At 39.6% G+C, this 111,677-nt stretch overlaps 4 protein-coding genes and 1 non-coding gene across 6 annotated transcripts in view; all 5 read right to left on the bottom strand.

Annotated features, from left to right (window-relative positions):
- Positions 1–7,355: 7,355 nt before the first annotated feature.
- On the bottom strand, positions 7,356–14,688 carry trim59.S (tripartite motif containing 59 S homeolog). Its single transcript, XM_018265722.2, has 2 exons — positions 14,389–14,688; positions 7,356–9,055 (listed from the first exon to the last, which is right to left on the bottom strand). The coding sequence occupies exon 2, from the start codon at positions 9,050–9,052 to the stop codon at positions 7,874–7,876; it is 1,179 nt and encodes a 392-aa protein (XP_018121211.1). The 5' UTR covers positions 9,053–9,055; positions 14,389–14,688; the 3' UTR covers positions 7,356–7,873.
- Positions 14,689–24,918: 10,230 nt separating this feature from the next.
- On the bottom strand, positions 24,919–51,849 carry kpna4.S (karyopherin alpha 4 (importin alpha 3) S homeolog). Of its 2 annotated transcripts, XM_018264345.2 has the most exons (18): positions 51,516–51,849; positions 44,410–44,454; positions 43,097–43,186; positions 41,906–41,935; positions 40,600–40,652; positions 38,958–39,053; positions 38,777–38,862; positions 38,279–38,365; positions 38,033–38,202; positions 37,123–37,167; positions 36,635–36,766; positions 35,417–35,545; positions 31,123–31,227; positions 30,960–31,031; positions 30,172–30,334; positions 27,683–27,774; positions 26,707–26,825; positions 24,919–25,950 (listed from the first exon to the last, which is right to left on the bottom strand). In XM_018264345.2, the coding sequence occupies exons 1-17, from the start codon at positions 51,582–51,584 to the stop codon at positions 26,727–26,729; spliced, it is 1,563 nt and encodes a 520-aa protein (XP_018119834.1). In that variant the 5' UTR covers positions 51,585–51,849; the 3' UTR covers positions 24,919–25,950; positions 26,707–26,726.
- On the bottom strand, positions 37,627–37,933 carry LOC121394390. Its single transcript, XR_005961710.1, has one exon.
- Positions 51,850–58,612: 6,763 nt separating the features above from the next.
- Positions 58,613–59,640, bottom strand: arl14.S (ADP ribosylation factor like GTPase 14 S homeolog). The gene has a single exon (XM_018264797.2). It carries the CDS (start codon positions 59,638–59,640, stop codon positions 59,035–59,037), a length of 606 nt encoding a protein of 201 aa, XP_018120286.1. The 3' UTR covers positions 58,613–59,034.
- A 48,187-nt stretch (positions 59,641–107,827) lies between these two features.
- ppm1l.S (protein phosphatase, Mg2+/Mn2+ dependent 1L S homeolog) overlaps positions 107,828–111,677 on the bottom strand; it is a gene marked incomplete at its 5' end in the record, with an annotated part of 166,166 nt that continues 162,316 nt past the window's right edge. Inside the window, 2 exon segments of the mRNA NM_001122881.1 lie at positions 107,828–108,616; positions 110,250–110,411. Of these exon segments, the coding sequence (NP_001116353.1) occupies positions 108,270–108,616; positions 110,250–110,411 (509 nt within the window). The 3' untranslated portion in view covers positions 107,828–108,269.

Here is a 111,677-nt window from a genome sequence, read left to right as displayed (position 1 = left end):
GGAAAGCAACTCTCCCATCATCTTAACTCCCTATGTACTGTATATGGCCATTGTTAAAAGCTATACAGGCTATGTACAATACACAGTTAAATATGTAGCTGTGGAAGATCCCAAACATTATAATTGGGGTCTATAAACAACTGGCAGCAGCTTTCAACTTTTCTAAAGCTTTTCTCCATAGAATCCCAATATATAGTGTGTCCCTTTATATGCAACAGAAGACACATCCTTAAAGGAGAAGGAAAGGCTAAAATCAAGTAAGCTTGATCAGAAAGGTCTATATAAATACACCAGTAAACCCTCAAAGTAATGCTGCTCTGAGTCCTCTGTCAAAAGAAACACAGCATTTCTTTCCTTCTATTGTGTACACATGGGCTTCTGTATCAGACTTCCTGTTTTAAGCAAAAACTGGGGCTTGAGCATGCCCAGTTTGCTCCTTTTCCTCCCTCCCTGCTGTAATCTGAGCCCAGAGCTATGAGTGAGCAGGGAGAGACTCAGACAGGAAGTGATATCACAACAAGCTAATATGGCAGCTGCTATTATAAACCGAGAGAGCTTCTAGAGCTTTTTACTCCGGTATGGTACAGCATTCTGCAGAATAATAGCATGCACTATTGTGGCTACTTTATTGGCAATAAATTGCTTCGGTAGCTTTCCTTCTCCTTGTTAAATGTTTTTAGGCAATATCTGCGACTGCACCAACCAACCATCGTTGCAATACCACATTTCTAGACAAATAGCTTGTGAGCAGTGAATGCTCAGAACCTGGGGTGCTGCTCCCATGAGGTTGAGTTATGAAACTCCCTTCAAGCTGCATCAGAGGCGGGGGAAAAAAACAGCTTCTGGTAACTTTAAGAGCCAAAATTCAGATTTTTACATGGGAATTTTTTCTCTGCTAGTGCAGGGAGTGCAATTGCACTGACCACACTAGCAATGGGGCGCTCAAAATGGTATGGGGGGGGCGGCATCAGAACGGCCACCTCAGGGCAGCAAGGACCCCTTTAACGGCCCTGCTCCGAACACAAGTCTGTGTAGTGTTTCCTCTGTGCACATATTCAGCCTTCTCTTATGTTTTCCTCTAAGCCCAGCAAAGAAGAGCCGGAAGAAAATGTTTAATCTGTCAGGTGGCAAGAAAACACTGAGTTCTTTGGCGTTGGTATTTGCTCTTCACCATTACAAACCAACACCCCTTTACTTCATGGATGACATCGATGCAGCTTTGGACTTCAAAAACGTATCCATTGTTGCATTCTGTATATATGTAAGTACCTTGGATCTCTCAACTTAATTGACATTGCACTGGAAAGAATCGAATAAATATATTCAAAAAAATCCAAAGGCTCTGTAGTTCACTCCCTCTGCCGGTTCTAATAATCTTTTCTCCTCCAGATAAGCAGTATTTATGTTTATGTAGGTGAACCAGCGCTAGAAGCTCAGGGTAGACCGAAAAAAGTAAAGTGATCATATATAGTATTTCTTTGTTAGCCGTTGCACCCTTCTGTGGGGTTGGAATTATTTATTAGGCAAAGTGTCTCTTTCCCTTCACCGGTGGGGTTAACTTGCCCTTCAACCAATCTTTTAAAAAACAATGGCACCTTCTGTGTGTTTAAATTGAATACTCACAAACCTTTAGGAGTATTTCTAGCATTGATAGTAATTATCCCAAAATCGAGCATATATATACCCCCCAAGAGGGATATGTATAAGAAGTGATCAGCGCCTGTGGCAACAGAAATAAAAAACAGACATAGCGCAATATGTTCACAAATGTGAAATATCACCCCGTGCGTGCACTGGATGTTAAGTGGATGTGTTCTCCCCTTCTTCTTTAAATGACTATTAACGAGGGTATAGAGTGGCAATACAGTTGGACAGAAGAAAAGAAAAGTGCTTTTCCTGTGAAATAAAATATATTCCAAAGATGCAGATGCCTCCACCTTCTGTATAAAATGCCTACTTACAAACCACTGCCGTGGTATGGTGTATTTAACATGAATCTCTTTCGGGTTCCTCCTTCAGCGCTCACCACTCCTTCCGAGTTCCCAAGCAGGAATACAAATCGATGGTAGTGTAACACCGTTTATTTAAAACATAATTAAAAACAATTAAAATTCACACTCACATTTCCCTTGCGGGTTTTTGCGCATTGAGTCCAAACAGTCTTTCTGGGGTCCCCAGGGGCAATCCTGTTAGCTCACTCCAAGCTCTTGTCAGCTCACTTTAGGTGCCTTGATCTAGGTTGTTGTGTCCCCCAAACTATGCCTAACGCGTTTCGCTGGGTGTTACCAGCTTCCTCAGAGGCGTCTCTATATTGCCACTCTATACCCTCGTTAATAGTCATTTAAAGAAGAAGGGGAGAACACATCCACTTAACATCCAGTGCACGCACGGGGTGATATTTCACATTTGTGAACATATTGCGCTATGTCTGTTTTTTATTTCTGTTGCCACAGGCGCTGATCACTTCTTATACATATCCCTCTTGGGGGGTATATATATGCTCGATTTTGGATTCATATACAGTTGAGAGACTGTGGAGGGGTCGGCAAGAAATATTCTAAGAGACTGACATTTTATATTGGGCTGCATTTTGTAAGCTATATATTGTTTTTATAGTAATTATCCCACCTTGGTTGGCATTGTAGGCATCAGTTCTAAAGCGATAGTAACATAGTAAGTAAGGTTGAAAAAAGACACACGTCCATCAAGTTCAACCTTTTTTTTTTTTTAATCTGCCTGCTAATTGATCCATAGGAAGGTAAAAAAAACCATCTGAAGCCTCTCCAATTTGCCTGAGAGTGGAAAAAAAATCCTTCCTGACTCCAAAATGGCAATCGGACTAGTCCCTGGATCAACTTGGACTATGAGCTATTTCCCAAAACCCTGTATTCCCTCACTTGCTAAAAAGCCATCCAACCCCATTTTAAAGCTATCTAATGTATCAGCCTGTACAACTGATTCAGGGAGAGAATTCCACATCTTCACAGATCTCACTGTAAAAACCCCTTCCAAATATTGAGGCGGAACCTCTTTTCTTTTAATAGGAATAGGTGACCTCATGTCAGCTGGAAAGACCTACTGGTAAATAAAGCATTAGAGAGATTATTATATGATTATATATTTATGATTATATATTTATACATAGTTATCATATCTCCCCTTAAAGGGATGCTGAAAGCAAAAAAACGTCTTTTAAAAAAAATTACCTATAGGTCATGCTGACTGTTTTCTCCTTAAAGCTTTTTTTCACTTCATAAATGTAGTTCTGCATCAGACTGTGGCAGCCAGACTGTAGATTAAGAGGCTTAATGTAGTAATAACAAAGTTCAATACTTATATTAAAAGGAAGCTTTTAGTGTCAGCTTCTCTTTAAGCGCCTCTTCTCCAGCGTGAACATCCCCAATTTGGCCAGTCTTTCCTCATAGCTAAGATTTCCCAGACCTTTTACCAGCTTAGTTGTCCTTCTCTGTACCCTCTCTAATACAATAATTTCCTGTTTGAGTGATGGAGACCAAAACTGTACAGCATATTCTGTACAGTTTTTAGGTGAAAAGGTTGAATTCAAGGGACGGGTGACTTTCTTTAAAACCTAAATCACTTGTTACTATGTCTGTTATGTATTGCACAAATAGGAGAATGGGTGGCATTGTGCCCAGTGATTGACGACCACAGGTTACTGAGTTCCTCTGGATTGGGTGGTCGTGCTGTGCCAGTGGGCAGAGAAAGGCAAATGCCTGGAATTATTCCATGGGGTACATTGCTGTGTATATTTTTTTAAAAAACAAATATGACATCATGGCAAAAAGGCTACTTTTGTGACATCATCAGAGGGGCGGACAGGCTAGCGACTTTAAAACTGGAAGCCGGCAGTGTAAGGTTGCGGCAGGCAGAAGAGCTCAACCCAAACCGGCCCGCAATCCTCAAATGGGGGAGCGAGGTCGGCCCAACCCGCTCTCAACTCTGTAGTAGATTTCCCAGCACAGGACTTGGCAGGCAGTCAAAAAAAAAAAATTACACTGAACTGGCCTTCCTTCTCTTGTTTCATTTGCATATCTTTGATGGGATTGGCTGGCAAGATTTAGCCAATAGGATTAGTGAAATGCAAATGAAGCAGGAGAGGGGAGGCATATGCAGGAACTAGATCAGTGTCAGCTTCATGTATGGGCAGACTGGACGTCAAGTGTCACTGATCCCTAGCTGATAGGCAGCATTGATCCACTGTCTGTATGGTCTGTAGCTTCAAAATTATCCATTTTAAAAAATAAAGATAAATTACAAAAGTGTTTCTTCTGACTGGAGCTATTCAAATTTAGACCGTGTTCTTAAATTGTTACCACCCCCTTTAACTTGCTAAAGGTACAGAAATACACAAAGGTTTGCTGTGACATAGCATAGTGGCTTTTATGATCATGAGTTTGTCACTAAAATCACCTGTTTTGGAAGATATATGCTCCGATAATAAAGAGATTCTGTCATGATTTGTATGGTGTAGTTTTTATTACTACTAATTACTATTACAAATAATTCATTCTACCATTTAAAATGTTATTCTTCAACTAATAAATGCATTTTTTTTTAGTAATTCTTTTTTTTGTTTTTTTTTTTAGTTGATGTGTAGGCAGTCATCTCAGGTCATTGTGCCTGATCCTGGATGTTCAGAAACAACCAGCACTGCACAATGGAACTGCTTTTAGATGAGCTATTGTTTCATCTCTTAATACCTATAGGAGTTGTAGGTTCCTTGTTTTATTTCTTCAGCATGGGTGCTATTCTCATATCTACCCCTAGGAGGCATGAATTCTCCATCAGCAGTGCTATTAGCCGAATGTACAGCAGAAGCAGCAAAGAAACATGAGGTGCCATCAGTTCAGGCAACTGGATCCGTAAAGGGATTCTGTCACAGGACAACATGTTTTTATCAGAATAAATCCGTTAATAGTGCTGGTTCAGTAGAATTCTGCACTGAAAATCCAAACTGATTTTTTTTTATATATATTTAATTGTGAAATCTGACATGGGGCTAGATATTTTGTTAGTTTTCCAGGTGCCCTGAATTATGTGACTTGTGCTCTGATAAACTTCAGTCATTATTAACTGCTGCATTGCAAGCTGGAGTGATTTCACCCAACCCCCCGAGCAGCCAATCATAGAACAATAGGAAGGTAACCAAATAACAGCTTCCTTACACAAGATAACAGCTAGATGGTAGATATAAGAATAGCACTCAGTAGTAAAAATCCAAGTCCCATTGCGACTCCTCCAATTACATTGAGTAGGAGAAACAATAGCTTATCAGAAAGCAGTTCCATTGTGAAGAGCTGGCTCTTTCTGAAAAGCACAGAATCAGGTAGAATAACCTGAGATGGCTGCCTAAACACCAACATTACAACAAAAAATATGCACTTATTGGCTCAGGAATGACATTTTATATGGTACAGGTATAGGATCCCTTATCCAGAATCCCGATATCCAGAAAGCTCCGAATTACGGAATGGCTGTCTCCCATAGACTCCATTTGATCCAAATAATCCAAATTTTTAAAAATGATTTCCTTTTTCTCTGTAATAATAAAACAGTAGCTTGTACTTGATCCAAACTAAGATATAATTAATCCTTATTGGAAGCAAAGTCAGCCGATTGGGTTAATTTAATGTTTAAATGAATTTCTAGTAGACTTAAGGCATGAAGACCCAAATTTACGGAAAGATCAGTTATCCGGAAAACCCCAGGTCCTGAGCATTCTGGATAACAGGTCCATTAGAAATAAATTTATCCTTTTAGAATACATTGTACTGCTGACTAAGGGGGGGGAGGGAAGGGGTAGCATAACTTGGTTGCACATCGGCCCCCAAAGTATTTGGCTAGAGCAGTGATCCCCAACCAGTAGCTCGTAAGCAACATGTTGCTCTCCAGCCCCTTGGATGTTGCTCCCAGTGGTCTTAAATCGTTATTTTTGAATTCCAGGCTTGGAGGCAAGTTTTGGTTGCATAAGAACCAGGAGTACTGCCAAACAGAGTCTCCTGCAGGCTGTGAGTCCACATAGGGGCTACCAAATGGCCAATCACAGCACTTATTTGGCACCCCAAGAACATTTTTCATGATAGTGTTGCTCCCCGACTTCTTTTACTTCTGAATGTTGCTCACAAGTTGAAAAGGTTGGCGATCCCTGGGCTAGAGTAACGTTATTAACTGATCGATTTTGTAAAAAAATAATTAAATAAAATGTTTTCCCATGACAGAATCCCTTTAAATTATAAATGAAATATACGGGTCAAAGGGAATGTGCATTGATGAATTCCCTCTATTTTGTATGCTTGAAAGAACAGTAACAAAGGATTTGTATTAAAGACACATTTAACCAATCTATATTTGCTCTAAAGGTATCTAAAGAATACCTACTTATTAGCAGTCCATTTTTCCTAAAAGCAAAACAAGGAAAATAAATGTATGCATTTTTGAAAGGAATAAACAAGAATGGGAGCTGTCCATTCCTCTCTACTATGAAAGCCTTTAGTTATCATTGACATCACCGCCAACAGCATTATCTACAAATAACCGTTACACATAACCTTTATGGAAGTGATGCCAATCAAAAATTCGTGATGGTCTCTGTGTGCTGCCTTAGAGATCACCTGACCAGAAATACTGCAGCTCTAACTGTAGCAGGAAGAAGTGTGGAAGCAAAAGACACTCTGTCTGTTAATTGGCTCATGTGACCTAACATGTATGGTTTGTTAGGGTGCACCGTGAATCCTAGGATCCCAAGGGGCATTCCTTATTTTTTAAGATGGCAATTTTCTATTTATCATTACCCAATGGCACATACTACTAAAAAAGTATATTATTATGAAAATAGTTTATTTTCATGAAGCAGGGTTTTACATATGAGCTGTTTTAAGCAATATGTTTTTATAGAGACCTACATTGTTTGAGGGGTATAGTTTTCCTTTAAGGTAGCCATACACCTGTAGATCTGCTTGTTTAGCGAGGTCACCAAATGAGCAGATATGTGGCCACCTACGGGCTTGGCATGTCGGGCTGATCCCATGGTTTGTCCCTTGGCCCAACGATTGGATCATAACCCTTACACCTAAAATGTATAAGTAAACCCTTTATAAAATGACAACTATAGACTAATATGTTCCTGTTTGTGCTGCCTGTGCTTACTATACGATATTACTATAGTGATTGTATAGCTTGATGTTATACCCATGATAGTAACATGGACCATAAGTAAACTTAGTGGTTTGTTCCTGGAGTATTCCATTCCTCTTTTAACTGTGCATCCCGCTGGGCTGTGAGGCCTCCTACCCCCTGCTGACTTCTTGTAAAGCGATTATAACAGTACAGGAAGGCTATGAGCAATGTTAGGAATACTATGACCATGGAACTTAGATATAGAAGTTTAAGCACGACACACTCTAAGCAATGTAAAACAAAGCAAGAGCAAAAATAATAACTCAATCACCCCTTAATATGTCTATTAGACATCTAGAAAAGGTACATTTTAAAGGTTATCGATTAACAAAAGGAAAACATGCTATATGGTATAAAAAAGGAATGGGTGCTGCAGAAATGTTAGAAAAGTCTAAACTAATCAGCCATTCCTATAAAGTGGAATAGAAAAAGGTTTCCTAATCTTTATAAAGGGGGCATATACTGTAGCTCCCAATTTTGTCTGTCTGGTAATATAAGAAAAAAAAATAGCTTTTTAGCAGAGTTACCAAAGTAAGAGTGTCAATGCCATTAATATATATGGAAGTTGTAGTGTATAAATGTCATATATATAAAACATAAAAGAACATGTATAGTTTTATATAATGAAGCCTGAACTCATAGGTTGTGAGTGTATTTAGAAAGAATTCTTATTATTTCACAACAAACGTGATAACCAAACTTCTGACTGATGCCAGATATTCAGCCCTGCTTTCTGTACAGACCACACGGCACTGCCCAAACTCTTCCTGACGGGCTCCATGATTTCAGAGAGGTATAATATGTACCTAGAAGAAAAATGATTTACTGTGTCGGTGTCATACAGCCAGAGAACCAACATCAGCACAACAAATAAGATCATCAGTGAAATACAAAGAACCGTCCATTTATCTTGAGGGGTAAAGGATTTTTCATGCGTTTCGAAGCAGAGATTAATTGTTGGTGTGGTCATCAGATTGATTTCACCAAGACATTTGTTATTTAGAAACTGACTGGCTCGAGGGTGGACAGCAACAGGGTGGACAGTTACAAGTTCCCGCTTCTTCAGGGCTTTCATCCTTTTGCGTATCTTATGAAGGTTTTCAAGAAACAGCAGAGGGGATGTCTCTTCTTGAACGGAGCTGCTCAGAGAGATGAGATCGAGCTCTTCATCTTGAATCTCCTTCATCTCCTCTATCTGTGGCGCATACACCTCAACAATTTGTTGATTGAAATCATTTAGAGCAGCCAGCATATCTTGTTTCTTCTGCTCCAACGTCTCGTTTAACTGGTCAAAAAAACCTATCACCTCTTTTTTATCATCCAGAACTGTCTGTTTACAATAATTCATTTGTTCTTCTAGCTTCTTAATGACAAAGGAAACACCGGTGAAGTGCTTGTCACTCAGGATGTGGAGATATTTTGAGGCAGCCAGACGCTCTTTTAAGTAGGCACTTTCTGGATCATCAATTGCATGGCCTTGGTGTTGCCCTACTGTAAGGCATTGGCCACAGATCAATTTTCTATCTTTAAGACAAAAAAGATTTAAGGGCTGTTTATTGTGCTCCGGGCAGGTGGCAGTTTTGAGGTGGTTTTCCGATTTGTACTTTTCAACAATGGATTTCAGTGCAAAGTTTATGGGTAGTGCAAGAGTTCCTGATCCTGTAAGTTCTGAAGTGTTTCGGCATGATGGGCATTTAAGCCGGGCATCAGATGTCCTCCATAGTCTGCTGCCTGAGGAATGTAGAACTCTCTCAAGACAATTCCTGCAGAATGTGTGTGAACATGGCAGGATTCGCGGGTCATCAAAGATATTATAACAGACCGAACAGGTAAGTTCATCCTCAAAGTTATTCATTGCCTGTGAAGAAATAATTTCCATGATGGTCAATACTTTATTAGTTGACTTCATTTATAACATTTTAATAGGTGAGTGGTGCGTTGCAATGGTTACATTCAAGCACCTTCATTTTATTAGAAATAAGAGGCACTCTTTCCACTTATCCTCCCATAAATGTGTAGCTATGTTTGAAAGTAAACAAAATTCCATTCAAACTAAAGCCCTTTTTATATTCATCACCTTTATAGATGTAACAACTGAGCATTGGATCACAGATAGATCCTGATTAACCCTACACTTTGAAGGCACTTTAATTATACAAGCAGATCACCTAAATAATTTAGGTGTTAGTAATTTGTGTCCATAATATACCCAGAGCTTTCTCCACTGGGAGAGAAATGTCTGTCAATGTCAACTTCTGCCTGTCCATAGTAGGCAGCCCAAGTAGCAAAACGTGATTCAGCACGAGTCAATACTTGCTGTGCCATTGGCCAAATGAACACTAGACCTTTAATTCTTTCAGTGCCATAAATTATTTAAAAGTATTGGACCTGTAATCCAGAATGCTCGGGACCTATGATTTTCCAGATAAGGGTTTTTTCTGTCAATTGGATATCCGTACATTAAGTCTGCTAAAAAAAATCAACAGGATTGTTTTGCCTCCAATAGGGATTAATTATATTTTAGGTGGGATTAAGGGCAAGGTACTGTTTAAGCATTACAGAGAAAAAGGAAATCATTTTTTAAAATTTTAATTATTTGGTTAAAATGGAGCCTATACAGGGTTGGACTGGGCATGTGGGACAACAGAAAAAAAATGGTAAGCCCCACCAGCCCATCTCCCCACGGCTGCCCCAAACTGTGCCCCTCCCCTGCCCTGATAACATCTGCAAGAAGTGCTAAGAAGGTAAGTTTCCAGGAATTGGATCCCAAAGCTGTACAAACATACTTTAACTATCTTATACTGATTAAAAAAACATTTGCTTTGAGGGGGTAAGTCAAGCTGCGACCCAAAGAGGCATATAAAGGCATGAGAGGTTAAGCTGGTGGCGAGTGAATGCTAAAAATCATCTTAAAGGGATCCTGTAATCGGAAACATGAATGTGTCTCAGTGGGACACATTCTCTCTCCTAAAGTGCAACCACAAGTCACATGACTTAGGGCAGCTGGGAAATTGACAATATGTCTAGCCCCATGTCAGATTTCAAAATTGAATATAAAAAAAATCTGTTTGCTCTTTTTAGAAATGGATTTCCATGGATTTTACCAGTTTTTCCTGCTGGTGTACTAGTTTTATGGCATGCTACACCCAGTGACATGAAGCAGAATCCTTAAAGGGTTTGTTCACCTTTAAATTAACTTTTAGTATGATGTACAAAGTGATATTCTGAGACAATTTGCAATCGGTTTTCATTTTTTATTATTTGTGGTTTTTAAGTTATCTAGCTTTTTAGCTATTATTAATCATCCTTTCCCAAAATATGTAACGATGCAGAAAAAAAACAAAACATTTTGAATGCATTTTGCTGCATAAAACTGTCATTATATCAGAGCTCCAGAGAGAACCTTCCAGGACAGATTCTAGCCTAAAATGAGGGATGGGAGTGACTCTTCATTGACTCTTCATTCTCTCACAGGAAATGGTCACAGAACTGACTGACAGAATGAACTCTGCAGGGAAAACAACTCCCACCATCCTGCCTGCGTCTGTTCCCAGCCTGCATGTAACTGTTTTAGGCTGACACTACTGATGATGATACTGACATAACTGATGTTACTGCAAACTACATGTAAAATTTGACCTCCCGAAAAAAAAACATTTTTTTATAGACCTCTTTTTTAAAATCATTTTTACTTACTTATATTGGTGGCCAATGAGGATTAGTATAAAGAAGAGAGCAAGGTATGGAAACTGTCAAGTAGCCGATCAGAATGGGCACTTTGAGTAGTTAGCTGGTTGGGACAACCAGGGTTGGACTGAGCCAGCAGGACACAGGGGCTGTTCCTGCTGAATTGTGACACAGTGACTATTCCATGTATAATCAGGGCTGCCATTAGGAAACTCTGGGTCCTATACAAGTAATTTGACAAGGCATCCTGGTACAACCTATGCAAATGTCAAAATACTGATAACCAAAGGATTATTAAGACCACCACCATGTCAAGGTCAACAGTGTCTGCATAGTTTTTGTCCTAATACTCCATTTCCCCCCCCCACACTCCAAAAAAAATATAAGCAGGTTAAATGGCTCCAGATAAAAATTGACCATAGAGTATGTGAATGTGATAGGGACCTTAGATTGTAAGGAACTGATGTGAATTATGTAATTTCCATAAGTTGCTGTGGAAAATGTGTAGGAACAATATAAATACCAGGAAACAAATAAACAATCCAGGGACTAGTAAGATTGCCCCCAATTGAATCAGGATGGATATCTATGTTTTTCACCTTCCTCTGGTTCAGCTGGTAGTTAGGCAGGTTTTACTTGGGCAGAATATTGAGTTTGGCCTCCAGAATCCTCAATGGCGGCCCTGAGGGGGCAACATACATACTTACAGAACCATAGATGTATTGCATAAGGAAAAGGAATCCATATTACAGGGCAAACCCACTGCAGGCAGTGACAGACTGGTCCACTGGGATACCAGGAAAACTACAGGTGGGCCCAGGTGTCAGTGGGCCCTCATGCTGCTAAACATTTGGCCTATTTTATGGCCATTCCCTATTTCTACCAAGAACCAAGAAGGTAAATAGATGGAATAATAGATGATAGTATTATAGTATGTAAAGAAAAGAGACTAGGAGAATAGAGGTTGAGTGAGGAGAGAAAGAATAATAGTTCTGAGAGTGGGCCCCTGATCTAAGCTTTTTGGGTGGGCCCCTGGTGTCCCAGTCTGATACTGACTGTAGGAGTAAGTATTTTCTCTTGGTTATACACTGCTGCAGAGATAGTGCAGGGAGTCGTGCTTACTGCTGGGAAGCCACAGCACAGGATTCTTTCCTTTCATGCTTAGTTAGGGTCATGCTTAGTTCTGGACCTTATGCAGAAGTACAGGAAGGTATAAACATACTGCTGGAAAAAATCTGTTGAGGGGTAGCATATATACAGCTTTGGGTTAAAGGGATCCTGTCATCATGTTTTTTTCAAAACGCATCAGTTAATAGTGCTACTCCAGCAGAATTCTGCGCTGAAATCCATTTCTCAAAAGAGCAAACAAATTTTTTTATATTCAATTTTGAAATCTGACATGGGGCTAGACATTTTGTCAATTTCCCAGCTGCCCCTAGTCATGTGACTTGTGCCTGCACTTTAGGAGAGAAATGCTTTCTGGCAGGCTGCTGTTTTCCCTTCTCAATGTAACTAAATGTGTCTCAGTGGGACATGGGTTTTTACTATTGAGTGCTGTTCTTAGATCTACCAGGCAGCTGTTATCTTGTGTTAAGGTGGCCATACACGGGCAGATAAAGCTGCCGATATTGGTCGTTTGTACCGATTTGACAGCTTATCTGCCCGTGTATGGGGGCTTCCGACGGGACTTCCCGATCGATATCTGGCCGCGATATCGATCGGGAAGGTTGGATCTTTGAGTCTATGGCCACCTTTAGGGAGCTGTTATCTAGTTACCTTCCCATTTTTCTTTTGTTTGGCTGCTGGGGGGGGGGTAAAGGGAGGGGGTGATATCACTCCAACTTGCAGTACAGCAGTAAAGAGTGATTGAAGTTTATCAGAGCACAAGTCACATGACTTGGGGCAGCTGGGAAATTGACAATATGTCTAGCCCCATGTCAGATTTCAAAATTGAATATAAAAAAATCTGTTTGCTCTTTTGAGAAATGGATTTCAGTGCAGAATTCTGCTGGAGCAGCACTATTAACTGAATCCTTTTGAAAACATTTTTTTCCCATGACAGTATCCCTTTAAATACGCTGCAGGAGATATATAGATATTACTGTTGAAAGTATGTATGGTACTTAAATACAGCTGCCCCTGAAGCCAGGCCTGACTTTGTGGAGAGGCCACAAAGGCCCGGGCCTAGGGCGGCAGGATTTTGGGGGGGCGGCATGCTGTCCAAACACACCCACATTGGTTCAGAAACACTGGGGATGTGCAGGAGATACAATAGCATAACTCCCAACATTTTGGAAATAAAAAGAGGGACAAAAAAGTTAGTTCGCATAGCACAGCAATTTTGACCACGCCCATTTTGTGACCATGTTCATTTCACAAAATTTGGCAGGTTATGAAAGTTTGAACATAATTCTGTGGTTTTTTTTCAGTTATTACAGTTTTGCCAATGAAGGTGAATTGCCTTTTAATCTGTGAGTCTAACATTTCCCAAGGGACCTGTTACTTATTTGCTTATCTCGAAATTGTTACAAAAGTATCTTATCAGCTGCTGTGGCTGTTCTGGGCTCTCTGCCAAAAGCCAATTAAGTTAGAAACATTCTTTCTTTTTCTGGTTGTTCAGTGCAGAGAAAAACGGGACTTTTCAGTACAAACGAGGGACTGCAGGTTGAGCTGTCAAAAAAATGGGAGGTATGCAATAGTTTTGCCAATTCCCATTGCGCCTGATTAAAATTTGAGCGAATAAAAGAGCCCCTCCCTTTTATTTGCTGTGTAAATCTGGCCCTGCCTGAAGTAGGTAAATCCATAGTTTGAGCTATACAATACTGCTGGGAAGTGTGCATGTGTGGTGCGTAGAAATTGTATGTGTGTATATGTGGGAGCACTTAATGCAGCAGGTAAATGCAGTACACTGGGTGCATGAAGTGTAGGTTGCATGTAGACATACAGTGTGGCAGCAGCATTGCATGAGCTACAGCTGGAGGAATAAAGTGTAGGAGATCAGCAGCTGTTATGGTGCATTTTTGTGGCTTAAGGGGGGCCCAGCCGTGCTGCTCTTACTTGATTAACCGGGTCCCCCTGCTGTCAGTGAGCTGCAAACTGCGAAAAGGGAGGGTGGGAGCTCTGGTTCCTGCATGATTTGTCTTCTATTCAACTTTCTGTAACCTCATTGGTCACTGAAGTTTAAGTCCCAGTAAATCTGCATGGGGATTGGACAGGCTGAAGGAGAAGTTCCAATCCCTGTACAGCTTTACTGAATAGAAAACAAATTATACAGGCACTGGAGCTCTTGCCTCCCTTTTGAATTATGCAGCTCACTGATAGGGGGGCAGCTAATAAAGAAAGAACAGAATGGCCAGACCCCCCTAAGACACAAAAACCTGCGGGGCCGGGGACAACTGAACCCCTTGTGCCCCTCCCCCCAAGGCAACACATATATAACATATATAATAACCACCAGAAGTCATAGCAGGATTACAGAGGCAATTTCATGTATAAAGTCCTTACCCGTTTTCTCCCTGTGCTGACAGTGTGGGGGGGCCTGGAGAGTAGCAGGACCCTGAGCCACCAACTTGCCTTCAGCCAAGTGTTTTCAGAGCTCAACGTTAAGAAAATTCTTTCCCGTCCCTCATGAACAGGAACCAGGGTGTGGGCGGGAAATTCAAATGGAATTCAAACTGTCAGTGAGCCTGTAATTTGATCAGTGCAGCTCTTGGCTCTTCTGCTGTACTTGTTCCTGCCTCTACTTTCTCTCCAGGAAGCAGCCTGGAAACAGAATGATCACAAGCAGGAGGCGGGTCTCTGTCTCAGATAGGAGTCAGCAACTGTCACTGTGTAAAGGGAAAGCTAGTCCTGACTTCTTTCATGGTCCGGGGCCCAATTGGGTGCAGTTGGTCCAATCAGCCTAGGGCTGGTACTGTTACAATCAACCAGGAGAGTGGTTTGTAGCTAAATGACTTATTTCCCATTTCTGCAAGGGAAGCAATAAGAATGAAAATGCTATATGATATACAGTTGTTTTCCTTTAATTAAATTGCTAATATAATACAGTTTTCAGCTAACCTGTATGAAAAGCTTGTTTAATCCCTTATGTTCTTACTTTACTGGTGTCAACAAATGTCTTGTATTTCACAACAGGCTTTTCCAGGTGAGACTTTGCTGGACATGGAGAAAGTGCCAACTGAGAGCACTCATCCGCTCATATGCCTCGGGTTCCCTGTGCTGGCTCATAATCATGCCCCCGGATCTAGACGAACTTGTACAACCACACTGCAATATACACAGAGAATCAGGTTGCTGGATGCTGAGAAGCATAAGCTGAGGAAGTGGCGAGACGCCACGAAACGTGTCAAGCGTGGGGTATGTGTCACCACTGCGGGTGATTTAAATGCTTTTAATTATACCCAATAAATGAAGATTTTATGAATCCAGCAACCTGGTGCTCCATGTATAGTGCAGTGTGGTTGAGACTGCGCTGGAATCTGAAAGAAAGTAAATAGCTGCATGATTAAAGGGGTGGTTCACTTTTAAAGGGATACTGTCATGGGAAAAAATATTTTTTTCAAAACGCATCATTTAATAGTGCTTCTCCAGCAGAATTCTGCACTGAAATCCATTTCTCAAAAGAGCAAACAGATTTTTTTAGATTTAATTTTGAAATCTGACATGGGGCTAGACATTTTCTCAATTTCCCAGCTGCCCCTGGTCATGTGACTTGTGCCTGCACTTTAGGAGAGAAATGCTTTCTGGTAGGCTGCTGTTTTTCCTTCTCAATGTAACTGAATGTGTCTCAGTGAGACATTGGTTTTTACTATTGAGTGTTGCTCTTAAGGTGGCCATAGACACACAGATCCGATCGTACGAATCGAGGATTCGTACGATTTTCGGATCGTGTGTGGCGTGCCCCGACTTCTTTCGTCCGGCGGAGATCGGTCGTTTGGTCGATCGGTCAGGTTTGATTTTGACCCGACCGATCCCGCCGGAACCCAGGGCACATCGTAATCGGATCGTTCGGCCATGCGGCCGAACAATCAGATTACACCCGGTATAGCCATGTTTGTTTAATGGCATATCGGGGAAAGATCCGCTCGTTTGGCGATGTTGCCAAACGAGCAGATCTTTGCATCTATGGCCACCTTTAGATCTACCAGGCAGCTGTTATCTTGTGTTAGGGAGCTGCTATCTGGTTACCTTCCCATTGTTCTTTTGTTTGGCTGCTGGGGGGAAAGGGAGGGGGTGATATCACTCCAACTTGCAGTACAGCAGTAAAGAATGATTTAAGTTTATCAGAGCACAAGTCACATGACTTGGGGCAGCTGGGAAATTGACAAAATGTCTAGACCCATGTCAGATTTCAAAATTGAATTGAAAAAAATGTGTTTGCTCTTTTGAGAAATGGATTTCAGTGCAGAATTCTGCTGGAGCAGCACTATTAACTGATTCATTTTGAAAAAAGAATTTTTCCCATGACAGTATCCCTTTAAGTTAACTTTTATTATATTATAGAACAGGCGAATCTAAGCAACTTTTCAATTGGTAAAATGGGTAATTTGGACCCTAGTTATCAGATTGGTTAAGATGCAAATTGAAGGGCTGCTGAATAAAAAGCTAAATAACTCAAAAACCTTCAATAATAAAAAATGAAAATAAATTCAAAATTGTCTCAGAATATCACTCTACATCACTCTATACTAAAAGTTATCTCAAAGGTGAACAACCCCTTTAAAAAGAGGCATACAAACAGAAAGGTGGCTATGACTAGGGTTGCCACCTTTTCTTCCCTATTAATAACATCAGGGTCAAGCATAATTTTACTGGTCAGGCCAGTAAAATAGTGGCCAGGTGGCAACCCTATTTATGACTGATAAAGATGAAGGGCAATTGTGCACTATATAAACAAACCCCTTCCTTTAGCAGCTACATACTGTGTGTCAGGCTTACATGTAAGGAGTGATCTGTCTTTGTTGGGGAAAATTGCTTAGAATTATATTTTCTTTTATTAGACACAGTGACACACTGACTGGCCCAGTTGTAGTATTGCTGCACATACCTGTTCTCAGTCAGGGCATGGGGACTGGCGAACTGGCACTTACACAACAGCAGCTCAATGAAGTGACAGCGGGTGGCACCACAGGTCTTACTGAACATTCTTGCTGAAACATTATTGCAGACATGAGAAGTTCCATTAGGAAAAGGCTACTCTGTACCTGTCACACACTCACTGCTTCAGGCCGAACAATAATGCCTGTTCCCGGCTATCACGGCTCTCGTAGACTACTGAATGGGAAATACATGGAAGGATGATTTCACTTTGGACTCATATATTCTAAGGCAATGTTTTATGTTTTTTTTGCATTAGTTAGCTGTCTGGTTGCTAAGGGCTAACTTATCATAGCAACCAGACAGTGGTTTGAATGCCAAACTAGAAGATGAACAGGGGAGGGGCAAGGTGCCAACCCACATGTAACTCATCTAATTATGGGGTGTAGGTATTAGTACTTCTCTGCCTCTGGTGTACTGAACTAGAATGCTGCTGGTGGATACTTGTTCTGTGTAGCATCTCCCCAATAGCATGAGTCAGCTTTAACCTTTAATAGCACCAACAAATTGCTCTGCTGCATCAGCTGGTCACATAAAGACAAAGTATGTTCAGTCTGGTGATTATTGGTATGGCCAGGGTGGGACTGGGCCGACAGGACACTGGGAAAAAAACCTGGTGGGCCCTGCCAAGCCAGACCAGATCCCTGGCTGCACCTCACTGTTGCTCCCCACTAGCCCACTGGGTGTGGCCAGCCCCAGTGTCCCCTGCACACATCCTGATGAAGGGAAGGTGTAACCCCCCAAAACGTTGATACTTTTGGTTAAGCAATAAATGGGTTAAGCCCCCCAACTGCATAAACCTTAAGGGGCAGATTCGAATATAAATTCAAAGTAAATTCGTTTCGAATTTAAAAAAAAATTCAAAAATTAGAATATTTAAATTTATCATGTACTGTCTCTTTAAAACTTCAACTTCAACAAGCCGAATTGCTGTTTTAGCCTATGGGGGACCTCCTAGAACCTATCTGGAGTCAATTGGTGAACCTTGAAAAATCAAAACTTCGAATCGAATATGATCTTACTTTGATTCAAACTATCGAATAAAGCCTATTCACCTGCAGAAAAAAAACTTTATTTTTTTAAATTCATTTCGGTTGGTCTTTTTTAGAAATTTCGAAGTTATGGGAGTTCAAAAAAATTCCCATTACTTTCAAAATTGACCCTTGATAAATATATATTTTATATATTTTGCTGCAGCGGGGGACCTCACACACCCCAGTCTGACCCTGGGTGACCCTGGTAAAGAGTTACCATGCAGCTACGTATCTATGTAAATGGTGTTTGCTTTGAGCCCTGAAAAATAAGTAATAACAGATTCCAGCATCCCCCCCACACTTACAAACAGCACATGGGGTGGCAAGGAGGAACGTGTTTCGTGTCTACCAGGGACAATTAGGGGCAGATTTACTAAAGTTCGCGTGAATTTTCATAGTACAAAAAGTTTGAATTTCAAAGTAATATTTTGCATACTTCGACCATCAAATAGTCTACTACGACTTCGAATTTACTTCGACTTTGAAGTAAAAATCGTTCGAAAGTACTGTCTCTTTGACTTCAATACTTTGCCAAATTAAACCTGCTGAATTGCTATGTTAGCCTATGGGGACCGTCTATAAATTTTTTTTAAAGTCTTTACACATCGAATAAAAATCGTACACTAAAATCGTTTGAATCGGTTGAATCGAACGATTTAATCGTTCGATCAAACCAAGTAATTTTTTGGATACGTTGACCATCAAATAGGATACTACGGCTTCGACTTCGAAGTAAAATCGTTCGAATATTCGACCATTCGATAATCGATGTACTGTCTCTGTAAAAAAAACTTTGACTTCAATACTTGGATCATTCCATTGATCGCTGAAATTCTTTGAATCGTTCGATTTTACTTCGACTGCAGGATACCCAAATTCGATGAAAAAAACGTTGACTTTGATATTCGAAGTATTTCAATTTGATGGTCGAATTTCAAAGTATTTTTAACTTCGAAATTCGACTCTTGATAAATCTGCCCCTAAGTGTTCCTGGTAGACACGAAACGCGCCAGGCCATGGTTCTTAATTATGGAGAATAAAATGTAAGCATTTTTAACCTTTTACAATATGACTCCGGTTTTACGACTTCATGGGTCCAGGCTTGTGCCAGCCTCTTTTTTCCAGTGCAGGCCTGACCTTTGTATGATAAGGTCAAGTCCGTATGATAGGACATAATGTTTTGTGAAGGATCTCCCCTACCAGGCAATAATCATTAGTGGGATATCTTTCCGATAAGCTACTGACCTTGCATTATGATGGATTAAACAATATCACACACAGACCAGTTAAAAGTAATAGCATGGAGGTAGTTTTATATTAACTATATACTGTATATCCTCTGTAACTGCAGGTTTAGCAATGATCCTCTCTATCATTACACCAAAAATGACAGTTTTTAAGGACATGAGGAAAGCTTTCTGGATACTACAAAAGACTAATGATCCGGTGTTGGGAGATGAGGACAGCTCTTCTGAATCTTCTTTTTACCCTTCTCTAACAATATATTCACCCTGGAAGCCACAACTCCCCTAGTGAAGTAAATCAGATAAGGAGCCAGAATGCTGCTCAAATGTGGAAACCTAAAGAAGTCAGTTCCTCCACAATCCAAAAAATTGAAGAATCAGCAAATGGATAATTTTAATTTTATTTTTTTCCCCTTGTGAGTTTCTAACCTAATTTTTGTTGAATGGCTCACACCCTACCTTTTTCTCCTGTTACTTATTCCTCCTGGACATACTTATTGCCACAACATTATTTCTGAGACTATTACACTGTACAAGTAACTTTATCCTACTCATCAAGCCATTATCTCATTAATATAACATTCAAGCGCAACAAGTCTGGATTACTAGATGATCAAGAAAACAATCATTATAGGAACTAATGCCTCACTACCAAGATGGCTGATCCAATTTGTCAAAGTCCTTTTCCTTAAAGGAAAACCATTATGTAACAACTCACCGTGGTGGTCTCCCTCGGCAGGGACGCCCGCCGCACCAATCTTCCTTGCTGCAGGCGCTGGTTCATTAGGGTGCGTGCCTCTTTATGATTTAAAGGTGCAGGCGCGCTGGTGTGATGATGGCAGAGCGCAATGGCGCGAAATTTAAAATGTTTAAAAGGCTCATTTAGGCTACAGAACTTTGCCCATTATAGGATTTGTTCCTGGTGCTTCTGAGCGTTTGTGCTATACCCTCTGATTGATCTGCTGGTTTGACCCTTGCCTGCCTGACTCAGTTTGAACTCTGCCTGGCCCGACCCTATCTGACTGCTCTTCTGCCTAAGCCTTGTACCGCGACCTTCTGCCCAAAGACTTTGCATTTACTGTTGTGCCCCTGTGCTTGTTCAGAACCCCTCGCTTTGCACCGCACTTATTAAGACCTGGCGGCATCCGATTAGCCGAGGGTTCATCCTGAGGTGAAAGGCGGCTCCGAGGGTTCATCCTGAGGTGAAAGGCGGCTGCTAAAGGTTGGAGCAAGAGCTGAGACCAGGGTGCTAAGTAAATTCATTCATCTATGTGTATTCTATGTGGCAAATGCTAGATACTATGGGGATGGTTTGTTTGGAGGGGGCACAGATCACAAAGCTGCTGTGCCTCCATTAAAGGGTCTTAATTGGACTTAAAAAATGTTATAGATGGTGTCATCTTTCCACACTTGGTAGAACTTGGTATATACCGCAAGGCAAAGTCCAAAACAGACCGCAAGTCAAATTACAGACTTTCTTGGAAACACCTGGAGGCCTATTTATAATAGGTCGGATTTTAGTGGTTTTAGAGGTTTTCAGAAAAAAAACAACTAAACTCACATACTCTAAAGCCAAGAAAGTCATTGAATTTATTAAAAGTTCCAAATATAAAGAGTGCGAACAGCAAAAAGCACTGAACAATGCTCTAAAAAAATCCAAAAACCCCTAAACGTTTTTTTTTTTTTCAATCAATTCGTATCAAAAAAAATCCAAAAACCTCTTAAAGTCCAGATTTATTTAAAGGGGTCCAATAAGATCAGCACAGCTCCCGTTGACTTCTACAGCACCTTGGCAACTTTTACTTGGTGAAGTTTGGTAAAAAAAAAGTTTGTTTTTTTTTACATAAGAAAACCACAAACTTTTTTAGATTTGAAAAAAAAAAATCACAATTTAGTTGTTAGTAAATGGGCCCCATAGTGATCATAATCCTGAAGCTGCTTCTCATTACGTTTATGAGAAACGTTCTCCTGCGCTTACTCAGTATAGTGCCCATGACCAGTAGGTAGAAGAGGCACGTGCCTAGGGTGCAAAGCTTGGGGGGTGCCAGGCACGTACCTTCCCCTCTCCAGCGGCAACGACGCACGTGTTCCTTACTCGCTGTATTTGCTTACCTGCACACTTGCACCTATGAGAGGAAATGCACCACTGAAGTACAAAAAAAGTGCTTGTAGTATTTACTCCTGCCCCCGATCAGAAACAGGCCCCATCCTATACTCTGAAACACAAAAAAAACCTCCTCTGTCCTTCCCTTTTCCCAGTTTTAAACCTGACCTACTCTTTTCTTCCCTCCCCCCCCCCCCAAAAAGTAAATGCAGTGCGATTCAGTAAGGGCTCTTACACATGAGCGTTCCGACCTGCGCTCCCCTGCGTTCCGTTTTTTGGCGTTCAGCCAAAGGGGAGCGCAGGAATAGACGCAAGTCATTATTTGAAATGGGGCTGTACTCACTAAGGCGCGTGTAGGCGCCGAACGCAGGAAAAATGCAGCATATTGCGTCTGAACCTGCGTTCGGCGCCTACACGCGCCTGAGTGAGTACAGCCCCATTTCAAATAATGACTTGCGTCTATTCCTGTGCTCCCCTGCGGCTGAACGCCAAAAAACGGAACGCAGGGGAGAGCAGGTCGGAACGCTCATGTGTAAGAGCCCTTAGGGATAATAGATTTGAAAGGTGTGTGAATGGTGTAAATAAGTAACCAAAGATAGTCTGAATGAGGAGTGATTTGGTATGAATCAGCTTGAATGAGAAAAAAATGATGAGTACATGGTGTTAAAGCAGAGTACCCACCCCCCCCACGTTAGGGAGAGTAGACATAAGAGGTGTGTGAATGAAGAGTATATGGTGTCAATAAAGAGACAATACTGTATTCTTGTGAAGTGGTTACATGAATGCATCTTATATAGCTCAGGTCAGGAGCAGTGAGAACACTATGGCTGCCTTTATAGCAAGGGTGTATCTACCAGGTTACTCTGATCATTTCATTAGCACCACGTTCATCCTGGGACTTGTCCCATTGCCATTTTGGAGTCATCTGAAGCAAATTGGAGAGGCTAAAGGTGGGTTTTTGCCTTCGTCTGGATCAACTGGAAGTTAGGCAGGATTTCCTTGGGTAAAATATTGTACATGACCCTGTAGCTTTAGCCTATTGTCTCCCCTTACAAACAAGGGCCCCCGAGTGTGAGAGTGGCTAAGGGAAGAATGAGTGTGTGACTGTGTTAGGAAAATAGTGTGAATGGAATGAACAGGGACCAGTTGCAGTGATTCCATGAGGCAAGGTGACAATTTGGTCTCAGGCAGCAGCACATGGGCGTTACCAGGGGGAACAGCAAAAAGTCGCTCCTGGTACTTTAAGAGCCACAATTGCACCAACCTTAAGTTTCAGCTTGTCAATAGCAGCAATGATCCAGGACTTTAAACTTGTCACAGGGGGTCACCATCTTGGAAAGTGTCTGTGACACTCACATGCTCAGTGGGCTGTTGAGAAGCTGAGCTTAGGGGTAGTCGCAAATTATCAAGCAGAAAATGAGGTTTGTCTGTAATATAAACTGATGCTTCAGGGCTGGTTATTAAATTCTGATGCTAGTTGTACTGGTTTCTATGCTGCCATGTAGTAATTATCTGTATTAAAGGAAAACTATACCCCAAAATGAATACTTAAGCAACAGATAGTTTATATCAAATTGAATGACATATTAAAGAATCTTACCAAACTGGAATATATATTTACATAAATATTGCCCTTTTACATCTCTTGCCTTGAACCACCATTTCGTGACTGTATCTGTGCTGCCTCAGAGATCACCTGACCAGAAATACTACAACACTAACTGTAACAGGAAGAAGTGAGGAAGCAAAAGGCAGAACTCTGTCTGTGAATTGGCTCATGTGACCTAACATGTGGTTTGTATATGTGCACAGTGAATCTTACGATCTCAGGGGGCAGCCCTTATTTTTTAAAATGGCAATTTTTCTATTTATGATTACCCAATGGCACATACTACTAAAAAAGTATATTATTATGATAATGGTTCATTTACATGAAGCAGGGTTTTACACTGAGCTGTTTTACTCAGTATCTTTTAATAGAGAACTACATTGTTTGTGGGGTATAGTTTTCCTTTAATTATTAATCAGCCTTATATTGTGACATTTCTATTCTATGTGTACTGTATATTGTGAGTTGGCTCCTAAGCTCAGTAAGTGACAGCAGCACAGAGCATGTGCAGTGAATCAGCAGAAAAGAAGATGGGGAGCTACTGGGGCATCTTTGGAGACACAGATCTTTACTGCTAAAGGGCTGTGGTTGCCTTGTGCTGGTACAGAAGCCCAAAACATAATGTACAACAGTTCTACCCTACTTTAGCTTTAGTTCTCCTTTAATGTAAAGCTTTGCGAAGTGTTACACACGTAACAAATATTTATTAAAATCAAAACTCAGAAGCCGCAGTCCTGGTTTAGAAGGTTGATACAAGCAACCCAGTGTTTACTCATGTTACACATTGTTTAGAGCACAGCTGCATGCTCTCTATGCTAATGCTCCTATAATACATCTATCCCTTATGCTTTGTGCAACTCTCAGCACCAGCAGCTTATTGGTGCCAGGAGGATACCAGAAGTTGTAATTTAACAATTATCAGCGATACTTACGTCAGGTTACATAGAATGGCAAATGGCTGGTCAGAATAAATGCCTTGGGTTTAAAAGCTTTAATATTTTATCAGGAAAGTACAACTTGTGTTTCTCCATCTGTTGTGTGTTCCCCCCCCAAACTGGAAGAGGACCTGCCTTTTTTCTATAAAGTTAGCCCAGGTGATGTGTGTAGAAAGCTCACACGGTTTGCCCTAGTGCAGTGATCCCCAACCAGTAGCTCATGAGTAACATGTTTCTCACCAACCCCTTGGATGTTGCTCCCAGTGGCCTCAAAGCAGGTGCTTATTTTTCAATTCCAGGCTTGGAGGCAAGTTTTGGTTGTATAAAAACCATGTGTACTGTCAAACAGAGCCTCCTGTAGGCTGCCAGTCCATATAGAGCCTACCAAATAGCCAATAACAGCCCTTATTTGACATTCCCATTGACTTTTTAATGCTTGTGATGCTCTCCAACTTTTTTTTTTACGAGTAAAAAAAGGTTGGGGACCCCTGCCCTACTGTATCTTGATCTCTCTTACTGGGATCTTCAGCCCTCGGCTCAGACACAGGTCCAACTTTCAGGATGATTTTTCTTATGACAATTTTTAGAATTATAAGCAGGCAAATGAATGAACGTGCCATGCCACTGTGAAAAACCCTTTTTGATTTAGTTAATATAAGACAACTGTATTGTTCCAATCAGCCAAATCTTTTCAGATATCTAAACATTCTTTAAGTCACATTTTACAGTCAGTAAACACCATGAAACAATACAAGGCAACAGCCATGGTGCCTCCAACTTCAACTAGTGGGAATTACAAAACATTCCCAAACCTGCCTTTTTATACAACCCCCATTGACGTGAATATGGAGGGTTGGCATTAAGGTTGTGGGTTTTGACCAACAAATAAACCATGGTTACACACCAAGTACATCATGTGTCTAAAGCGATGCTGTAATTCCAATCCCAGGAATAGTGCATCTTCTTATTGTATGGGTTAAAGTGATGGGAGAGAAAAGAAAAAGACCCAATAGAAAGTTTCTTAAGGTTTATTATTTATTCCCCATGACAGCCTAGCTTGCCTTCTACATAAATAAATGTACAAGCTAGTAGCCATTTCTAATTGTAACCTTAAGCCATACTTCAGATGACAAGGACTGCTGCAAAAATACTCTAAATCCAACAAATTATGATCACAAAATAATCTTTATCCAGTCTACAGTGTTTGAGAATTACCATTTAAACACAAAGTAGATATATCTAGGCTAATGGTGGCTAACCTTGCATGTCGGAATAACAGCAAATTGTTGTTCATGCAACACTTGTGCTCAAGGGGAAGGCACAGCATTTCCTACAATGAGCCACCTTATAAAGAGTTCTCTTAATACAACATAATCGATGCAGCTTTGAATTTAGTGTGCAGTACCCCAGGCAGAGGCAGTTCTCCAAATAAAAGAGACTTGCATGCAGAGAATGCAAGTTTTAAAATACTCATTTATCTCCCTAAAGTGGCTCAAAATAGATTGTTCATGGCTTGCCTTACATCTAAAGATAAAAAGATTCTAAAACAATGGAACTGCTTAGGCATAGTAAAGGTGTTGAAAGCACGAATAGATCTGTACATATCTAGTCGCGCCTCCTGACAATCTGAATGTAGCAGTACATATGCACCCATTTTGAAATTAGACCTTTCCATATCATTTTCATAGAAAACAAAAAAGTTGAAGAAAAAAAACAAAAACAAAGTATTGAAACACCGCACAGTTTCTACCACAACTGAAACATCTGTACAGGACTCAACAGAAACGTAGCTAAAAATTAAACATGCAAAGTAACGATGTTATCTCTGAAAATGAATGGCTGCAGAACCCCACATTGTATCCTCTCTCTACTCGTCTCCTCTCATATGGCATCTTGTACTGGAAAAAACAGTCTTTTAGATTTAGGGGCAGTCCTGGGTTCCAGGCAGAATTTTGTACACGAATCAGCTCTGATGATATGGAACATTTTTGCGGAACACATTCATCTGGTGCAAATGCACAGCGTTGCCTTCTTAAATTTCCTTCTTTTATGCGCAGGAGAAAAAAAAAAAATATATACAAGCCGTACAAACTGAAGTTAAAAAGGAAAAAAAAAAAAAGGTAAAGAAAAATAAAGTAAAAGAAAGCAAATTGGCTGAGAAATAACCCAAAATCTGCTGCTAAACATGTCTTTGTTTTAATGTCCAGTGTAAGGTAACACTTCTGATTCTTTTTGTGATTATCTAGGTTGAGTCAACCCGTTGAAGGCGATTCAAGCTTGCATGCGTTCACATACAGCACCACACCCATACTCTCGTACACACGCCACTCCAGGACTGGGAGTCTGCATCATGAGTGAATAGCCTCACGTTCAGAAAAAAATGAGCCTGGATTCACAACTGGGTGTCCAGACATTCATTCAATGCTGTCCATTCATACGGAGCTTCTAAGCAAGGCCTGGGCTTAATCTCCTTGGACTTATGCGGGCATCCTACCCATGTGTTTCTTTTTATGCTTACAAGGCTTGATGATGATAGTACTGCATTTCTCTTTCAGGTCAATGTTCCCACTGAAGATCTATGACCTGTAGCCCTTTTCCTCTGCACAACCTATATAAGCATTCGGTGTGAAGTGTTTATTACATTTGCCACTCACTCTCACTCACATCCACTCGCCATCTTGACTTCATTTGCTCTACACTGTCATCCAAATGAAGTCCTCACATCTTTCTCCAATTTAATGCAGCAGATCCCATGAGCCAAGCTTGATGGATCAAACCAGTTTTCAGTGCTGCAATGTACCTCGCTTCCAACCATTCCTCCTAAAACTGGAACCCTTCAGCTGGTACGTTGGCAGATGAATTGAAGCCGAATGTTCCTCCCTGTATTGTTTCTGGGACAAGGCTAGAATCTTCATCAATCTAAAAGTGTATGAGAGTTAAGATTAAAATAGGTTCTTTTATTTCATCGACCGCACCCCAGTACACTATAGAATAAAGTGTCTGCTCTAAGGTTCATGTAATATCGCCAATACTTAAATGCGCTCAAGTCCTGACAATTGCTTATAATATTATTAATGTCATGCAGGCTTAATTCATGCAGCACTCACCCCTTTACTGAGTGGGTCCGGGTGCAAATGCCCTGAACCTGTCGCTTAAATCAACGTATTCAATGTGCATTAATGAAATACAGGTCACTCACCGCTCCTGGTCTCTGGTCCGGGTGCAACGCCCCGAACCCGCAGCTTTGGTTGGCTTTCACAATCGATGCAATACCCTTGCGCCGTGCACTTGACAGATCAGTAGACAGCAGTGAAGTAAAACATTTTTATTTACTGGACCAACCTCCTAACGCGTTTCGTGTCACGAGGAGGTTGGTCAGGTAAATAAAAAAAAACTGTTTTTACTTCACCGCTGTCTACTGATCTGTCAAGTGCACGGCGCAAGGGTATTGTATCGATCATGTAATATTGCACATGCTGGTTTTCAGCAGACTGGGGTACATAAAATAGAAGCCAAGCCAGTAATCTACAGCTCAGTTTAATAAATAGCACTCAGACATTGAGAAAGGCAGAGCTATTTCATGCATAAGCATAATATCCCTCATTTCCAAACATCTCTGGGCCCTGAACTATAAAAACATATTAGCAATTCCTGGGTTAATACACCAAAAGCTGAATGGAAAAAGAAAACACAACGAACATATATTTTTTAAATGTTAAAAAATACTTGCTGACCAATTTCTCTTACAGTTTATGTAGAAACCATTTTTAACTTACATCTGATGAGAAAAATTGATCAATTATTTCAAATGCCAGTTTGTAGATATCTTCATTCTCGTGGCTTTGCAGTTGTTCTATCTTTTCCAGGCCTGTAAAACAAAAATAAATGAACACAGTGAGTTGTAGTTGAGCAAATGTAACTTAAGTATCCCTTTTGTGAATCTACTGTATATAGTATGGTAGCTCCTTTACTACAAAGGTAACCAAAACAACCTCTGTAATTATCTACAATCTGAAATCCCAGAGGCCTATCTATAAGTTATATGAAACTGTATAAATATGCCATACATCACAGGATAAAATTCCAGCATCACAGTGCAAAATTCGGCATATTAGCAAATGTGTGTGAAAGAATTCTGGAATGTATCAGTGGAGAGGTGTTCAATTCTGGCCTGGAGTGTTTACATTAACACCTAGCTATATACATACAGGGTCTTATACGCCACATGATAAATAGGGCCGGTGGAAAAAAAATTGTTCCAGTGTAGTTATACACCAATATAAAGTCTGCATTTCTGTACCAACATATTCCACAGAGCTGTAAAGTAGAAGGGGAGTATGCATCAAACGAAGATATCATAATACTGATCAATAAAGGAGGTAATCAAATAATGAACGATGAAAGCAAATAATAAAAACAGTAAAACGTGCATTTAATGCTTAAAGGGAAATGGTCATGGGAAAAAAAAAATCAAAATGAATCAGTTAATAGTGCTGCTCCAGCAGAATTCTGCACTGAAATCCATTTCTCAAAAGAGCAAACAGATTTTTATATATTCAATTTTGAAATCTGACATGGGACTAGACATATTGTCAATTTCCCAGCTGCCCCAAGTCATGTGACTTGTGCTCTGATAAATTTCAATCACTCTTTACTGCAAGTTGGAGTGATATCACCCCCTCCCTTTTCCCCCCCAGCAGCCAAACAAAAGAACAATGGGAAGGTAACCAGATAGCAGCTCCCTAACACAAGATAACAGCTGCCTGGCAGATCTAAGAACAACACTCAATAGTAAAAACCCATGTCCCACTGAGACACATTCAGTTACATTGAGAAGGAAAAAACAGCAGCCTGCCAGAAAGCATTTCTCTCCTAAAGTGCAGGCACAAGTCACATGACCAGGGGCAGCTGGGAAATTGACAAAATGTCTAGCCCCATGTCAGATTTCAAAATTGAATATAAAAAAAATCTGTCTGTTCTTTTGAGAAATGGATTTCAGTGCAGAAGTCTGCTGGAGTAGCACTATTAACTGATGCGTTTTGAAAAAAACATGTTTTACGATGACAGGATCCGTTTAAACAAATAACTTGTGTGTATACAAATCCAGTATCCAAGCTAACAGTGTTCCAGCATAACTCTGCATAACTGATTTTTTTTACATTTAATTTTGAAATCAGACATGGGGCAAGACATATTGTCAGTTTCCCAGCTGCCCCCAGTCATGTAACTTCTGCTTTCACAAACTTCAGTCATGCTTTACTTCTGCACTGCAAGTTGGAGTGATATCATCCACCCTCCCTTCCCCCCAGCAGCCTAACAACAGAACAATGGGAAAGTAACCAGAGAACTGCTCCCTGACACAAGATAACAGGTCCTTGGTACATATAAGAACAGCACTCAATAGTAAAATCAAAAGCTCCCCATAGAAGCAACGATTCTTCTTGCCGAACGACCAATTTTTGAGAAGTCCGACCAATCCTTCGAAATTATCTTGTGGTTAGTGGGATTCGAACGATCGTACAACTTACGATTTTTCAGACGACATCTGAAATTGATCGGCCAGGTATAAAAACCTTGTTGGTCCCAGTGCAATCTATCTATGTTTGCAGGGCCAAGCAGGCAGCTCCCCTTTGTTTTCCTGGCAAATTGGTCTTTTTAGTTGGTCAATTCGAATGATCGTACGATCGTTCCGAGAAAATCTTGGTCTCACGATGAGGATCGGATCTTTTAAAAATCTCAACATCTATGGCCAGCTTAAGTCCCACTGCGATTCCTCCAGTTACATTCAGTAGGAGGAATAGCCTGCCTGAAAGCAGTTCCATCATGAAGTGCTGGCACTTTCTAAAAGCACAGGATCAGGCAAAATGACCTTAGATGGCTGCCTATATATAGTATATATACTAGTTTGTTCAAGAATAAATTTTTATATGGTAGAGTGAATTATTTGCCATGTAAATAATGTAATTTAGAAATAGAAACTACAGTATCCCTTTAAGCCCCCCCCCCCATATATGATCTGGCCTGGAGTTAATCTGAGCAATGTTCTGTTAGTATCAGACAGATTTGAGAGACGGCCAAGAGGAGCTGCAGCTTCACTCATTTTGACATCTGCTGTCCAATCATAATGCTACGTAAGGCAATAGGAGATTTTAGGCAGTAACAAAAAACAGTAAGACTAGATTTGCATAGCATTATAGTTGCAATCTAATCAACAAAGCTGCAAATGCAATATGTTTTAGATACAGATCAGCCATATTGAACATACCTCCACACTCTTCAATAAGATTGGCTATAGTTTCAGAATCCTCATCAGCCATTTTTAAAATGTTGCTTAATCCATCCAACACAACTTGAATGACTTGCGGATCTTTGACGGTGAGTAGGTTGCAGAACGGAGGGATGACGTTTTGTTGGATAAGATATGCAACCTGAAAGGGAGAGGGAAATCGTAAACCAGTGCAGCAAAGCTTGGAGTTTTCATTTAATTAGGTTAAATTCACAATGGTAACACCGTTTATTTTACCAGTTCATTGTAGATATAGCGGCTGAAACACTGCAGTGCACTGTAGATCCTGGAAACATGTGCAACTGGAATTGCAAGTCAACGTCATAATGGTACAAGCTACACCATATTCACTGTCTATTCAGTCACTCGCCTTTTAAAAGGTTGGAGGAAAAGAAACCCAGAGGAGAAGTTTGCTTACTGCATAAGGCTACTGGCACACAGGGAGGTTTGTCAGCTGCATTTAGATCTGCACTAATGTAGTGACAAATTTCCCCGCTGGCAATAAAGTATATTGGCAATGGCAAAACAAGGAAAGCCACTTAATGTCTGTAGAAAGAGACCAGATAGGACAGAAATCACAAGTATTCTCCTCTGTTAAGCCCTGTGGAATACTTCGTAAAGCAAAAATATAAAGCAGGAGACTCCCCTTAGTTTACAAATGAGCCACCACAGGTTATTTTCATGTTGCTATATAACCTTCTTGAATTTCCCACAACAAGAATACCCACAGTAACAAATGTATACACGGTTTCAAAAAGGTTACTCACTTGATCTTTTCTTCCACTGATTGTTAAATTGCTTATAGCCCAAGCAGCCTCCTTCTGGGTTCCAAAATCACCCTAAAATACAAAAAAAAAAAAAAAAAAAATACATTTAGAACATTTGTACATGTATACCTCAAATTAAATCCAAGCCCTTTAAATATATTACCTTATCCAACAAGTGTATGATCATAGGCACAAGGTTAGCATCGATTACTGCCTGAACTTGCTGCTGGTTGCCTGCTGTGATATTGGATAAGAACCATACCGCCTCCTGCAATATATTGATTAATATTATTAAAATACTAGTAAGACAAACAAATACCGGACCGTGAACCGTTACAATTTTGCAACATTTAGTCGATACATTTCGCAGCAGCATCTCTGGAGTATAAGCAACTATTGTATCAATTCCAACAGCTGCCTGTAATGATACCCAGGGATTCTACTCAGCAGGGACAAAGATAAGAAATGTATCAATTTAGAAGTTTTGGGGAGTCGGCGACCCCCCTCCCAGAGCTGCTTTAGAAGGTGAAAAATTACACACACACAGATAAAAAAAATTGGAAAAAGTCATTTCTGGTGATCTATCTGAAAACAACTAGATGTTTGAAGGTGAATAACCCCTTTAAAGGGAAAGATTTTTCCTCCTATTTAAGACAAAGCCGTTACTAATGTGTTCACTACTGTACGACTGGAATCCAGAAGGGCCCCATTTAGATTGATCAATTATCAGTGCTTTTTTTTTTTAAGTATCAATCATATAAATAAAGAATATCAGTAACATTTCCTTCATTTAAAGGGATACAAGTTTTTGTATGATGTGGATAGGACAATATTAAAACAAATAAATTTTTTTTTTACCAGGCTGGTAAATGAAATGTCGAATGAAAGAGTCACAGTTCTTCGTATTAATCGGGTTATTGATATTGCCCCAACATTTACGCAGTGCTTTAGGGATTATTTGCATTAGTCCCTGTAACTGTGAAGCGTACAATCTAAGGTCAGAAGCCAACTCACCTGCATGTATACCTTATTAAGAATAATAAAGTGAAAGCTTCACAGTCTGTTTGGTGAAGTCCCCAACGTCCAACAACCCAAATAAATAACATTTTCAGTTGCAGACCAGATAGAGGCAACATAAGGTAAATTTAAAAAAGCAAATTAATAAAATGTAATTCAATCTAAAAAAGTTGCATATAATTTGTCGATATAAAAATTCCCCCTTTAAAACAGGTCATCACTCCAGCATAGTAAATGCTCTACCAGCTCCAGCTGAGCCTCATTCTCAAACCAGACAGAGTGCAGGTGGCACAACATCAATAGCTAAACTCATTTATCAACTGGGAGTTGCTGCGACTGCCTCATCTCTGTTAGATTTTGTGAGCTCAACTACAGAGAAGAGTCGTGACAGAAGATTTAAAGGATAAGTAAACCTTTAAAATAAGTTAATGTAAAATTGAAGAGGGCGCTATTCTAAGCACATTCATTATTTATTCTTTTTTTCAATCTAAGATATTAAAGGAGAAGGAGAAATTAAGTAAGCTTTATCAGAAAGGTCTATATAAATACACCAGTAAACCCTCAAAGTAATGCTGCTCTGAGTCCAGTCAAAAGAAACACCAAATTTCTTTCCTTCTATTGTGTACACATGGGTTTCTGTATCAGACTTCCTGTTTTCAGCTTAAACCTCCAGGGCAGGGCTTAAGCATGCTCAGTTTGCTCCTCTCCCCCTCCCTTCTGTAATCTGAGACCAGAGCTATCAGTGTGCAGGGAGAGACTAAGGCAGGAAGTGATGTCACACCAAGCAAATATGGCAGCTGCTATCCTTGTAGAGCTGTTTACTCAGGTTTGGTAAAGCATTCTGCAAAATAAATATAGTCTTATAGCTTGCACTATTGTGGCTAATCTATTGGCAGTAAACTCCTTTGGTAGCTTTCCTAATCCTTTAAGGGATACATGTGCTGTTAATATGAATTTTGTTATAACAGCACCACCTGCTGGTCAGTTTCCCACCAGTCTGACCACCAAGTAGTCAAGGAAGTTGTCAGGCAAAAGAAAGAGGCTGCTCTGATGTTCTTCTGCTTAGGAAATATTTCAGAAAGGTTTCTGATTTTTTCCCTAAGCAGAAGAACATCAGAGCAGCCTCTTTCTTTTGCCTGACAACTTCCTTGACTACTTGGTGGTCAGACTGGTGGGAAACTGACCAGCAGGTGGCACTGTTGTACCAAAATGCATTCATATTAACAGTACACATGTCCTTTAATATCTTGGAATTAAAGTAAATAATGAATGTACATTACAAAAGTGTTTCGAATAGCACTCATCAATTTTACATTCACTTGTTTTAACTGTTTACTTTAAATTACTAAAAAGTGGCAGTTCAGTACAATTAGCTTCTTTATGAAAGCACCGATTCTTTGTATACTAAGTTGCCAAGAACTCAAAATCCCCCCTTAACTTAAAATAAGCAATGTAAAATTTACTTTTACATTTACTTTTCTTTTAAGTAATTTATTATTACATCCGATCAGCAGTTTCCTTTTATGTAAACAAAGCTCCACGTAGCCAGTGATATTCTATGGAGCCCAGGATACCACCCCAAACAGCCCTGCCAGAAAACGATCAAAACAACCAAATGCTGGATTGGCAGGTTAAAGCCTTTATGATGTCAGGCCATACCTTCTGCTAGTATCTTGTACTATACTACTATACTACTGGCAGCTACAATAGCCCTGTAACATAGTCAAGCTGTAATTAAGTTATAAAATATACTTTTTGGTAATGCTAAGCTGGAATTCTCCCAAAACTTAGACAAGTTGAAAAATGTAATGTCACGTTAATCACGTTAATCAGTACTTGACTTTACATACTGCAAGAAATACAAATATGCAGGAAAAAAAAAGTTACTTAACCTATGCCTAAATATTTTATCACAGATATAAGGAAACCAGTTAATATTTAAAGGGGAAGTAAAGTCTAAAATAGAATAAGGCTAGAAATGCTGTATTTTGTATACTAAACATAAACTTACTGCACCACAAGCCTAATCAAACAAATGATTTATGCTTTCAAAGTTTGCCACAGGGGCTCACCATCTTTTAACTTTATTAAAAATCTTTGCAAGACCATGCACATGCTCAGTGTGGTCTGGGCTGCTTAGGGATCGTCATAAATTATCAAAACAGCACAAGACAAATAATATCTGCCAGAAGCCGATACAGCAATAATCAGAATATGCAGACTGCACTGGGTCCTATGTTGTCATGTGATCTAATGTGGATTTTACAGTTTTTGTATTGTTTAATAAAAACTTTCTCCAACTCTCCAGAACCAGTGGCTGCAGCAAAATAATCCTCCAAATAGAATCCCAGTTTATCTGTTTAAATCTGGCTGTGATCTTTGTCCCTGCAGCTGGAGTTGGAAACAGTAAAAGGGATGTAAAGGCTCAAATAAAATCCAATACAAATCGCGACACAGTCACCAACTGCTCTACAGAGAAACAAACCAAGTTGCTTAAGTTCTGCATGGCTGGGAATGCAGGGCTCCCCCTGCTGTTCATAAGTATGATTGTTTCCCTGCAGAGCAGTTAGGGACCGTCTGACAATTCCTATCCACAGCAGTAAATGAAGGGAGAATTTCACTGCATACAGTCAAGTTTCTTATAAAAACGGCACACATTTTTTAATTAAAGTATATTGGATATAGGTTTCTTTTTCATTAAAGAAAGTAAAATTGGGATTTCATTTTTTTGCCTTTACATGCCGTTTAAGCACAAGGTATATTTATGAACCCCCAATTTTCAGTTTAAAATTTAAAAAAAAAAAAAAATTTAATTAAAAGGGAGTGAACGCAGGAGCCAACCAAGCAGGCTACGGCCAAATTTTCACATATGGGATATGTTTCGAAAGTAGTGGAAAGCTGAACATCGTCTGTAAAAAGCAAAGTGTGCTGGTATTTGTTAAACATTTATCAGTATCATCTAAGAAAAAGCTGCTTCTCTATGGTAGATACTAAGGCAAAGCTAGTTTTAAATTTTGCCACAGTGGTTTACTACAAATAGCTAACGAGTTGGGTCTAGCTTAGTACAGTATTATATCCACTGCAATACTACAAACAGGATGAATGACAAAATGCAGCATCCAAGAAGTATTGCTGTTCTACAACATTCTACATTAAACTGATGTACTTAGTTGATACAATTTTCGATACACGCATGTGAAGTGGACAATCTGTTCTTTGTTTTATGGATATCTGTCAGTTCACCAATTTTATCTGCCTTTGTACTATGTTGGCAAGAAAATTGTGTGCTGGCAGAAAAGGAAATAAACATAAGCTGCAGCTCATCTTCACTTTCTAATGTTCTGATTAGTTCTACTGTCAGCCCAAACCAACAGAACTCAAAAAAACAATCAACTCCTTTGGCTATACAGGAAAAGTTAGTGTTGCATGCAGTAACGAACCTTATTAATTTTTTCCTTGGCATGTGTCAGCAGTGATGGAAAATGTAATAGCGCCTCACAGTTTAGAACAACCTGGGTCTGTTCGTCAGTTCCAGTAACAATGTTACCAACAGCTCTCAAAGCAGCAGTCTAAAAACCAAATCAGAAATGCATAGAAATGTCACAAATGGAAGCCAAACCAATATTGCAGCCGGTCATGTACAAGGAACACAATTTTATAATTGCAAGCTGTACCGCAATACACTACAGTCTATGAAAGTGAAAAGAACAACAAAAAAAAAAAAAGTATATAAAAGAAACTATTTTATGTCATTAATATTTAAACCCCAGAGGTAAGAATACTAACCATAAATCAAGAGATTTTCTACAGAAGAGCAGTTATGAGCTCATGAAGTCAGCCGCAAATAAACGGCACTCTACTGATGCTTCAATCTAGCAGTGCTCTCAGCAGATAAGGGCAGAAGATGCAGTCTTAAATACCTAGGGGTTATTTATTAAAGTCTGAATGCCAAAAACGAGTTTTTTTTTACTATAAAATGAGAATTAAGGGGGGGGGGGACGAGTTGTTGTTTTTTTACTATAAAATGAGAATTAAGGGGGGGGGGGTTTGGGAAACTCAAATTCTTCAAGATGTATTATACACCGAGGATGGAAAAAGTCTGAATCCGAAAATACGGCAACTCAGACCTAACAAAGTCAATAGGAGAGGTCCCTATCCTATTTGGAAGTACCTGTAAGTCTATGCTGGAATTAGCTTGAAAATCCTACTATTTTGGACTTTTCAGGCAAAAAAAAAAAAAGTGGGCTTTTCTAGAAGAAGCCTGAAAAAATTGAGCGATTCGGGGGAAAAAAAATAAATAAATAAGAATCGCTCTATTTTTTGTGAGTTGTCCCTGACAATATAATTTTTTTTAATAATTAAAAAGCTCCAATTGTGGATTCTAGTTTGGTTGGACTTTTTTCATTAAATTAAAAAACAAGCCCCCCCCATGTCATTTAATAGTGCGAGCTGAAACACATTCTGCGATCAATATTTCACCTATAAAGCCTTTTGATGTACAAACAGAGCCTTGCTAAAGGGATTTCTAGACATTTTAAAAAAACAAGAAGGAAAAAAGGTGGAAACTTTGAATCCACAAATGCATAAATCAGATTTTTGCTATAAAACTACACTATTACAATGCTACAATGTGTTTTTCATTAATAAAGGCACCATACCTGTACTTTAACTTCTGGGTTGCTTAGAAGAGGAACCAAGTTTGTCACTATTCCAGATTCTATCACCATCTGAATTTGTTCATTACCAGCATCTGTCAGATAGGAGAGGGCCCAAACAGTGTCGACCAATATCTAGGCATAGAAAGAAAAAGCCAACAGGAATTAACTAACTTGGCACACCTGCACAACTATCATCTGAACTTTCAATAGCAAACTCTGGAAAAGCATTTATTAGGGATGCACTGAATCCACTATTTTGGATTCGGCTGAACACCCGAATCCTTTGCGAAAGATTCAGCAGAATACCAAACCAAATCCGAAATCTCAAATTAGGGGTGGGAAGAGGAAAACATTTTTTTTAGTTCCTTGTTTTGTGACAAAAAGTCACAGGATTTGGCCAAATCCTGCTCAAAAAGGCCAAATCGAATCCTGGATTCGGTGCATCCATATTTATCATATTTCAGAAAGACACAAAGACAACCACTTACATTTACATCTGTATGGTGTATAAGCACACAGAGTGCGGGAAGAATCTGCCAAAATAAAAGATTGAGAAAAAAAAAAAAAAAAATGAATCCACGCTCAAGTCAGATAAATGCGAGAATGCAATATATTGTTACAGAGAACTCTAATCTCTAGTTCACATAAGGAGGCTTGGCCTATTCATTATAGCAGTCAAACTGCTACCGGGATACAACGTTTGATAGTCTTGAAAAAGTGGAATCATACAGCTATGCTCAAAATGGGCCAAGTAAATACAAGTTGTATTTAAAATCTTTCTGCCTTTACCTACCAAAAAAAAAAAAAAAAAAAAAAAAAAAGTGTACTGAACAGGTAATTATGGCTTTGTTTTTACCCTTACTACCCTGCCTTCTCTCTGAAACGAGTAATGTTAAGCTGCCCATACATGCACAGATTTGTATGGGTAGTTTTGTCTATTCGGACAATACTTTACAGCCATCTGGGCATATACATCAATTGTGAAAGCTTCTTTGGATCAGATCACGAGTGCGTGTTAATCACGCACACGTTAAGAGATATAAGGGTGTGCAGGTTATTTAAGGGAGCCAATGTAGGCTCTAATCACTGGAAATGTTGCAGAGAAGCCCTGCACAATGCAACATCCCTCAGATGCACTCCGAAATCTGCAAAGTAATTTCAGAGCCCCCTTGCAAATAACCAAGAGTACCACACACGCATGCACACACAATTATTAATTAAGTTATACAACATCGAATAAACTTGCAATCTCCAATAAACATTCACTCAACACCTCAAATCTCAATGTCATCATTTCCAAAGGAGATTCAAGTGATTTAAATCTGTACTATTCCTGGTAGTTTACATGGGAACGCATACAAGAATTTGGACACACTGTTTTAAAGGTTTTTGTTTTACCTCTTGAATGGTCTCCATAGGTGGTGGTGGATCTTTATGACGACACAAATTGACCATTACCCAGGTAACGTTTCTTAGGAATGTAATGGGAATGGATGGATTGATAAAAGACAGCAAAGGTTTAACAACACCAAGGCTGATCACATAATCTCTGCACTGAGGTCCATCACCTGTTTAGAATGTAGACTTATTAGTAATAAAAACACAAGACAAATTGGAAAAAAAAAAAAAAATAAAGCATCCCACCTATAATATTCCCCAGTGCCCAGACTGCCTGCTCACAGACATTTTGATGGGGAGAATGCAATAATCTTAAGAACAGTGGCACAGCATCTGTAAAAACAAAATAAAAAGAAATAATTAAACTTTGATTGTGCAACCTATTTGCAATAATTTCTAGCTTCTTAGGGCAGGGGCACACAAAGCTACTGGGGGATATTATTATTATTGCCCAGCGACAATCGATTCTTCTTCAGACGACTAATCTCCCCGAACTGCCTCCCGGCCGGCTAGATTCAAAATCGCGGACAGGAGGGCACTTGAAGCACTTCGTTTTCCGAAATCGCCTCACGAGGAAACCGAATCGTTCCAAGTGCCATCCCGGCACAATTTGTTGTCCACCCTATAAACATTGCCCATTCAAACATTTTTGCAATGTAACTGCTTAAATACTGCATAAAGCATAGTACAATTATCAGCACTAGGATGCAGAAACATTATTACAGACAATCCAAAAATACATACTTGACTGAACCACAGCTTGTGTTTGTTCAGATGTTCCGGATGCAATGTTTGTCAAAGCCCACGCAGCTTCAAACTGAAGAGATGGACTGGAAAAATAGAACAATATTGAATAGTGCTCTAATGTGTTAACAAAAAGAATTTAATTTTTAAAAAAAAAAAAAAAAAGTTACTAAGTACTTACTTATCATCTCTATCCAGGCAATGAACCAAAATGGGTAAAATTCCAGATTTTATCAAGTCATCAATTGGTGGATTACGGTCACTAGAAAGGAGCTTTCTAAATAAAAAAAAATAAAAAAATGCATTGGTTATCAACAGTACAATACATGTGCAGATCTAAAACATTTTTTTTAAAAAAGCATTATTATAAAAAATATATACATAGATACATACAGTGCCCCAATACTGCATATTTGTCACACTGTATGGTACAGATCTTTAAACAATGTAATATTCAACCAAGGGAACAAAAGTTATATGTTTTTAAGTATTTTAAGTTGCCCTGCAGCACCCATGTGAAAAAGCTAAATTCCCTACTAAATGTCATAAAACACGGAAACACCTTAGCAGCAATAATTGCAACCAAGTGCTTCCTATAATTGTTTCAGTTTTTCAGATTGCTATTGGTCCAATTCTGGAGACAGCAATAGTTTATGCCTAGTTTCTTTCTTACCAAAACAAACATGGACACTTATCAAAGGCTAGAAAGGCCTGCAGTTTCTGTGATGTACTTCTGTTGTTGCATAGTGAGTGCTATTTTCTCCAAATGTAAAAGATTTGGAACAGTGGGGGAAACTTTCCAACTCTTTTACATTTGGAAAAAATAGCCCTCACTATGTATTGCTTTTAGAAATGGCTTTGCCACCCTTTTCAGGATGACATTTCAACAACATTATTAATTAATCTCTCCTGGAACTCTGCCTTTGATCATAATTAGGGATGCACCTAACCCACTATTTTGGATTCGACCGAACAGCGAACCACATTTGCATATACAAATTATGGACGGGGAGGGAATCGTGTGACTTTTTGTCACAAAACAAGGAAGTAAAAAGGTTTTCCCCTTCCCACCCCTACTTTCTTGTTTTGTGACAAAAAGTCATGTTATTTCCCTTCCAGCCCCTAATTTGTATATGCAAATTCGGATTTGGTTTGGTATTCGGCCGAAGGATTCAGGGTGGGGTGGTGGGAGGGATTCAGTCCGGCCGGCAGAAGGATTCGGCCGAATCCCGAACCGAATCCTGGATTCGGTGCATCCCTAATCACAATATATAGTCTTCTTGTAAAATATTTGCAATGGCTACTTCACTCATGGCTAAGATTTAGGGTTGGTTGCAAGCAAGCCTGAATTCATCAGTCAAATACAATCAATTAAATTTTGGCAATTCAATTAAATCTAGTACTGTTACTTAAATAAATGTAGCAATAAATGCAGTAATTATTTTTAGGGATGCACCGAATCCACTATTTTGGATATGGCCGAACCCCCGATTCCTTCGCTAAAGATTCGGCCGAATACCGAACAAAATCTGAATTAGCATATGCAAATTAGGGGTGGGAAGGGAACAACATTTTTTACTTCCTGGTTTTGTTACAAAAAGTCACACAATTTCCCTCCCCGATCCTAATTTGCATATGCAAATTAGGATTCGGTTCGGCCGGGCAGAAGTATTCAGCCGAATCCCGAACCGAATCCTGGATTCAGTGCATCCCTAATTATTTTAAAACACCACGTGTTCAACTCATCACAGCTTACAGAACATTAGGTTTGATTCTGACAGAAATCACATTTTGTACTCTTACTTTGCAGCACACAAGTTTACCTTGCAGCTTGCACAGCACTGAGCTGTATGCCTTGATGATCACTTGATGCATTCTAAAACAAAGAATTTAGTAATTGGTTATAAAATATATATCAAACCAATATTAAATGCATTTTCCTAATGACACATAATGCCCTAGTCGAATGGGATTTTCTAACCTGCCTGACCGATATCTGGCTGATCTTCAACCAGATATTAGCGAGGCAGGCTGTCGGAACCCCAGTACACGGATCCTTAAGTTAACGATTCTGCAACTTACAGTATAGCGATAACAGATCTACAGAATTGCAGTGTGTACACAAGAAAAATGCGCTCATTTTCATGCAAAAACATGTGGGTGACAATATACCCCCCATGAAACTTTGTGGGTGTCAGCGAGACACAAAGGGCAAATTTGCCCCGGGCAGTAACCCATGGCAACCAATCAGATTGCTACATTCATGCTTCTACTTGCAGCTGGCTTTAAAAAGCTAATGACTGATTGGTTGCTATAGGTAACTGCCCATGGGCAAATTTGCCCAGTGTTGATAAATGAGCCCCAAAGTTTCTCCATATAGCATCACTGTGTTGCTATTATATGCAGTGTGACAAACATAGGGGTTAATATGCCCTAACTTCATTCATAACAATGGTAAATAACCTGCCTTAGAGTTATCAGGACTGTTCAGGGAATGCTCCCTTCTGCATTCCAATGCAATTCTACTTTTGAGAACATTAGCAAACAAGGCCATTTTAGAACTGCATTTCATTAAGAGGTCATTAAATGACTCAAACAGGATACAAATTACACTATAACAGAAGAAAGTGTCTAACAAAGTAAAACGGTTTTACGTTTTTAAAAGTTAAAGCTACTTTACTAAACATCAATTACAGACAATTAAGTTTAATTTGAAGTAGCAGAAGATTGTGTCCCAAAAAAGTTGTATTCAGTTATACCTACATTATTACTTAGAAGAATATTAAAAAACCATAATAACGTATTCAGTCTAGATCTGATATGGCGCAAGAATGCTGAACATAAAGGGTCAGTAACACCAGCAAATGAAAATGTAGTACAAATCATCAACGTAATGCTCAGTTTGCACTTTTGAAATCCAGAAAAGGTGTGTATTCTGCTCTGTTACAGTTGAAACATGGTTGAATAAAGCAGAACAGGGCTCCTAAACTGCATGTCAAGTAATTTTTATTTTTGGTGTTGTGTCCTTAAAAGCATGCATGAACATAGCATATCAAGCATACAAACCAGGATCATAAGATCATACTTCAGTTATGTGGAGAGGGAAAATAAAAAAAGGGAAGACAATACCTGTACAATGGCTTCCAGTGAAGTATTTTGCTAAGTGTGGAAACAAAAAGGATATAAAAAACCATAATCAGAACATTTCATAGACACACTAACATATCTGTCCATAATAATGAAATATATAATGCAAAATTTATTTTCTGAAATTCACCTTGTCTGACAAATCAGGAGGGTGTAAAAAGATATTCCTTCATACTATTAAATACCTCTGCTAACCACTGACAGGGATAGGGTTAGAACTGGCAAGTGGAACTAATGAAGCCATAGCCCAACATGAAGGGAGAATGTGCCAAAATAATTAGAATCCAGACCCAACAACAACTGATCTGGAAGCTGGTTTCAATGGCATTCAGCTAAAAAGTCAAAGACCTAACTGTGAAATACACTGGTGATGTCTAAAAGCAGACCAGAGAGGGAACAGTAAAAGGCACCTAAAGGCAACCTGTCTTGGAAAGCAAGGCTAAGCACTGTAAGAAAACAGACCTGAAGAATCATGCAATTAAAACATTGACAATCTGCCATACTTGAAATTAAAAGACATTCATCAAGAAACATTTATATAGAATTAAATGCATATACAACCAGCTTTATTTTCCACATGCTTGTATTATTCATGTTCCATTTCTCTATATAGTTGCAGCTACTTTATATATTAGTGACTTTCAAGGATACCAGCAAGAGACATTTATAGTTTACATAAACATATGCACTCCTGCAGCTTTTGGTAAACGGTAGTTTTCTCAATTTTGCAAATAGGGTGCAAGGAGCTGGGCCTTGGGCTCAACACTATGGGAAAACGGATATCAAGCATTTTGGTAGTTTATATAGAGTTCATGCATTTTACTTAAGCCCCACTAAATGTGCATTCTACTAAGCAGCAAACACCAATACATGCTGGTTCCACTGCACAATAATTTCAGCTTTGTTTTCCGGATGGTGAATCTAAAAAGCATTTGTTACAGAATAACCTGAGTGAATGGATGGCTCTCTCCAGTATGGCATCCAATATGTATTGCAGTCAACTAGTTGTTGCATTAAATTCTGCCAAAGATCTTTGAAGTCTACTCCTGCTTCTAAACCATCTCAATCACTCATTGGTGTCTTATACATTACCAAAGTCTCAAACGTATGCTCAGCAGTTTAAACCCTACACCATTTTCCCCTCAGATAGATAACTAAACACATTGACTATACCACTCTGAAATCTGCATCAGCGTCAGAATCTTCACAAATATCTTCATGGGGAACATTTCTTCTTTTCAGCAAATGCTCATCTCTCTTATTCTGTAAAGTCACAAAACAAGTACATGGAAAATTATAAAAAAGGGAAATCAAACGCTACACATCAATAGAACGGTTATTAAAGTTGGTAAGCAGAAGTAGGAAAAGTTCCTCCCTATTGACCACAAACAATTTCTAAAGTTCTTTGTTGATTTACCTATATCATCCATTCACCTATATACTGCCTGACAATGTTTTGTATAGGAGAATGGGTGCCAAAACTAGAAGCACAGGAACTAGAATCTGCAGGAAATGATATGGCTATAAACAAAGCATTCAGAAAGCAGATCATGTGGATCAGCATTAATTTGCTTGAGAAATAATTTTTGGTGCAACTTTTTATTAAAGGGCAAAATGTGCTCGGTATGTGTGCCACTTAATGAAAGATACACGTTTGGAAGTACATGGTACATATTATTGTGGCATTGGTTTATGGTATGCAATGATACACTTCCTACATGCTGATAGGGAATAGTCATATTTAGATTAAATACAGTAAGGGCTCAAACAATTAATAACTATTCCTTAGACTGGAGACAAACCGAAAAGCCAAAAACACAAGGGAATGCACCAGGTTGAAATTTATTTTCTGGTACCTTCTAGTTCTGCTGCTTTCCATTCTAGAGAAATTCCAGTTATACCCTATATGCGGTCAGAGATTACACAAATTAAAACGTAATCACTCATTTGGCTGACGATTGTATTTCTGCATATATTTACAACAGCCAAAGCTCCTCTGTTCATACTTTGGACCACAATACCCAAAACATTGAACCCTGATCAATTTGGCAATAAATATAGTGGGGGAAAATGGCTCAGTACAGACCCAGAATAATGCTGAACCATGGAGGGAAGCTATTATTCAGGCTTCTGCTGAAAATCAGACGCAAGCTTTAAATGTGGTCAGAAACTGAACAGAATTAGCACCACATCTGGACAGAGAGAAATAAGAATATATCTTTGCTTTTTAAATAAACAAGCAGAAGTTTGGATGAATGATCAAAAATAGCCGTGACATTCCCCATTAAGTTCACATTAGTGTCTTGTTTTCCTTGAAGATTTTGTTCTGGCACAAAACAACAGAAATAGGCTGTAAACCTGAAGAAAGGATGTATTCCCCCCCCCCCCTTTAGATGTACACTTCAAATGGGACCCATTACAAATTACTAATCAAGAGCAAAATATGAGCGATTGTACTCTTCACTGAATGGCAATAACTAGGTTACCTTTCTCAGTTCCACAACAACTTCATTCCTCTGTCTTCTCATGCTCTGAAAAAATAAAAATAAATAATAGATAGAGATAAAGGGATTAAAGGGGTAGCATATTTTCAGTTTTCATTAAGCGTATCCGTTTTCCAGGTAGAAAAATCTAAAGTTGCTAGACTGTAAACTTATTTGGTGCACAAATTGAGGAGAATGCACATATTAGAGGTGCATCTTTTTAATTATACTTCATTCCATTCTATTTAAGTCGGTAGAACCTTTGAAAAATCACGAGGATCATAACATTCCCAAATGGGTACTTTTCATCCAGTCAGGACTCAATCCACAAGCCTCTGTGGTCAATCAGGATGTTCCTGTTTTCCTGATGAAATTCTGGCCTAGCTGGGAGCATACATAGGTCAATAAGCCCACAGAGAGCTCTAAATTACAAAAAGGCTCCATTATAATCAAATAATCCAATTTTTAGAATAGGATTTCCTTTTTCTCAGTAATATTAAAACAGTACCCTGTACTTGAACCAAACTAAGATATAATAAATCCTTATTGGGAGCAAAACCAGCTTCTTGGGTTAACATTTACATGATTTTCTAGTAGACCTTAGGCATGAAGAGCAGAAAAAGAAAAGTATCCCGTAACAAAATCCTTCTATTAATTTATTTTATTCAAAATTAATATCAAAAGAATTATAAACATAGAGACCACACAATCTCCTGCATTATGCTTTTCATACCTACTGGTACTTAGTCATAACCAGTTATCTCCCTATACTGGTAAACAGAATTTAGAGGCATACAGTCATGGAAGACATTTTTTTTTAAAAAGATGCATCAGTTAATAGTGCTGCTCCAGCAGAATTCTGCACTGAAATCCATTTCTCAAAAGTGCAAACAGATTTTTTTTTATATTTAATTTTGAAATCTGACAGGAGGCTGGTTCAGGAATGAAATTTTATATTGTAGAGTAAATTTGCAGGGTAAACAGTCGTTTAGAAATAAAAGCTGCATCATAAAAATCATGACAAAATCCATTTTAACCCTAACAAAGCCCTCCCATTCGGACATAAAACCAATCAAAAAGCTTCACCATATTTCTTAGTTAAAAAGAAATACATTTCTGGGGATTTATTAATTAATACGTATGCAATCTATATAAATACTAACAAAGCTCCAAACTTGTCAAAATAAAGTATGAAGACCCATAATATAAATGTAATTATAATAAATAAATAAAATAGTAAATACCATACAAAATTAATACATACTTTGGTAAAAAAAATCATTAATATTCATCTAGATAGCCCCTTAAGAGTGTGTGCGCGTATGTGATTGTGGATGTACACAGGGAATTTTCAATAATTTAAAATATCTTACTTTTAGTTAATACATCTTAAAAAGCAGGTCAACGTTTCACTGTGTCCAAGACCTTTGTCAAGAGCTTTTTTTATTATATTTTAACTTATTCGTAATTCCCTGTGTGCAATTTTTTTTTTTTCACCAGGTGCTCCCTCCTGGTGCGAGTGTACTATTGCTAGCAGGGGCAATTTTTTTTTTTTTTTAATACATTACTCTTACCCCATCCAGAGTGCAGGCTCTATTAGGGTTGGGGATAATATTTTTGCACAACAGGTGCCCTTTACTGTAAAAAATATCCTTTGTTATGTGTTTTACTTAAATACGTAGAATGCATTTTCAACACAAGTCCTATTAATTATGGCAATTTTCAGAAAAGATGTTTTAGGTGTACGGTATATGGTCTCTCACTGTACAAAACAGTTTTATTGTTCATTGTACACATTATTTTATAGCAAAACCATTCAGGTAACCACTGAAACTGCCTTTACCCCAAAAATACACGTCTCTCCTAATGAATTATATAATGCATAGCTTTTTTATATATGCAGGTATGGGATCTGTAACCCGGAAACCCATAATCCAGAAAGATCAGAATTAAGGAAAGACCATCTCCTATAGATTCCATTTAATCCAGATCTCTCTATAATACAATTCCTTGTACTGGATCCAAACTAAGATTTAATCCTCGCTGGAAGCAAAACCAGCCAATTGTTTTTAATATTTTTTTTTTTAGTAGACCTAAGGTATGAAGATCCAAATTACAGAAAGATCTGTTATCCGGAAAACCCCAGGTCCCAAACCTCAGATTTTAAATGGATCAGTAGTATTCCCAACATTTAAGCAAAATGTAAATGTAATTAAATGAGCTTGAATTAAAATTAATTCAGTTGCAGACTTGGCAAGCTAAAATCCCTGTTCCAAAGTACACAGTGTCCTACAAAAGAAAAGCAACGGCAGTCATAAGAGGAGTGAGTAGGTAGTATAAATATAGAATGACTTTGCAATTAGATAATGTAGCATAACACGGCTAGGCTGTAATTTCGGAATGACAAAAGAACTACTATAAAATCTCAGATTTTCACATTTAAGGTGGCCATACACGGGCCGATAAAAGCTATCGGCAGCTTATTGGTCCGTGTTATGGGGCCCTCTGACGGGCTTCCGTGATCGATATCTGGCGGAAAGTTGGCTAGACGTAGATCGGGCAGGGTTACAAAAATCCTGTGGGATGTGGTCCCGCGATCTGACCGCCCATAGTCCTGATTTATGATTAATCATTGGGCCCTAGGGCCCACGATCGGATCAGTCCGATATAACCCACCTCAAGGTGGACACATCGGGGAGAAAACCGCTCATTTGGCGAAATCGCCAAACAAGGGGATCTCTTTGAGCATGGCCACCTTTAAGCAGGTTGAAAAAAAACCCAACCGAGTGTTAAAAAAACCCCAATATATATATATTTTCACATACTTTATATTCAAATAGGTCATATTGTTAGCAAAAGGAGAACGGGAAAAAATTAAAAGTTAGGGAATCACAAACATAATTTGAGAAACAAATACCACGTTTAATCTTTGGAAAATGTGGGCAATTATTGCTTTATGATATCCTACAAGAGTGAATAAATCCTCAGCCAGCTGGAGTAACGCTATAGAATTATATCTTTCACTACTGGGTGTCTGAGTCACTTAACAGATAGAATGCTGTGAATGAGAACTTCTCAGTTCACAACCATGAGAACTCCTCCTGGGCTTTGAATCTATGGAGCGGAGCAGTATCATAACTTTCTACTTGAGGTTAGTGAAATCTGCAAACAGATCTCTGTATGACAACTTCTCTAGGGTGTCAATGACAGAGTGACTTGGCTGAAGCATTCCATGTGAATTGCACCTCTATCTTAAATAGAACATGCTATCAGCTTCAAACATAGAATGACAGCTAAAGTGACATCCTTGTGCATTTTCATCATGGATCAACTCAAATGTAAATTAAGCACCCTACTGAAAGCATCTTAGTGTGAAGGCCCACTGCTTATTTGTATGTAAAGATATTGTTGCCAAATGCTGCAATATGGAACTTTTGCAAAAAAGGAATGTGATGGAGTGTGAAGATAATGCTTCCCAGCTAATATGATTGTTCCTATCTTGTTTGGCCATCAAACAAATAACAACTTCTACTTTGCCAGCTGTAAGTAGTTTGCCTCAAAGAGGTCTGCACTTTTCTTAAACCCTATTGCAGGTACTAGGAGTAGTTACAAAGCACCATCAGTTAGAGCAGTGATTATTTTTGAATTCCTGGCTTGGGGCAAGTTTTGGTTGAATAAAAGCCAGGTGTACTGCCAAACAGAGCCAGTCTACATAGGGGCTGCCAAATACCCAATCACAGCCCTTATTTGGAATTTTATCATGCTTGTGTCGCTCCCAAACTCTTTTAAAATAGATTGTGGCTCACAGGTGAAAAAGGTTGGGGACCCATGAGCTAGAGCAGGGATCCCCAACCTTTTGAACCAGTGAGCAACATTCAGAAGTAAAAGGAGTTGGGGAGCAACACTAGCATGAAAAATGTCCTTGGGGTGCCAAATAAGCCCCTATGTGGATTGTCAACCTACATTGAGGCTCTGTTTGGGAGTGCACCTGGTTTTTATACAACCAAAACTTGCCTCCAAGGCAGGAATTCAAAAATAAGCACCTGATTTGAGAATACTGGGAGCAACATCCAAGTGGTTGGAGAGCAACATGTTACTCACTAGCTACTGGTTGTGGGATCACTGAGCTAGAGTAAAGTCAGACTCTTTGCTAAAGGATAACATCAGCAAAGACACTTGCCTGGTAAAGCAACAAATATGCACTAAATTATGCCAAATCAGTTAAATATTTCCTTTTATAGCAGCAGCTTTGGCACCTGTTTCAAGCAAGTGATATATCAACAAAATATTGTTCTACAGCCACCATTTTTCTATTTTAAACTGCCTTAAAGAGTGAAATAAGACTTGTACACATCCACATCTCTCACAAGAGTCACTACAAGCCTGGTGGTATGGGTAACAATGTAACTGAACTGTAATGGAATGCTTTTTAGGTGGAATTAGAGTCCATCAACATGTTTTATCCATCTCCCTTGTAAACAGAACCACAATCTGCAGCCCATATGGACAAAATGTCTAGCTCAACTATCCAATGCACAATAAAGATACCCAATGAATGTTTGGCACACCTAAAAGTGGCACGCCCCTTAAATGCTGTAACACCAAAAATGTATGTAGAAAGTAATGCAAATATAATGCAGTGTTGTCCTGCACTGATAAAACTGATCTGTTTGCTTCAGAAACACTACTATAGTTCATATAAACAAGCTGTTGTGTAGCAATGGTGTATATTGAAAAAAGCCTACATGGCATAGGTTAAATAGTGGATAACAGATAACACCATTATGTTCTACAGAGCTTATCTGCTTTGTCACCTGAGCCTTTTCTCCTTTAAATGGCTGCCTCCATTGTGGCTGCCCCCATTGCTACACAGCATCTTATTTATATAAACAATAGTAGTGTTTCTGAAGCAAACACAGCAGTTTTACCAGTGCAGGGCAACACTGCATTATATTTTTATTACTTAAAACACACATTTTTTTGAGTTTACAGTTCCTTTAAGTGCCTTGAAACAAAAACAGATTGCTCCCTACGTTATTCCTTGTGCATGTGTCATTATGCAAACGGCCAGGGGCAAAACAAAGTCTCTGAGAAGACAGCTTCATCTGAGCTTACTAGCAGGTAGTCATTAGTACACAGGGGCGACAGATTATGGAATATGAAAAAAGCGGCAATGGGCACCTACATACGTTTCTAAAAGGCTTTAGTCACACTCTAATTTGCTACTGATTTAGATCTTATGCTTGTTTCAAGATTGCATTTTAAAGGGATTGTTTGCCTTTACATTATCATTTAGTATGATGTAAAGAGTGACATTCAGAGTCAATTTGCAATTGGTTTTTCATTTTGTATTTGTGCTTTGAGATATTTAGCAATTTCAGCAATCTGGTTGCTGGGTTCCAAATTACCCTAGCAACCATGCATTGATTTGCATAAGACTGGAATATGAATAGGAGAGGGCCTGAACAGAAATAGGAGTAATGGAAGTAGCAATAACAATACATGTGTAGCTTTATATAGCATTTGATTTTTAAATGGGGTCAGTGACACCCATTTAAAAGCTGGAAAGAGTCAGAAGACGACAAACAAAAAATGGCTATAAAAAAAAATGAAGACCAATTGAAAAGTTGCTTAGAACCGGCCATTCTATAACATACCAAAAGTTAATGTAAAGGCGGACCCACCTTTTAATCTGGTAAATGGGTGGTACTTTCTCTGGCAACAAATTATCATTTTGTAAGGCTACAATTTTACTACCTCTGGTAGATACAGCATCAGTGAGCCAACAGAAATATCAAGCCTGCCAGATAGAGACTGGAAAGACCTGTCGGAGGGCCCCATACATGGAAAGATAAATGGCCCAATTGGCTAACTGCCAAAAGGCAGCTGAAAAGTAAGAACAGACACCTTTAATTTGTTTTACTTATCTCTTCTATTCATCATCCAGTCTCTATTTCAAACCACGCTGCATTGTTGCTAGGATAAATTAGTCCTTAGCAACCAGAAAGCTGCTGAAACTCCATACTATACATGGTCTAAAGATAGCACTATCTGCATCATACTAAAGGTTAAAGGAGACATGGTATAAATGAAAAAAAAAAACTAATTTTGTAGGCAATTATAAGTAATATATGGTGTTGCTTTTAAATGGTCCAAAAAAATTATATTATCTTTAAACATGGTCAATTTATTGGAGCTCCCTATGATGTTCTCTGGTCCCTGTTTCAAATGAGGGGTGGGGTGTCCTAACGGTCCGTGCCAGAAGCACAGTAGGAGGGGGACAGCCAATCACAGCCCTGCAGCCACAATTCAGTTCCCTATCAGGTCCTGCTAGCTGCTGATTAGCTCCTGTCCTACAGTGCAGTAAACAGAGCAGCAGGCGAGAAGCCTGGGAATTCAGGGACCAGGAAGTGCAAGAGAAGGGAGGGATTATTAGGCTTTTTGCAGAAATATACAATAAAAACTACTTTTTTAAGCACAATTCTTCTATATCTAAATGAGTATAACGCACTAGTATTTATTTTATTTTTTTTACACAAAGTGTCTCCTTTAATTTACAGGTGACCTACCCCTTTAATGTTTGTGCCTGGGATCAGCAGCGTTTAAAATAGATCACAAATCTAGGCTTTTAAAAAGCAAATCAACATTTGGTTTCCAGACAGCCAAACCCTAGCAACGTCCCTGTAATGGCAGCTAAAATCAAGGCTCCAAAGATCAAGATTCCCCTGGTCAAGCCAGGCCTAAGCAGAGGGCTGAGAGGGAAGTTGAAGGCTACTCTCCGGCTTCGCGGTTAGTAATATTACTTTGGTGAAAGGAGCAAGCCCGGCATAGACTATCACACACATATATAGCCTCGTCGGAGGAGTAAGTGTAGGCCCAGAGCTTAACTGGGAATCCTACTTCAGGCAACCACCAACTGGGAGGACCCACACCCTAAAGAGCCACTCCCGGGCTTCCCCCGTCAGGCCTAGCACCCAGGCTTCTCACTAACAGGCCCGCGCCGAACCGACGTCACAGCCGGGCCCTGACAGAACGCAGCGCGCGTGTAGGTGACCCGCATCTGGCGGCCACGTTTAGCCACAGAACGTAGGAAAGCAGGAAGTAACTACCTCCAGGTCGCGGCCTTTGTTCTTGAAATTCTTCAGCCGCTGGTTGTCCAGTTTGTCGTTGTCAGCCATGATGGGAGCGCCGGGCCTCTCACCGCTGCTCAGCCGGGATATGTTGTGCTGGAATACTAGCGCGCCCGCTCTAACTATTAGCGCGTCCCCGAACCCTCACAAGCTGAACTAGCAAAGAGCCGAAAGACAAAGTCCTTAAATAAACCACCGAACTCAGAACCCTTCTTGCTCGGCTGGAATGCCGGTAACAAGAAAGCCTCGAAGTGGAAGAGATTACCCCGCCCACATAGGAATCCCCGATGTTGATTGGCTGTATAGTCGCCGCGAGGTGGAGCGGGATTGCGCAAAACTTTCTGGCTGCTCTGTGGTCCTCCAGAGACAGGGGGCGGGCCATTGCGCTTAGCCATTACATGAACGAGATAGGAGGGTCTGAGGGACGTTTCGTCACTTCCGCTTGTAGCGTCACCAGATACGCAGTAACAAATGAGCAGTAGCTGTGTATAACTCAGGTTGTTGTACCAGCAGAAAGTCCTTATGAAAGCGCTATTTGTCTAGTTGCTGATCTACTAGTCATAGAATTCTTTTGTTTTTTTTGATGTAGGGCTACTTAAAGGAACAGTTCAGTGTAAAAATAAAAACTGGGTAAATAAATAGGCTGTTCAAAATAGAAAATGTTTCTAATAAAGCTAGTTAGCCAAAAATGTAATGTATAAAGGCTGGAGTGACTGAATGTCTAATATAACAGCCAGAACACTACTTCCTGCTTTTCAGCTCTCTAACTCTGAGTTAGTCAGCTACTTGAAGGGGGGCCACATGGGACATAACTGTTCAGTGGGTTTGCAATTGATCCTCAGCATTCAGCTCAGATTCAAAAGAAACACTTATGACCCATGTGACCCCCTCAAGTAGGGTTGCCACCTTTTAATAAAATTTTCAGTGGCTAGTGGTGGGGACGGGAACAAAGGGGTGGGGCGTGCCATAAAGGGGTGGGGCCAAAAAAAAGCACAATTGACCAGAAGGCAGTAAAAAAGATACATTTTTACCGGATTGGGGGTGGGCCAAGGGCTTTTGTTAGGGGTATTACAAATTTACCAGCAGCTAGATTGCTGGTAAGTACCGGCAACTACCCCCTCAAGTAGGGTTGCCACCTTTTAATAAAATTTCCACCAGCTGGTGGTGGGGGCAGGAACAAAGGGCCGGGCTGTGATGCAAAAATGGGTGGAGCCACAGGGGGTTGTCCAGCAAAAGGGGCGGGCCACGCCACTCAACAACTATATTGCCGGTAAATTTGTAATACTGGGCCTGGCCTTGGCAGGTGTTTTACCGGCTAGGCCGGTAAAATACCAGCTGGCTGGTAACCCTACCCTCGAGTCACTGATTGGGCAGTGCCTGGTTACCAATCAATGGAAACCAAAAGAGCTGAAATGCAGGAAGTAGTGTTCTGGCTATTATGTTAGACATCCAGTCACTCCAGCCTTTATACATTACATTTTTGGCTAACTAACTGTATTAGAAACATTTTTTATTTTGCACAGCCTATCTACAGTATTTACCCAGTTTTTATTTTTATACTTAACAATTTCTTTAAAGGGTGTTCCATTTATTTAAAGGGTGTTCCTGAACTGTAATGAAATCAGCAGTTCGCATGCGGAAATTCTAAAAGCATTTCAAAATAGTGTTCTATGGGCTTGAATGTTGGTTTAAAGGGAAACAAAATATTTGGTTTCATAGCACACCCAGTTGTTAAAGCTGGCCACTCTTTGTGCATATTTGGTTAGGCCCCCCAAACAATCAGATCATATCCCCCATATGTTCAACTTGAGGTGGCGCAATATTGGGCTGATGGATAAAAGATTGGAACACAATGATAGTAAATGCAGGCAGTCAGGATGAAGATGGCATCAGTTAGCTCATACAGTCCTCACACCAAATGGGATTTTTAAATCTACCTCATCAATATCTGTCTGATTTTCTGCCAGATCACAGGTCAACTAACTGCTGACTAGGGATGTAGCGAACGTCGGAAAAAAAGTTCGCGAACATATTCGCGAACTTGCGCAAAAATGCGAGCGGTTCGCGAACGGTTCGCGAACCCCATAGACTTCAATGGGAAGGCGAACTTTAACATCTAAAAAAGACATTTCTGGCCAGAAAAATGATTTTAAAGTTGTTTAAAGGGTGCAACGACCTGGACAGTGGCATGCCAGAGGGGGATCAAGGGCAAAAATGTATCTGAAAAATCTGCCTGTGTGTGCTTGGAAGAGATAGTGTAGGGGGAGAGCTGTTAGTGATTTCAGGGACAGATGATAGTAAGTTTGCTGGCTAGTAATCTGCTTGATACTGCTCTGTATTGGAGGGACAGAAGTCTGCAGGGATTTGAGGGACATTTTAGCTTAGGTAGCTTTGCTGGCTAGTAATCTACTGTTCTCTTTAAACAACTGCCATACGTTGACCTTGTAGGCATTGTTTGCCCAGTTTTTTTGGACGCAGCCACTGAAGCACAGTTGCCAGAAAAAATATGCCATATAAATGCTGAAAATAGTAATTTTTCGCCATACGTTGACCTTGTAGACATTGTTTGCCCAGTTTTTTTGGTTGCAGCCACTGAAGCACAGTTGCCAGAAAAAATATGCCATATAAATGCTGAAAATAGTCATTTTTTGCCATACGTTGACCTTGTAGGCATTGTTTGCCCAGTTTTTTTGGTCGCAGCCACTGAAGCACAGTTGCCAGAAAAAATATGCCATATAAATGCTGAAAATAGTAATTTTTTGCCATATACGTTGAGTCAACGTATGGCAAAAAATGACTATTTTCAGCATTTATATGGCATATTTTTTCTGGCCTCTGTGCTTCAGTGGCTGCGGCCAAAAAAACTGGGCAAACAATGCCTACAGGGCAAATAATGCCTAAAAGGTCAATTTATACACTAATACAGCGATGGATACGGATTACGTAAAATATATTATGGCTGCTTGAAAAAAGTCACTCCGGTGTTTTTTCTGGAGACGGTAATATTATGGATATTTAGACAGAATGTGAACAAGGTCACACAGCTAGATGGCAGTTGGTTGAATAACACACTGGGCAAAAAATGCCTACAGGGCAAATAATGCCTAAAAGGTCAACTTATACACTACTACAGCGATGGATACGGATTACGTAAAATATATTATGGCTGCTTGAAAAAAGTCACTCCGGTGTTTTTTCTGGAGACGGTAATATTATGGATATTTAGACAGAATGTGAACAAGGTCACACAGCTAGATGGCAGTTGGTTGAATAACACACTGGGCAAAAAATGCCTACAGGGCAAATAATGCCTAAAAGGTCAACTTATACACTACTACAGCGGTAGTAAAATAAAAAAAAGTAAAATAAAAAAAAAATGAATATTAAAAAAAAAAAAATTAAAGTTGGTGCTACTGAACTACTAGGAGCAGCAGATTAGCACACCAGTCCCACTCCCCAACACTGCTAGACTAATAGCACTGGGCTCTTATAGTAGTAGTAGTAGTAGTAGTAAAACAACAAAAAATAAATAAAAGCAGTCCTTACAAGGACTACTGTTATTGCAGCAGTCAGCAGATGAGATCAGAAGCAGGACAGCTGCCCACTGCAGCTACATACAGAGCACTGCAGTAGAAGGTAGATTACTAGCCAGCAAAGCTACCTAAGCTTAAATGTCCCTCAAACCCCTGCAGACTTCTGTCCCTCCAATAACAGAGCAGTATCAAAACGATTACTAGCCAGCAAACTTTCAACTGTCCCTGAAATCACTAACAGGCAGCAGCTCTCTCCCTACACTATCTCTTCAGCACACACAGGCAGAGTGAAAAAACGCTGCAGGGCTTCGGTTTTTATAGGGAAGGGGAGTGGTCCAGGGGAGAGCTTCCTGATTGGCTGCCATGTACCTGCTGGTCTGGGGTGAGAGGGCAAAAAAAAGCGCCAACAATGGCGAACCCAAAATGGCGAACGTCGCGCGACGTTCGCGAACTTCCGGCGAGCGCGAACACCCGATGTTCGCGCGAACAAGTTCGCCGGCGAACAGTTTGCGCCATCTCTACTGCTGACTGGGTCCAGATGGATGAATCAACAATTTTTATCGGCCTGTGTATGGGGCAATTGGGGTCAGTGTCTGCCCCATGTAGGTAGTGATGGGTGGATGCAAGTGAAGCAAGAGGCAAGAAATAAGCTGGACATAGACAAGCAGACATACCTTCATGTCGGACAAATGATCATGCTGTGTAATCTCCTGACCTTCGACTAACTATTCAGATCAAATAAAGTAGTAAAAGAACAGATCAGACAATGTTCTGCCCCTGACAGCAATAGTACAAAAGTTATGTCCGATAAAAGCTGGTGACAGTCTCCCACTTGATATCGTCAGATCAGCAATACATGCAGAAATATCCGTAGCCGACAGAAATTTTCTAACCTGTCCGATTGACTGAACATCAGAGCGCAATCCCACAAAAAATGTCGCGGCACCACACACAGCCCGAAAATCGCACGAAATGGAGATTCGTACGATCAAATCTTTGCGTCTATGGCCAGCTTTAGGCAGGCACTGGCTTTTCTCTCCTGCTAGAAGTTGCTATATGTGTGCCTTTAGGTTAACAAGGGTAACTAGTTCACAGCAGATGTTAGTTAGTATCAGCCAATTTGATGTTTGCAGTCCAATAGCAAATAACAGCTAGCTGCTAATATCACAATATTCCAAAGGTGTAAGTGTCTGTTGAAACAGAGTTTTTTGTGTAGTTTAGATGTTTATAGGTAGGAAACAGCAAGGAGTCATTCTGAGAGCCATAGTTAGAAGTCAGAAAATAGCTCTCCTTTACTTCCTGCTGTTCCATGCCATGCCTTATAAGGGATCCGTTATTTTGGCCCAGCGGATGTGTTGTATGATAAATTATGCAACCAGAAATTTGTCTGCCACATCATATGAGTTGTCCAATGCTATTTTCAGGTATTGAACTATGTATATTGTTCTAAACCACTTTTTATTTCAGCATACTTATAACTGTAGCAAATGAAGTCAGAGAGGTGTTCAGGGTCCATTTTGCAGTATATTTATAGTATATAGTCAAGACACTGTAAAATCTAGAACAGACAAAAAATGAACTAAGCAAGGACTTTTTACAGCACTTCCATCTGTTTGGAACCAGAAGTTGGCATGAATTAAACTGGCACTAAAATTAATCCACAACTGTGTCCATAGCCCTAGAGACTAGTGCTAGTGCTTCAGTAGTTGCCATTAATACACAGTGCTACTGAACCATTACCAGAATACATTTTCCATAGCTATTGTAATAATGAATGCAGCTTTAGTAGTTAACATTATGCCAGAACAGTGGTGGAATATTCCAGTTCCATTCTGTGACATTGTTCCAATATAGCAGTACAGTTTGCTATACTTGAATGTATCTGGAATTAAACCACTCACAGTGTGGTTCTGTACCATGGCACTGTTTCATTGCTTTTCAGGTCCATATTCAGGTAGCCTGCCTACACAGAGAAAGCAACGTAAATGTTAATTATCTGTAGTGTTTTGTTATTTTTCTGGTGTAATGGTAACTACTGATGCACCCACAACATAAAGGGGAATTGTAGGCATTTGAATACAATGTCATAGATGTTCCATAAATTACAATGTTTGAGTTCAGGCTTTGTGCATACACGGTATAGAACTCTACTGTGTATGAGCCGTGCCTTAACTTGCAAGGGGAATTCTTGTGAAAGACAGCAGCCTGCCTTGCAGAAAACTACCCTGGGATAGTGTGGTTTAAAGAAGGCGTGTGCCAGTCCAGAATAAGAGGCAAGCAAATAGATCAGCTGGGTGTGCCTAACAAATTAGCTTTCTCCAGTGATGGGCTTTACTTGTACATTAATAGATGTTTTTTTAATACTTGCCATGTAGTATCCATGTTTAAGCAACCTACGTTGCAATTGACTGGAGCACAAATGTATTTATTTTAGTGTGAATTCTTTGCAGAAATATATACATGTATTGTGATACTTGCTGTCACAATATAGGATAATATTAGAGGCAGTTATCTATCTGCTTGTTACAGGGCCTGTTAATCTAGAAGTGATGCACTGTTTTCCACCCTATCTCCTGAATTTAAAAACAGGGAGCATTGAGGGTCACGTTTGGGAAATACGTTAGAGAATGTTAAAAAAAGGTTTTGACATAGTGACAAATAGCTATTGCTATATATTTATATATAAATACACAGTAACATAACTTTAAAAACAATGCAAACAAAATCAGTTTGTCACAAACTTTTCTATTTGTAAAATAAGCAGATAAAATTGAATGCAACAAGACTCGTACAAATCACCTGAATGGCTCACGTACTGTAAACCAATTTATTGTTTAGATCATGTCAATTGTGATGCAACAAAGCAATGGGGTTTGAAAGCTAAAACATACATTTCTGGTTAAAGTGGAGTCACAAAGATGTTGCTCTATGGAGAGTATGTCCATTGAGGCAAAATGTATGGAAGTTCCTATAACATTCCTAAATGTAAATATGCTAAATGAATGCATACTATGTGCACAAAATAAGATATGCTTTCATGCATTACTATCGTCAGTAAGGAAAATAGAAATGAAGCTGTATTCTTAAACAGGATATAATAAACATATATCTGTCACTAACAAAGCAGGAAGAATAGAAAATACATCTTTTCCTGCTCAAAAAAATACCATAATTCACATTTATTCACAGTCCCTAGCGATCTATAATATAATATATATATCAATTGTTTCTAACTAGACTATGTTCATTTGTGCACAGGTCCCATAAAGCTCACATGACACTGTTGATCAGCCAAAATGGAAATCATCCCTGCCAATAATCCCCATAAATTAATGTAAGGGGGAGAAATGAGTGGACAATCACATTGCATTCTAATCAACTGACCTTTAGGTCTGTGCATTTTGGTCCTCTGTGCCTTGTCCTCCATATATATAATAATAATAGATGGCCCAAGCAATACAATACAGAAGTTCACAGACAGTTATTCCTGCAGACTTTAGTAGGGGGCATTGTTTTAAAAGTTATGGTGGCATTTGACTTTCAGTTGTTGGACTGTGAAGGTGAGGACTTGGACCAAAAACGTCTTCTGCATTAATACTTATGGCAGGCTAAAAACATACACTTTTTGCTTAGATTAACATAAAACCTTATTACATCTATTGAAAGGTTGTTTAGGCAAACCTATAACGGAACACTGTCCAGCATTATTCTTGTACTTCTCATGATTAGTTCTGTGTAAGGTGTTACACAATTACAAAATAAAGATAATAAATAACAAGTAGAAGAAAACAAAAATACAATTAATACTGTATTGTCTCTCAGCAAAATATTCATTAATAGAAACCCATATAGATAAAAATAAATATTAGCAGATTTCCATCTTCAATTTCAGTATTCCGTCTTAAAAAAAAAAGGTGCTTGCTTCTAGTATCTGTTCCAAGGAACTCCCAAGAGTTTTGGTAGGATCACACTTTCCGGGATGTCTTGAGTCGGACATTCTGCTTAGAACATGTTAATGGCTCTTCCTTTGACTTCATACAGTTCTTCACAAACTCAGTCACCTTACTAAGTCCCTCTGCCAGTCCTTGTCCCGTGAGTGCACAGCAGGGCTGTACGTACCAGTCACGGTCTGAGCAATATCTCTTCATATTAAACTTCCGCGTTACCTCCTCAGCATTCAGTGCTCCAGGGAGATCTTGTTTGTTTGCCAGCAGAACCACAGGAACATTTTTAATCAGCTCATTCTGAAGGACACGTTGGAATTCTTTCTTGGATTCATCCAGATGTTTAGAGTCATTACTGTCTACCACATACACAAGTCCATCTGTGTTTTCAAAGTAATGGCACCAAAAGGATCTCAGTTTTTGCTGCCCTCCAACATCCCACATGGTTAACTGCAAGTGCTTCTCTGTGTGAATCATCTCCACATTAAAGCCCACAGTTGGGATAGTTATAAAATGCTCCTTAAACTTAAATTTATAAAGCACAGTCGATTTTCCGGCATCATCCAAGCCCAGTATAAGAATTCGTGCTTGCTTTACCCTGGAGTGAGAAGAACCTGATACACCCATGTGTGTTTGACTCAAACAAGTCAGTCAAATGAGAAAGAGACAAAGTTTTGCCTGGGGATGTGGATCACAGGGGTGTGTGTACTTATAACCTGTCTTATCAGCATACAGGTGTATTGTTTATGAAGGTTTAATGTCCACTGCTTGTCACAAAGATGGAACTGTGATGTGTAATAAAGCATAATCAATATGAGAAACCAAAGTTCAATACATATCTAAGCACAGCGGGTGTGAAACGTACTCATTGTATTACAGCTGCCGAAAGTAAAATTATATTTATATTGAGAAAATAAAAGAACAGATCTAGACCAGCTGTTCTCAAACAAAGGCAAACTATTGTGAGGTTGGTTTATATATGTACATGGTGTTCACCTTTAGGTGTATCTTGCCTAGTACGGCAGCTCATGTGCATTGGAATCCCTTTTGTGTGCTGATATCTTGTCAAGTGATATGGCAGATTCTGCAATTTAAATGCACATATGCTTAGGGACTACTGCGATTTTTACAAATCACGGGTGTGGGGGGAATCAGTTTTTTTCCTCAATAAAAAGATTCTCTCCAAGATGCAACTTATAGGAGGAGCAAATTTGCCATTGTTGTTCACCTTCCAAACACTTTTTTCAGTTCAGTTGTTTTCAGATTGATCCCCAGAAATAAAGACTTTTTTCAATTACTTTCCATTATTTATTTTTTACTGTTTTTCCAAAATCTAAGTTTAAAGTTGAATGTTCGTGTCTCTGGTGTTTGAGTATGGCAGCTCAGTAATTCCGGTGCAGATTCTAATCTATTACAATTTTGCAACATTTAGTTTATACATTTAGTTGATACATTTCTCAGCAACATCTCTGGAGTTTTATCAATTCTAACAGCTGCCTGTGATGAAACCAAGCTATTCTGCTCAGCAGGGACAAAGATAAGAAATGTACCAACTAAATGTATCAATAGACTTTTACAGGGTCGCCGACCCCCCCTGCATCAGAAGTTGAAAAATTACACGTTACACTTCAATATTAGAAAAACGGTGACACATAGAAAATGATTGGAAAAAGTCGTTATTTCTGGTGATCTATCTGAAAACAAATAGTTGTTTGAAGGTGAACCACCCCTTTAATAGGGAAAACAAATAAATATAGGATTTTTTACTAGCAAAGGTGGCAACCCAAACTTGCCATTCTCACACACACACTCCCTCTCTCTCTCTCTCTCTCTCTCTCTCTCTCTCTCTCATTTGACAACTAGTCAGCCCATGGCTTATCACTCTGTTACAGAGGTAAGCAAAGAGTGCTCCAATAGTAATGCAGCAGTAATTGTTTGCAGGACCAAATGCAAACTTGATTTTAGGATGATCCCCTAATCGTGTACAATACCTACACTCAGTTGTTCCAAATTACTAAAGAAGAACATTTTAAAAGGGCCCATATGCAAATACATGACAGTTTTTGTAACAAATCTGTTGTTTGATGTTTCCTGCCTCCCAGGGTTACATTTAGACAAGAAGGGAAGTGGTTAGTAGTGATGAAGTGTTCTGTCTTTGTTTGATTCTTTGTCTGCTAGTTTAGCCCAAATTTTGCTCACTTATGCATTACAAAATACTAAATTTACAGTACATTATAACTGAACCTTACAATACACAAAAGCCATGAATATCCTGTAAATTATATGCTTATAAATGGCTCTTATTGATATCATCAGTTTTAAACGGAGCTTAGTGATGCCATTTTTGTCACATGACTCACTAAAACTTATATATTATAATAGATAAAGTACCCCTTGTTGGAAAATAAAAGGATATTCGCAGTAACCTCAGAGTTCCATGATCTGTATAAAAGCACTCGACCTTCAGCCTCGTGCTTTTATATGGTCATAGAATTCCTCGATGACTTATAATATCCTTATATTTTACAATAGGGAATACAAATAGGGGCGACAAATCTCCTCTTCTTCGGGTGACTAATCTCCATGAACTGCCAGCTGGAATGTAAATCGCTGGTGGGATGGCACTCGGAGAGCTTCTTTTTCCCAAGTCGATCTAAGTAGCCTCACAAGGAAACTTCGGGGCGGTTTCTGAAACCAAATCGTTCTGATGGCCATCCCGCTGGGGATTTACATTCTAGCCGGCGGAAAGGAAGGGGAATGCAGTTCCGCCAGGCGACTAATCTCCTCGAATCTGAGCGTGTGTCTCTGCCCATAGAACCTCATTTTTGCCTAAATATGTGTAAATGCAATGCTAGACCAGACCCTTTTATATTTTTATGTCCTTTAGAGTAGGGCCCTCTGGTCCAATTTAAATGTTTTAACCCTTGTTTATTAGATTACTGTAAGAGCCCTGTTTGTTATAAATTAATATAAAGTGCTGTGTAACTTGCTGGCATTACATAAATAAATTAAAATGATGACTTTTATTTACATTTCTGGAATCTCACTAGTCAACCTATACACAGAGAGGGAGGGTTTTTTTGAGAAACATACAACAAAGGTAGAAAGACTGCATGTGGTAGCTATTAACAGGATCTCAATTAAATAAGCAGGGATGTCACCATAGGGCCTTATCTTGAAGCTGGGAAGGTTGCCAGGGAAGTGTGTAAACCAAAATAAACAGTAACACTTGGCACAAGGCCTAAAGTCACTTAACAGGTGACAAGCCGTGCTGGTGGAACATGGCACGCTGATTTAGATGGTATTCAAGGTTATATTTCTTAAGGCTAGATTGTGGCCTGAAATTTGAACATTGATCTTTCCTCTCTTGGAAGGAAGCAGGGGTCTCATAAATACATTGTTTTAGACATATTTATAGAGCTTTTCGTTCTCTATAACTATACATGGCCACTTGTGAGCCCACTTCAAATATGGCAGCCATTGTCCAAAATGATTGCCACCTAGGGTTAGGTGGTCTTCCTGTGATTTGGAGAACCATGCCTCCATTATGCAGAAAGCTCGGAATTATGGGAAGACCATCTCCCATAGGGACGCCAGTGACGGCTTTGTTCACAGGGCAATACTTTGTCAGGCGTAGGTTCACCAGGACAACGCTAATTCACTAAAATCTGAAGTTGCGTCCAGGGCGCCGAATGCTGTGGAAGTTGCGCTATCGTTACTGCGCCAAGTGAAGCGAAGTTGCGCTAGCATTGCCTTATTTGCATACGACGGGAAGTTAAAGTGCAATGGACGTGTATGTTGCAGCAAATACATTACAATACACAAGCCCAGGAAACCTTAATACAATAAAATAAAAGTTGTTATACTGTCCTACACATGAGCCCAGCGTATACTTTATGTGCCATATGTTAGGAAAAGTAGGGGGGAAGCCGGTTACCCCAAAAAAAATTTACGCTCTTTTGCAGCCTATCACCCAGAAAAAAGGAAAAGACGCCAGCGTTTTTTGGGACAAAATTTTAACTATTTTTTGAGGAAGTCCTATCTACTCTATTGCACTTCGCCTGTTCTGAGGTGGCGAAGGCAAGTCTGGCGCAAGAGGTAACGTTCAGTAAAATTTGCATCTTAGTAAAATTGCGTTGTTACATCCATTTGCCAGATCGAAAATTCACCTGGCGTTAGGGAGCGAAGTACCGCTAGAGTATATCTCCTTTGCTAGCAAAGTTACACCGGCGACCATTAGTAAATCTGCGAAGTTCTGAAATGACGTCACACTGGCGCATATTCGCCAGCGTTAGTCACTTCGCCCTAAAAATTTGCCCCATAGACTCCATTTTAATAAAACAATTACATTTTACAACATGATTTCCTTTTTCTCTGTAATAATAAATCAGTACATTGTACATGATATAAACTAATATATACTCTAATGTATATTTAACCGACAGTCTAAATAATGTTGAAATACAAGCACCAGCAACCCCAGCTTTCAGCATTGTGTGTGCAAAGAGCAGATGGGACATCTTCATGGACATGCCATAACAATTCTACTGTCAGCATGAAATTGACTTGGTACCTAGCAGTGATAATGGCTTATTTTGTAGCATATCAGGTCACCTGGGAGTTCTGCAGTCTCAGACTGTACATTGTGGCAGATAAGGCAATACAGTATCCTCTGCTATAATGCTTTTCCCTGGCAGCTTTCTCAAAACTAGTCTATAACAGCACAAAGCCTTTTTCAAAGTAACTCAAAGCCTTCCAGTTTGTAAGTTGATAAATGTCTAATTATTCCATAGATGGATACTTTGCTTTACAGAATGACATTCCAGATTTATCAAGCTGTAATCTGCTCCATATGACTTGCAGTTTTCCTTCTAAAAATGCCATCTGGTGCCTACAGGGTGCCATAGCAAAACAGTATGCATGGAAGCAATCCTGATCAGCTCTCCAGATTGCATGTAAAGAGTTATGATCAGCTGTTCAAGTCTGGATGCAAAGCCCATAACGTTGTATAAGCTGAAGGGGGTATAGAATATAGTAGGGAACACAGGACACTTGCCCGGTTCCACCCAGTATCACAGACACCCCTAGAGAGGACATGTATAATGGTGTTAGTGTTGCTTCTTTCTATACACAGAGATGCCCAACCTGGAACCTTAACAACTGTCATTAAACTGCAACATCAAGCATGTAACAGTGGAACAACTTTTATGCAATGGCTGCCATGAACTTTGGAGCCCGATGCAAATGCTGTATTTGCACTAAAAGTTGCTCTGACTTCAGAATATGTTGGAACCAAAGAAAGTCATTAAAAAAATAAAGAGCACCTTGTTTAATTATAAGCCCTATGTTTGCATCAGAATTGTGTGTCCCTCCTCCCTAATTACTTTGGTGGTAATAGTCATTTATCAGTTTCCTATTATTTTACTTGTATGTACAAATGGAGGTGGGGTATAGGCTGGGCTTTCATTTCCCATGGCAACTACCATAAACAGTAGTTGTTAAATGTATGTATTTATTTATAAGTTTCTACTAGGAGATGTGCTGTTCAATATAAATATACATATGTATTATAAATACATATATGTATAAATATGCAGAGATTAAGGGGGTTATTTATTAAATTCCATTTTTTTCTGGTTGGACTTTTAAAGGGGAAACCACAATTTTTTTTTTAGGAAAAAAACTAAAATTTTTAAAAGTCCGAATAAAAATGTACTCCAACGCAGACCTGCCGAGTTCATGTGAAGATAGCATGATCTGCACTGGTTTCGTTCAATAATCCATGATTTTGTTGTTTCGGGCATCAAATCCGAAAGTCACAGGTTTCAGGTGTTAAATCTGAAAAAGTCACAGTTTTCGGCAACAAATCCGAAAAAATGGTACAATTGGATTTTTTTCACGATTTTATAGAGTCTTTTCCTGAACAAGAAATTTTTGTGATCATTTTTTGATAAATGGGCTGGGGGGGGAAGTCTGTGTGAATTTGGTTGGAGTTGTTTTCAGAAAATAGTGAGAATATTTCAGATTTTGATAAATATCCTAAGTATCATGTGACAAAAGACACAACATGGGCCCCAATGTATCCTCCTAGTATAAGGCAAAGTACAGCTATTCTACCTTTTTGACAAATATGCCCATTGTAAGAGGTTATTTATACACTGGCTTGGTCAAACCACGCTTCCTTTTAAACTTGGGCTCACACACCTGAATGCATATTTGTAGATCACACGCATACCAAGACTCATTTATTAAAGACCCGGATACCTTTTATTTTAAGAGCAAATAGCTTACATAGTTACAGGATGAAGAGATTCCATATTAAAGGGATACTGTCATGGGAAAAAAAAAAAATTCAAAATGAATCCGTTAATAGTGCTTCTCCAGCAGAATTCTGCACTGAAATCCATTTCTCAAAAGAGCAAACAGATTTTTTTATATTCAATTCTGAATTCTGACATGGGGCTAGACATATTGTCAATTTCCCAGCTGCCCCAAGTCATGTGACTTGTGCTCTGATAAACTTCAGTCACTCTTTACTGCTGTACTGTAAGTTGGAGTGATACCCCCTCCCCCCCAGCAGCCAAACAAAAGAACAATGGGAAGGTAACCAGATAGCAGCTCCCTAACACAAGATAACAGCTGCCTGGTAGATCTAAGAACAGCACTCAATAGTGAAAACCCATGTCCCACTGAGACACATTCAGTTACATTGAGAAGGAAAAACAGAAGCTTGCCAGAAAGCATTGCTCTCCTAAAGTGCAGGCACAAGTCACATGACCAGGGGCAGCTGGGAAATTGACAAAATGTCTAGCCCCATGTCAGATTTCAAAATTGAATATAAAAAAATCTGTTTGCACTTTTGAGAAATGGATTTCAGTGCAGAATTCTGCTGGAGTGGCACTATTAACTGATGCATTTTGAAAAAAACATGTTTTCCGATGACAGGATCCCTTTAAGTTGATTAAATGACTTGTGTGGGCCTGTAATGAGTCTGTTTTAACAGAGAAGAAATACATTAGGCTGATAGTGTCTGGGAATGGGTCACTAAATGAACTATAAGAATATGTGGAAGTTTTTCTTGTACCTTTAGTATTCAGTTTACCAAGTCATCTTAAGGCCATCACAGACTATATTATTACATTTTAGGATAAAGCCTGGAAGCACAGACATTACAGTTTTTTTTAATCTTATTTGAAGTGGAAGAAAACTCTAAACCTCACAAATTCGAATTTGATAAATAGGCCTCTATGACTGGTATTTATCAATTGAGTTTTTTATATGCTGATTTTTTTCATAAATAAGCAAACATTCGAACAAGCAAAAATTGTGAGTTTATTTGAAGTAGAAAAAAACTCACAAACCTCGCAAATTCGTTTTTTGATCAATAAGCCCACTAATCCACACATCCAGATGCAACACATCTATATACGAAATTCCTTCTCGATCTTTACAATTGTGTCCTACTAAAAATTATTTTAAATTTAAAATGATACTTGTTGATGTCATCACCTGTGTCTCACCTTCCCACTACTGTATGTTTGGTTTGGCACTGTTTGCTGTGTTTATTCACTCTGAGAGAGGCTGAAACATCATTCTAAGCTGAATCGCGTGGATTTGCTTGCTCTGTGTATGTATGTACATACACATATACAGAGCATATATATATATATATATATATATATATATATATATATATATATATATATACAGCATATATGTTTCTGTATATAAAATATATATATGTGTAAATATATATATGTATGTGTATATATATATATATATATATATATATATAAAAATATATATAATCCGATATTGGTGAGCACCCAGCCGTGGTATTTGGAATGGAGAGAGTGCCGATGGAACTGTATGTATATATATATATATATATATATATATATACACACAGGTATGGGACCTGTTATCCAGAATGCCCGGCAACTGTGGTTTTCCAGATAATGGATCTTTCCCTAGTTTGAATCTTTATACCTTAAGTGTATTCGAAAATCATATAAACATTAAGTAAACCCAATAGGTTGGTTTTGCTCCCAATATGGATTAATTATATCTTAGTTTGGATCAAGTTCAAGGTACTGTAGGGACCCCTACTGGGTAATCTGCCCTGCAGCTTTAAGGCCCCCACCTTTTTTCTTAGAGTGATCTGCCAGGAGAGAATGACACTCCCCTGCTACACTGCTATATAGTGTGTGTAGGGAGTGGCCACTTCCTCTTTGGCCTGTGGATGGTGATCCAGCTGGGTGTGCTCAGGGGAGCCTGGGCACAGCTAGGCCCAGAAAGGCCCATGTGCTTTGGAAGAAGAAGTCGGGGACCAGGTAACCCCGTGAATGAGGAATAGTTGCACTAGGGCAGACTTGTCATAGTCTCTCTAGGAGAGAAAGGCAGAGAGGTGAGAGAGAAAGAGCAGCTGAAGCTCCAACAAGGATTTGCAGTAAGGGAGTAGCTTCCCAGAGGCTTTATGTGTTGCCTCCAGTCAGGGACCTCAGTGAAGAGGGACTGTAGGGTAGAAGCTGCTTTCCTGACAACTTCCAGGAGGGAATGTGTGTGAATACTGCAAATGCCTAATGGAGACCTTTCCTCTGTGAGAAATGCCTAATGCCTGCAGCTCTGTGTGAGAAATGTGCTATTGCCTCAGCTCCTGTGTGACTACTAAACCTGTGGTCACTTGCCTCGTGCATAGTTAAATAAACCGTTTTCTGTTTTACTGCAAGAACCTCCTGGCGCCCATCTTTTGTTGTATGCACAGTAGCCTGGGGGGATGTAGTTGCACTACACCATAGAGGGAACACTTCCACATGGCGAAGGCCCTGACCCTGTTGTGTGAAGTCGCGTGTAACCCATTCTTCTACTGCTAGCTGGACAGTTTAACTATTTGTGTGCTATGCAGCCCAAATAGGTGTTACAGTACTGTTTTATTATTACAGAGAAAAAGGAAATCATTTTTAAAAATTTGGTTTATTTGGATAAAATGGAGTCTATGGGACAGACTTTCTGTAATTTGGAGCTTTTTAGATAATGGGGTTCAGGATAACAGGTCCCATACCTGTATGTGTGTATGTATATATATATATATATATATATGAGGCTTAATAATAAAAAATTTTTGTTTTTTCACTAAAACCCTGTGAGTGCCGCAATCCTTTTTCACTGCTTATTTCCCATGCTGGCACCCAGGTATTAATTTTGTCTACGGAGTGCACCATTCCTTTGGTTATATATAGATATAGATATATATATATATATATATATATATATATATATATATATATATATATACTTTACTTAATGCACTTTAGTGGCACTAAAAAGCAGTTTATCCTTGCAGGGGCACAGATAGGTTACAAAAAGTCCTAACTGAGCTGGAACCGTTACCTTTATTAGGGTTGCATTTGTTGCTCACCACAAACCTAAAACAGAATGGTTGCAGGGGTCTGGCATGAAAAACTAAGATAAAGAGAAAAAAGTAGTAAAAAGTAGTTGGATGTTCAACCTATATCCCTTATAACATAAGTCTTCTAGTAAAAAGGCTGTGAGTAGTAATTAAAGGTGGCCATAGATGTACCGATAATATCGTACTAAAAACAAAGCTGAGGTAGTTGTGGTAGACAAGCTGGTAGAAGACTTGGATATTGGTCGGCACTTTGATCGGGCTGGCTGGAAAATTTTGATCGGGCGCCTTTGAAGGCACACGAACATCGGCCATTGTTAATGCTGAATAGCCAGATACAGGGGGAATTCTATTGTTTCTACCTCTATATCTCAAAATTCAGCTCTACACTTGTATTGAAACAATCTTTCTTGGAAAGATCTTTTCCAGAAAAGTTCATAATTGTTACGTCTATGGCCACCTATCAGGGGTCTTGGATTGGGGATGGATGGGACATTGATAGGATCTTTTCCTTATGCTCACCAGTGCTTTAAAGTAAGTCAGTAAATAAAAGGTGTACTGAAGACTGGATGTCAACGTCCAAGGGCCTTTATAGCCCTGCGTTCTTTGTATGATATCTTCATCAATCCAGCTTACAAGAACTATATAATGATAGCCCACTATGTGCAAAACATGAATGTTTAATTCAAATTTACTTTACTATATTTACCCAGTGACTGACACTGATCTTTGGTTTTCATTGTGGTTTTTGTGCATGAGATAGCAGCATTATCATGGTACAAGATGGTACACTGCATGACTGTAAAACAAGTATCTTTGTAGCTTATGTTGTTCTGTCATTGCTACCATGTTTTACTGCTCCAGGAGAAAGCAATTACTTATAATGTGATGTAGCAACAAAGAATATGGGCTACACAGATAAGATAATACTGTAAAATTACTTCATCCTACGTCAACAGTAAGAAGATAAAAAATGCTAAACCAAAGAAAAAAGGCAACTACTGTTTGTCCTGAATGCTGCTGATTATCCAATGCTCTTTGACATGTACAAGTCAGTCATTGATGGTGTACTTGAACCATACCTTATATACAGTATCTACATCAGGATACTTATTAGTAGGAACATTCCATATAGACAGCAATAATATCGGCACCCTGCAGGGACCTAACCCAGAAAGTAATCCCATGAATGGGTTCTAATATGGATGACCTATATGTTTAAAAGTTAATGCTAACCTGCAGGTCAGTATTTGGAATATGCAGAAGGCCATGAATCTTAGCAAAGTGGTATTTATATTAACATGAGAAATATGAAAGGTTTTGCAATGTATTGTTAGGGCAGCTAATGATGCATTGGCCACATCAATAGCAGAACTATTCAGAGGGATATTATGGTCAGTAAGTAAAGTTAAGCTTATCTTTAAATGAGGTATAGTAATTTATATAGTAATATTAAATTGTACAGTCAAGGGGGAGAGGGATAACAACATTCTGCAAACAATTAAATAACTTCAGAACACAGGAACAAGCGGTTGGACTTTCCAATGATAGAGACAGAATGGTATAGTTGCTATATGTACAAAACCTGAGCAAAGCAGAGATAAATATATTTTCTTATAAATTGTCTATACTTTGGCAGGTTTATACATGGATCAAACCAAAGGGTACCTTCAAACACCTTCCAGACCCTTCTCCACAATAATCAGAAGTAGACACTACATTCTTTATGGTACATTCTGGAACACCCAAGACAAACATAAATGTCAACCGCTCTACAATAATAAACTGGATAAGTAAATATGAATGTAAGCAGAACCCCCAGTATGTTTGAGTCGGAAGTCACTGACATCAACAGCAAATGGTAATAAACAGTAAAGGGGTAGGGGGAAGTTCCTTCTGTTACCCAGTCTGTGATTTGGACATTGCAAATTTTCAGCGTTTTATTCTTCCTTAATGTTTTGCTTGATTAGAATATAGTATATGAGGATGGCAGAAGCCATAATAACCGGAAACCCCTGTTTTGCAGGCCACAGTTAGCATGTTAGAGCCACTTTACAACATCTGTTTGAATAAGCTGCTCTTCTAAATCTACCTGCTGCTTCAGTAATGTAGAGTGGAGAAGCGAGATGCATCTGCATAGAACTGGCTTCACTTCAAAGAGAATGGAATCAGTCTATAGGCTGTGTAACAGAAAGCCCCTATGTGCACAGGCATAGCGAGAAAGCTGTTATTTTATAATTATGAATCAAACAACTCTACCAAAAAAAACATGAATAGCCTAATGTGAACTCTCTCATATGCTCTCCTTGGGGAACCACGGGTCAGATGAAGATTAAAGATGCCTTTTTTGTTCAGATATTTTGGGTAAATGTTTCTTTCAGACGTTGTCTTTTATATTGATGAGCCAGTTAAGGGTGATGGCAGACGATGAAAGATGTACAGGTGACAGCTGACACATAACACTTTATTACAACCATGCTTTCATGGGAGAGGCGGGAATGTATACACCATTTAGACGTGCGTAATAAAATACAAAGTTCATGAAATACATGCGTAATTAAATACAAAGTCCATAAAATACAGCCATGATAAAATACAAAGTCTGTGATATAGAAAGGTACAAGATTTTTCCTGCTTTTACTCTAACCAGAATTCTTATCTTATGGTCCCAGACAAGGGATTTTCTGTTATTGCTGTAACTTTGTTAGTAAGTATTGGGTGTGGGTTAGCAACCTTTGTGCGCGAAACAGCTTATCTCCCTGTGTGCCAGGCTAACTTCAGAGCAAGGTTTACATTAGACTTCCAGCACAGTTTTCAAGGTATAATTCAGCTATACTAATAGATGAATGGAGCCTGTGGTGTTTCTACAAATGGCCTGCAGGTGTCACTGTCTACATAAGTTACTGTGCATACTTCCTGTCAGCTTAAAAGTGAAAGCTACTGTTGTGTAATGCCTGCATGACTCTGCTAATAAAGCACTGTTATACTCTACTCATCCTCTGCTACCCAAAACATAACAAATGGTGACGAGGATGGCTCTTTTACCTTTGCAGCAGTCTGCACCTTTCTCCCAAATCCTGGTGAGCCTAGCATACCTTTTACTGCTTGGATCCATATGTTTGAAAATTACATTATTGCTGCTGACCAAGGGGAGATTTCTGCTGCTAGAAAGCGTGCTTTACTTATTCACTGCCTGGGAGCAGAGGGACAGCGTATATGCTATACATTACCATTAGCTGATGATACTTATGAAACTGCTTTTACTGCTATAAAGAACTTTTTCGTGCGAAGAGTAAATGTGGTTGCTGAAAGATATAAATTCCACCAACATGGACAGCGTAATGGCGAATCCACAGAACAACTTGTAGCAGCTTTGAAAGAGAGCTGGTTGTTACCTGTAAGTTTGGGAATTTCAAGGAAAAATATAGAATCAATACAGCTCCAGGCAGTAATTTTCAACTGCAATGTGTTTTATTCAGCAGTGCAGGCACACTACATGTTTCGGGCGGAGCCCTTTATCAAGTGATAAAGGGCTCCGCCCGAAACATGTAGTGTGCCTGCACTGCTGAATAAAACACATTGCAGTTGAAAATTACTGCCTGGAGCTGTATTGATTCTATATTTTTCCTTGAATTATGCACATGGGGTGTAACACAGACACCTACTGAATCCTACAGCAATAAAGTGAAGAAATTGGAGGCTGAATCATACCTACTATATTGACTTTAGTTTGAAATGCTAAGAGACCAAATAGTGGAAAAAACAAACTCACCTCGCATTAGAGAGAGACTGTTCCTAGAGCAGGATTTAACCCTTGCAAAGGCTATTACAGTTGCTAGCCAAATTGAAACAACAGTGGCGGAGGTTAAAACTCAGTCAGGGAACTGCTGGGAATGTACAGATTGTGAATTCAGCACTGTGGCCTAATAATGCACAGTCACAGGCAAAATACAGTGCTAAGGAATGGGATTCACTGCAAAACCGTGCAGCAAATAAAAATAAAAAAATACTGCTTTCGCTGTGGATCAACTCAACACACTGCAAATTTTGTCACATGTCCTGCAAAAGCTTTATGGTGCCGCAACTGCACAAAAGAAGGACATTTTGCTAAGATCTGTTGTAGTTCTGCTATAGATGTTCATGAAGTCACTACCACAAATGTCACAGTATTAAGTGTAGTAAAAGCTGATACATTTATTCCAGACAAGTTTATATGCACTGTCAGTGTCAGTACTGCTTCTGCTGACAAGGGACACTCCATTAACCTGATGCTTGATACAGGTTCAGCTGTTTCTATACTACCAAAGGATATTTTCTTGAAATACTTTGCAAAAGATCCGCTTGTTGCACCTGCCCTGAAACTGGTCAGTTACTTAAAGGATCCAATCCCTGTGCTTGGTTGCTTGCCAGTGACTGTACAATTTGAATCAAATGCTGCAAAATGTGACTTTTACACTGTGAATAAGGGTACTGCTATACTTGAAAGGGATCTCTTTGCTGCATCAAACCTACAATTGGTTGATGGTCTCATTACTACAGCACCAGTGCCTGCCACCAGGCCCGGACTGGCAATCTGTGGGTTCTGGCAAATGCCAGAGGGGCTGCTATAAGGTCCCATAGAAAGTTAGTATTTAGTGGGCTGGTGGGGACTGTTTGGAACTCTATGTGGGCTGATTGGGCCTCTGTGTACCTTAAATGCCAGGGCCTATTTTAATTCTCAGTCCGGACCTGCCTGCCACACAGCAAATGTCTAAAATTTCACCACAAAGCAACACTTCACTGGGTTGTGCAAAGAACTTTGTACACAAAGTTAAGTTGAGACCAGATGTAAAACCAGTACCATTTCCTGATTCAGCATGGGAAAAACTTGCTATTGATATTGTCTGTCCTTTTACAGATGCTCCTATAGACTGCAGATTTGCTAAAACCTTGATGGACTATTACAGTAAATGGACAGAAATCGCATTTGTTTCTCATATAACATCAGCTACAGTGATAACATTTCTGTCTACAGTGTTCAGCAGAGAAGGTAATCCAAAGGAGTTAATATCAGACAACGGACCACAGTTTGTCTCAAATGGGTTTGAATCCTTTTTGAGAGAGAGGGATATTGTGCATAGGAAATCTTCAGTGTATTACCCACAAACAAATGGAGAAATCGAGCGATTCAACAGAAGTCTGAAAGATGCACTATAGACAGCAAATCTTAATGGGAAATCTTGGAAAATATTTACAAACGAGTTCCTACATAACTACAGAGCAACACGCCATGCAACAACTCAATCATCTCCAGCTGAATTATTACATGGCAGACAGATGCGCACTAAGTTACATGTTGCAGACATCAAACTTCCACAAAATACTGTGCCTACAAAATCATCTACTGCTGACATTGTGAAACGTCAACAAGCCAAATGCAAGGCTTATACTGACAGAAAACGTGGTGCAAGAGAAGTATACTTTCAGCCTGGATGTTTAGTCAGAATTAAGAAACCAGGAATACTGAAATGAGGACAATCTAAATTTACTACACCACTTGAAGTGAGACACCAGCGAGGACCAAACACATATGAACTGTCTGATGGACGCATATGGAATGCAAGTCGTCTTGCTCCTGTTAGGAATGACTTTGGAGAAGCTCCATTTGATGAAGGACATTTTCCTACTCCTGATGTCAACTACAATAGGCCTGAAGAAAATGAACCTATAAGACATACTGAGAGAATCAGAAAACTACCTGCATGGACCCAGGACTATGTGATGTGAATAATGTATATTATTGCTTTAAGATGCATTGTTGCATACCTCCCAACATTTTGGAAATAAAAAGAGGGACAAAAAAATTTTTTCCGCATGTAGCGCAGCAATTTTTTGACCACACCCCTTTCTGTGGCCAAACCCCATAATTACCATGTTTCCTTTACAAAATTTGGCAGGTTCTGAAAGTTTGAAAATATTTCTCCTTATCTAAACTGTGTTTTTGTGTCTCACAATTGTTACAAAGTATCTTATTTGCACCTGTGGCTATTCTGTGCTCTCTGCTAAAAGCCAATTAAGTGAGAAACGTTGTTTCTTTTTCTGGCTGTTCAGTGCAGAGAAAAGAGGGACTTTCCAGTACAAATGAGGGACTGCGGGTTGAGCTGTAAAAAGAGGGACTGTCCCTCTGAAAAAGGGACAGTTGGGAGGTATGTTGTTGTTGTTTATTACATTTGCCCAAATGCTTTCCTACTATAGGGGAAATATGTGGTGTTTATATAAATTGCCTGCAGGTTTTACTGTCTACATGAGTTACTGTGCATACTTCATGTCAGTTTAAAAGTGAAAGTGAAAGCTTACTGTTGTGTAATGACTGCATGACTCTGCTAATAAAGCACTGTTATACTCTACTCATTCTCGGCTACAAAAAACATAACAGAGCCCTTATAACAAAATATGTAATTAGCCCATATTGGACACTCACAATGCAGTTTATAAACCAACAGTAGTTATTCTTATATATATTGGTGGTCATAGCATACAAACAAAAGGGGGGGGGCTGAAAACATAAAAACTCCTCGAAATGGTATATAATGTATTAACATATTATTTACAATTTTCCATTCAAAACAAAAATGTCTCCTGTATTCGCAGATTTCTTAATAATTCAGGGACACAACTAGGAAACCATCTAGAAGGGCTGCACTAATTGCACTTAAATGTATTGCAATCAATGTAGCCCTGCAACACGCATTTATTAGAGGTGTCCTCAAATTTTCATGAGATCTGGTAACCTTACTATGTAATCCTTTTGCTAATTAAAAAAGCAGTTTTGTAAAAACAGTCTGTATATTTTTAATAACATTTGGGGGCAGATTTACTAAGTTTCTAATTTTGAAGTTTTATTTTGCTAAAAACTCACAATTTTGAGCGGATTTTTTCTTGTGAGAAAAACTTCGGGCGACTTCGGAAAACGCAGGCGACTTTTCATTATAGCGGATGGGAAGACACGCAAAGGCGGTTTGGGGAGATTGTCACCCAGAAGAAGAGGCGATAAATCGACGGGCGACTAAATCTCCCCGAATCTGCTCGTGTGGACTGACCCTGAAACTGTTAAATGTGTATAACAAGGGCACATAATCTATTAAGCCAAATAAGTGTTTATGACAAATAAGTAGTTAATGCTCCAGCAGTAGAAGAATGCATGTTGTGTACTAAATACAGGCACTGCTAGGGTAAAGGAAGCAAAAGATAAATCAGTTGGTAACTGTCTGCGCTACATTCCGTTCATGCAGGAATGCAAAACTACACAATGTAGAGCTAACAGAAATTAAATTAAATTGGTTGCTAACAGTTGCAAAAACAAAACTCTATTCAAGGTTAAATAAATAAGGGGTCGGCAAGTAGCTTAGTAATATAATTGTGCCCATTCACATTTTTGCACCAGGGATTCCCCTAGTATGCAGGAACAGTACAAACAGAATACAAGGGCAACAACAAATTCAGCATTGATGAAAATAATACACTTTATATCTATGTAGAGGTATAGGATACGTTATATGGAAACCCTTTATACATTAGGTTCTGAATTAAGGGAAGGTCCTCTCCCATAGGGGCAGATTTACTAAAGGGCGAAGTGACTAATGTTAGCGAAAATTCGCCAGCATGACGTCATTTTCTTACTTCGCCGATTAACTAACGGCGCAGATTTAACTTCGCTAGCGAAGGAGATAGACTCCAATTGTAATTCACTCCCTTACGCCTGGCGAAGTTGCACTGTGGCGAATGGACGTAACTACGCAAATTCACTAAGATGCGGATGTTACTGAATGTTACCTCTTGCACCAGACTTGCCTTCGCCACCTCAGACCAGGTGAAGTGCAATAGAGTAGACTTTTCATTTTTCAGGGCGATAGACTGCAAAAGAGCGTACATTTTTTCTGGGGTACTTGGCTTCCCCCCTACATTTCCTAACATATGGCACATAAACTATACACTGGGCTCATGTGTAGGGCAATAAAACAACTCTATTTTATATTATCAAGGTTTCCTGGGCTTGTGTAGTGTAATGTATTTTCTGCAACATATACGTCCTTCAACTTTAACTTCCCACCGTATGCAAATTAGCCAACTCTTCGCTTCGCTTGCTGCAGTAACGCTAGCGCTACTTCACCGGCGTTCGGCACCCTGGACACACTTCGGATTTTAGTGAATTAACGTTGTCCTGGCAAATCTACGCCTGGCGAAGTGTTCCGATGTGAGCGAAGTGGAGGTTAGTGCAAAAACCCTTACTGGCGGCAAAACAATTTTTATTTGTTCTATTTATTGCCTTAATGATTTACTTAATGAAGTAGACTTAAGGTATGGTGATCCTAATTATGAAAATATCCTTTATTTAGAATGCCCCAGGTAACAGGTCACATATATATATATATATATATATATATATATATATATATATATATATATATATATATATATAATAAAATATATATATATATATATAAAGTATATTTGCAGTGCAGTGATTATTTAGTAGTGGCCAAACGATTCCAAAAGAAGTCAGTCTGGGATCATAACCGTCGGCTCTAACATCTGGTACTTTGTCTTATCAAGTGAGTTCTACAGCAGAATTCATTGGTTTGCGGTGTTGGGATCTATGGGAGAAATATGTCAATGGGGTTTCTCTCTAAAGGATTTATATGACCCCCACTGTTCTCATCTGTTCCACAGACAAATCTCTATGATATAACTATGAAGTTTCAGTGTCCGCTGCTGGAGCCAACCGCATGCATATTTACAGGATTATTCAGCTACATATAAATGCCATACCAAAACGAGTTCCGTTTATAAGGCATATTCTCCTGATGTTGCCTTGCTCTGTATTGTTATTATACTAATCAAACTAATTTCTGAAAATTCCTGTTGTCTGGACAACAAACACTAACTAAAACACTTCCAATTAATCCATGTGGCCTCCAATAGCATGTCTGTACTGACGATAATCTAATTTATCTCTCCAGTCCAATCTTGCATCCAGATTACTTAACTTTGTGCTCTTTCTGTTTGATATCCCAGGGTTATCACAAATAGAGAAATTGCATCCTCATACACCTATAACATCCCAAAAATCTCTATCACAGTTAACAACTCCGTTATAATCCAATCTCCCCAGGCACAGTGTCTTGGGGTTATCTGACTGGGCCCTCTCCTTTATTCATCATATCCAACCAATAACTAAAGCATGATTAATGGAATATTTTAAAAACACAACCATTCGTCACATAAGATGTCACTGAAATTCTAATTCACTCTGTCATTGATTAGTGCAACTCTCTATTGATTGGCCTATCCCTCCAGACATTGTCACTATTGCAGTCTGTGATATAATTTAGCTGCTAAGGCCATTTTCTGGATGGAATTTTAAAGGGAAAACGCCATTTTTTTGTAGAAAAAAACATAATTTCTTGTGATTTATTAAACCACACAATTCAAATTCAAACCATTTTTTTTTACGGTTTTATCGAGTCTTTTCCCGCACCAGATTTTTTCAACTCTATTTAATAATAAATACAGTAACAATGTGCACTGGAGCAGCCAAAGAGGTTTTATGAAAATAAAAATGTTTGGATTTTAGTAAATAACCCCCTAAATCTCTAGTCATATATTCTAGGTTATCGTCATGAGTTCATGATTAATATTAGCCTACGTATTCACCTAACAACTAAATACTCTCTTCTAATGATCTGTTCCCCACAGTCCACTCATTAACTCTTCAAAGACTGGCATTAAATGGACAGTAACAGCGAAAAATTTAACTTTTTAAAGTAATTAGAATATAATGTACTTTTTCCCTGCTATAGCACAATTGGTGCGTTTGCTTTAGAAAGACTGCTATAGTTTATAGAAACAAGATGCTGTGTAGCCATGGGTCAGCCATTCAAAGCATAGGTAATGTAGCAGATAACAAATGTACTCTGTAGAACACCATTGTATACTATCACAGTGTTTATCTGCTATGTAACCTGTGCCTTTTCTCCTTTTAAGGGGCCTATTTCTATAAACTATAGTAGTGTTTCTGCAGCAAACACATAACTTTTACCAATACAGGGCAACAGTGCGTGATTACTTTAAAACACTTTTATTTTTTGGTATTACTATTCCTTTAAATGCTAGGGCTTCCCCTTCTCTAGAATTCCCTCCCATCTTCCATCAGACTTTCTCCTAGTCTCTTCTTTTAAAGAATCTCTGAAAATGCAGCTATTTACGTACCTCATCTTTCTCTAACCTCATATAGCCCAGCATTTGTTCATGATACATTAAGACATTATATCCCACTGCCAGCTGCACAGTGCAATAATCAGTGGCACATATTACATATTGATATCCTGATCTTGCCCATCCCCACACCTCGTCTCATAACCCCTTTTCCTTTTAGATTGTTTCTTAAATATTTTCAAATTAAAAAAAAAAGATTCATGGCTGATTCAAAACTTAAAAAAATATCAATTATAAAGAAGGCTATGGAATATACCCACTAATTCAAAGCGTGTTTAGCTTAGAATCAGGCTTGAATGTTATTTTGGATCTTTTTACGTTCCCTAGTGTCTGGAATGAAGTCCATGGACTGGTGGAAAGCGGATGTTCTTTCAGTACCGGTATACAGCCACTGCTAATTATAAACCTGTACGTTTGGCATCAGCTGAGTCATTTGACGGCTTGCTATATGATCACATTCAGGCTAATGATTTAGAGTATGTAATGATCAGCAATGTTTAACTATGAACCATTCTATACAAATCATGGTATAGTCTTAGGTCTCTTGAATCGCTCATTCGAAGTCATTGCCTGCGGTGTCAAATAGGAATGTTTTTTTTGGAGCATTGTAAATAGATAAAAATGGTCTCTGAGAAATCAGATGAAAACAGGAAAAATTAAGGTAATACTGGACACAGTATATAGGCCTCTATATGTACCTAGATGAGGAATTTGACAAGGAATTGCTACAGAGAATTTGCCCTGCTTCCTCTTTTTGAATTATATTTAATGACTTTCTTGGCTACAAGGTCCCATTATTTGCTGGATCCTACAAAGTTTCCGTATTTAAACATCTGTACTTTCACCCATTTTATGGTATAAATATAATTAAATATATCAATTAGAAAGAAGGCTATCAAGGCATTTGAAATCATAAACTTCTGAATGCCACTTGTCAAACCCTCCATTCTGGGTATACAGAACCTCATATACAAATACCACCTGCTGTCTGCACTTTGCACTGAATAGTGAGAACTACACTATGGGGACAACACAGCTCTGTATTAACAAGTCGCAAGAACAGGGCACCACTGCATCCTGCACCATGAGCGCTCACTAGCTTGTGCATCTGAATGACATGCAAGCTAGGGAACCTTCAAGATGCCCACATTCCACCCACTGGTGCTATTCATGGGAGACGTGCAAAACCTGTGTCTGTGGTTGCTATGTGTGGGGCAGGGTGCAAAGTGAAAAATACACAGCAGTTTGCACCTATTTTTTGCACTCTATGCACTTTGCAATCTGTTCTACACGTGGTAAATGATTTCACATGTTACACCTGGCACAATGTTAGTGTTAGTATAGTCAGGCCTGGATTTGTGGAAAGGCCAACAAGGCCTAGGGGGCAGCATGCTGCCCAGCCACACTCACATTGATCATAAAACACTGGGGTGCGCAGGAGATACAGTCATTTTTTAAAATTTCCCATGCACCAATCCCCATTGCTCCGGTCCATGAATAAAGGGGAGGGGACAGGGGTGACGAACAGCAGTGGGCCTAGGCGCGCCCGCTTTGTAAATCCGGCCCTGAGTATAGTATTGCTGTTTTTATAATTATTAGCCTGCATTTATTAAATAACAATATATTCCATATTGCTGTACAATAAATGGGTGTATACACCTTACATATACAGTAAATATTGGGCCAATACAGGAGGGAATGAGGATCCTGCTCAATAGAGTTTACAATCACCCAGATCAAATACTGTATTGTCCGAATATTGCTGCTTGCAAATATTGTTTTTTTCCCCTAGTTCAGTGCATTTCTTTATGAGTGTATAACAGCTTGCTACCCCCATGAATTAGACATTCCCTGTTGTACAATAAAGAATATGTGAAAACAATAATGCTAATGAATAATTGTCAGTTAAAGCAGTAAGCATTGAGAATCACTTTATCTTATTATTTATCCTAATATGTTTCTTTACTTGTTTTATGTGAGAACAATTTCCAGCACTTGACAATGTACAGCCTGTGAGTGTGTAGTTTTGAACACTAGGTGGCGCTTACTGCCTATATTATCACCATCCAAATTATCCATTCCATTATCATTCTAACAAAGATAATTATGTATTTTGTCATTTGTAATACAGTGTTCTTTAGCTATCCTGAGCCACAGTTCTGCAGTATATATAATCTTGTTTTTAATAATGAAAACCTGTTAAATGATTCTGTTAGTCTAAGTATAACAGATAATCCTGGTTAACAAAAATTTGAGTTATGTTGCTACATTATTTAGGACTGATTTATTATGCATTATTTATATAGCACAGACAGGTTTACGTAGCACTTTAGAGAGATTGTGCATCAGTCCCTGCACCAGTAAAGCTTATAAGTGGAACTGCTCTTTGTAAGAGAAAGGAAGGAGGCTTAGGGGTAGATTTACTAAAGAGCGAAGTGGCTAATGTAGGCACCAATTCGATAGCGAATGGGACTGTCGCTAGCGGCCATTCGCACTTTATTGCCAGGCGACTTTTCTCTTTGGCAAACGGACGTTACTCCGCAAACTCACTAAAAATACAGATTTTACTGAACGTTACCTCTTTTGCCAGAGTTGCATTCGCCACCTCAGACCAGGCGAAGTGCTATAAAGCAGCTAGATCTTCCTCAGTCTTCTGTCATTTACATTATATGCTGTGAGCCAAAAATGCATCAAAGTTCAAAAAACGCTGGCGACTTTTTTTAAAACGGAATTGCCTGCAAAAGTCCTGACAAACGTTTTTTTGGGTAAGACGTTTCATAACATATGGAACATTCATTTTACAGTGGGCTCACATGTAGGGCATTATATAAACTCTCTTGTCTTTATTAAGGTTCCCTGGACATGTATAAGAAAAAGTGGTAACTTCAAGCATTTGCACCAACATTTATATAAAGACCTCCATACAACTTTATATACAAAGTGACCTAATCGCAAGATCACTAGCGGATTGGGCACAAAACGAACACTAGCACATCTTCGCTATGAAATGCTCGCACTGCCAAAGTAACGCTAGCAAAAAGTCGCCAGTGTTTGGTGCCCGGGGCGAAACTTCGCATTTAAGTGAATTAGCGTATTTGTATTGCATGTGTGCCTGGAGAAGTGGTGCGATGTGTGTGAATCGGTCGCTGGCGACAATTCACCCTTTAGTAAATCTGCCCCTTAGTCACTTGATTACATTGCCCTATGCACAGGCTCACTATATATTTTTTAGTAAGTAAGGTTCTTAAACACAAGTGTTTTGCCCTGCGTTCCCCTTTGGTGGATCTCTTCTGTGTTCAGGAAGAGTGCAGAAAGAAACACAACGCATTCCTCTGAATTGCTCCATACTCAGACATATGCAAGTGCCAAACGCAGGAAGCAGGTGCCCTAGGCCAGCTGATTGGATCCCTGCCTCCCGCCATGACCAGTTTGCACGAATGCGCAGTAGCTGAGGGGAGGGTATAGCGACAGAGGGCAGCAAACTCAGACTAGGGGTAGCCAGAAGACACTTTAATAGGTACCTGTACAGCGCCCCTCTATTGTTGCGCCCTAGGCAGGTGTCTCTTCTGCCTACCCCTAGTTTTGGCCCTGGCAGGAAGAATGTATCTTGATGGAGCAATCCAGGAGGACTGACATGGCAGGGCAAAATTCCCATGTCTGAGAGCCCTCTATAAGTAATTATAACATACTGCTTTCAGTCAAAAATACAGTTTTATACTCTCAGGTTTAAATATGCTTGAGCGTCTGAAGTAAGAAGAAATTCACTGGCACACAGGAATTGCGATAGCAGAGAAAGCCGTTGCAATTTTATTAATGCAGTAGTTATTATTGCACTACTGCATTATTAAAATTGCAAGGGCTTGCCCTGCTATCGCAATTCCTGTGTGCCAGTGAATTTCTTCTTACCTTGGATGTGAGGTGGGCACCAGGACAAGTTCCTTAGCGTTTTGTGCGGCTTCTCCAACCTTGCTTGGAACTTGAGCGTCTAAATGCAAATAAAAGTGCTTGTGTCTTCCCAAACTCAGTTCAATTTATGGAGAGCTCTGGGCTGTAAGACTGCTCTCGACTAGTAATGCATGTATTTGAAGGGTGATTCAAGTTGGTTAGTGGGCTCATGTAACTCAAATCGTCAAAACCAAAAGATTATTCCCACAGTTTATTATAACTTTCAATTAGTTGATCAGATTTGTGTTGAGGTATATTTACTAAACGACAACAAAGAGCAGACAGTAGTAACCCCACACTATCAGATTCTTTTATTCTAAAATTAATTTAAAATTGTACAGTACCCTTAAGGTGCATCAATCAGTGAAAAGTGCTTCATGCATAGTGTAATCAATTGAATACTAGCTTAGCAACCAATTAATTTATCAAATTAATTTATCGAAAAATTAAATTAATTGATGGTTTTTTCGATAAATTAATTGTCTGCTCTTTGGTAACGCAAATCGTCTCATCAGCATACGTGCCTACAGAGTGCTGCTACTGGGTTCCATTACAGTTTCCCTAACTAAAATAGAAACATGTCTTCATATATGTATGTATTTCTTTATAATACACAAAAGCCATGAATATCTTGTAAATTATATCCTTATAAACGGTGAGTTCTGATGTCATCAGTTATAAACGGTGAGTTCTGATGTCATTTCTGTCACATGACTCCCTAAAACGTGTGTATTATAATAAATAAAGTACCCCCAGTTGCAAAATATGAGGATATTAGAAGTTACCTTGGAGTTCCATGACCTGTATAAAAACACTCGGCCTTTGGCCTCGTGTTTTTATATGGTCATGAAACTCCTCGGTAACTTATAATATCCTTATATTTTACAAGAGGGGGTACTTTATTCACTATATTATATAGGGCTACCTGCTATTTCATGCATTTGCCCAGAACACATGTATATATACCTGTCACTGGCCAGTAATTCAGCTGCACCTCTGACATTCCTATAACAGTGTGTGTGATTCTTACTTCAGTGGGCTGAGATCAGCCTTACTTCTTTGGATTGGAAACTCAGAGCAGACCCCTTTTGCAGTCACATTACACCGCTGCCTGTTTAGTAGCCAAATGGTTCTAATGCACTAGTGCAGTCATTTTAAAGATAAAAATTAAAATACCATCACCTGTACATGCTGGCTGGGGGAATTACAAGTATTATTCATAGTACCCTTTCCTGTTCTATATGCGTTATATACGATTTCAGACAGATTACAATGTATTATCAAAGTGTGAAGGCTGTATGTGCTACTTCTACAAATATTTGTAAAGGAAGTAAGAGTACAATGAGGGCATGGCCAGCTTAATATATATTATATGTGATCATCTGTACCACCTTTTAAGAGAAAATGAGCTCATTCAGCCAGCCTTATGTATAAAAGGTGTATAAACACTGAACTGCCAGAAATAAATATTAATTAATTTTTTCACACAGACATGCTTTATTCCACAAATTGATATTATATTTGTGTAAGGGCCCATAGAAGTAGCAGGATGTAAATCTTGTGCTATTCCCCAAGTTGCTAGGCAGAAGCATCTAAATCTTTATTTAGATCCTATTAAATGTCTATTTTATTGGCCCATAGAGTTATAAACCACTTCCTGTGAGATTTTAGTATAGTGATTGGAAAGAGGTGGTCCTTCCTCTTTGGCCTCCATTTGTCTTGTCCTTATGGCCCATTTAAGAGTTCTGACCTAGAGGGCAACCCTTCTAGAGAAAGTCAAGAAACAGGGATCCCATGCACAAGGCATCACCATGCATTTCCACGACTGGAAGTAACATCACTAAGCATGAACACACATTCTTCTGAAGCATTTTTAACGCTCACTGCACATGTGCACAACCTCTGGTGACATCACTGATTGTATACTGTTCATGCCCGAGCAGAATTCACTGGAAAACCATCGGAATAAGTAAGTTGACGGCAGGGGTTCAAATCTTGTAACTCCTGGCAAAATACTGGGGAGTTAACATGTTGGTGAGGGCATATTGAGTAGTTCACAGTTCAGTACATAGCACAGTTATCTTCAGTTGCTTTAACGAAAATATAAACCTTCAAAGCAAACAGATGTCAATTGCTTGAACCGCTCTTTTAATCACCTTTGCAATTTACATATTTTTTTACTTAATGTTCAAGATATCAGCAACATGTTGTACTGCTAATAAGTAAATAAAAAAAAGAATCAACAGCTCCACCTGCTGCTCGATTCTTCCAACTGTAACACAGTCAGGAGAGAAGTTCAGGGGAAGAACATGGAACTTTTTTGATATTGCTTTTCTCAAACACCTCAGATGCCTTTCATTGTGCCTTTTCTATTTAGAGCAACACCAGAAGAGTTCTCTGTTCTTCCCCTGTCCAACTCTCCTGTATCACAGTTGGAAGAGCTAACCAGCACTGTCACAGTTGTTTCAATTTCTTTCTATTAGTGGTATTACATTTCCCTTTATACATTGTTCAAACCAAAAAGTTTTTATTGATTTTCATTCACAAGACAAGGGGGAAGGGGGGGGGAGGGTATGCACCCGCCTGGGAGCCACGGACCAATAACATTTCCGTTCAAGAGTAACAAGAATGCATATTAATTTCCCCTTGGTCAAGAGATACATGGTTAGTCACCTACATCAGTAATACCCTCAGCATCAGTCCATGGACGCCAAATCTTATCAAACTTGTCAGGACAGCCCCGAGACAAGTAGGTAAGTTTGATCAGGGGAAGGACATTATTCACTTGCTTACGCCACATTGTCAGTGTAGGGGGCCTGGGCCCCATCCATCTCAGTATAATAGACTTTTTTGCATAGTATAACAGACCTCTAGTGAGCAGTTGTAAGAATTTCCCATGAATACCTCCCTCCAAAATTCCCAACAGACAGGAGTGTGGGGTAAGCAGCAGCGGGAGAGCCAGGTGTGTCGAGAGATGCGTTGTGACAGCTCTCCAAAATGCTTGTATGGGGGGGCATTGCCACGACATGTGGAGAAAATCGGCCTGTTCCTCCTGACACCTATGGCAGTTGCCATTAGCCCTATTTCCAAACCGATGTAGCTTAGCCGGGGTTAGGTAGACCTGGTGGAGAAACTTGTATTGAATCAGTCTATCTCGAGAGGATACTAAGAAGTGATAAAGATTATCAGTCACCTCTTCCCACTGGTCCTCCTCCAGGTCTCCTAGAGTGTCCCGCCATTTAAGATAAGTGCGATGGAACGGGGCCACAGGGGCACGGACCAGGAGCCAATAGATTCGGGATACTAATTTAGCTGGCATTTCCGTCTGAACCAGCTTCAAGAGTGGGTAGTCCTCGGCTACCAGTAGTTGGGAGCGAAACTGCGACAAAAAGGCCTCTCTCAATTGGAAGTAAGCATGAAGCCTCAGATTGGGAACCCTCATTTTATCTCTAAGCTCAGTATAAGAAATAAACATATTGTCCTCTAGAACATCAGACAAAATTTTAATGCCCCCTAATGGCCAGTCTTGGAAGTTGGGGAGGTCCTTAAAATGGATTAGGTTAGAGTTTCTCCAGAGTGGCAAGCTCGGGGAGAGCAATGGTGGGTCAGCCCCTGTCGTATGGAGAGCGGAAAGCCAAGCCCTATGGGCAGTCGTCACCACAGCCAGTCCCCTGGGGAGATCAGTGTGTGCTCTATAGGGAGCATTCCGCAACGCCTCTACTGAGCCCATCCACGAAGCCTGTAACTGCATATTAGGGTTCTCTGCATTAGGCACAAGCCACCAATGAACATAGGCAGCCTGGGCTGCTAAGTAATAGGCCTTCAAATTGGGCAGCGCCAGACCACAGCTATCCAAAGGGGCACATAAAGTTTCCCTGGCAATCCTGGGGGCTTTATTGTTCCAAATGAATGATGTCAACACTTTGTCAATGGTGCGAAAAACCCTATTGGGTATGTGAATTGGGCAGTTACGAAAGAGATATAAAAATTTCGGAAAAAAAACATTTTAAACAGGGCCACTCTACCCCATAGCGTAAGCGGCAGGTGTTGCCATGCAGCCAGCACCCTCGTACACTGCTGAATCGCTGGATCCAAATTCAAGGGTATAAACTCAGCAAAATTATTATGGATTCTAAGGCCCAGATATTTAAAGGTATCAACCACTTTCAGGTCAGGCCTGGGGGATAGTGTTTGAGCCGGGGGTCGATCTAGGGGGAACAATACAGATTTCCGCCAATTGACATTCAATCCCGAAAATCTGCCGTGGTCTTGTATAATCTGCATGGCTACCTCCATAGACGGACCTGTGTCCTGGAAGTACAACAAGACATCGTCGGCATATAGAGAGATTTTCTCCTCTACAGCACCCACTCGCAGACCCCTACAGGTAGGAGTTGACCTTATTTTAGCAGCTAGAGGTTCTATCGCCAAGGCGAAAAGCAGAGGGGACATAGGACAACCCTGCCTCGTCCCTCGCTGGAGTCGGAAAACAGGGGACAATATGCCGTTTACTTTGACCTTGGCGATAGGATCGTGATATATCATCTGGAGCCATTTTATAAAAGTAGGTCCTATCCCGTACTTTGGCAGCAGTTCCCACAGGTATGGCCACTCTACTGAGTCAAAGGCCTTCTCCCAGTCAATTGATAAAATAGCCCTCTGCCCCTTATTGTCATGTGGGATTTGCAAATTGGCATACAGCCGCCTAAGGTTAACGTCAGTTGCTTTTTGTGGCATAAACCCGGATTGATCAGGCTCAATGAGCGTCGTGATGACCTTGGCTAACCTGGTGGCCAGGACCTTGGCCAATATCTTGGCGTCAGCATTAAGGAGCGATATTGGCCTATACGCTCCGCATTGGTCAGGGTACCCTGGTTCCTTAGGTATAACCACTATCGTCGCCTCTTGCATTGATAGAGGGAGGCGGGCCCTCTGTTGGGCATCTATTAGGGTGGCATGTAGGTGAGGAATAAGGGCCGTAGCTTTGGCTAGATACCAGTCAGCCGGGAATCCATCTGGCCCAGGGGTCTTATTCGGGGAGAGGTCATGTAAGGCTGAAGCTAAGTCGTACTGCGTTATCGGGGAATCCAGGTAGCTCCTCTGTTGGGCATCTAGGGAATTAAGGGGTATATCCGAAAGATATGCGTGAATGTGGTCCTTGGGGACTGTCAATCTGGTCTCATACAGCTTAGAGTAGTAGTTAGCAAATTCCAGGGCTATGCCGTCAGGGTCCGTTACTTCCGTATTATCCTGTCTCAGCAGTCGAGGTACTGCTATAGTTTCTGTGGGGAATTTGGAGAGTCGTGCTAGCACTTTACTATTCTTTTCTCCCTGATCAAATATTCTCTGTTGGGTATAAAGTAATTCCTTCTTAGTAAGCTCCGTCTGCTTTAACAAAAGGGCCTGCTGAGCCCTCAACATCCCCTGATAGGTAGCATCGGTAGGGGCTGCTGCATGAGTTCTCTGGGCTTCTACACATACACTTTCAAGGTGAGACACCTCGTCTAGCAGGGATCTACGGTAGCGTTTTATGCTATGGATTAAGCTAACCCGGAGGACCGCCTTAGAGGCATCCCAAAGTATATTAGGTGAGGCCGTGCCCCTGTTTTCGTCCCAGTACTGTGTTGATCGCCCTATCACTCTCATCTGCTACTACAGGGAGGCGAAGCCACAGTGGACTGAGTCTCCACTGTTTGGCCTGTCTTCGGCCAGGGAGAACTAGCGTCAGGAGTAAGGCGGAGTGATCAGATAGGGCCTGAGGCAATAACTGAACATCGGCAACAAATTGTAGAAAACCCTGAGTTCCTAGGGCTAAGTCAATTCTGGAGAGAGACCTGTGGGTTGTCGAGTGACAGGAAAAATCATGCCCTTGAGGGTGTTTAAGTCGCCAGAGGTCTAAGAGGGCCATGGGCTCAGCCCAGCGGGCCAAAGTAGAGGATGTGCCCTGACCTGGGGGGACCCTATCACGAAGGGGGTTCATGACTAAGTTAAAATCCCCTAAAATGCACATAGGGGCAAGCGGGACTTCAATGATCTTCCCATAACCAATTCCAGGAGTCCCAGCGTGAGAGGGGGAGGAACATAGAGAGCGCAAAGGGTGAGCAGGGTGTTATAAACTTGGCAGTGGAGTACCACAAATCGACCCTGAGGGTCTATTTTCACTTCCAAACATTGATAGGGAACGCCTTTCCGAACTAGTACCGAAACCCCACGAGCAAACGTGGAGTAGGGAGCACGATAACAATGCGCCACCCAGTACTTTTTGAGCGCTAATAATTTCTGTCCCACTAGGTGGGTTTCCTGAAGACATAGGATAGTAGGTGGGTGCTTTTTAAGGTACGCAAAAATTGCTGCTCTCTTATATTTGGAATTCATCCCCCTCACATTCCAGGACATGACAGATATACGATTACTCTCCATTTTTATATGTACAGTACAGGACAATAAACAATGCGTGTTCCCAGGCGGGGGAGACATAAATCAAAAGAAAATAATACAAAATATAAACATAACTTTCCCAACCCTGCCCGGTCCCAAACGTGGGTGGGCCTATACCCATAACAAAAATGTGGCAAAAAATTGCTCCTACGGGGGAGGATCCAAGTTCTTGGAAGGGTGGATACGCAGATCCCCAACTGAGAGCTCCCATCCCTTCATAAATTATGCCGGCAAGTTTGAGAGCCATAACAAGAGGTATGTAGTAGTAAAAAGTAGAGTCTCCTCAGTGGTCACAAGCAAAGAGGGGGCACACGTATGAGAGTCGTCTGCAATACTCCGGATAGTAGACCCCAACTACCCCATAGACTGTCCGAGAGTACGGGACATACCCATTGCTCATAAGGCCGAGGCTGCCAAAAAATAAAGGAGAGACTCCAAGGTAATGCTTACCCCCTTGCACGGCTATCAAAACAACGAACGTCAAGGAATCAGCCTGGCGCTCCCTTTATACATTGTTAAGGACAAGCATTTCAATATGCATATCTCTGTGCTAAACAAGAAGCAGAACATTTTGTCCAAAAGCTGTTGCCAATGAAATCTTTACCATAGGCCCAATTATTGCCTTAAAGCATACTTAGAGAAGTGAAATGCCTGTTATACATTTTAAACAGCCTGAAGACAGAGTGAACTCCTAGTTTATGGCTGTTCTCAAATCATCACAGTTCCTAAAATATTAATATTTTTCTGTTTTCAACTTTGAAAAAGTGAAAAAGCCAGTGACTCAACACAATATACTTAGTGTTACAAGCTGTCACTTGCTTTGCAAATATTCTTCCCTGAAGGCCATCTTCATATATATTTTTATATATTCCCTTTTCCTAATCAAGAAGCAACATAACATCTTGCATATCTTTATGTCCAGAGGCTTTTTCCCAGTTATGGCTGCAAAACTTTATTGGAAAGAATAAAAACAGGCTGTTACTGAGAGTCAAAATATTTCGATGGGATTTCATGTTTATGACCAAATATTTGAAATATGTAAGAAGATAAGAGATTTGTAAAGAATATATTTTTTAAACTTTTATTTGAACACTTTGAAAAGAAAAATGAAGGGGCATAGTACACCAACGGTCATCATAAGCCAAATACAGGAGAACCCTCATTTTACATTTTGCAGGGGACCAGAAAAAATGGGGTAAAATAACGTAAAACTTTAAATCAGGGGATTTAAAAGTGTGAACTGTACTGAACTGTATATATGGCTTGTTTTGAGAATGTCTGTGTCTCAGAATTACAGATGAGAAGGAGTTAATTATACAGGGGCTTTTACCTACTGACTGATTTAATGCTCTGAAGATCCAGACATGTTGGGTCAGGTGTTCCATGCAGTTTAAAGTAAAACTGCCAGTTGTCCATGCCTAAGGGGTAAACTTAAATCAGTGCATTTTAATCTCTGCACATTATTGCCACAGTACACAGTGTAAAAATAATGTGTACTTTTAGAGGGGTTATTTATCAAAGTCTGAATTTATCTCAATATTTTCTGCTACAAACGCCAAACAAATCCTCTTGGGTTTTTTATGCTTACTTATTATTACATTTTCCCAAAAATTTGCCAAAAAAATGATTTTCCCAGATTTTTCATGATTTTTTCGGAATTTTCAACTTGAAAAATCTGAAAACTTCAGGGTAATTCACGAAACCCAGCGCCCATCAAAAAATCATTGAGACTTCTCCTATTGATTTATATGCAACCTCGACAGGTCTGAGATGCCGGATTTTCAAATTCTGACTTTTCCATCATTGGGGTCACATAAATTCCGGGAAAAAATGGTGATTTGTTTAAGAGTCCGATCATATTAAAAAAAATCAGAATTTTTTGTGATTTTTGCATTCGGAGTTTAATAACCCCCATAATATTTAGCATTAACTGAAGCATCTAGAGTATCACTGAGAAAGCACATATGGACAGCGGCAGAAGTGTCTAGTTCCGGCCCTGGAGACACCCCATAAGTCAGACACATGCAAGTTTTCTATTTCTCCAATATACAGTACAAGCAAAGTTGAACTGGAGGAAAGTGGACCATGTTTAAACACAGTTCACAGTTTAAATAATAAATACATTTGCACCATTCATTTTAAACAACTACATTCTTAAAGGAGAACTAAAGCTAAGGAAGTTGACTAAAAATGTTGTACCTTATGTTTTGGGCTTCTCTACCACCTAGGGTTGCCACCTGGTCGGTATTTTTGCCGGCCTGGCCAGTAAAAATGATGGTTGATTCCAATGTTATTAATAGGGAAAAAAGAAAATTATATACAGTAGGAAGGCCGGTATTTTTTTGCAGAAAAGGTGGCAACCCTAGTACCAGCCCAAGGCAACCACAGCCCTTTAGCAAGGAAGAACTGTGTCTCCAAAGATGCCCCAGTAGCTCCCCATCTTCTTTTCTACTGATTCACTGCACATGCTCTGTGCTGCTGTCACTTGCTGAGCTTAGGGGCTGACTTACAAAATACTCCATACATATCATATAAATGTCAAAATATAAGGCTGAGGCTGATTACTAAATATTTATCAATAAATGGCAGCTCAGAAACCAGTACAATTAGCATCAGAATGCAATAATCAGCCATGTAGCATCAGCTTATATGACAAGGAAATCTCATTTTCTACTTGATGATTTGAGACGACCCCTAAATTTAGCTTCTCAAAAGCTGCTCAAAGCTTAATGAGCCTGTGTGTTACATAAACTCCTAACAAAATCCAGTATGGGAAACTGACAACTTTGAAGGCCTGGATCATTACTAATACAGAACTGCTGAATCTTTAGGCTGGTTCACTGAGTTCAATGTATAAAATATGGCATTTCTAGCCATATTAGTTTTTAGGGTTTAGTTCTCCTTTAACACCACTTTATGGACAGAGTTCAATATCCTCTCTGTCTCTATCTGTAAATCTAATAATTCACCATATAAGAGCTGGATTTTGTGATATTGACATTGTGCAGATTTAGGGGCACATTTACTAAGGGTCGAATATCGATTGTTAACTAACCCTCGATATTCGACCCTCGAAGTAAAATACTTTGAATATCGAAGTCGAAGGATTTACCGCAAATACTTTGATCGATCGATCAGAGGATTAGAAGGATTTTAATCCATCGATCAAAGGATTTTCCTTTGATCAAAATACCCTTAAAAAGTAATGGGGAAGGTCCCCATAGGCTAACATTGTAGCTCGGTAGGTTTAAAGTGGCGAAGTATGTAGTCGAAGTTTTTTTTAAAGAGACAGTACTTCGACTATCGAATAGTGAAACGATTTTTAGTTTGAATTGTACAAATCAAAGTCGTAGTCGAAGGTTGAAGTAGCCTATTCAATGGTCAAAGTACCCAAAAAATGTGCACTGTAAAAGGAATTAATACAGTAAATAATTTTATATGATATGGGATAAATTAGAATTAGTGTGAATTGCTTTTCAGTTCTCAAAGGGTAAAAGATATGGTTTTATTTTTTTATCCTTTTCAGTGTGAAACTCACAAATTCAGTAACCTGAACAGACACAGATAAGATGTATGTACTGTATGTAGAACAGGTATTCAACGAACATCTGAATGATCAAGTTATGTTTAGAAAAAAACGGCATGTAAAGTTTCCCCGGCAACAGTGTCTAGTCTGTAATGGCATTTGAATAAGTTGAATAAGTTATAATTAAGTTAGATTTTATTTTAAGTGCACTAAAGCTCCATTGTGTTATATCTAACAATAGCTGCTCACTCTCCAGTGCACCTCTTGGCCTCGCTTGCTGCTGTGTTCTGTCGGCACGGAAAGCTCATTCCTCCAGATCTATGTGGGTTGAGTTTTTAAGGGATTGTCTAATTCCATGTGAAAGTGCAGGTCGAGGAGTTCAAGGCAGAACAATCTTCTTTAGAACTTTGGCGTAGTACATTATAAAGGGGCTTATAAAGCAATGGGCAGCATGGTTACAGTTTGAAAATATTACCATTTTGTTCAAATCTCACCTATTTATTAACCATCTTTTTTGAGCTGTTTTTTTCGCACTTTTCTCTGTTTATAAAAAAGAAAGGGGCAAATTTACTAAAGGGGGAAAGTAACTAACGCTGGAGAAAATTCACCAGCGTGATGTCAGTTTGGTACTTCGCAGATTTACTAGCGTGCACAGGCGTAACTTCGCTAGCGAAAGACACTGACGCTGGTGCTCATTTGCACTCAATCGCCAGGCAAAGTTGCGCTCTGGCGAAGGGTTGTAACTACGCAAATTCAGATGTGGATTTTACTGAACGTAACGTTATTTCTTGCGCCAGACTTACCTTCACCACCTCAGACCAGGCGAAGTGTAATAGAGTAGATAGGACTTCCTCAAAATTTAGTTGAAAAAACAAAGGCATTGTTTTTTTCTTTTTTCAGTCTGATAGGCTGCTAAAGAGCGTAAATTTGTTTGGGGGTAACCGGCTTCCCCCCTACATTTCCTAACATATGGCACATAAACTATACACTGGGCTCATGTGTAGGGCATTATAAAAACTGTATTTGCTGCTACATATATGTCCATTGTACTTTAACTTGGCGCCGTATGCAAATTAGGCAACGCTAGAGCAACTTCGCTACCTTTCGCCTCCCTGAACGCAACTTCGGATTTTAGTGAATTAACGGCACCCTGGCGAAGGTGTCGCTAGCGTATTTTCGACGCTTAGTGAATTTGCCCCTTTTTTTTCTCCAGTTCAGTTGTTTTCAGAAATAAAGATGTTTTGTTTCTGCTTTCTGTGTTTCATTTTTTGACCTGTTTTCCAAAATTGGAGTTTGAAGTTTAATGTTCATGTCTCTGGTGTTTCAGTCTGGCAGCTCAGTGATCCATGAGCAGATTCTGAACTGAATTTGCTACATTAGTTAATACAATTAGTTGATATATTTCTCAGCAGCTTCCGTGGAATATTAGCAACTATTGTATCAATTCTAACAGCCGCTTTTAAAGGGGTTGTTCACCTTTGAGTTAACTTTTAGTATGATGTAGAGATTGATATTCTTTGCAATTGGTTTTAATTTTTTATTATTTGTGGTTTTTGAGTTTTTATTTTATCCAGCAGCTCTCCAGTTTGCAATTTCAGCAAGCTATCGATTTAACGCTCAAAATGGAGCAACTTTTCCGAGTTGTTGACTTTTTCAGATTATCGAATGGAAACCAGACCAAAACCCTCGAAGATTATTAGAGCAAGGAACATCTTTAAATTGTTAAATGGACATCTGCCATTAACTTTTATATGATTTTTGACAGGTTTTAGCTGGAGTATTTTTTCGGGTTCGGGTTTTTAGCAGCTTTGGAGCATAATAAACATTGAAAAAATTGTGGTTTTTTTCCTCTTAAAAATTTAGTTTTTCTCCTTTAAATACTCAACCAGAAAAATTCTAGGTTTAATAAATAGACTCCTTAGTATCTGTGGAAGTGCATGTATTTACAAAAACAGGGGGTTTTAGTCATGATCATGAAACTGCTAAGCCACAATACCACATCATATGGTGGTCCTTCCTAACTATTTACCTCTGGTCATATTTTCCATTGGCTGCCACCTCGCTGCATGGTTGCATCACTTGGGAAAAGTGTCTCCTTATCAGAATCACAACATGCAAACGATATCCTATCGAAACTGTTGTTACTGATGTTACCAATACTCTCTGGATGCAGCTGCCTTCAACAAGTTAATAAACTGTGCAAACTCAATAACAAACTTCCAACATCTCTTTTAACAATACAAATTCATTAATAAAGTTCTTGGCTGCCACAATTATTTCTATTAACTAACCTTTCTGTTATCAATCTTTGACTCAGCAAATATTCACTTTAAGATTAGGACAATTTTATCCGATAGGCCCACAGGTAGCCATATAAAATTGTGTTAAAACATGCATTTAGGGCATTGCATATCAATTTCACTTTAAGTAACAATGCAGCCTGGTTTCGAATAGCTTTTTAATTTACTAAGATGAGAATTATGATTGCAATTACTTGTGGATTCAGTTGAGGGCTGCTATAATTAGTTCAGTTCTAGCAACAGGCATGCCTCTTGTTGTGCTCTGTTTTCCAGTTATTTTATTGCATTTCTTAAGGAAAGGGTGACATTTTTGTTTGATCCTGCTAGAAGGCTTCATGCATTCTTATTCATTGGTATTACCATATGCCTTTGAACTGCTGATTACCCAAAATAATGACAACAAAAAGAAAAAACCTTTTTCCCAGATATGTCACATATAGGGGCATATTTATCAAGGGTCGAATTTCGAATTGAAAAAACTTCAAAATTCGAATTCAAAAAGACCAACTGAAATTAAGTCCGCTTTTGATCGAGCAGGTCTGTATTTGGCTGAATTCGAATCCTACGAATCAAAGAAATAGCGCAATCAATTGAATTCAATTCGAAGTTTTTCCCAAAAAAAACTTTGATTTTTCAAAATCCACCAATTGACTCCAAATAGGTCATAGGAGTTCCCCCATAGTCTAAAACAGCAATTCGGCAGGTTTTAGATGGCGAATAGTCAAAGTCGAATTTTTAAAGCGACAGTACATGATACATTTCGATATTCAAATTTTTTTTCAAATTCAAATAGAATTTGGAATATTCCCTAGTCGAAGTACACAAAGAATAGCTCAAAATTAATTTTTTTTTTCATTCGCAATGCACCTCGATCTTTGATAAATCTGACCCATAGTGGCATAGTGGTTCGTATTGGTGTATTGCAGATCTAAGGTAGAGATGTCGCGAACTGTTCGCCGGCGAACTTGTTCGCGCGAACATCGGGTGTTCGCGCTCGCCGGAAGTTCGCGAACGTCGCGCGACGTTCGCCATTTTGGGTTCGCCATTGTTGGCGCTTTTTTTTGCCCTCTCACCCCAGACCAGCAGGTACATGGCAGCCAATCAGGAAGCTCTCCCTGGACCACTCCCCTTCCCTATAAAAACCGAAGCCCTGCAGCGTTTTTTCACTCTGCCTGTGTGTGCTGAAGAGATAGTGTAGGGAGAGAGCTGCTGCCTGTTAGTGATTTCAGGGACAGTTGAAAGTTTGCTGGCTAGTAATCGTTTTGATACTGCTCTGTTATTGGAGGGACAGAAGTCTGCAGGGGTTTGAGGGACATTTTAGCTTAGGTAGCTTTGCTGGCTAGTAATCTACCTTCTACTGCAGTGCTCTGTATGTAGCTGCAGTGGGCAGCTGTCCTGCTTCTGATCTCATCTGCTGACTGCTGCAATAACAGTAGTCCTTGTAAGGACTGCTTTTATTTATTTTTTGTTGTTTTACTACTACTACTACTACTACTATAAGAGCCCAGTGCTATTAGTCTAGCAGTGTTGGGGAGTGGGACTGGTGTGCTAATCTGCTGCTCCTAGTAGTTCAGCAGCACCAACTTTAATTTTTTTTTTTTAATATTCATTTTATTTTTATTTTACTTTTTTTTATTTTACTACCGCTGTAGTAGTGTATAAGTTGACCTTTTAGGCATTATTTGCCCTGTAGGCATTATTTGCACACTGTTTTCTTCAACCCGCCATCTAGCTGTGTGACCTTGTTCACATTCTGTCTAAATATCCATAATATTACCGTCTCCAGAAAAAACACCGGAGTGACTTTTTTCAAGCAGCCATAATATATTTTACGTAATCCGTATCCACCGCTGTAGTAGTGTATACGTTGACCTTGTAGGCATTATTTGCACAGTGTTTTCTTCAACCCGCCATCTAGCTGTGTGACCTTGTTCACATTCTGTCTAAATATCCATAATATTACCGTCTCCAGAAAAAACACCGGAGTGACTTTTTTCAAGCAGCCATAATATATTTTACGTAATCCGTATCCACCGCTGTAGTAGTGTATACGTTGACCTTGTAGGCATTATTTGCACACTGTTTTCTTCAACCCGCCATCTAGCTGTGTGACCTTGTTCACATTCTGTCTAAATATCCATAATATTACCGTCTCCAGAAAAAACACCGGAGTGACTTTTTTCAAGCAGCCATAATATATTTTACGTAATCCGTATCCACCGCTGTAGTAGTGTATACGTTGACCTTGTAGGCATTATTTGCACAGTGTTTTCTTCAACCCGCCATCTAGCTGTGTGTATTATCGTTTCCAGAAAAACCAACTGAGTTTTTGTTGTTGTTGTTGTTTTTTAAAAAATAATGCCAGGCAAAGGCAGGCCGCCACGCAGAGGCCGTGCTAGGGGCCGTGCTGCTATGCAATCCTGTGGCCCTAGCAAATTGCCCAGTTTTAAAAAGCCAATGACCCTGAACTCCCAAAATGCTGAAGAGGTAGTTGACTGGCTTACACAGCACACCCCATCCTCTACCGTTTCTAACTTTACCACAACATCCTCCTCATCCTCCACTGCTATGGCCACCCCACGTAACACTTCCTCCACCACCGGTGCCCCTTCTTCACTGGGGTCAGAGGAGTTATTTTCCCATGAGTTTCTTGAACTGAGTAATGCGCAACCATTATTGCCAGAAGAAGATGAAGGAGATGAGGACCTTACACCAGATTTAATTCTGGCAGAGAACACGACAGAGATGGACATAATGAGTGATGAGGAGGAGGTCCCCGCTGCTGCTTCCTTCTGTGATGTGTCAGAAGAAATTGATGCATCTGAGGAGAATGATGATGAGGAGATTGATGTTTTGTGGGTGCCTAGTAGAAGAGAGCAAGAGGAGGGTAGTTCAGATGGAGAGACGGAGAGTCAGAGAGGCAGTAGGAGAATAAGACTTAGAAGAAGCAGGGAGGACAGCCCGCAGGATCAGTAGGGCAACAACATGTATCGGCACCTGTGTTCAGCCGGCCAACGCACCCGCCATTGCCGCCAATGCCGCCAACTTCTACTGTTACCGCCAGATCGCACACTTCCAAAAAGTCAGCAGTGTGGGATTTTTTTAATGTGTGTGCCTCTGACAAAAGCATTGTAATTTGCAATGAGTGCAGTCAGAAACTGAGCCTTGGTAAGCCCAACAGCCACATAGGTACAACTTCTATGCGAAGGCACATGAGCGGCAAGCACAAAGCACTTTGGGAGCAACACCTCAAAGGCAACAGGCAAACTAAAAGCCACACTCCTTCTGGTCCAGCATCTTACTGCTCTACCTCTGCTCTCCTTGACCCGTCTGAACCACCCTCCACTCCGCCTTCCACCTTGACCACCTGTTCCCATTCCCAGTCATCTGCCACCAGCCAAGTTTCTGTGAAGGCCATGTTTGAGCGTAAGAAGCCAATGTCTGACTGTCACCCCCTTGCCCGGCGTCTGACAGCTGGCTTGTCTGCACTCTTAGCCCGCCAGCTTTTACCATACCAGCTGGTGGACTCTGAGGCCTTCCGCAAATTTGTAGCAATTGGGACACCGCAGTGGAAGGTACCCAGCCGCAATTTTTTTTCTAAAAAGGGAATACCACACCTGTACCAACATGTGCAGAGCCAAGTTACCGCATCTCTGTCACTTAGTGTTGGGCCAAAGGTCCATATGACTACTGACGCATGGTCCTCCAAGCATGGTCAGGGCAGGTATGTCACCTACACTGCCCACTGGGTGAACTTGGTAATGGCTGGGAAGCAGGGAATGGGTAGCTCAACAACAACAGTGGAGTTGGTGTCACCGCCACGGATTGCACGCGGTTCTGCCACCACCTCTACTCCTCCATCGCTCTCTACCTCGTCTTCTTCTTCTTCTTACTCTGCTGCTGGGTCCTCCTTCTCCTCCTCCACACCTGTACACCCCCAGCTCCCCCTAGGCTATTCGACGTGCCAGGTACGCCGTTGTCACGCTGTCTTGGGGATGACGTGCCTGGAAAGCAAAAACCATACCGGATCTGTACTCCTGTCATCTCTGCAGTCACAGGCCGATCGGTGGCTGACCCCACACCAACTGCAGATCGGAAAAGTGGTGTGTGACAATGGAAGCAATCTGTTGGCAGCGTTGAGACTAGGCAATTTAACACATGTGCCCTGCATGGCACATGTGTTAAATTTAATAGTCCAACGTTTTGTCTCCAAGTACCCAGGATTCCAGGACGTTCTCACCCAGTCCAGAAAGGTGTCGGCCCATTTCAGACGTTCCTACACAGCCATGGCACGCCTTGCTGACATTCAGCAGCGCTACAACATGCCAGTCAGACGTTTGATTTCTGACAGCCAGACTCGCTGGAATTCAACGCTCCTTATGTTGGAACGTCTGCTGCAACAACAAAGGGCCGTCAACGAGTACCTTTTTGAACTGGGTGGTAGGACTGGATCTGCACAGCTGGGGATTTTTTTCCCCCGTTACTGGGTGCTTATGCGCGATGCCTGCAGGCTCATGCGACCTTTTGAAGAGGTGACAAATATGGTCAGTCGCACCGAAGGCACCATCAGCGACCTAATACCCTTCGCTTTATTCCTGGAGCGTGCCGTGCGACGAGTGACAGATGAGGCTGTAGACCAGCGTGACGAGGAGCTGGAAGCGCACGATTTCTGGTCGGAATCACCAGAACGAACCCAGGCACCTGCTGCAACGCAGGGAGAGGTGCCAGAAGTGGAGTCAGAGGAGGAAGGTGGCTTTGTGGAGGAGGAGGAGGAGGACCAACAGGAGCAGGCTTCCCAGGGGGCTAGTGGTGACCTTTTGGGGACCCCTGGTCTTGTACGTGGCTGGGGGGAGGAGACCGTGGATGATGCAGTCCTTGATAATGAGGAAGCGGAGATGGATAGCTCTGCATCCAACCTTGTGAGAATGGGGTCTTTCATGCTGTCATGCCTGTTGAAGGACCCCCGTATCAAGAGGCTTAAGGAGAAGGACCTGTACTGGGTCGCAACGCTACTAGACCCTCGGTACAAGCATAAAGTGTCAGAAATGTTACCAACATACCACAAGTCCGAAAAGATGCGGCATTTACAAACCAGCCTGCAAAACATGTTGTACAATGCTTTTAAGGGTGATGTCACTTCAGGAACTCATCAACATTCCAGGGGCAGAGGTGCCAGTAATCCTGCCACGAGCACACCTGCAAGGACAAAGCCCTTTGGCCAGTCTGTAACGTCAGACATGCAAATGTTTTTCTGTCCAAGGCAGCGCCACAACCCTTCTGGATCCACCCTCAAAGAACGCCTCGACCGGCAGGTAGCGGACTACCTGGCATTAACTGCAGATATCGACACTCTGAGGAGCGATGAACCCCTGGACTACTGGGTGCGCAGGCTTGATCTGTGGCCAGAGCTGTCACAATTTGCCATGAACCTCTTGTCTTGCCCAGCCTCAAGTGTGCTCTCAGAAAGGACCTTCAGTGCAGCAGGAGGGATTGTAACTGAGAAGAGAACTCGCCTAGGTCACAAAAGTGTCGATTACCTGACCTTTATTAAAATGAATGAGGGGTGGATCTCGGAGGGTTACTGCACGCCGGAAGACTTGTTCTGACTTCTATGCAGCTGTCCTTCTCTTCAAGCCTCATGACTCCACACACAGCTGTCCTTTAGCGTCCTCCTCCTCCCTCCACCACCGTTACAAACTAGGGTGCAAACCCTACTGGTTTAATTTTTTCTGGCCTCTGTGCTTCAGTGGCTGCAACCAAAAAAACTGGGCAAACAATGTCTACAAGGTCAACGTATGGCAAAAAATGACTATTTTCAGCATTTATATGGCATATTTTTTCTGGCAACTGTGCTTCAGTGGCTGCGTCCAAAAAAATGCATATTTTCTGCATTTATATGGCATAATTTTTCTGGCCTCTGTGCTTCAGTGGCTGCAACCAAAAAAATGCATATTTTCAGCATTTATATGGCATAATTTTTCTGGCCTCTGTGCTTCAGTGGCTGCAACCAAAAAAATTTATATTTTCAGCATTTATATGGCATAATTTTTCTGGCCTCTGTGCTTCAGTGGCTGCAACCAAAAAAATGCATATTTTCAGCATTTATATGGCATAATTTTTCTGGCCTCTGTGCTTCAGTGGCTGCAACCAAAAAAATGCATATTTTCAGCATTTATATGGCATAATTTTTCTGGCAACTGTGCTTCAGTGGCTGCGACCAAAAAAATTACTATTTTCAGCATTTATATGGCATATTTTTTCTGGCCTCTGTGCTTCAGTGGCTGCGGCCAAAAAAACTGGGCAAACAATGCCTACAAGGTCAACGACGTTGACCATGTAGGCATTGTTTGCCCAGTTTTTTTGGCCGCAGCCACTGAAGCACAGAGGCCAGAAAAAATATGCCATATAAATGCTGAAAATAGTCATTTTTTGCCATATACGTTGAGTCAACGTATGGCAAAAAATTACTATTTTCAGCATTTATATGGCATATTTTTTCTGGCCTCTGTGCTTCAGTGGCTGCGGCCAAAAAAACTGGGCAAACAATGCCTACAAGGTCAACGACGTTGACCTTGTAGGCATTGTTTGCCCAGTTTTTTTGGCCGCAGCCACTGAAGCACAGAGGCCAGAAAAAATATGCCATATAAATGCTGAAAATAGTCATTTTTTGCCATACGTTGACTCAACGTATATGGCAAAAAATGACTATTTTCAGCATTTATATGGCATATTTTTTCTGGCAACTGTGCTTCAGTGGCTGCAACCAAAAAAACTGGGCAAACAATGTCTACAAGGTCAACGTATGGCGAAAAATGACTATTTTCAGCATTTATATGGCATATTTTTTCTGGCAACTGTGCTTCAGTGGCTGCAACCAAAAAAACTGGGCAAACAATGTCTACAAGGTCAACGTATGGCGAAAAATGACTATTTTCAGCATTTATATGGCATATTTTTTCTGGCAACTGTGCTTCAGTGGCTGCGTCCAAAAAAACTGGGCAAACAATGCCTACAAGGTCAACGTATGGCAGTTGTTTAAAGAGAACAGTAGATTACTAGCCAGCAAAGCTACCTAAGCTAAAATGTCCCTCAAATCCCTGCAGACTTCTGTCCCTCCAATACAGAGCAGTATCAAGCAGATTACTAGCCAGCAAACTTACTATCATCTGTCCCTGAAATCACTAACAGCTCTCCCCCTACACTATCTCTTCCAAGCACACACAGGCAGATTTTTCAGATACATTTTTGCCCTTGATCCCCCTCTGGCATGCCACTGTCCAGGTCGTTGCACCCTTTAAACAACTTTAAAATCATTTTTCTGGCCAGAAATTTTTTTTTTAGATGTTAAAGTTCGCCTTCCCATTGAAGTCTATGGGGTTCGCGAACCGTTCGCGAACCGCTCGCGTTTTTGCGCAAGTTCGCGAATATGTTCGCGAACTTTTTTTCCGACGTTCGCTACATCCCTAATCTAAGGTACTGGGCTGTCTCCATAGCAATTTCTGCATGTAGTCTGTATGCCCTGTATGACATTTATCCCATACTCAAAAAACATAGGCTGTTTTTTTTTTTTGCTCTATGTGATAAGGTAGAGACCTTACATTGTAAGCTCCACTAGGCAGGGACTCATTTTAAAATCAATTTCTGTGAAGTGTTGTGGGGTTCTTTACATACAGTACCAGTACATTTGGGTTGGTTCTGCTGGGATATTTCTGCATTTTGATACATGTAAGACTGAACATGAATTTGTAAAGGCATTTTGCTAACATGTAAGAGAGATTTCAATGATGTATTGTAGCAAATAATATGGAAAATATTCTAACTGATAATAAATGCTATCTTTGCTTATCAAAATGTATAGAAAGCATCTGATTGGCTGCTTACTTGCTATGCGTTAGTAGAGAAAAGAGTTGCTATCCTCTTCACGTACCTTTCTCTGTCTTTTGGGGGCAAATTTATCAAAGGTCGAATTGAAAATGAGAATTTTTAAATTTAAAAAAAAAATGAGAATTTTGAAAATTTATCATGTACTGTCTCTTTAAGAATTCAAATTAGACTATTCACCATTTAAAACCTGCCGAGCTGGTGTTTTAGCCAATGGGGAACCTCCTACAACCAATTTGAATGAATTTGGTGGACTTTTGAAAATCAAATTTTGTTTTTTGGTATGAGTTTGCAGGTCAATTTTATTCATTCGAATATAACAAATTAGATTTTTTTTTAAATAAATTTCGATTGGTAGTTATTTTTTCAAATTTTGAGTTGATGGTTGAGTTTTTAGAAACTCCCATTATCTCGGAATTCGACCCTTGATAAATATGCCCATTGATGGCCATAGAAGGAAAGTCATATAAAAACAATATTTTCTATTTATCTGCCTAGTTTCCACAAAAATTGTCTGTATCCAAATCCAGATACACATAATTCTGCCTTATGCATGGAATCCTGGAATTGGTGCACCAAGGTTGAATCTTAGTGGTTTTTGAAACTACAACTAAACTCTAAAACCACAATTGTCATGGAATTTATTAAAAGATTTGAATATGAAAAGTACAAATGAAAAAAAAAACTGTTGGAGCTATTATGAAATATGAGAACCACAAATTTTTTGATTGTGGAAAAAAAAATCTAAATTCAATTTTTTTCATCCTGATTATTGGATTAAAGTAAATTTAGTTGTGATTTTAAAATATTTTCACTATGTGTATGCCAAAATTTTGACTTTGAATTTCCAGGGGTGCTTTTAGTGTTGCACACTTAGGGGGTTATTAATCAAGGTCCGAATTTATCTGAGTATTTCTAAGTTAGAAATCCGAGCAACTCCGATTGCCCGAATGGACCTTATTTATGAAGAAAACAGCCTGAAAAAATAGGGTCAGGCAAACTTTGGAGCTTTCCCGAAAACTCTGAATTTTTGTGGTTTCTGCACAAAACCATCATAGTTTTCTGAGTTTTTTGCTCAGAAACCCGAACTCATCGGAAATCGGTACAGACACTGGGACCTTCCCAATTGACTTATACAGGACCTCGAGAGCTTTTAGATTAGATTTAGACCATCGGAATTTAATACATCTTGAAAAATACGTAGGTTTTTTTTCCCTCCGAAAACCACAAATTATTCGAGGTTCAGATATTCGGACCTTGATAAATAACCCCCTAAGGATATTGCTATATAAATAAAAAGATAAAGTGATACGAAAGTATTTGTACATAATTCCCTTTTTAGAATTTCTCAGTGGTTTAACTATTTAAAAAAAGATTTCACAGAGGTTTGTGTTTCTCTTGATATTCAAGAAAATATCCAAGAGGCTTGTTTATTTGTTCTATATTAAAGTCACCTTAAACATGAAAAGAAAAATGTAGCACACAGCTAAAAACAAATCATCAGTGAAGCAAAGCTGTGGAATTATTGGTTTTCCAAAGGAAGATGAAAGCATGCTTTATTCTGCTTCCTGGCTGTGCCATTTCACATAACTTGCAAACTGTTAGTAAAAACTTAAACAAACTGGATTTAGCGATACCTCCAGGGACTGATCAAAGAGACTGGCTTTCTGAGGAACTGCTGGAACTCAGACTTGAGCATTGTTTAGTGAACCATTAGTTCTGCATTGCCTGACACTAGCAGAGGTTCTGGGGAGTCCACGAGAATATTTTTTATGTGGTCAATGCAATTTATTTTTAGACAGGACAAAACATTATTTTTTCACTTAGGCTTTTCTCTTCCGTCCTCTTTCTGACCCCCTCATTTCCTTCTACTTTTTGTTCTATAATTCTCTTGTTCTTGTGTTCTTTTACTTGTAATCTGCTCCTTACCCATTATTATGCTTTCTGGTTATCTCATCTGTCTTTCTTTCCCTGGTCTGATTTGAAAAAGATTGACACCAATACCTTGTCTGCTGCAAATGGGGGGTTTCCAATCTTTATTCCATGGTGCTCATGACACTTCACAGTGATCAAACGTTTCAGGACCGCATGGCCCTTCGTCAGTGGTCTCCCACTTTCTCTCTCTCCCATTTATTGTCTCTAACACCCTTATTTCTTTTCGTCTTATAGTAGGGATGCACCGAATCCACTATTTTGGATTCGGCTGAACCCCCGAATCCTTTGTGAAAAATTCGGCTGAATAAAGAATGTGAATTTGCATATGCAAATTAGGTGTTTTGTGACAAAAAGTCATGCAATTTCCCTCCCCACCCCTAATTTACATATGCAAATTAGGATTCGGTTCGGCTGAGCAGAAGGATTCGGCCATTTCCAAAACCTGCTGAAAAAGGCCAAATCCTGGATTGGGTGCATCCCTATCTTATAGTCACCTTCTCCCATTGTCCTCTTATCTCCCCTCTTATTTCCCCTGTTTCCAGTTCCTTTTCTGTGCCCTTTCTTTTTTTCTATCCCATGTATGTTATTGCTCATTGTATCAGTTTTCTCATGGTGCTTCCAAACACTTACGCTTTCTACACAGCAATGTGCACCTTATTCCTTATATAAGATCATATTTGACCTCTTGTGTCTTTCGAGAAGGGATCAAACTTGAAGTGCATCATCAATACCTTCATTTAGCTGAAGGAAAAACAAAGCCAAATGTTCTTGCCTTTGAGCAGTCCAGCTTGGTTTGTGCAAGTGTTTAAACAGGAAATGTTACACTGCTTTTTAATTATTGCATACATTGCATGCAAAGTTCCTCTAAAACTGAATTAGAAAACCTTCACCGCATGCCAGTTTGGCAGGCAAATGTTTGTCTCTTCCAGAGTTATATAACTGAATTTAATAATACTTATTATAAACACTACAATTACATCTCAGGCATCCATGGAACCTGAAGCTGGAAGCCTGTATGACATTTAATTAGAATACTAATATGGCAAAAAAGTTTATTTAGAAAACAAAAATCTTGCAACACAGATGTGCATTCCAAATCAGAAATCAGTACTGCTCTCTATACAGCAGGTGGTATTTGGCTTAGGTTGAGTAGATGACAAGTCCTCCATTGTTCAAATGACACCTGCGTGTGATTCTTTAGATAACATGGGTCCCTGTGGGAACCCTGGCAGTAGCTCAAAGGTTTTACTGCATTTATAGCCACTAGGCTACAGTAAGAGGTGCCAAGCACGACTATGCAGAAGTGCAAGGAACCTTTAGACTTAAGCACCTTTAATGAATGGTTTACATTTGCCCAACAACTGTGGTACAATCTGCACTTTCAGCTTGTAAATGAGCCCTAATATGTTTTTGTACCAAGATTCTTCTCCTAAGGGCAAATGACTTCTCTGCCATACTTCTACACAGTCCCTGCCTTAAAATAATTAATAGAAGCAATGGCCTTGTTGGATATTCTGAGACTAGAATGGTAGGAATAACAAAAACAATATTTAAACAATATTAAAATACTCCAAGCTTGAAATTATTCTTATAGAAACCAGTCAGTGTCTGATGCACAAAGATACATTTTAAACACAGGAGTTTGTAGTTTTATTATTGATGTCAGATCAGACTTCTTCTCTGTGACAAAATAATCTCATATACTGTAAATAAGTGCAGTAAATATTGACTCAGTTATGCAGCTGCCTTGGTTACGCAGCCAGAAGATATCGGAGCAGAGGAAAATAATTTATTTGGACAAAAAGTTTGTTCGGATTTATAATAAATGGATCTTTTTTTGGAAAAATGTGGAGTATTGGGAGCATTTTATTCAGTATGGGGAAGTGGTTTTTCAAAGTCACAGTTTTGCTTTTATATCTGGCACATAATTATGTGAAATTTTAAATCTCCACTACCACAAGCTGCCCCAGAATTCATTATTTTTTTGGCTATACCCCAACCCTTTTTTTTTTGGTCTTTGTGTTGCCATATAATTCTTAAATTATTACCATTAGCATTTGTGTACACATTTGTTTCAGATTTATAGCTAAATTAATAATACATTACTTATCACATCAGAGAATGCAAACGAAAAAAAAAAAAAACACACACACACACACACACATATATATATATATATATATATATATATATATATATATATATATATATTTGCTTAGAAGATAAGGCTTTTTTTTTACAAAAATATCATATTTTGGATCACTGTACAAGTACATTAATTCTGCTAAAACAACATTAAATAAACCAAATAGAATTGTTTTTTCACCAATGTGGCTCCATGCAGTTAAGTAGATTACAAATAATCCTACTTAATGCTTAAAGGGGATGTGGTAGTACCTTTCCCAATATAGGGCCATTTCAATTTGATGAGAAAAACATTAAGCCATTATATAAGGCACACGCACTAGCACTTTCTTTCTTTACAAAAGATGAGGTTAATATATTTTTTGAACATAAATATTATATAAAGCATGCTTGTTAAGCCTTTATACAAAGCCCAATCCCATTTAAATATTTGTAGTAGTCTAAATGCCTTAACATTATGGGAAACCCAGGCTCCAGCTATTCTGGATAATAGATCCTATATATTCCTTCCTATAGTTGTCAAAAATATAAGGATACAATATATTTAAATGATGATACTGTCCCTCATCCATCTACTGCATGTACCTTATCGATGCTCATATTCATCACATACCGTTTTCTGTTGAGATGTAAAATTAGGCCCATCCCTTGGATTTTCCTTGATGAACTGTGCTTAATAGTCTTTCCACATTCCATAGACCAGCCAAGGACTCTTTAAAAGGGTTTACTAGAGCTCTACCAGCTGGTAAGGATCACTATGTACCAACCAAGCATTCTAATGAGCCATATCCCCTTCCAACTATTTTTGCACAAAAAACATTTTACACCATAAACCTATTTATTAGAGAATGTGTAGCTATTTTTTATTATTATTTAGGAAAGCAGGAGTCAATTTGGCATTCTTTGACTTTTATAAAAGTATCTATTTACCATTTTTAACTGATATCTTACAGTAATTCAATACTTTTGTTGTAAAGACAGAAATATGGAAAATAATGTTTTATTTGTATTTATTTAAGACTGTTTGAACCTCGGTTGTTGCAGTTTTTTAAAGGGACACTTGATTCTCTCAATATTAGAAACCTATAATCCCATTGAACAGACACGTTTTCTAAAAACATAAAATAATTATAACTTCTCCAGCTGATGATACAAGTGTTGTCGTGTTACCCCCCCACATAAGAATAAGATTAACACCTCAGCAGGAGTAATACCCTTTAATACAGATAATTATTTGTTAATGGAGTAATAATGTTGGGTCATACAGAATGTGCTTCCTGTGTTTCATGGTTGGACAGTTGATGGGTACATTAGCTGCATGAGTCCATGTCTAATCCTAAAACATGGGAATGGGGGTTTCCACCTCTTTCTACTAAGTTAAAATAAAATCGGCTGCTGCAGTCCTTTTGCACACATGTGGTGACTTTCATTGTTCATCTGTTTTGCTGCTATTCTTGAACTTTACTACCATAACAGTTATGTTATCGGGGCATCCTCTGTAAAATGACTGTAACACAATGCTCTTGGCTCCAAAATGCGGCTCGTCCAAGCGCTCTTTGATAAACCGCACTGCTTCTTCATTGCTGAAAGCATCCCATAGACCATCAGATGCCAAGATCATAAACTCTGGCTGCAGTTTGTCCAGGTCAAAAGACAGGATATCAGGGTCAGAGATGATGACATTTAGATTTTTCAGCGGATAATCTCCCAGTGAACGGGACATGGCGAGAATCCCTTGTACCCTCCAAGAGCCATTGAAGCTGATGAACCCACCTGTAAAATAAATCAGATCGAAAAATCAGCAGCAGACAGATAATATTATACATGTCTCTGCCATCAGCTCAAATACCTTCCAAAAAAAACAACAATACGGTTATGAGATCTGTTATCTGGAAGCTAGTTATCCAGAAAGCTATGCATTGTTAGAAGGCCATATCCCATAGTCTTAATTTTAATCAAATAATTCTAATTTTTACAAATTATTTCCTTTTTTTTCTGTAATAATAGAACAGTGCCTTGTGTATCTTGCACTTAATTGATATTTATTGAAGTGAAAACAATCCTATTGGTTTTAATTAATGTTCAAAGGATCTTAACAGACTAAAGTACAATTCAAATTAGAGAAAGACCCCTTATCTGGAAAACCCTAGGTCCCAAGCATTCTGGATAACAAGTCTCATACCTGTACTTGAACCACGCCAAGGGTATAATATCTGTAGTTAGATTGTAAGCTCTAGAGGAGCAAAGAGATCCTTCCACTTGTGTGTTATGACATGATGCACTTAAATCTTTGTTACTGTGTTTATTTTATCTATTGCAATACTTTTAGTGTAAAAATGTACATGGCTCTGTGCACAGTAGCGCTATAAAAAGAAAGCGATACACACATTTTTCAAAGAGTGAAAAAAACTATTTCCAATAAAGGTCCCTTCAATTGAACGGAGTGTGAAATTACTTTTTGGAGAATTTTGTGATGAATTGTCTTTACCCTCTGATGACTGATGTTTACATTACATTACCTCTTGGTGTTAAAGCAGTTATACCTGGAGGCTTTTAAATAATTATTTTGCCTGAATAGTTTTCCTATATATTTCTCTTCTCACCATGTGATGTTTAAAATTCCTTCTAATTTGAGGGGTATAGTAAATGCTAAATCAGTGATGGAAACTGGAGGAACATTTTTATAAAATATGAAATAATATAACACACAGAAAACCTAATTCATAATACTATACTACTAATACTATACAGGTATGGGACCTGTTATCCAGAATGCTCAAGACCTGGGGTTTTCTAGATAACAGATCTTTCCATAATTTATACTTTTAAATTATATAAACATTAAGGGGCAGATTTATTCAAGGTCGAAGTGAATTTTCGAAGTAAAAAACTTCGAAATTCTGAGTAATTTTTGGGTACTTCGACTAGGGAATAGTCCAACTTCGATTCGAGGTTGAAAAAAACGTTGAAATTCGAATATTGAAATTTATCATGTACTGTCTCTTCGACCATTTTTAGCCTATGGGGGACCACCTAGAACCTATATGGAGGCAATTGGTGGAGTCTGAGAGATCGAAGTTTTTTGGGGTAAAAACTTTGAATCGAAGTAGATCGAAGGCGCTATTCCTTCGATCTTACGATTCGAATACGGACCACTTCAACCTCTATTCGGTTAGTCGTTTGAACTTTTTGAATTTTGAAAGGCAAACAACTCACAATAACAATAGAGAAACAATAGTTCAGGTTTACCTGCTCAACATGACATAGTTGTGCTCCTATATCATGTTCGGTATGGCTATATATATATACAGTATATAAACATATACGCAAGGATATGCAATATAATACTGTGGTTAGATAGTTGATATAGGTAAGTGAGATATTTATAGTACAGGCACACGCTTACCAGCTCTTTTAATCCTCTTCCTTTCCTTCAGCTGGTACGGCTTATGATCGTGGGATAAAGGAATAGCATTTCCATCTTTGTCACACAACACACCTCGAGAATCCCCAACATTGGCAACTGTGAGTTCTTTGTCTGATAACAGAGCAATTAAGCATGTGGTACCTGGAAATTAGAAAAAAAAATTAAGTTACTACAATTATTTAGGACATTGAATAGGAACAGGAATGTGCTACAGACTAAGGGGCGGGGGGTGTAAAAAGTCACAAAGAGAAAAACAATTCACACAAATTAGAATAGAAATTAGCACAATGCAATGAAATATGCTTCCTTAGACTGTTATTGTATTATACATTTTAATTGCGTATTGTGAACTTTTAAGAAGTACTTGGAAGGTGTTGTAATCTTTTGAAGCAAACATAACAATTTTTTCAGTAACAAGTTTTATTACATAAACTGAGCACTGGCGCAAACTATTTTTGCCATTTTTCTTCCACTGTCAGAAGTGGTCGGTAAACAGTTTCCGGGCTCCCAGAAGCTATATTACATTCACGCAAAAGGAGAATTTGTTCGGCAAAGGTATACATTTTCACATTGTGAATAGCTTTTCCGTTACCTATTCCATGGCTTCAAGCCACAATAATGCAGAACAGTTGCTACTACCATTACTTAAAGGGATACTGTTTTGGGAAAACTTTTTTTCATAATGCATCAGTTAATAGTGCTGCTCCAGCAGAATTCTGCACTGAAATCCATTTTTCAAAAGGGAAAACAGGTTTTTCTATATTCAATTTTGAAATCTGACATGGGGCTAGACATATTGTCAGTTTCCCAGCTGCCCCCCAGTCATGTGACTTGTGCTCTGATAAACTTCAGTCACTCTTTACTGCTGTACTGCAAGTTGGAGTGAGAAAGGGCACTTGCTGCCCGAAACATGTTGTGTGGAATGCACAATAAAGATCGAATAGCAGGTATTCTGCTCTTTGCTGTTTTTCGTGATTTGCTATCCTAATATATTGGAGTGATATTGCCCCCTCCCTTCCCCCCCCCAGCAGCCTAACAACAGAACAATGGGAAGGTAACCAGATAGCAGCTCCCTAACACAAGATAACAGCTCCCTGGTAGAAGAACAGCACTCAATAGTAAAAGTCAAGTCCCACTGAGACTAATAAAGTTACATTAAGTAGGAGAAATAACAGCCTGCCAGAAAGTAGTTCCATCCTAAAGTGCAGGCACAAGCCACATGACTGGGGGCAGCTGGGAAACTGGCAATATGTCTAGCCCCATGTCATATTTCAAAATTTATTATAAAAAAAAATCTGTTTGCTCTTGAGAATTGGATTTCAGTGCAGAATTCTGCTGGAACTGCACTATTAACTGATGCATTTTGAAACACGTTTTCCCTTGACAGTATCCCTTTAAGAAACATAT

The sequence above is a fragment of the Xenopus laevis genome, chromosome 5S (genome assembly GCF_017654675.1).
Source record: "Xenopus laevis strain J_2021 chromosome 5S, Xenopus_laevis_v10.1, whole genome shotgun sequence".
Taxonomy (NCBI): domain Eukaryota; kingdom Metazoa; phylum Chordata; class Amphibia; order Anura; family Pipidae; genus Xenopus; species Xenopus laevis.
This window is presented reverse-complemented; position numbering and strand designations above follow the sequence as displayed.

What these genes read in the sequence shown, in the direction of transcription:
- trim59.S (XM_018265722.2), bottom strand. Translation starts at nt 9,052, where the DNA reads ATGAATAACTTTGAGGATGAACTTACCTGTTCGGTCTGTTATAATATC.
- kpna4.S (XM_018264345.2), bottom strand. Translation starts at nt 51,584, where the DNA reads ATGGCTGACAACGACAAACTGGACAACCAGCGGCTGAAGAATTTCAAG. An exon ending in CTGATGCAGATTTCAGAGTG is followed by an intron (nt 41,936 to 43,096) that starts GTATAGTCAATG and finishes TTCCACACTTAG; the next exon opens with CAAAATACTTCACTGGAAGC. An exon ending in TGCCTGGATAGAGATGATAA is followed by an intron (nt 38,863 to 38,957) that starts GTAAGTACTTAG and finishes CTATTTTTCCAG; the next exon opens with TCCATCTCTTCAGTTTGAAG.
- arl14.S (XM_018264797.2), bottom strand. Translation starts at nt 59,640, where the DNA reads ATGGGTGTATCAGGTTCTTCTCACTCCAGGGTAAAGCAAGCACGAATT.